This window comes from Akebia trifoliata, chromosome 10 (assembly GCF_017979445.1).
Source record: "Akebia trifoliata isolate Shusen 1 chromosome 10, ASM1797944v1, whole genome shotgun sequence".
In the NCBI taxonomy this organism is placed as follows: domain Eukaryota; kingdom Viridiplantae; phylum Streptophyta; class Magnoliopsida; order Ranunculales; family Lardizabalaceae; genus Akebia; species Akebia trifoliata.
Window position 1 is genome coordinate 31,067,235 of NC_141384.1, and position 122,549 is coordinate 31,189,783.

The following is a 122,549-nucleotide window of genomic DNA, read 5'->3' on the forward strand; positions in this document are numbered from 1 at the left end:
GTACAGGCCCACTGTAAGTGCAATTTCAAATTCTATCATACTATCCAAGTTATATAGAGTCCAACAAGCCTTGCTAGGAAAGAATTTCACCCTTTTAAGGGTCCTTGGGCTCAACTTTTGTAATCGAAACTCATGGTTGTAGAAGACAAAATTTTATGAATTTTGAAGGAAAAAAAAAAAATTTCACCATTGAATTGTAATTTTAAACTTGGGAGTTAGGTGAAAGTTCATTAGCCGTTGATTTTCAAAATCTTGGATCAAGTCCAAAACAATTTTTTTATTATTTTTATCCAAGTTTTTCCATAAAATCTAGAGGGCTATGGTGTTGGATTGCCAATGTGATAATCCATTTAAGCAAAACGACTCTTAGTAAGACTTAAAATCTTACGAAATAAGGAAAATGTTAGTGATTTAATATGGTGTCAATTCATTTCCACTATTTGTGCAATTTCAAATACTATCTAATTTCGCTCACATATTGATGAACTAAATAATTGTGAGTTGAGATAGGATATCTAATGTTCTAGTATTACATATTTCGTCGTTCTCCATATTTTGACTGAATTTTTAATAGAGTTGTTGGACACAAATTCCTAATCGTACTTGAATTAATTTTGTGATCACTAACCATGCTTTGATCGATGAGCCCGTGTGTTTACTATGAATGGTGCACCCATAAAATTTCCACCAACACGATGAGTTAAGTGCACAACAACAAAACAATTAAGCCTATCTTGCGGACACCCATAAAATTTCCTCCAACACGATGAGTGAAGTGCACAACAAGAAGACAATTAAGCCTATCTTGTGGACATATTTCTTAAGAATAATGATTTTCTAACTCCCTCCCCCCCCCCCCCCCCCCCTCTCTCTCTCCTCTCTCTCTCTCTCACACACACACACATTGACATACGCCCCATCACAAAATCATAGATCATTTGCCTCGAGATACACAGAACCATAAATCTTTTCTTGTGTATCCTGAGACAAATGATCTACGGTTCTGTGATGGGGCATATGTCAGAGTGGGGCATCTGATTATCACGACTCATTTCGTAATTTCTCCACATCCTTTAATTTCAATTCTTGTTCTGCAACTCCCCAACCAATTGATTGGTCATCTCATCCCATCCAACCAACCATAGTTCAATAAATTACAGGGTCTAAATTTACTCACTTATATGTCAATTTCAACAAAATCTTGATATATATAAGAATGAGAAAGTAAGCCTAGTAGAAGCCAAATACATAGAAGCTCAAACCTCCACCATCCATACATATTTCAAGACTCCCCAACCATTTCCATCCCATCCAAAATAACATTATTAGAAAAGTTGGCACACATAAAACACACATATAGAAAGAAAAACACAGACTATTCAAGTGTCAAACATACAACACCAAGACATGAATGATGCACATTTGTCCGTTATATGTGTCTCAGCTACAGAGGTTGGGTATGCAAACCCCAGTATCTGGGTTTTGTTGCTCCTTCCATATTCTCCCTGTAACCCTCAGCTTCAACTCCTTCCTGTCCCCACCGGAGAAGAAAAGTGCCATGTTACGTTGGATAATGAGGCCATCATGGCTGTCCCGGACCTTACGGTGGCTATCACGGATGCTTCTAGGGGTGCCTTCCCAGATTAGTTTCCGCCCATTTGCCCCAACTTCGAGGCTATAGCTGAAGTTCCTGGCCTCAGTCTCGTCACCCATGAAGCGGAGGAATGCCATGTATACGGGGGCCATGCCAAGCTGGAAGGCTTCGAAGTGTAGACAAAAGTACTGACCGAAGCAGTTGAAGACCTGACAAAATGAGAGCGAGAGAGAGAACCAACAGGATGAGCATTCAGGCTGCATGTTCAATTTCTTTTTGAACATGTTTGAATCCATAGTCACAAAGTTGGAGTACGGATTTAAAACGGTAAGGGAAAACTTTGGAAAAAACGATGAAAACGGGAAAAAAATGATGGACTATAAAGGATAAAAAATATATTAAAAATTATGAAAAAAAAATGTATATATCTAATAATACACAACACATTTATTTTAATTTATTATATGTTTCCAATATAACATGTTTTCAAACATAATTATACATGTTATGATGCCCAAAAAAAAAAGTTAACTCATAAACATATATTTTGTTCAAAATAATACATTATTGAAAAAATTGAAAAACCATAACATGAAGATATTATCATCAAATCCCATATTTCTACATTTATGAATCACCAAATTCTATTATGTATCAAATCTCACATTAAAAAAGGAAGAAAGTGTTTAGCTTAGTTTAGGTTTTTTTTTTTTTTGGAAAAAAACTTGTTAAAACAAAAAAAGCATGACTTTTTCAACAAAAAGAAAAAAATGCAATTTTTTGAAAAAGTTGCGTTTTTTTTTGTTTGTTTTAAAAAATTGCCGTTTGTTGTTACTGTGTTTGAATCAAATCCCATTCCATCATATTTTCAACATGTTTGAATTCCGTAGAAACAGAAAATAAAAAATAAAAGAAACCCATACTTACGGTGAGCATCCATGTGGCATTTTCAACTTCACGGGGGTTAGACTTTACATATCTATGATTAAATGTGCATCCTGTGTGCATGTCGACCTTGTGATCGTCCCTCAGATGGTTGACCAGAAAAGGGATATCCCCAACAGCAGAACATTCTGATCCTGCATAGGGGCAGTTGTATGGTCTGAAATTACATTGAGCTTCATGTTTGAGTTTGCTGTAGTAGGGGAAGATCTCTGGGCATCCCAGGGACGAGTACTTGCAGGGCAGTTCAAGCGACTCGGCTACCTTCTCTAGTGCTAGACACCTAATATCTCCAAGTTCTTGTCTGCAAGTGGGGCATCGGTTGTGCACTCTTGTTTTACAGGTCGAACATAGGGTGTGCCCGTTGTGGCACTGCAAGAATGCTTGTATAAGAATTAAAAGAACCGAGGAAATATAAGCATCACTATAAAAATGGAATCTTGTTGTATACTGTTAAAAGGCATCTTATCTTGGATCTAACCTAAGAGCAACTTCCCACCATAACTAACATTCAAATCAAGTGCAACATCTTCTGCATAAGCAGGAGACCCAGACAACCAAAAGAGCCAAAAACAAAACAAAAAATTCAGAGATAAAAAGTCAACAGAGAGTTATATAAATAGCAACTAGTTAGGTGTCAAGTCATTGAGATTTGTAGAATAATCAAGCATGAGATCACCATATATATAAAAAAAAAATGTCAACTTCATTTAAAGAAACCATAGAGAATATGGACCCAGGGAATATCAAACCACTCTAGGAGACCAAAAACTCTTTAAGTTCCCAACTCTGAATTGACTAACATTTTCAAACTTACAAGAATCCAGATGACCTAAGTTGAAAGCTACCCAATTGTGAAATCAAACCCATTAACCCTTTGTTTATATCAATCTACACGAATCTCTAAAGTGGTACAAAAAGTCTTCAAAACCATAGATTTTCCACAAGAATCTAAACCTGCGACCCAATCTCAAACTTCCGTCATGACTCACCTAAATCCACAAATGCCTCCTCATGTTCCCAGACAATACATGGAAATGTTTGTTATAACCAATCTAGTGAGGTTCTTTAGACTTCAAGTGAAACACCGTTTCCATTCCCACTTCAAATTTTCCAACATGGAACCCCTCACAAATTTACAGGGTTTTCCTTAGAGAAAGACCCACAAATCTTGAGAAGGAACGTTTGTCACATTGAAACATAAAAGCATTATCATAAACTAAACCTTTTCTCCACAACCCTCAGAATATTTTAACTCTAGGTACCAACAGGTGTTGCTTTTGAGTCAAAAATGGCTTTGACCTCAATTTTTATCATTAAAAGTTAAAAAGACCACATAATAGTGTCATTGGCAAAAAAATACAAGAGGGAAAATTAAGTATCCTTAACAACAAACAAGGCAGGCAAAGCATTATCATAGTGTAGAAGACATATTCCTTATCTATATCACATTTTATGACTGTTCACTGCCCTCTATGTAAACTGGAATTGTTCAAAGGAAGCAAGAGTAGCAATATCAACTCAGTTTATTGCTTTTAGTTGTGGAGCTCCTATCAGACTATTGACATTAATTTTATACAATTTCACCAATTATGCATTAACCCATGCCAAATAAGAGTCCTCAACAACAAGAAAAAAATAATTCCATCCACCAATGTCATCACCATCATTGTCATCATCATCATCAAAGCCTTAATCCAAAAAATTGGGGAAGGATGAACCAATCATGTTCCTTCATTCAATTCTGTAAAAAGCTTGTCTTTTGTTAATTCAAGTGTGTTCAAATCCACTCTCACTTTGCAATCCATGTCCTTTTTGGTCTTCCTCATTCTCTTTTAGAACCTTCAAGTCTTCGATTTGCATGTTCCTTCCAGTTTGTGGCCATCATAGTCACCAAGTCGGAATACGGGTTTGAAACAGCAATTGAAAACTTCGGGAAAAGGGGTGAAAGAAATGAGAAAAAATGATAAATATAAAAAAATAACATAGATTAAAATTATAAAATATCTATGCACCATAACATGTTTCCACGCATAATTTATACATTTTATCATGCTAAAAAAGGTTTTAGCCATCAACGTATCTTTTGAGCGCAACACTTGAAAAAATTTAAAAACCATAAAAACAAGACATTATCATTAAATAACATTTATGAACCAAATTACAAACAACCATATGACTAAAAATGTTACCGGACACTTGAAAAAATTTTAAAATCATAACATCGAGACATTATCATCAATCCTACATTAAAAACATTTATGAATCAAATTACAAAAGAATAGATTTTTATTATTTTTTTATTTATGAAAAAAAAAATGTGTTAAAATGTAAAAAAAAAAGTGTTTTAAAAATAAAAACACACCTTTTTATTTATTTATAAAAAAGATGAATATTTTATTGTTTTAATTGTTAGAGTTACACAACTCATTTCAAACAAGACTTTTTTGAAAACATGGAGTTTTTTGTGACTATGATGCCTGTTATTGGTATTCGTTGCAACTTGAACAAACCATCCCCACCAACTTTCCCTCAATTAATCACCTATTGTGGCTACCCCTACATCTACACAAATGCACCATTTTCTAGTTTTATCTTTCTTATCCATAGAAGACACAAAATCAAGAAGAGTCATTTGTGCAGGCAATGAGAAACAATGCAGCATTTATAAAGTAAGAATTCAAAGGGAATGCAGTGAACAAAATCTCATATTATCATAAGCAACATGAAATACGATCCACAGAACTATGATATTGACAACCATATCAACAAAATAATAGTTCACCATTAGAACTAATAGTCACGATACCTTCCATATTGAAATAGTTCAACTCATACAACTTGATTTTATCAGAAAGCCAATCTTGGAACAACCATAGATCTAACTACAAAAGATTACAATGTTTAAGAGCTTAAAATTTTATAATAAAGATGTTATCAACATAATAGAGAAATTACAACATAACTTAATAAAATGAAATCGAAATAAAAATGGGACAAAGATTGCATGCATGTTTATGGATCAAAATATCCCCCCAGTAATCATGCAAACCAGTAGATTATCACACACCCACAGATCAGATGAAAGAACATACAATATAAAACCAAAAAATATATTAGAAAAATTGAAAATTAAACCAAAATTGGGTCGATGAAATCCCCATAAAGCGTGGTGCATCATCTTTCAGGGGCAAATGGAAAAGAAAGGATGGACCAAAAAAATAAAATAAAAAATGAAAAATATTTAAAACGAATAACAAATTAAAACACAATTAAAAATCAGAAGCCCCAAACCAATATCATGCACACAAAAAAGGGACCTCAGATCAACTATTTCTCCAAATCTCATTCCACCCTAATGGACCAATTGCATCAACCAAACCCCCAACAAACCCAGCGAAAAAACAAAAGAGAAATCCAATATTGAAATCAAGCAAGAATCAACCTCAGATCAAGAAATCATTGAAAACCCATGTACATTGCCCCTTGATTCTACCCCTGATGGACCAAATTTACCAACTTTAACTTAAAAACGCAACCCCATCGAACCAAATAACCCAAGAAAAACCTAAAATCAAACAAATACTGATCTTGAATGAACAAATAATTCGAAACCCATATTAAAGAATTTCCCTAAATGCATCAAAGACAACAACCAAATCGAATTTACAAAAAAAAAAGTGAACCCACACCCAATAAATCAAAAATGAAGAACCGACCTGATGGATTGGTGGGTACATTGAATTGGTGCAGACAGGACATTCGAGCAACTCATGGACGCTGGCGACAGGAGAAATTGCAGAGGAGATGACATTGTTGTTGGGTTTCGAAGAGAATTGATGGTGATGGATCTCCTCCTCATCGATCCCATCTGAGGAGGAGATGCATTCGATGTTATCCAACTCCATTCATATAGTCGATTTTAATCTGTTGGGTTTCTCTTTCTTTCTTTCGATTCTTCCCTCTCCAACTCAATTGTCGTCTTCGTACCAACCCCAGAAGAAAACGAAGAAAGAAAACCAGACAGATCGAAACCACAAACCACCTCTCCTCAAAAGGGGTGCTTTTCTTCGTTCGTTTTTCTACTGGTTTAGAGAGAGAGAGAGAGAGAGAGAGAAGGCTGTCCGTTGAAATTGTAGAAATCAAAATAGAAATATCGATATCTAACGGTTTTAAGAAATCAAATAACCAGTATTTCTGTGTTGTTTTTTTTTTTTTCTTTAATCTATATAAGGAGGACATTTTAGGTATGGTTTTGACCGTTAGATGATATTCGAGATTCGTAATGCACTGCAAGATGACGTCACGACTCACGACCACTTAACAGTCAATAGTCAAAGATCTTGGAAAATCCAAGTTGATGATGGCAACTACACACCTTATGAGAAGTAAACTATGAGACATGATTTACCACATTAGTTGGGCAAATTTTCTGGTTGTCATTGTTTTCTCGAGATTCACCTCACAATCTCAATCTAAGTACGTATTCATCAAGACATGGGAGAAGAAGAAAGAGCTTTTTTTTCCTTTTTTTTTCTTTTTAATATATATATGGGAAATGTTCAACACCCAATGCTTTACCAAATGTGTTTTGTCCTACATGGGTTAGAAGTTTTGGAATAGGTTGATTTTTGGTGAGGATGATCTCTATGGTGAGGAGATCATCCTCACCAAAAATTAGTCCATTTCGAAATTTCTAACCCCATATTTTCAAGTTGAAATATCGTGGATCGTCCATTTTTTGTAAACCATTTTTTATAGGGTTAGAAGTTTTGGAATGAGCTGATATTTGGTGAGTATGATCTCCTCACCATAGAGATCATCCTCACCAAAAATCAGCCTATTCCAAAACTTCTAACCCATGTAGGACAAAACATGTTTGATAAAGCGTAGGGTGGTGAACGAGTGTATATATATATATAATTTATTGCATAGATAACTATTAATTTATCGAATTTCCAAAAAGTAAATAGGCATTTTATTATGCTAGCAAATAGGCATATATGCTAGGCATTTTATTATGGAGTCATTTCAAAGTGTCTTACTCTAATTATACTATAGTAAAAATGACTCTTCACTTATTCAATTACAGGGAAATATTTTACAATTGTCGTTTTTTTTTTTTTTTTTGTCACTAACAGGTAGACACAGAAACTCACTCTCTTCTTTTGACCCTCTCACTTTCATTCTTTTCAAAATATTTCATAATAGAGCGTCCCAACCAGAGTATATTAGAGTGCTTTCAGAGGGTTATAGTTATTTAAAATGACAATTAGGAGAGGATAATAGGCCCAAGTCTGTTGGAGTTGCTCTAATCATAAAAACATAGAAGAATAAAGAGAGTTTTTTTTTTTTTTCAAATATATTTATTGCAGAATCATCGATTACATTCTCGAATTTCCTAATCCTCATATAATACAAAAAAATCTCTATAAACTTGCCTCTTACTCATTTTCTATTCCCATCATGAAAGAGATATTGGAGCAATTAGTTATGTTGCATTGTAATATGGTGTACTACGGTGTGATTTTATTGAGATTTATTAGGGATAGAGTTTATCTTTAGATATGATTTGATTTCTAGAAAATCCTATTAGATCTATTGTAATTATTATCTAAGAGAATCAATAATATCTTATTATTCTTTATGATATTAGAGTACAATCTTTTTTGAGATATCGATCTAGCGAATCCACCTTCTACTGCCGACAGTGGCAACACTGTCAATAGGCTGCCATTCATTATATATATTTTTTTTCATGAATAAAATCTTCAACTCCTATTCTACAATTTCCATCTTTTTTATAATCTTCATTTTTTATCATTTATAATCTCAATCAAGATATAATCATCAAATCATGCTATCTAATCAAATATTTTTGGAAGAGATTATATGATCTGATTTAGCAATGATTGACACCGACAGACTCCATGATCAACAAGATGCGATAGTGATGGCTTCACAAACAGTTTTAGGATTACACTACAAAATTTTGGGATGGATTATCAGATGATTAGTGTAATATAGTAATTAATTTGTAAAACGGTCTTGTTAACATGTGCTCCTAAGACATACATTAAAGTGCAATAAATACACTTTGAAAATTAGAATTTGTACTAAAAATGCTCTTTAAAAAATTATTTTTTATCAAAATACCCTTGAATGCTTATTTTCAAGGTGTATTACAACGACACAACTTATGCTATTCATAGCAAGACAAGGAAAAAATATGACATTGTGAGAGAAAGTGGTGGGTATATATATATATATAGGGTCCGGATCAAGGGACATGTGAAAAAACATATGTAAAAACAATGTAATATTAATAAATTTTCAAAATATGGGTTAGAAGTTTTGGATTGAGTTGATTTTTTGTGAGGATGATCTCTATGATGGGAAGATCATCTGAAAAAAAAAATAAAAAAAAATCAGTCCAATCTGAAACTTCTAACCCCATTAAAAGTGATTTAGAATGAGGACCGTCATTTTTTACTAATTTTTGTTAATAATTTGTAAATCACTTTTGATTGATTTAGAAGTTTCAGATTAAGCTGATTTTTTGTGAGGATGATCTTCTCATCATAGTGACAATCCTCACAAAAAATCAGCTCAATCTAAAACCTATAACCCATATTTTGAAAAACCATTGTTTTTACATATGTCACTTGAACCACCCCCATATATATATATATATGGGTCCCGTTCGCCACCCTTAGTTTTACCACACATTTTAACAAACGCGTTTTGTCCTACATGGGTTAGAAGTTTCGGAATGAGCTGATTTTTGGTGAGGATGATCTCTATGGTGAGGAGATCATCCTCACCAAAAATCAGCTCATTCCAAAACTTCTAACCCCATCAAAATTGATTTACAAAAAATGGACGGTCCACGATTTTTCAACGTGTAAACATGGGGCTAAACATTTCGGAATGGGCTGATTTTTGGGGAAGATGATCTTCTAATCATAGAGATCATCCTCACCAAAAATCAACTCATTCCAAAACTTCTAACTCATGTAGGACAAAAACGTTTGTTAAAGTGTGTGGTAAAACTTAGGGTGCTGAACATTTCCCTATATATATATATATATATATATATATATATATATATATATATATATATATATATATATATATAAATTATTTTGACTCCATAAAGTACATATCTTGTATCTTCTTAGCTAAAGATCTAAGCCTATTTAATACATCTGTAAATTGTGGTAAAAAATTTGTAAGATTTTATTCCAATCATAAAGCTCTTTAGTATTGCATGATTTTGTTTTATTTGTTTATAGCAAGATCTATGATTTTTAAGGAAATTTTGTAGAAAATGCTATCAAGAACATAAAAAACTTAAAAATAAAAGTAAAAATAAAAAATGTGACTATTTGCAATGTGCAGGAGAGCACCCAATGTCCTATAAATTTTGGTTTTAGCGTGATTATACAAAGTTGGATCTTAATTGAAAATTTTTGAGAGAAAAGGAAGAAAAAAAAAACGGAGGGTTAATTATATACTTAATAAGAAAAATGAGATTCCAAGTTAGTATAATAATATTATTAAGGACATAGGTGTTGAATTTGTAATTAGTAGGAAGTGCAACTTTGTTAGGTTTGGGGCCAAATCAAAATTATTGTTCAAGGAACCGAATCAAACCAAATCTAACTAAGGTCGGTTCGGTTATATGGATTGCTAATATCTTATAAACCTACTTGGAAGCAACATATTTTTAATGAAATATTAATAATAATAATAATAATAATTAGATTTCATATAATAAGTCATTAATCTATGTCTTAACTTCTAAACAATCCCTTAATTTAGAACCGAATCAAATTAATTGTTTCTCTATTTTCTTAACCCAGAACTGAACCACAACTTGTTCCAAACCAACCCAAAGCTATGGTTTGGGTTTGGCTCAATACTCGGCTTGAACTAGACCAAGTTGCACCCCCTAAATTTAAAACTAGAAACTATAGATTGATACATAAGTAACCAACATAACTAAGACCAATTCCAAATATATCCTTTAGAGCTTTAGTAAGAAAGATTCTAGACATGTTGCACTAATTAAGATTGGGGAATAGGTAATATACCCCTAAAATGAAGAAATATGTCAACATGTACTTATCAAAATAAAGAAAAAGAATCAAGACAACAAACAATCATACTTTATAGAGTCGAATATTGGATTAGTAGATTTGATCATAAGGAATCAAATCTCTTTATTACAAATGATAATTTCCGTTTTTAAATCCCAAAAGACACTTTTCGAACAAGATTGTCTAACCTACAATTATTCGGACCACAATTCTTGCAAAACTAATTTCCGTTGGATGTACCATTTACTTGTAACGAAGCCTAAATTAGGATGGCACTTATGAATGGAGACCTGATCGATCGTACACACCCAAAGTGGAGGATTGAAACCCTCTTCTCAGTACATCTCAATACATGCCACGTAAGTACGTGTAGCAGGTATTGAGGTATTGAAGTAGGGTTTCAATCCCCCACCCGTGGTGTATACGATCTGGACTAGAATGAGAATTCAAGCTCCATGTGGCCATGGAGTCGTACTTAGGAACCATGGAGAATTTTGGGTTCTGTATTTGGGCCCAATTGCAAAAGTGCCATGGTTCGAGTCCAAGTCAATTTGTAATCCTGGCCGTTTCTCTCATTACACCTCCAAATGAAGGGAAGGAATCTCAAGGCCAATAAGTAAAAATAAATAAAAAAATATCTTGAAGAGTCTCCCATCCACATCTACAACCATTGCAAGTAAGATCCATATAGTTCATGGATTTTCGATTTGGCCCAAGATTCACTTGGACTTATTACTTGAATATGATCCAAAACCTAGGGCCCAACATTAATGGATCGATCAAATAGACAACATTTGATGCATCCCATTAAACGAATATACCCAAAAATTATTTAATATCGACTACTTAAAATTCTCATAATAAAAATTATTCAACTTCTAGTATGTATTCTCACTCAGTAATTGTCTAAGCAGATGTTATCTTCTGATTAGCGTATTCTTCATATTTTGAAGAACTTGAGATAATTACCAATGTTTTCAAATAAAGTCGTACTGGAGTGACCTCAAGATTGGACCTCATATTGCACATCTTGACGTGAAAGTGGATATGAATCTTAGATGCTTTTTCACTCGTATCTTGAGGAAAGCATCTATGGTTCCCATACACTTCCATGTTCGGGTGTGTGATGTGAGGTCCAATCTTAAGGTCACTTCAGCATTATTCTTTCAAATAGCATATGCCATGGGCATATGTAAAGAGTAGAGGATGGAAATATAGTAGTTGTGGGAGAAGATACATTATTAAAAATAAAAATAAAAACCAATATAATGGGCCAATAGTCAAACGTTTGACCAACTCATCGCATACTTTTATGGCGTAATTATTCAATTCAATTTAAAGATAAAAAATAGCATGTGCGGTCGTATATGACTACAATGAGAATTTTACTCATTTGTGAAGTTTGCGTTAGCTTGATTTATAATGCATAAAAAAATTGGGGAGATCATCAAAATCTTTAAAGCTTACTAAGAAGCAAAGTTTTCCTATAATTATGAAGCTAAACACCATTATGCTATAACCCTAAGGTAGGGTACACAATCCAAGTTGATTATTTACACTGCAAAACAAAGCTAGCCGTGTTCTACGCCTAAGGTTTAAGTTAGAAAAAACCCAATTGTATGAAATAGATTATTGTGCTAAGCCAAACAATTGTTCTTAGGCGTGACATGGTTGGACCATGCTCCACCTTTGACTGATTATTATGGTTGCATATAAAAGAAGTGTATTTTGGTAAAAAAATAACATTTTTAAGGACATTTCAGTACAAAATCCAATTTTCAAAGTGTATTTATTGCACTTTAACAGTCACAAAATCCATAAAAGAATTGAATATATTACTTGTAGATCATGCTTTTAAATCTCGTCCAAGATCGAGACTTCTCGTTTGATACGTCTCTGTATCATCCACCAATGAGGCGAATAGACAAGTCAAACGTATTGAGATTTAAAATCACGATTCATTTTTATCATTATTGAACGAGATGACTCAAACGTATCAAAAAACTCGTCCAAGACATCAAAATGAGTTTTAATGTAGATACCTTTTATGGCCCATTAATTTTTACTTAAAATGTATTAATTAACGAATTAAATGAAGGTCTAAAGGATGGGAATAACCAATTCTTTTCAAGTAATGCTGAACTGACCTCAAGATTTACATCGATTCTTACTTTGCTGACATGGATGTGTGTATGCAAGTAAAAAACATCAACGACTCTCTGCGCACCTCCACGCAAAGTGAGAAGCGATGTCAATTTGATGTCACTCCGGGCTCCAGCAATACTCTTCTTTTTCCACCACGACAACTTTTATTCTTCTTCAAGCTGTAAAGACTTGATAATAAAAAATAAAAAAAAAAAAGCTTTTAATAATAATAATTGCATGAAACTTGGTGCTTCATAAATGTCTAAAAAGAATGAAAGAAATAATTAAAGTTTCTTTTTGTGCTCTCTTGCATTATCTCCTAAAAAGTAAGTGAAAAGACTTTTGTATAATTGTTGAAATTCATAAATTAGTGTTTATAGGTTTGTATCCAAGAATAGAGAGGAAAGGAATTGTTGGGACAAAAAATACTTTTTAATGTTGTAAGTTTGTTTGATTTAAAGTGACTAGTGGGGTGGGAAAAAAAACTTAAAAACTCAAATTTTTTGTTCTTTTTCTTTACCTATGAGCATGGTAGACTAAGTTCCAACATGATTGAGCATATTCTAAGAGCAACTCCAAACAGTCTTCAATTCTTTAAATATAGAGAGAGACCTCCGAACCAAATTTCAACTAGTCTCCATTTTTTAAGACATCCCCTCTATTTCATTATTCACATCTTCAAATATAGGGGAGGAGAGAAATTTGGAAGAGCATATCTAAATTATTATTTACCTTTTTTAAATATCTATTATATTTTACTTTTTTCATAAATGCTATTTTTGACCTTCTCTTTTAATGGAACATGTTTTAAATGACATTTTTGTCTCTTTCTTAATTTATATTCATTTTATTCAATGTTTTAAAAATCAAACTAACCAACTTTTTTTTATGGAAACTTGTAATAAAATAAGTTTGATAATGAACCATCATTTTTTAAAATATTTCTTTCTTATATTTTTGAAAAAAAAATGAAGGTAATTTAGAAGAAAAATACATATATTTATATATATTTTTTAATAAACATAAGATGATCTCAATATTAATATAATTAATTATCTTTAGTCTGCATTAACTAGTCTTTCTTTATTTATTTATTTTTTTTTATCAATTTCTTTACATAAATTGTAAAAATATTAAATAATTTTACATTAATAACTATTTTGACCAAATGAAGTATTTATCATATTTTCTTACAAAATAATCATTTATTGTCTGCGTCTAAATAATTTTATTCTTTTAGGTGAGTGAATAGTGTTTTAGAGCGTGGGCCAAGTTCCATAATTGGCAAAGTCTTCGAGTGATGATACCAGAGACCCTGAGTTTAAATTCCATCCAACACCGAGTTATTGAACTCATTAAGAACATGCTTATTAATTTTTAAAGAATGAATAATAGTGACTTAAAGATGGGATTGGTTGGAGTTGAGAGTGGTTTGAAGTCTTCAAATTTAAAAAAATGTCAATTTGAAGAAAAAATAAATTGAAGACTCAAGTTGAATATGCTTTAAAGGGGGGTTGGCGTTGAGATGGAAAAACTTATCTCAACACTTTAGACTTTAAGGGTGCATGGTACGAACAAATAGAGAAATAAGGAAAGAGTAGTGTTAAGAACACTCCAATAATTATGAAGGGCACCTCACATTATGATTTTTTTTTTTTTAATCTTATATGATTTAAAAGTTTTGGAATAAGTCGACTTTTGGTGAGGATGATCTATATGGTGGGGAGATCATCGGCACTAAAAATCAGTCCACTCTGAAATTTCAACCCTCGTCGAAATAAATTGAAGAATTGTAAATTATTATTTTATATTTTTTTTCATTGTAAATCATTTTTGATTGGATTAGAATGAGTTGATTTTTGTGCTTTTGATAATAAATGAGTGACTTTTTAACACTACCCCCGTAAGGAAAAGAAAGAGGATGCAGAGAAAGGGTATATTTTCTTTTTTTTTATATAGATAATAATAAAATAAATATATGTTTCATAGTGGTGTGGCTATATGAGTTTTCATCTTTTCTTTTCGCCAATAAAAAGGTGATGAGACACAAAAGTAATAAATTATTTAGCTGTCAAAGCAGTGAAAAGAGACACAAGTCTCTCCAACGGTACTCTTACTCTCTTTTTCTCCTTCTCACGCGCTTTCCGTATTTACTCGTCGGTGCAATAAAGAATTAATCAAGCCAGATAAAGTCCGAACGTATAATAATATTATATTTGAATTATCCTTATTCCTTATTTACTCGCTTGCCCCACCACATTAGTTTGTTTGTCCCCAATTACATCTTAACCGTCCATCACATATAAATGACAACTCACTCTAATTTCATCTTTTTGCCTCCTTTTTCTCCAAATCCAACAACCGTTTGAATTACCAAATTCTCCACTACACGCCTGTCAATAATACAGCCAGCAAAACTTATACGGCTGCTTTTCCTGCTTTAAGAAGACAGGTAATGGTTGTCAATAGTAAGTAGTAGTGGGCCCATCCACTACTTCTTGAAATATGCGTTGCCATCGTCATTATCTAACCCGTACAACACTGCTCATAACATCAGATAACAAGGACTGTACAGTGTACGATTGAACTTAATTACATTTTTGACCATTTAATTCGTAGATATTTTTTTCATGACCGTTGACTGTTAGGTTTGACTTCGGTGACTACCAAAATTTTGTGGTTAAAAACAGATTATTAAGATTCATTGCCACGTCATCTATTAAGAGGATATCTACGTACACATAACCAACTTTCCGTAAATTACGGTGCAACTTCCAACTTTTTTTTTCTTTTCTTGAAATTGATTGAAATTTAAAAAGACCAAAAAAAAAAAAGGACACTTTTTTTATAATAATAAAAAAAAAAAAAACGTTTCACTAATCTAAGATCTCAGGCGCAGCCGCGAGGAGCGAATCCGATCCGCGATCCAGCACTATCGAACACGACTCGGAACCCTTGCTGTTGTATATTTCCTATGATCGATAACCCACTTGAAGTCCCAGCAAACGCAAAACAAAATACACCATTAGTGTCCACAGGTATCAGGTAGTTCGCAGCGGGCAAAGACACGTCCGCACCACGACCAAAATGCATTACGACCGTTGGTACTTTGACTTCTGTCTTCCCTGATAGATCATAACACGTGTCGAACAATGAGAAACCGGATGCACTTTTCAACGCCTTTGTCCCAGCACGGAAAGCGTCACGAAGGGCTATATACGCAGGACGAGTCAACCGAGTCACGGACGTACCCGAGTCGATAATAACCCCACCGTTCCCAGCCATGTCGAGTTTGAACAACGAAGCTGTGATCCCTGGGACACGCGTACCTCCAACACTGATCCCTATGAGTTCTAAGTAGTAGAATGTGTCCAGTTTAGGGTTACTGACCATAGGCGTGTAAACTGCAGATCTTGACAAGGCCGACTCGCCGAACACAATCGACGATGGCTTAGCAGACGCTGTTCGATCCACCAGGCAGTAAGAGAACTTTCTACCGAATCGACGGCCAGATTGTGACGGAAACGACAATTTTCCCCGGCCGAGACCTAGCAATCCGGCGGCTCCGACGAACAAACCTTCGTTATCGTGACCGCAACCGAACGCAACGTTGACGACTCTGGTTCCTCTAAACGTCAACGTTTCCGTCGAAAATTCTCCAACAGTGAACGATCCGTCACCGTAAGAGACCTGATAAAGACAGGACTTCCTTTGATTGCACCCGGACACATCGAGTCTACCACAGAGGGGAGATCCACAAGGAACACCAGCGAACGACTGCGATTTCTTTGGATCGAAGATCGGATCGGTCTGAGAGTAACATTTCCGACATGGTGAGCACTGTAACCAAACAATGTCGCTACCTGTATCGAGCACCATGTACGAGTACTTAGGTGGAGTACCTACTCCCAACCTCGTAAAATACTCTCCACTCCCTTGAGAGAGTCCAGAGATGATGGAGCTACTGAAATCCTTACCCTGCATACGTGTGCCGTTTCTGCTACCGCGCGCACCATTGGCCACCATGTTTATTAGGGTTTTAACCCTAACATCATCTCTTTCTAACCTGAGATTAAATAGGGATTCGGGAGTTTCATTGACAGATAGAGCATCTCTGTGTTCTAGATGTACAGTGAGAGTGGTTTCAGGGTCTATTTCAGTGGTTTTGGACAGTGTTTCGGCGGTTTCAGATTCGCTCCATGAGAGATCTTCGGGGTTGAGTGTAGGTGGTTTTGAGAGGGGTCCCAAAACTAGGGTTTCGAATTCGAGCGGCTTTGAAAAACCGCTTGAGAGGAGGAAAACGAAGAGGAAGGAAAAGAAAGCGGTTTGGCGTTTTCCTTCCATGGGGGAGAGTGTGTGATAGACCGATTGAGAGAGAGAATAACAGATATAAATAGAGAGAGAAGTGGTTTTGTTTTTAAACAAATAAAGAAAAGGCACGTGTGGTGTGAGTGCGTAAGTTAAAAAGACAACTTTGCCCAGTTATCTTCACTGTATAGAACTAGAAGGATATTTCTAGTAGAGTATAACAAGGGTAAAATTGTCTTTATGCTAAGCGACGCTTAATTATCCAATCCAAACTGGTGTTTTTTGGTTTTTCTAAAAGAACGAGGATGACCAAAATACCCCTAATTTCGCGGAAAAGACAAATATCCAGTGGTTCAATAAAATATCTTGGGACTTGTACAAAGGAGATCGCCATTCCGTATTATTGCGCAAGCTTATACAAATAAGGTTATTTGTATAAACCCTTGAGTAGACACGTGTCAAGCATATTTATATACCACGTGACCCAACAGACTGAAGGAAGGCTCTGCTGTGCTACTTCAGTGAAGAGATCTGGACTTATGCTCCAGGAAAGGCAACTCATTCTATTTCCTTTACTTTTATCAAATTTTATGTGATTTCTTTTAGTGTACACTGTCGGTGCAAAAGTTAGGTGTGCGCATGAGAGAATTGAGTAGGAGAGGTAGGATTGCACCGAAAAGGCCGGGAAGCAGAGAGAAATTATTAATTGTTATTTAATAACACCGCTACATGCTACATTTTCTTCATGACACTAAGTTTGCAACAACAGATTGATCAGTGAAATACAAGGCTTAAAACGGGTTGGGCTCAGGTCGGAGCCCAGATATGAACATATCCATATTCATATCCGAATATTTTATTCGGATCCTATTTGTTAAAATCATATCATGATCATTTTAATTTTACCAAACCTATATTTGGATCCGACCCAACCGAATTAATTACTTTAGATCAAATAATTTCGAACAGTCAACACTTGTAGGTTAAAAAATATATATCTTGAACAATAAAAAATAAAAAAAATTACACAGTAATATATCATTTGGATCTAGGCAGATGTAAGGATAAATCAGTATACGACCCCGATCCGACTAGAGTCAAGAGACATCCACCCATAGACGATCCATTTTTTAATTAGAATATATTTGAAGGGCTCAAACCCATTAAATTCAGATTACTCGAATTTTGGATATTTAGACATCCTAATTTGAATAGTCCCCACTTGAAAGTACCCAAAAAATCAATTTTTTCTAATAAAATTCGTCAACGGGTCTAAAAATATCAAATCTTCGAAATTTGATATTTTGATAAGATCAAATCAAAGGTTCCATGTACCCACGATAAGGCCTTATAAGTCCCCCACCTTCTCCATCCTCATTTAAACACCCTTTGCACATACCTCATTCAACTCGTTTTGAGGCAATCAATGATTGGACCCTTCTTAACCTACGAGAATGGGCCATAACCTTAACCAATATTTTTTAAAACTATATTCCTAAAGTTAGATTTCTATAAAGATAATCTTTTTCAATGAGATGACCCTTATAATCTAAGTTGTTGATCATTCGACCATTTTCTTTATCTATTTATTTTTTGTTTTATCTGAAAATGACCATGCTTTTCAATGTTATCATCATTTGATGGAGAGAGAGAATGCTTAACACCTTTCCCTCTTTCTAATCGAACCCTTACCTAGATTTTAGGTAATTTGATTCTTTATCTGTACAAGAGTCACTATGATGTTAAAATGACGTTTTTTCTAAAAATACATTCTAGATGATCATTCACAATTTTTTATAAAAATAGAATGGTGACAACTCCTAATCTATGTTGTGATGATCTTTAAATTCAAAAATCACTAATTTATAAGAAAAATTCAACCCATTTTAAGCCCAGCAACCCTAGTAAAATAGGCATTTTTTTTATTTGTCTAGATCTAACTACTGAATGTCTGGATAAATTGGGGTTATGGGACTGATTTGAGTGTTCGTCAAACTTTGATGCTAATAAGAATAGCAAATTACTTTTTACATCAATGAATATTGGATGAAAATGGGACAACAATGACGTGTCCGCCTGATGGGGCTTTACATAGTTTTTCTCTGTACAAGGTTCCCATCAAAGACTATTTTTTTTATACTTCTTAAAATTTCTCTTTTGAATTTTTAACTGAAGCACATCGCTCATAAATGCAAAATTAACTGATGAGTTTTCCTCACCAACCCACTTTAAAAAGTTGGACCATCGCTTTAAAACTCGACTTTTACCGTACACCGAGTCAAGTCACAAACTCATGAGTTGACTCAGAAGTATTACTACAGTATAATAAATTTATAAATATTTTAAAAAGTATATTTAATATTTATTTTGTTCTCAACAAAAATTTAACCATAAGGCCAAAGGTGGGTCGAATTTCATAATTTTTCAAATTGACTTGGCCAAGTTGATGATTGACTCAAAGAGTTGATTTGAATTGTGGTGTCGAATCACCTCAAATTCCAATTGAGTCGGCTTGACGAGTTAGGTGGTAGAATTTAGTTGATCTAAGTGTAGCCCCTATACTTTGTGTCAATTAAATCAAATCACGTTCTTTCATTTAAAATTATTGAACTTACGTCCCTTTCCAAAAAGGGAGAGAGATCTTGATTTCAAATCCCCTCATTGGTCATCTATAGATATGTATCCCAACTAGTCGGATGAGATATGCTGCTCTAAGAGACTAGTTTCCTCACTCCCTACTAGTCAGGTTTCTCGACTCGGACACCCATAAGAAAAGAAAAAAATAAAATCCTTCATTTTGAGGTTGTATTAAATTATTAGTTATTTAATAAAATATACAAGATTTTTATTTTTTTATTTTTAAAATGATGATTTTCTGAACCCCCCTCCCCCCGTTTGACATACACCCAATCACAGAACTGTAAATCATTTGCCTTAGGATACACGTAGAATTTTAAAAAAAATTTCTTGTGTACCCGAGGTAAATGATCGAAGATTTTGCTATGGGGGGCATCAAATTATCACAACTCTTCTTCTTTTTTGTTTTTTATTTTTATAGAAAAGTTAAGATGAAAAAAAAATGTTGGAAAACATAAAAAAATAAGATATGGTTGAGATATTTAAGGTCTTCATGCATTTTAGGTGAGTTTATTTATTTATTTAAAAAAGGTGGGGGAAGAATTTTTTTTCTTGTGATGAGCCCACTCTCTTTGTGCTTATTGTGTCGTAACCCATGTTATCTTTCCCTTCTCTTGCGGGGCCATTTCTTATTTTATTGATGTTGGTCAAGTTTTTTTTTTTGTTTTTTAGCAACCTAAATAGGAGAAACGAAAATAAGCTAAAAGACAGGGATGTGCTCTCTCACATGTGATCAAGACCAAGAACGTATGGTGGTAGTCAAACTTTCCCTCTTAGGCACTCTACACTAGTAATAATTGAAGAACCTCAATGACATTTGTCATCTATTGTAGAAAATAATCCAATAGGGTATATATATATATATATATATCATAATATAAACATTCTACTTATCAATAAATTTTAATTTAAAATATCTTAATTGATATTGATAAAGAGTAATGATTTTCTGACGCCCCCATCATAGAATCGTTGATCATTTGTCTCGGGATATGTAAATTTATAAATAAAAAAAAAATCTTGTGTATCCTGAGGCAAATGATTTACGATTTTGTGATGGGGCATATGTCAAAGGGAGGCGTTAGATTATCAAGACTCATTGCTAAAATATATCAATTTCTATGACAATCTTTCAATTGTGTTGAGATACATTGATAAAGATACAATGTATCTTAATATAATGCATTTTATTCTCTAATAATTATTTTCATTCAGGTTAAATTGGTTAGACAATGTGTCACTATGATTCAATTTGATTGGACCAACTTTTTCTCAATTTTTTTTTTTAATTTTTATAAAATGAAAATACAAGTCACAAAAATAGGGTGGACTATTTGTTTTTATCCACCTAAAAAGTGTGTGAAAAGGAGTAATTCTAGATTTAAGTAGGTGTGGCAAGGAATTTCAACTGACTCTCCTTCGGCCTCCTCTCTCTTTTTCATCTTTTTTGTGTGGCATCTATGTAGGTTTAAACAAGGATTTTGTGGTACAAGAAACAATATCCTTAAAACTTACAAAATAGCTTAGCAATGATCATGAAAACCTCAACTCCTAAATCTATGTATTATTAGAAAATATCAATAGCGGAAAAAAAATAATCGACCAAAATTTAATTCTCCAACATAGATTCGTTGGGATAGATTCCTACCAAGTACTTACAAGTAGATTCAGTAGGACTCTGGCGAGTTTCAATGAAAATTTCCAGTATCTTCCTATAGAAGTGGGTGTGAGGAGTAATTTTACCATTTATTCGAATATAGTGTTTAAGAAAGAATAAAAAAGAATAGGTACAAAAATTGGTGGTTCATTAACAAAATTGATTTTATTACGATTTGATGTGATTTTAAAAGATTGATGGAAATTATTTTTCTTAAACTTAATCTTCAATTTGGATAGACTATTTTTGGAATCTGATGTCAAGCCTTTCATCAACATTTCTTTTTTGATGACTCTCTCTCTCTCTTAAATTATTGAACTGTTTTGTCTTTATAAATCTTGAATAATAGAGACACTAATGCTGGAGTGACATTTTTGGGGGGGGGGACAAAAACAACATTTTTATGTGATGACGCACACAAAACCGTAGAAGCGTTCCTTGAGATACAAGTAAAAAACATCTACAGTTATGTGTCCTCCACCAAGTCAAAATGTCATTTTTTTCACCTTAAAAGTGTCACCCCAGCACGACTCTAAGAGAAAACATCCATGAGTGCCTGTTATTGATGGAGAGAGTTGTAGCCCACAATAATTTTCATCACTAATTTATTTTCTTGATTGCCCATTATCATGATGGAGACGTGCTTTAGGAGGTGTGGGCTCCATGCTTCACAACCGTTGATTTCGGAATCAGCACTGGAAAAGATAGTAAGAAATCTCAAGAGAAGCATAAATCTTAGCTGTCACAGACATTCTCTCCCCCACTTCGTTTCATTCAAACATCTTAAAAGTAAGGAAGAAAAATCATTATAGAATTCTTTGCCCTTGTGAACCCACTTTTTTTTTTTTTTTTCTTTTTAAAAAAATAAATGAATCCCACTTAGTTTCACTCCCTATATGTAGTGGGATCCTTGCTGTGTTTCTTTCCTTTGTTCTTAACCCAAGGTTAAAGTTTCTTCATGATAAAAATTAGATTTTTTTTTTTTATTAAAAAAAAAATCACTCAATTAGGTTTTAGGTGGCTTTGGATCAGTTTAGCTGTTATACTGTGTTTAATTATGGTACTTTGTTTGTTAAAATCATTTGAAAGCTTACTGTATTCCAAATGAATATTGTGCAAGTTAAAATAGTAATACTTCAACACCATCTGATCCTGAATCACGATGCATCGAAAGGGTGAGTACTTGTCTCTAAGGATGTAAGAGACTAAAAATGTTAGGATCATGAAATGATCTTGATATCAATGTGAACAGCATTTGAAGACTGAGGATGTCACATCCACATTTGATGACGAGATTCTTAAAAATGGCGACGAGTAATCGTTTCTAGGGACATAAGAGATGGAAAACTGTTAGGATCACAATATCAACTTGAACAGGATTCAAAGAACTGAGAATGTCTTGTCTACATGTAATTAACGACGAGATTGATAAAAATGGTGATCACGTCCTCCATAATCTGGGAAAGAGATCTAAGTATGAATAGTTAGGAAGGCGTGAATTTTCCAAAAAATGGGATAACCCATTTACCCTCATATAAGCAAGGTGTTTTTCTTTGGTTTTACGTTGTCCCAACAAAAAATATTGAGAGCTTCCATTAACACAACACACCAATTTATAGGTAAACAATGGTTAGCTAGCTTCAAAAGGATCGGTGCATTGTAAGTGAAAGTTGGCGTGAAAATAGAATCTCTTAAAATATTAGGGCGATTTAAAAGCACAACGTCACGTTTTGGTCAATATAAGAGATACTCCCTGTATTTTCAAACTGATGACTTGAGCCATACCCCATCTCCTACCAATGTTTTGTTGTGAGAGACTATTATAAAATGATCCAAATGCCCTTGTCTTCAAACTCTTCAACTTCTATGGAAAATTAGAAATTGGACGAGATACTTAACAAGGAACTTGGGACCTCTTCTTACTCTTGAATGAACACCTGCAACTCAAAACTGATCAAAACCATTTGATAAAAACAGATAGTTCCTTGAACAAGCTCAAAAATATGGTCTGATCATTGGATGGCTGAGATCACCCAATTTGCCCCCATTTTCAAGCTCACACTAGAAGAGGTGGCATTCCATCTACCTGCGCACTTGAAAACAAAATAGAAGCTCAAAAGTATAAATTCATAAACTTGTTCACAAGTCCTCAATTTTTTTTAATTACATAAATATGATCAATTAACCCTGTATAACATTAAATGTCTAAGCAAACTAATGGTTCATAATCACAAATTCACAACACATTGCCTTTGCGTGATCGGGCCAGTGCTAGGAAGTGCCTTAATCTGATACATTTTGTCCCTCCATTTGAGGAACTGCAAGAAGACATTCGAAGAGTTCAGACATTTTATAAAAACACAAAAACTCATGCAATCACTTTCACTAACGAAATCACATGTTACTTTTAAGTAATAGCATTGCTTAGTTTTTTTTTTTTTTTTGACTAAATATATTTCCTAAAGTCGTCAAAGATCTCTGGAAGAGATTTCTAATGGAGCGCCTTTCTTAGAAACCCAACTTAAATTGAAAGTTAAGGAATTTAAAAAATGAAAATTTCTTAAGTTTTAAGTAATTGAAAGTCATGTAGTTAGAGGTGGTTGGTAGCAATAAAGTAGCATATGACAGTTTTATAAATTTAGAGAGCTTGACTACTTGTGTGATAATTTTTAATGCTCTTTAAAGCTCTTCTTTAGCAGTGTCCTTTAAGATGGCAAAATTTGGCACATTTCTTAAATGAATTTGTGGGGCATGCAAAAAATTTGCAGATAATTATGGAGGAAAAAGAAGCACATGTAAAAATTTACAGAGATTTATGATAGAGCAATCAAACACCCCATGCCTGCAAATTTTGTTTTATGCCCATCGGCGGTCATACCGAGCAGGGCCTACATTACCTCTCAACAATTCAAACAACATTACAAACTCTCTAAATCTCCATAGATTCGTGAGAGAGCAATCAGACATGCGAGCACAAAATGTGCAAGCTTGTTATATATTAGTGGAGATTTCTCTAATAGCCAATCCAACATTAACACTTTGGAGTCTGGCAAATTGAAACCATCACAACTATGGAACTCCAATAACTCCAAAGTATTCTATGCCAGACGCAACCTTAAGGTGCGTTTGAGAATAAAACTGCACTCCTAGATATTAGTTTTCTGGTGTTTGAGAATAAACGAACAACCAAAAACCCATGGATATCCGCTTTTTACTATTAAAATGAAGAATATAACATATCATCGGAAAGAGAGAAGCTCAAGAGTTGAGAATAATCTTACTTAAGTATAGACATCAGAAGTTTGGCTTCTCTTATAGCTTCACTTACAGCGTATAGGCTCATCTTCTTCACCTGTAAATGGAGAGGAACTTTCATTAGATAGAAAAAGTAATCAGTATCCCATGGGCTACTTTACAAGGACATTCTAGTTTTACATGTATCGAACAAAAACATTCATTTGTTATTTCTCTGCATTTGGTAAGACTTGAAAATGAACTAAATTTTTTCAATATATCTCTAGCTATCAAGAGACGTTCTTACATTTTCTTTGACTAGTCAATGATATTAAGAGCCGTGCTAAACTGACTCGAAAAAGAAAAAAAAAAAAAAAACACTCAACTGACATGGAATGTGCACAGAACCATAGATTTTTTCCTCAAGATACACAAGAAAAAACTATGGTTCTTTGCGCATTCCACGTCAATTGAGTGTATTTGAATTTGAGTGTCCTTTTTCAGTCAGTTTCGCATTATTCTAATACTAAAGAAAAGAAAGTGGGGGTGACTAACCGAATACAAGGAAAGATTACAAGAAGAAAACAAAGGTATCTCTACAGAGAGATAACCTAAACTTCATGGATGGCTAATATTAAGAATTCTATCCCAGCAAAAAAGAAAATCTTCAGAAGAAAATTCCTCTGAACTCGTTAAAGATTTTGCACCATAAATGAAGTAGGCCCAAAATAGTTGAGATGAAATTCTTGTATGGAGTGTTTGAGCCCCTTGGATACCCAGTCGTTTCGCACCTTCCAAATGTCCCAACACACGGGAAAGGGACTCCTAACCTAGAGAATCCTTTTTGAATCATAGTAAAAGGAAAACCTAAACACTGCCATCCCTCAAATAACTTGAAGATAGAATTGGGAAAACTGGAGGACATGCTAAAGAGGAAAAAATCAGGTGACCTGGCAATGAAGTAGAAAGTAATTAACGGACACATACCTGTCTCAGCATTTTAAGTCTTTTCTAAAGCATGTGCAGCACATAAATCATGAAATGATTTCCACTAGGTTACAACCCTATTTTTCAGAACATCTTCCATTGGAAAGAACACTACTTAAAAACTCAATCAAACTAATACAGAATGACAGACATAAAAGTTTAACGGGCATATGAGAAGATTTTTTTTCCCCCATAACTCCAAATCTCCAAATAAAACGAATATATTGAGCCAATAAATAACTTGTTATTCAGAAGTTTAACTCATATTCCCTCCTGTGAATCAAGATTGCAGCTTTCCCTATTTATTTCACCTTCACTAGTGCAAAAATAAGTAAATAACAGTTCATCGAAGTTCTAATCAACATGGTGTGATCCATCTGTTCGTGAAATAATAGACATGATAAAAATCAATGTGGGTTATGTCATTGAACTCCAGAACTGCAGACACAAGTATTGGAATCTACCGTGGCATGCCTTACCATATCCATATGCACAAGTATTGCTTCCTGAAGTTGATCATGCAGCAATTACTAGCATCAGGATTTATGTGTGATTAATGCAACTACGCATATTCTAATAAAAATCTCAGCTAATCTTATGCACCATAAAAATGGAATTATTGACTTGCAAGTGTGGTAAATCCATGATGATGGTCATGGTAGCATATTAAAGACAAACTACTATACAGAATAACCATTAGTTGATCACAAGAAGGCAAAAACAAACATATGAATACCTCCAATTTATCTTCCTTAGCCCTGTGGATTTTAGGGAGTAAACGGAACTCTTCCGTTAACCGAACGCATTCTTGAAGATTGTCAGGAGATACAAAGTCCAAGGCCACTTTAATGCATGACTGAAGGAGAGGGAAGTTTGTGATCAACTCAGTAATAAAATCACAAACAACTTATTAAGAAAAAAATGACACAATGAACAAGTAACAAAATCATCCTAAATGGAACTGTCATGTAAAAATAGAACCTTGCCAAGGCAGCACATTATTTCAGCCACAAGGAGATGCTATGTTTTAGCCATGGATGCCACCAAGGCTAATATTATCCGTCACAAGTAACACATATGTTTTACTTTTGATACTAAATTAGTTGGGAATTAAAACTAGCTGTTAGGCAAGGGTTCCCACTAATACAGCACAATAGCAGGTAAAGAAGTCTGCCCTTGAGTGTATGATTCATCTTGTCACTTATGTTAATTGCAAGGTAACTAAAGAAAAAGCTGTTGAGAAGCCATACATCTCTCACTAAAACAGTGGTCCTTACTCTATCGCACATCAGAAAAGGCAAGCTTATCAGAAATTGGCTAATTTTATGTATTTAGAATCAAATCTTGCCAAAATAATCATTCTTTCTTCTCTATTGTGCACACCAGAAAAGGCAAGCTTATCATAACTAGCAAACTTTATGTATTTAGAATCAAACCTGTCTATTTCTAACTTGATGAGGACATCCTGCTGGAATGAAAACAGCCTCACCAAGGTACTGCTCAAATGTCCAAGGTTCGACTTCTGCAAAGGAAAAAATCGTTAAATAGCATCATTATCTTCCAACTTTGCAGGTTCACAATAGCAAAATAATCAGTCACTTACCAAATTCCTCTTTCAGTTGCTTCTTATGTCTTTCATTCAAGAAAAGGGTCTGATCATGAATAGGATGGATAACCTGAAGTAAATTGTCAGGCCTAAATAGGTAATTTTCATTTAAAATGAATATTGTGGTACGACAACATAAATTCCTTGCTTCAAAACCCCACGAAGCAATGAATTCCTTGGGGCCACCCTCCAAGGTAGGTCTGGTTGACCCTTGAGTCAACCAGTTGCACGTGGGACTTTCCAAGGAAGCGGTGGCACGGTGCATGTGACCACAGGATTACTCTCACCCGAAGGGAGGTGAAACCCACACTAAGCCAAAAAAAAAAAAAGCAATGGAACTCACAGAATTGATAGGAACATTGTTGATATCGCGAAATTCTTTCCAATGCTTGCGCAGGTACTCAATTAACTTTGGTACATCCTGCCTTCGAAAGATGTCCCAAATAGCACCTCCATTGACTACCTTCGAAGTGTCATCATTTAGAACAGAAACATTTATCATATTTGGGTCTGGCTTCTTTGAATCTGGAACATTGACTCCTTTACCTCCTGAAACCAAAGTAAAGGAACCATCTTTCCCTTTGATAAATTTGTTTGTCTCTGTTGCATTAGAGGGGAGAGCACAATCTTGATCACATGAATCATCTCTACCAATCACTTTATACTCACAATCAAGACCACGAACACAACATAGATCTTCAGTGGCAGGAGAGTTGGAGGTCGCATCCTTCTCACATGGTGGGAAAACATTCCTATTGGCAACATCATTGCATCTTAAAGAACAAGGTTCTTTCATTTCAGAGTCCTCTTTTTCAAGTTTTTTAAACTCCTCATCTAGCCTTTCATGCGCATATGATTTTATAGGAGAAATGTTGACACATTTACCACATCCGTTGTTCATTGGGTGATGGTTATCCAATTTCCCCGTCCTCACACCCATGACCTCTTCTATCTGATACTGCTCTGATGTTCCCGTCCCCAGACTCTGACTTTCAGGAACCAAGGTACTTTTAACATCACCAGGGCTTAGTAAAGAACCTTCTTTAACCTCAATCTCTTGCTTATGAAATTCATTGTCCACCCCATCATTCCTTTCCAGCAATGGGTTTGTCTCAAGAATGCCAGCACATTTTGAGCAGCTGGGTTCCTTCAAATCATTTACTTGAAGGTCAAGAATGTGACCACCTGTATTCAGCTCTCCCAGCAACTTTTTGTCAGTATCAACAGTAACCCTACATTCTAGGCAAGCAGGCATTCCTTCAACAGATGGTTGTTTACTAAGTTCAAATTCCTTGGTGTCCGGCAATGGAATGGTCCTCTCAGATATATCCTCAGATTTTGGATATAAAGATTTTTCACCATTCTCATGATGTCCATCTTCCCTTCTTGTCTCCAATTCCTTTCCAAAAACATTCTCATGTTTATGAAAGGAATATCCCTCACCGTTCAATTGACATTTGTCCATTTTCTCTTCCTTCACGGTCACATCATCTAGCCAAGGAGAGTTACTCTCAACATTGTCCACGTGTCCTGTTGGCTGAGCCTCTTCACCTTTGCAAGGTTGTTCTAGCGGATTTCTTGTGGTTCCATCCAAGGTTTCATTTATCCCAACATAGAGTTCATGCAAGTCTTCAGCTGCATGTTTCTTCTGAATATTCCTTATGCTACTATGTTGCCAAGGTGCGATCTTCACCTCAGTTGTGTGAGTCAGAACATTTACCTAAACACAAATTTAGTAACAGCATGGTGATGGTTCTAAGTAGGTCATAGAAAATTGGTCAAACTGAGAAAATATAAATCTCACAAATAAGAAGCATCTTAGGATGTTTTGCTGAACTTTCGGCTGATCACCAATTAACCATAAAATACCATATTGCACAGTTATAGATGGGATACAACTTTATGAGCACTATAAGGAATGGAGAGTGATAAGAAAGTCGGTGGCATACATAGTTGTATGGTCAAATATTATGGAGGACACTGATCTAATGTATAAGGAGAATTTGTGATGTGGTCCGATCTCATTCCTATGAAACAGCACTTTTGAATGTATATTACTAAGAAGACATGAAAATTAACAATAAAAGAATCTCAGCCCAACATTTTTGTTGACCCTAAATATTCTAGATAAGCTCAAGAAGAAATACAATGTGAAGGTCAAAAGAAAAAAAATTGATTCAATTACACAGAGCAAGTAAGTTTGGTACTCTCTTTTTTAGCTTGGTAGTAGGTTTGGTACTTTAAGCAGCAGCAATAGACAAGAAGAAACAAAGAATTCAAAAGTAAAAAATATACCGCATCAGACATATCACAGTGCAGCTTTGTAACTGAATCACCTCTGCCAAGCTCTTCCGAAAATCCATATGCAATGTACGTTTTGGGTCCTAAATCCGGCTTTGAGCTCTTTTCAGGAAGCTTAGTAGCAAGATTCAGAAGACCGGATTTTGGATGGGTGTAATCACGAAATGGGAGTGCAGCAATAAATTCAGCACCATGCCTTGGCAAACGATCTTCAAATGAACTCGATGAGGGCCAATCCTTCAGTTTCAACATCTCTGGCCACCCACTCTTATGCATACGACCCTCTAAGTAGCCTTTGAAGAATTGGCGAATGTTAATCTCAACCTAGAGTACAAGAAAAAATAGAAATAATAAATACACAATTTCCAAGTGAAACTAAGATTATTGCATCAACGCATATAACCAAAAGTCTGAACTAGAAACTATTTCATCAAGGCCATGATGACTAGCTAGAACATATATAAGGTGAGAATAAACTAAAAGAATATAGCGTAAATAATGAACAAAAAAATTTAAATAAATAAACTAGTAATTTATTACATGTATACTACTCTAAAGTATGCTAATTGGATTCTTAAAAATGGGGGCCATACCCGTTTCCAACAACTAACTCTCAAGCGTAAACTGATGTATCAATGGTGTTCCCATGTGATACCGAGGAAGCATACTTCTAACAGCATCATGTCCTATTCCCAAGAAACAATTATACAATATCAGGTAAAGAAAAATGTGTACATTATTTTCTTTCTGATCATTAATGATAAAGATGTCCCTCTTGTCATCCGATTTAACTTTATGATAGTTACACAATCATCTCCATGAAATATTGGAAAATGGAAATAATAACACAACAAACTTTCTCCTTTCTGTCTAGTTGCCAAATGATAACCTAAGATGACTCCAAGAAAGAAAATGTTGAACACAAATTTCAAACAAGAAGCATGCTACAAAGCTGGGAGTCATTGCAGAATATGGAATAAGTTTGTATGAATCAGTGACTCGCTTATGTAAGTTACTTGTATCAGTACCCATTTAATCAAGTTGTACTTTGTAACAGATAGACAATCTCTGATACCAAAAGAAAGAGACCGTAATGAGCAACATTGGCAATCACATGAAATGGTTTTGAGCATCAGATGAGGACAATAATGGACGATTAAAGAAGAAAATATAAAATGCAAATCTAAAGCACAAAAATAGAGGCTGACCTCACACCAATCAAAGCAGTCAATGGCTTTCACACTTTGTGCCTCCTCTTTGAGCTTTCCTTTGGCTCCTGTCTCTCTAAAAGCCCTCCACATGACCATCGGTTCCCAACTTAGACCAGATGTCTTTTCAAGTACATTTCTAACTATAACAGGTTCACCTCTGATCCAATGGTTCTGGAAATGCTCGATTTCATCATCTCTTACTTCAACAGCATTTTGGCAGTACAAAAAGTTATCATGACTGTTCTCCCTAAAAGCTGCCTGTCTCACTTCAGAATTTTTTCTGCTGCCCTCTTCAGAAGAACCATTAGGAAGGCACAACGAACACGGTAGAGAAAAATCACCATCCAAGAACTTATAATTATTCGTAAGTTCCTCTGCATTCTTAAGCATCTCGGCTACCCAATTAGCTTTGAAGTTGCACCTTAGTGTTAGTACCTCAGTCCCACAACCTCCACGCTCTTTTGGAGGACATGGAATGCTACCATCGGCATTCGCTTTCCAATCAGGAAAGTGACAGAATGCTTCAGTCATACAATCAGTTTCCATTCGTGCCACTTGACTCTCCCAACTAAATCTTTTTCTAAGTGCAACAGTTTGGCCTTTCACATCAGTTCCTTGACTTTGAGCTCTTTCAATGAACAGCCCATGAGAAGATTCTGCTTCTTTACCACCAGGTTGGAGACCTTCTCTTAGTTCCCGACAACATGTGAGACAGAGATCATAAGAACACTGGAGGTTGGGGCAACTTCTGTGGAAATTGACAATGGATGTATTGCAATTGTTGCTGTTGAATAAGAGAATATGCACGGTAATTACTTGTTCCATTATAAATGAAGACAATAAAGAGATGAATGTGTTCACAGAGAACTTTCAAACTTGTCAAAATGTATGAATATTTACGAAATAAATATCCAGTGTATGAGAACTAAGATTCCTGACAAATGCTGCTGGATTCAATCAAACACGAACCAATAAATGAAGTCATCAAGTTTGTTATTGCATGAAACTTCAATAAGTAGAAAGGGGGAAAAAATTACAACAATTAAATTTCAGTCCAAAAAGAAATACATATTTAAACAGGCATTCATAGAACTAAACTGTACTTTAACGCACAAGGCCTAATTTTGGTGCTTTGGAAAAAACAGGTCAGACTTTTTTCTGGTAAGTTTTTTTTTAGTCATACTTTTTTCCCAAATCTCATCATTTTTGCATAAGTATCAAAAACAAGAAAAAAGAACAGCATCTCCTTGCACATCCAAACAGGCACCAAGTACATTCGTAATTCCATATGATCCATACGACCAGCAGAATTCATCTTTTCAAGAAATAAGAAGAAAGTGTCAAAGTAGGAACTTCAAAAATATTTACATGTCTCAGTTCCATCCATCAGGAAGTTTTAGAGAATACCAGTACTGACGATCATCCTCTTCCAGTTCGGTCCTAGTTATATCCATTTCTGTCAGTTGAGTACCTAAAGTAACAAAGAAGAAAAACTATGAATATGAAGTGCTAATAGTGTTGTGTACTTACAAACCTAAGACTTAGCATATAAAAGAAGCACAACTTCCATTGTGGTTGCTCTATCAGATTATGGTACCTCGTATCTTGGCTTCCACCTCTAATTCAGAGTTTTGCTCCAAGTGAATTTGTCTGAGGAGAGGCAGAACTCTATAGAGCAAGTAGAGCAGCCGTTGCAGTTTGACATTGCGACCGGCTTCTGGACGACTTGCCTGCTAAATACCAAACCATATAATTTATTTTAAGAAGTTCCAGCAAATTAAGTTAAAATATAAGGGTAAATAATGATGTACCATAACTAAATCCTCACGCAAGCATGCTTTGCAATTGCAATTACCACGACAGAAAGGGCATGCGTTCCTAATTTCATCCCTTGTTTTTCCAGGGTACCTTTTCATTTGTTTCAAACAGAACAGAATTTTGGCATAATGAGAACAATCAAAACAAAGCCAGTATATATTGGAAATACAAATCAGTAATAAAAGATAATACATTATCCTAACATTCTCAATGATAATAGTTAAAAAAAAATTCATACTGAAATAAAATATCTGACCACTAATCTCTTCATACAACAGCTTGAATGAGAGGTGTATCAGGTCAGGTGTTCCTGATGGGAAACTCAATGGGTGTGCCTAGCAGAAACTGTCAGGTGAACCTCTATCATGTTATGATAGACAAAACAAACTTTGGACACTGCAGAACATGAACAAGCTCCACATGGAGCCCAAGGTGAATTTTTTTCCAATGAAAGCAGGACAGTGGGTCATCAGACCTGAAATTCCCCATTAGGGACACCTAACTGGCACCACCACTCTTAAGAAATGTCCCATCTCAAATTTTAACCCTCTCAAATGAGTTTACAATATTCTAGTTTAAAAAAATTATGACAGTATTTTTGTTTTTCGATCATACCAAGGTCCACCATGCACAAAAGTCTGAAAATTAAGAGTTATAGCGTCGATATTTTCTTGAGTGATAAACTTTGACTCATAGTTTCATTACCACTTTTTAAGGCAGTCATAGCAGTAGCGTTTCCTGTTGCAATTAGAACAAAAGATGACGCCCTTGTCATTCCGCATACATTGGTGGCACATTAAACTCCTCGTTTCCATGTTTTCACTGGCACAATTCTAAAAAGGAAACTTGTTAGAATTGAAATAAAATTCAAAAATGAGTCGGACCAAAGATTTATAAAATCAGATATTCAACAAATCTGCAACCGATGATCAATTGTTACAAGGGTCAACTAAAAACCAATATTCTATCTTTCAATTCTCATTACTTAAGGAAAACTTCATACTTGTTTCCTTTTCTACATCATGTTAAGTGGAAGACTCTATTATGGGAAGACGTAAAGTAGCTACTGTTGGGCATTGGATTGATGGTCCCAAGCCCGGGTGAAGGAAAAGGCTTAGTCAAGTTGGCAGTAAATGTAAAGTTTGTAATATCCTTCATGACTCCTAATCCTTTATGAATGTAGGATCAGGATTTTTGTTGTCAATCACAAATAATTGGGATGAGTCTCTGAAGATAATGGAACCCCTTCTCACTTCTTTCTACTGGTATAGACAAATTTGCCAGGTGAAAAGGATACCCCATATGTGTGTATGAAAAAATAAAAGCGTCGTATTCATCTATTTATCTATGTCTATGGCGTATTAACGTTTGAAACTAAAGTAGACAAACAATACTTGTCTTGACCTCGTAAACAAATGTCACAGCTGAAGATACTTGTCTTGACAGAAGATATAACCTTAAATCGAATAGCTTGGAGAAAAAGGATTCACGTTAGCATCGCCAATATTTGGGATAAGGCATAGACGACAATGATTTAGAAGGAACTTGCATTGCAACTCCCAAACTAGAATGTGATTCAATTGAGAGTTTAATCTTTGTGGTTTATCGTAGTATAAAGGCATTGATGTTTCCAGCATACTCCAGCTTAATTTATTTTTTGTTAATTGACATCAATCAAAAAAAATTTATGTAATTAAAATTTTGAGTTTCTCCCGAGTGAAAAAAAATAAATAAATAAATAAAGCAGGTATACATTATATATAGGGCACTCAAGCATTAACCAAATAAGTATTGAAATTCATAAACCATAATATAGCCTTCATCCTTTTACACTTTCATTAGAAGTCAAATAAATATTATAAACAAGCACAGAAAGTACTCAAAGGTAGACTTCGGCTTAAGCAATTGAGTGAACTTGAAGTGTTAGTCACATACCCTGCCTTTTGATATTGGTTCATAGGGTGCAACTGGCTGCATGGCGAGATGGTTCCACTTTTTTGACTGTAAATGAGAAAAATGAATATAACTGAGAAATAAGGAAAGGAAATCACACGCACTCACGCACCATAGTGGCATGAAATGAATAAAAGAAAAGAAAAACTAGAAGAAGAGCTGATGACTCTCTGCAACTCTCTCTTTCTTGGCCTCTTGTTTTGTTCATTCTCAACCCATGAAGCTCCAGACTCAAATCATGAAACCCTTCAAACCCACCTTGACTCGAATCATCCTGTCTTGTTTCCTCTACTCTCTCTTCTTGTCTCTCTTAACTAATATGTTAAGAACCTAAACCAATACACCAGAAAGCGCAAACCTGTTGGAATGCATCAAATTTAAGCCCTTATCCACTTAGGCACGTAACAAACCACCACATTTCACTCTGGACAGAGCACTTCTCAGGGATTTTTTTTCCCATAGCCCAAAGCCTTGGGCACTTCTCGAGGCTTTTCTCGAGCTTTTCCCTGTAGCCTGTAGCACTCCCACGTAGCTTTTTCCGTGACTCAAACTCGAGACATGCTGTTGGCTTTAATACCAAATGTAAAGAAGCTAAACCAATACACCAAAAAGCCTAAATCTATTGGAATGCATCAAATTTAAGCCCTTATCCACTTAGGTATGTAACATAATAATGAACATGGTTTCAAGTCTCGGACTCAGTCCAAATCCCCTAGTACCAAGTTGAATCAAACAATCAAGACCCAAGTCCATGAGAGATCAAAATTATTGTATAAAACATATTGAATGCCAAGTCGGATCAATATAATCTTGAGTCCAAGTCACAGTGGTTTTACAAACCGGCCTGAGAGGAACCCGAATTGACTCAAACAAGACAACTTGGGATCACCATAGACTAAAACTATAATTTATGGTTGCTTGAGTGTTGCATGGTTTTATACTAGTAATGTTGTAAGCCATCTTTCCCATAAATGGTGTTCGGGTCACAAATGATCCAAGGAAAACTTAAAGATCTCATTCCTATATGAAATAATCACCCACTACAAATAGAATTAAAGAAGAAACGGATTTGGAACGGAAATCTCTTATATAGTCTCTAAGTCTACCCTTTACACCACTAAAACAATGCAACATTTGAAGAACCTACATATTTCAATTCTTACTAGTGAAGTTAATTATAAAGAGTAAACAGATAAATGATCCTAACATTCTGCTCTTCTTCAAAAAGTTTAGTACTCAAGGTGGTAAGATAGATAATTTGATCCTTAATCACCCCAATCATTATCATTATTGTTTCCCTCATCCTCATTTCACCTATATCATAATCAAAGTTGTTTGTCAGGGTGCAAGCCCAATAAAAAAGAACGACTAGTTTCCAATGATGTCATTTTTTGTCAGAGTCTGGCATAACGCTTTTGTAATTGGATCTGGTGTAATTGGTTTTGTCATAGATGAACCAATTGACTAGCAATTCTGACATTGGAATGAATTTTTACGTCATTGGCAAGATGATACTCTTGCAACTTTGCAAAAGCAATTGTTGTTATTGGTTAGAACTAAGATTCCGCTCACGTGTACTACAATACCACTAGTTGGAATAGAATTCCTAACGCAGCAGAATAATAACATGATCCATAGAAAACACTGGTATCAAGGGAATAATGAAATCAACCAACTACAAAAAGGACAGTACTTACATTGTTCCATTAAGGTACGTCACAGGAATTAATAATTGAAAATTTCACTACGTAAAATTAAGAAAAATACAAGAAAGACCAACTTCTCCGACCCTCTAAACCCACTTATTAAACTCACAACTCTCAATTAATGTCCAGTTGAATCCCTAGAACCATTGCAAGTAAAACCGATAAAACCTCGGAACACCCTTCTAACAATCAAAACACGCAATTGACCTTCAATTGAATGATTGAGATATTCAAGTCCTATCCATAGCCCCCTCTCCCTTCAATAGAGGAAATGGAAACCCTAATCAACAAGAAAAGTGGATCTGTGGATGTGATTGGTTGTCTAAAAGTCTAATGGCTGCTAACAACCAATATCAGCCCCAGCTTTGAATTCAAAACAAATTCTGAAAGTAATGTCGTGAGGCTCGTAATTTTCACTTCAATAATATGTTTCATTGGGAAGGCACTTAAAATGACACTAGGATCGAGCAAATTTTTTTATGTCTGGCAAATCTAGGCCAGTTAAAGGTAATTTCTTCATTTCAAGGTCCAAAACATATGAACAAACCTTCTATTAAATTGTTTCCAATTCAGAACTTCATGGGTGAACTCGTAGTTGTACCAAATGTGTCCTGAAGTATAGCATCATAATCCAGAGTCGGTGTCATCATCAAATTCCCATCCCAAATATTTGGGGTCAGCTTGCTTCATCATTCAAATCAATGAATGCAAACACCACCTTGAAGTTGCCCTTCGTGCATTGGAATTGAAAATATGGTTCTACTCGTGAAATACATCTAGAGGGATCTGCCCCTTCGAAGTGTAAAAAATCCAATTTCATTCATGGAAACCCTAGGTCATGATCGCCCAATTTGGGCCCCTGTGGCTCGTAGTTGACAACTTCCTATTTATTCACGAAGTCTACCCAGCAAACAGAAAAATAATGCAACCCCTTCAAAACCTACTTATTTTGATTCCCATGTACTAAAAAGATACCTTGCTATGAGCAACTACAATATAAAGATAAATATTAAACAACTAAAAGATACTAACTGAAATGAGATGCATGGGTAGTGAAAATTTCGCTGAATTTGTATTGTTCTCTATTGGAACGATCTTGTGGATTTTGGCTATGGTCTATGGTCATTCATATTTATTTACAATATTGTGGCCAAACACTACCTCTATATTTATCTTGTTGTCCAAGATGATTGTTTGTCATTGTTAATTGTCTAAGTTTTTGTAGAGTCCCCCCCTCCTTAACAGATACAGATACATTTTTATATCGATTTTATATGAAGATTGTTGATTATCAAAGAAGATGAAGATTTTATTGATTATAAACATACTCCGATACTATTTTGGTCCAATTAGAGGAACCAAAAGACCAAGAAGCCAACGGAAACCTTTGAGCAATCTTTAAAATATGAAGTATGTGTCATGTTTTGACTTCATAATTACATTGGCTGAAAAAAATTTACCAACACAAATTTGCTCACAAAAGTTCAAAACGTTGAACTTTTTTTCCAATCCTACCACATTTTTCCCATGGTAAAGTAGACCTTACTCCAAGTTTGTTCACCTACACAATCCAATCTTAATTAACAAGAAATTAGGGTTTTCTTAATGAAAAGGAACTAAAAGTCAATTTCAAAATGAAAGCATCAACAGGCCACCCAGGTTTGAGGGAAACTAATCTTAGTTTGGAGAAGCCTCGGTTAGAAGAAAGCACTACTACAGATGACCCCAACTATAGAAGTACATTATATAAGTAGAAATTTGTAAAAAGAAGATGATATTAAGTGAAATTAGGGTTTAAAAAAATGAAAAACTCACCGATAATCTTGTATTACGTACTCCATTCCCAGAAATTGCTCTTTTCTTGCCTGAATTCCCATGTATTTTGCTGGGATTCATCAATAATTCACCAGAACTCGTCTGTTTTTTGCCAGCATTCTTCCTATTTTTGCCAGTGTTCCTCCGTTCTGCAACGGAGTCCACCAACATTTCACCTGAAATCACCTGTTTTTTGCCGGAATTCCTTCTATTTTTTCTAGAACTCATCCGCCTAACACCAGATTCCACCATTAACTCGCCAGAATTCAGTTTTCTTTTCCTAGAATTCCTTCGTCTAACACCAGATTCCACCAATAATTCCCCAGAACTTACCTCTTTTTTTCCAGAATTCGGTCCACTTGTGTCAATTTTCCCCTGTATTTCGCCAGATTCCACCAATAATTCCCCAGAACTTATCTCTTTTTTTCCAGAATTCGGTCCACTTGTGTCAATTTCCCCCTGTATTTCGCCAGATTCCACAAACAAGTCACCTGAAATCAACTCTTTTTCACCAGAATCCTTCGTATCCTCACTCAATAGCTTCGTCCCCTTATCAACAACGCAATCTTCTCTCTCCACCTCGCAAACAGACATCACTTTCTCTTTCTCTTTCTCCTCCACACCCGATCCTTCTCTCCCACACGAATCTCTGGCTCTCCTCCCTCTTTTCCTCCTATCTTCACCACCATTAACGATCTCTTCTTCTACAGTAACATCAACAGTACTGGACTTCAACCCTTCTCTTCTCTTAGTCTTCAATCTCCTCTCCTTTCGAAGCTGTTCCTGCAAACGATGCTTCTTACAGTAGGCGACTCCCTCCAAAGCCATCTCAGGACATCGCCAGTTAGGCGTACCCGTACGCACACATTGCCGACCCGACGGAAAATCCATGCAAATCTTCTCACTTTATCAGAAATCTACACGAATCTTTGCAAAAACAAGAAGAAATCTTCCCATTTTTTAGTTAGAATTTGCTCTGTAACTAAAGATTCCAGGAGACTCTTACATTTAAAATTTGAGAGAGAGAGAGAGAGAGAACGAAAAATAGAATTTTGTTTTACTAATTTTAAGCTCTTCGCGGGCAATTTTAGTGAGAGAGGTGAAATTTGACAGTCTGGATCTCACTAAGACACTAGTTTAAGGACAGCTTAAGCTTTATTGTATAACGTTGTCGAACGCTTTGTGTTCAGCGTAGAACCAAGATAAGAAAAGATTCTTTAGGTAGAAACTCTAGGAAATCTTTTTCATCCTGACAGTTCGTTGAACGTACAGTGTCCAACGTCGATGGACTATAGAAATTGTTCTTTTTAATTTTTCGTGCGAAGGACATTATCATTTTCTTTTGGTGACAGACACGAGGTACTGTACTATTTATTTTTACCATAAATGTTCAAATAATTAGTATTTTTTTCTTCAAATTTACATATTTTAATATTTAATACCGCAGTACATGTGGTGAGTTTTTATTAAAACAATAGAGATTCTATTGACACACCACAATGGATGTCCCAAAGATTGGTGTGTTATAAGAAAAACTTAGTGTGTTAGTAAATGTTCTCTTAAGCATCATTATCGATAAATTATCTACAAATTTGTTAATTAAAAAAGTGACGAATTCACGAAAAAAATATGTGTTTGAGAATTAAAATGAATAGTGTATTAAAATTGAAATTTGGATATAAGTTGCACACATTTAGAGAAAGAGTAGTGTTAGAGTGACTTTAGATTGATACCTCATTTCACACTTCTTGACCTAAAAGTGGATAGGAATCATATATACTTTTTAACTCAATCTCGATGAAAGTATCTATGATTCTCATACACTTTTATGTAAAGAAGTGCGATATAAGATTTTAGTCTAAGGTCATTCAATATTATTCTTGGGGGAAATATGACTTGTGTTATAAGTAAATTTTAGTGTATTAATAGAGGTTCTATAAAATAATTTGATCATGGCTATTTTCATCATTTAAAAATTAATGATTCTCTAGAAGAATTAGATAATTACTATTGCCTCACTAAATTTTATTAACGTCACACCAACTATAATACTTAGAGTAGGGGTGTCAATGGGTCGATTCCAATTCAGTTCCTATGAATATTAGAACATTAACCTTTCTATTTTATCGGTTTCAATTTCGATTTTAAAATAAGTGAAATCGAAATCGGAACTATAAAAAAATCACGAGAACCCGTCGATTCCGATTTTCAAGAATCGAATGAGAAAAATTATTTCAAAATCATTATTTAAAAAAATCTTTTTAAAAAATAACATATTATTTGTAAAGTATCAACTTTACAATAATTTGTTTCACTAAAATGATGATTTAATAATTTTTATTTTTAAATATTAAAATTTATTCTCTTTACAAGTAAAAAATGTAAAAGGAAATGACTCATCTTAAGTTCAAATATTTAGTTTATAAGAAATTTGAAAAACTTAATATCATATATGTTAATTTTAAAATATAAGAGTACCTTGAATGATGTATAATATAAAAATAAATCGGTTCCAAACACCCATCAGATATAACCTAATGGTTCCAGTTCCTATTAGTTTAGTTTCATGTTAGTCCCGACTCTAATCGATTCCAATAAAAAGATAATCATAATCGAGTTTTTCGATTTCGATTTCGATTCAGATTTGAGTAAATGGGTACCCATTGACACCCCTAACATAGAGTGATTTACAATACATAGGAATTGTCGTGGTATTAGTAAAAGTTGGTGCGGTAATAGCAGCTCTCAAGAATTAAATTGTAACACAATTGAAAAAGTAAAGTTTTCTTACCGTTTTCTAGGGTGAACATGTAAATAGTACTTCGATTGTCGTAAGTGGGAAAAGGTGCGCATGTTACCAAAAGGACACTAAGGGGTGTACGATAGCTACATGACCTGAAAGGCTAAAACAGAAAAACACGATCGATCGAAGGAAGATTAACCGACAATTCGATAAAATCATATCTGTCGATCTCATTTTGGATAAAAATTTACAGAAATGGAGCCTGAAATCCAGCGAGAAATCAAGGATACAGTGATCGAGATTCTGAAAAACGCAGACATGAACGAGATGACAGAATTCAAGGTCAGAAATATGGCTGGAGAGAAGCTAGGGTTCGATCTCTCTGGTCCAGAACACAAGCGGTTCGTGAGAAGCGTTGTTGAATCTTTCCTAAGCTCCAAAAACGAAGATCAGGTCGCAACAGAAGCAGAAACCAAAGATGCCGAGGAAGAAGAAGAAGAAGAAGAAGAGGAGGAGGAGGACAGGAAGCCGAGAATCGCTGCTAAAGAGTTCGATGATGACGGCGATCTCATCATTTGCAGAGTGAGCTAGTTTTTTTTTTTCTTTGAAATCTTAGTTCTTAAACCCTAATTATTTAGTTAGTTAATTTAATATGGATGGAACCTAATTTCTCCCATTTCTTTCTGAAATAGATGAACCCTAGTTAGTTTTTTGTTGTTTTTGATTGATTGTTTTTTGGTTACAGCTTTCGAACAGGAGAAGAGTGACGATTCAGGATTTTAGAGGCAAGACTTTGGTATCGATTAGGGAATATTACGAGAAAGATGGAAAACAGCTTCCTACCAATAAAGGTATTAAAAAAAGCAATTAAAAAAAAAAATGTGTGTTTTTATGGAGCTTTATTTCAGTTCTTGTTTATTTGAATTATTCATTTCTGATACTAAATAATCTGGGTTTGACAATTAAAATTTGGGATGCTAATGGCTATAAAATTGTGCAAGAGTTGGGGATTCTTCTATTGTTTAGCTGATTATTAGGCATTTTTGGACAGCATGGTTATGCTTATTTTGATTTGTTGTGTTTCTTGTATCTATAATGGTTGGCATTGATCATGGTTTTAAATCTCGTCCGAGACCGAGACAATTCATCTGATACGTCTTGGTATTGTCCACCAACGAGACGGATAGACAAGTTAAACGTATCGGATGAAATTAAAACCGCAGTTCATTTTTCTCATTGTTGAACGAGACTACTCAAAAACGTATTGGAAAACTCGTCCGAGACCACTCGGTCTCGTTCATGGACAAGACGAGACGTCAAAATGAGTTCTAAAACCATGGCATTGATACCTATAGTTCTAGAAACAACTAGATTGAAGAATCATTGGATGGGAAGGAACAAATTGAAGGAGGGAATAAAATCAGGAAATCACAAAGAAGTGAGAGAAAAATCAAAAATGACTGAGGGAACATGTAACCGACTAAATATGAAACTGTAATAGATTCCCATCCATTCATTACTTGTAATCTCACCTCTTCACTCTTAACTTGAAAATTGACTTCATATCAGGAGAACTAAAATTCCCTTAATAACTTGATTCCTGATCAACTCCTCATCTAACTAAAATTCCCTTAATAACTCGACTTCATGTTTCCGGTAGTCATCGTTTTTGTTAAGAGTGGAGGAAGTATGCTCTTCAACACAATGTGACGTTCCAAATAGTTTGCTCACTGGATTGGATATACAATCCCTACCAGTCATGATGTGCACACATCTTCTGTAAAATTGGTCATTTTAGTTTTTAACCACTTCTTCCCCAAAAAGACCTTATACTATGGACCTTAAGGGAAGTTCTATGGTTTGAACTGTTATGTGGTAATTTAATAGACAAACAAAACCATCATTCCAGTTGTTTAATATAGAAATCTGTAGCCCACGTTATTGTTCTGTTGTTGCTATTATGCTATTCCATTTTTCTGTGGATTATTTGTACTCTTGTTGCTGGTCCATGTTAGATTATACATTTGGATGGCTGTTAGTTCATTTGATTAATTGGGCATTGCCCATCTCTATTGTCTTGAGAGAGTTTACAACAGTCGTGCTGTTTGTCCATTGCTTTTCCTTCCTCAGTTGTTCTTACTGTTGTCTATGATTTTAAGTTTAAAAACCTTATCTTCTTCTGATGTATTTGTAGGGATAAGCTTGACAGCCGAACAGTGGTCCGCTTTCAAGAAAGGTGTCCCTTCAATAGAGGAAGCCATCAAGAAGATGGAGTCAAGGTTGAGGTGAGATTAAAAGAAGGGCGAGTAGCCGCTGTGATGTTTCAAAGTGTGACTGGAAATTTACAAGACATGTTAACTTAGATATGTAACTGAAATTGGTAGTATGTAATAAAACCCTTCAGTTTCATCCTCAAAAAGCCTCCTCAAGTAGTATAGGTGTAGAGGGTCAAGGTAACAAGGGCAAGGGTTTGGGGTTTTTTGTCAACTAGTTTGTTTTGATGGAAAACTACTGTTAGAACTGCTGTGATGTGTTGAACATCGTTCTAAAGCTTGCATATAGAGCTGAGTCTTTTGTCGCACACAATTGTAGTTTCTGCTTTTCACTGAGCTTTCATATGGACCATTTTAGATTGTCATGACATTAATGTTGTTAAATAGCATGTGCTCGAGCACATGTTATTTGTATATGCCATTTCGTACATCGCATAGGGAAAAAAAGAGAGGAAAAAATGCAGAAAATGTTGAGTACTTTTCTTTTTCTTTCGAGTCTTGAGAGTGAGTTAAGTTGAGACTTGAACTTTGAGAGTAATAGTATAAAGTAGAGATTAGAGAATATTTATAATTATGTGATAATGTATTAGAAAATATAATGTAATTTAATAGTTGGAGACTTTGTAAGGGTAATAAAGAGATTAGTGTGGGGGTAGAAGTGGGATATTTATGAGAGAAAAATGAGTTTATCTTAAAATAAAATAAAAATCTGTGACCAAAAAATATGTCATCCCATATTGTGCAGTTAGCATATTTTTGTCTATGTGATGGTAGCATATGCGAAAAATAGTTTGGAAATGACATATATGATCACATTTGACAATACTGCATGGCATATTGATTATGGTTGACATGAGCTAATTATCAGTGCCGTGATTATTTTAGATTGTCATGACCTGAAAACAAAAAAAGAAAAAAAAAACCAAGGGCGCCTAGTGGCAAGCCAAGCCTGGATAAGCTCCTCAGGAAGGGTAGGTCAAGTGAACCCCTTGAAACTATGAATTTCTTGGGACCACCTTCCAGAGTCCAATTGACCCTCAACTCAACCAATTGCACACATATTGAAAAAAATCTGAGATTTATTGAAAAAGTCACGATTTTAATAATTGTCGACTAAATCATGATTAGTTAATTTAAAAAAAAATCATAATTAATTGTGATTTAATCTGGAATTTTTCAACAGAAATAAAAACACAGATTATTTTTGTTTTTAGCAGATTTTAAGTATTATTTTTTCATTTACTAAATAAAATATATATTTTTTATACTTAAAACAATTATTTTTTATTTTCAATTTATAGGATGTTTTCCCGACTTTATTGACTTTTGTCATTTTTTTTAAAACTTTCTCTTGCCAAATTATTCCTGAACCACGACTTTGCCCCTATGGTCACACATAGGACTTTCCAAGGGGTAGTGCGTGTGACTAGGATTAGTCTCACGCAAAGGGTGGCAATACCCACGACAAGCAAAAAAAAAAATGATGAGTCGACTTGATTGGGCTGCACCAATTGATGGATTTCCTTTAATGAACATCTAAGCATTTTCCTTGTGAAAATTCATTTTTTCCATATTCGCTAATTGCAAGAACTGATGTTTAATAGATTGTTCATCCCTCAAATTCAGTTTCCTTTGCAAACCCTAGTACCTGGTTCTCTTTGTTAGCAAATGCAGATTTTCAAAGTCTCCTCCAGAGACATCTTTTTGAAGTTGGCTGGAGATACCTAGGCATTTTATTTCTACATGGAACAATTGATTCATTCCAGTTCTCTAGTTCTCATGACATTAACCAATAGACTGTCTGGCATGGGATCTTTTATCTGTATGATCTTGTTCAATTCGGACAATTAGAACAGCCCAGTGACATGGGTGGTCGAGATTTGGAAAGAGAATCAGCCAACCACCCCCCACATCTTGTATATCAAGGCAGAGGTGGTGATCCTCCACTTTTGACACAGTAGGCCATTAATCCTTCATTTGAGTGATTGGGGCCTGAGGATACTGAATGACCCGCCTCGCACCCATGTACAGAGCGACCAATATCTGATTATGTAGCTTGATCAAAGCCTAAATGATTTTGAGATTTGACCGAAAAGTGCATCAAATTGGAACCCATGCACTCAATGCATTACCCTGCTTTTAAGCATCAAAAAGCAAAAGCAATATGACCAAAAGAATACTACACAAAATTACTTTAAGCCCTATAAAAATCCCAACAAACTAAGAGCCATCTTCCCTGTATCAGGACACCGATTGGAACAATGGGATAGGGAAGCAACCATTTGCTGGGGTCCCCAATCAAGAACCCCAGTGTCATAATCAACCTGATGGTTGAAGGTTTGACCTGATATGTTTTCTGTCATTCAATCAGAAATCAAATACATTTCTCCCTTTGGTTTGGTTGAGTAGAATTGGCTTCATTTGTACACAGCTCATCTCGGTGTGCTTCTACCTCCCCCTCCCTGAATTTGGCCCTGCCAATTGTAACAGACAATACATTTTGTTCATATATAATGATATGACGAAACAACTTTGTCGAAAATAATTCTTAGTCATCAAAAGAATTGGAAGAAGCTGATGCAATTGAACAATCTACTAAAAAGGAAGCCATTACTGTGGCATACATGCAAGAAGAGTTAAATTGGGACCCAAAATATTTGATGGGTCCCAATATAATTCTTCTATGTCTAAAGGACAACCATTTGTGTATGTGTGCGCATGTGTCTGACAATTAAAGCTTATTTAGTTCCTCGATAATTGAGGACCATAGTTCATTCCCAGTGACTGCACCTTTCATTGATGAAGAATTTTGAAGTGGTGTCTCCTTTTATAGGGAATAACATAGCTTTATAAGAAGTAAGCTAGTAATTGCACCTTTGGTTAAAGAAAGGACAAGTTTGGTTGTTTAAGGTGTAATACCATTTTGATGGGAGTGACAGCACCTTTTGATTGAATTTGCTGATGTTTGCCATTTTTTCCGAAGTTTTCCGTAGCCAAATTATTCCCAAACCCTGACTTTGTCACTATAGGTTTGAAAAACAATCCTTAAATGTCTAGGATACAAAGAGAGACTCCTAAGGCTTTGTCTTTCCCTCTTGCTAGAGTTATTCTAAAAAGAGATAGAAAGAGGTGGATGATGGTAGCCTCTAGGTCAAATAGTTATATATTTGTTGCTTCGAGTGAATGATCAGCCTTTCCTGGGAGCCATTAGTTGGGGCTCAAATATTCCATCAAAAGTGGCCTTCGTTAGGTTAGACGCTTTAGACAATACCTGATTTTGGATCATTCAATGTCCCGCAGGATGATCATTGTTGATTTATGTGCCATGTGTAAAGTGGTTAAAATGTAAACTATCTTAAAAAAGATCACCCTAGAACAAGTATCGTTTCTTTTTATTGCTCCATACATATTGTACTCTTCCATACTAGGCAGTGGCCCTTTCTAAAAGTTGATCAAGTCATGCTTTTAACGTTAGAGGTAGAATCCTTGAGAGATTTTTACCATTTGTGAACTGTTAAACCATTTAGAAAGAGGGAATAATAGGTCCTTTGGGGGGAAGGAAGGAGACTTATCAATTATAATCCTTGACACTAAAGCAAACAGGCTCCTTTCGTCAAAGATTTTTTAGGACTTCCCATTCAAATGGAATTCCTTGATTTTTTATTTTTATTTTGGGTGTTACGATAGTTGGCGTTAGGGTCTTGTTTCCATTTTGCTTTTTCTCTACCTCCATATGTAGGTTCCACAACCTCCTTGGGAGCTTTCGGTTGTTATATCTATGGTCTTTTTCCTAATGAAATCTTTATGCTTGTTAAAAAAAAGGCTATTTGGTGATAAGGATTGTTAGCGGAGGGTGTAACGTTGAGTTGCAGTACTGAAAAATTGTGAGATTAGAATTATTAAAATGCAACTGCTACTATATACCTTTAAGAAAAAAAAACACACAAATCCACCAATAACTATCAAAGCTGGTAAATAATTGTAATGAATAAGTTGAAATATGCAAGACAACTTTTACTAGATATCTAAAATATGCAATAGAAATTTTACATCATAATAAATTGACATTTTTTTTTAAAGTAATAATAAATTGACATATTCAAACATTTAATATTTCACAACTATTTTATAATGGACAAGCTTAACCAAAAAATTACAAAAAAGTTAAGGGGCTAGGTATGGTGAGGTAGGAGTATCCTGTCAACAATTTTTATGGCTAGTTGTAAGGAACTAAAATTCCTCTTGATTTTAAATCATAAGCATGAACTTCAAACTTGTGTCTGTGTGTGTGAGTGGGTGGGGGAGAAGGGGGGGGGGGGGGGGGGGGGGGCGCGGGGTTTGTTACAACTTTTTGATACAATAATGTTTACAACACCACCTGGATGCCATTCATTTTTACAATGTCTTTTACAACACCACTGAATGCCGTTAGATCTTTAAAAAATGGAAGACATCCATCTGTTTTAAAAAATATCATATCAAAAAGTTGTCCCCCTATCCTAACCCATATATATAGGGTTCTGTTAACGTTTGCCGTGAGGGCACACGTAAAGATGCATTAAATACACCTTGGGAATAAGCATTTGAGGGTATTTTAGGTAGAAAAAAAATTGAGGGCATTTTTGGCAGGAAAATCAAGTTTCGGGGTATATTTAATGCATATAAATGTGTGCCCTTAGGGAACATGTTACCAAAACCCTATATATATATAGATTCAAAGAAGCTAGCTTCTCCTTGATAACCATAAAAAGAGAAGCAGCTAAACTAGCACATCAGTTTTAACTGAATCAGCCAAAAAACTGAATTTCATAACCATACTATTGCTTAGAATGAACAATGCAGTACCTGAGCCGAGTAGTCTGAACTTTCAGCAAGGAACTTGACGAACTCTTGTTTTTTAGAGTCATAATTGTTCTTAAAATGGTTCAATAATGTTTGTTCTCGCTGCATATCTTCAAAAATTCTTTCTTTTTCCCATTTCATAGTCTGAATCCGCTCCTCAGCTTCAATGTAATCCACAGGTAGGTTTGATGTTCCAGAGCTTATAGGGAATCTCACCTCTACGTCTTTCCTTAAATCAGATCATGATCGAAAGATATAACAAAAAGAAACTCAATTAAATGAATATTTGGAGAGCTAACACATGCATGCCATGCACACACACACACACACAAACACAAAAGGATTTAAATTTGATATGTGAAGGTATCGATAAGGAGAAGACCAATATAGAGAACTGGACCAAAGCAGGATGCTAGAAGAATTTCAATAACGAGAACTCAATTTAATCAGTTACTAAGAGCTAATACAATTTTTTTTAGAAGACAAAGGCAATGATTTATTAATAATAAGGAGAGCCCCACCAAAGAAAACTATAAAAGTTGAACACTACAGACTAGCAATCTAACTAGTGCCGGAATTATAAGCTATACAGACTCATTCCTGCAGCTACATTACAAAGGAGCAGTTCACGATAATATCCAAGCAAATCTACAATGTCCATGAAATTAGGTCCACAAAGCAATGCCCAAAGCCATAAAAGTATGCTACAGTGAAAATGGAAGTATGTTTAGGTCATTGTTTTGTACATAAACCATAAAATAAGGATAAATAGTAATTATTATAGCTTTAATTTTCTGTAATTCAACAATTTTTAAGGGATAAAAATCAAATTTTACAACCCATCATGCAAGCCCTTGTACGTTAATACAAGCTAATTGTCAGCAACCTGAATGGTAGGTGTGTTTCTACGTAATTTGTATGAGTAGAACACTTGTAAAACCAGGATATATGTCTGAAGGACCAAGTGAGATCATGAAATTTTGGCACCTTGACTATGCTATTGCCCATGTATTAAGCCAAGAAATTTGATATGTCGCAAGTTACAAATTAAAAGATCATTATTATTTTTAAATATAAATGGTACCTACACCATTGATTGGCAGACAAGCAATAAACCAAAGAAATCACTTCCATCATTTAGGTTCAATTATACATAAAGATTGAGAAATTGGTAATGATGTAAAAAATAGAATTAGTGTTTGGTAGATAACATGGATGAGAACCTATGAAGTAGTGTTTAAAAACCGGACCAGACCGACAGTTCAACCAGGTCTGAGTGGACTATTTAAATAAATCTGACCAATTCAACATGAACCTGTGTTCTAGAAAAAATAGTCGGTTTTTCGTAATAGCTAGGGTTCGACCATAAAGACCGTTGGTTCTCAACTCTAAAAAATTAGAAATATTAAAAAAAAATGCTTATTAGAATTTTATAGTTTAAACTCTAAAGAATAAAAACATTATTTTATTAGGATTTTAAAAAATATGTAGAAAACGGTTGACGAAGAAAGAAAGGTTTGAACTTTGAAGAAAAAATCAAACTTTTTTCCTTTGTTTCCATCGATTAATTGAAGTCCAGAATTTTTTTTCCTCTTGATTGATTGTTTAATCATTTCTTGTTCTTACATTGTGTGGTTGTAGATTTGACATTTCAAAGTTGAGCAAGCTTTGAAGATTTGGGCAAAGAGAAGATTTCCAGGTTTTCTTTTTTCCAAACTTATGATTTATTCTTCATCAAAGATCTTAATATTTCTTGTTTTTTCCTCATGCAATATTTTTATTAGTGTACTGGATTATTTAGGTGGTTATTTTGTGGATTTTTAAGCCCACCATCAGAGATACGGCTACCCATTCCATTGATTTAATATTTGAAGATTATGATAAGTTACAAGATGTAAAGTTGGTTATAAATAAAGTGCAAGAGATAACAAAATTCATTTATAACAATATCTTCATTTTATATTTGATGAGAACACATACAAATGGAAGGAAGTGATTCACCAAGCTATTACTTGTTTTGCAACTAATTTTTTTTTTTTTACACAGCAAAGTCTAATCAATAATAAAGATGCTTTGCAAAGTATGGTCACTAGCAAGGAGTGGCTGGAAAGTAAATGGTCAAAATGCAATGATGGAATGATTTCAAAAATACATATGATTTTTGGATTTTGTTAAAATTGGTGAGAATCTTATGTATGGTGGATAGTGATGATAGACCTGCAACAGGGCTACATATTTGAATGAAAGAAAATGGCAAGGGAAGCAATAAAAAGGGCATTTAATGAGGGAAAAAAAGAAGATTACTTACTATTTATGAATTGAGATGATCAACTTCATGGAAAATTACATGCAGTTATCGGTTGAATCATGAATTTTTCTACATAAAAGTACTTTCTCTTCCCATCATAGAATAATGTCTTAATCTTGGATTGTATCAAAAGGATGTATGTTGATGACGAGTTAAAATAAAAGAGTATCAATAAGGAAATCAAGCTGTACAAGGCAGCAAATGGAGAATTTTGGCAATCTATAACAATAAATGCATGCATTAAAATGCTTCCAGGTTAGCAAATCAAATAATTTACTCTGTATATTTTTTAGTTTATTATATAATGTAGATTTTTTACTATTTTATTTTATGTTGCATATTTTGCGTAATGAATTTTTTTTTCTATAGCTGATTGGTGTGAGAACTTTGGAGGAAGACACCAAATTTTCAAGAAATGGCTACACAAATTCTACGCCAAACTTGTAGCTCAACAGGTAGTGAACACAATTGAAGCGTTTTTTAACAAATACACACAAACAAAAGGAATCGATTAGAGCACCAAAGGCTCAATGATCTTGTATTTGTTCAATATAATTTATGTTTAGCAAATCGGTAAGTGATTATTTATTTGTGTTAGTAAGTTGATTTTCATTATTTTCTAATGTGTAAATTATTTTTTTATTTTTAAACTAATGCATATTTATATAGTTAATAAATGTTATTATTGATTAATTAAATTATTTAAAATTATCTTTACAAGGAATCTAAGAAAAATAAATGTTATGATCCTATCTCTTGAAGATATAGAGATACTAGGAGATTGGGTGGTGGAGACTACACCTCCTATACTCTAAGATGAATAAATAGATAATTGGTTATTGGGAAGGAGGAAACTCAAAATGATGATTATTCCCAGAATGATTCCACAAGCAATTGGAAGATTGGAGACTTTACATTTATACTAGAATTTGGACCATTTTGAAATCTTATAATTAAATATGACTTGGTTGAGTTTCTATTTTTTATTATTTATTTATTGATGAATGTTAATGGAAAGATTGAATGGAATTTTCTGTATCTTTTTATGGATAATATATAATTAATTTTAAACTTACTCCTCTTAATTGATGTTCACTATTTTTTAATCAAAATTGCCACTAGCTAGGTGGTCATAAAACTATGGCCAACCGCCCACAAACAAAATCTGTCAATCAGAGGGTACATGGTTAGGATTTAGGAAAAACTAACCAGCGTGATTTACAATTTAACCACAATTCAAGAAGTCAACCATAAAAGTTGCAATCAACATGTATAACAACTCAATTAATGGATATTTGAGGAGAAAAGAAACATTAAATCTTGAATAATTCATAACGATCACTAATTTTTCAAGAAAAGCGTATGAGAAACAGACTTGTCGCTTACCTATAACCAAGAGAAAACACACCAGTACTCCTAATCATACCACCATCTAAAGATAGGGCTCCATCAGTTATACAAGGGCGAGCTAATTGCATTTCTGCTCTGGTTCTATAAACTTGCAGGCGAGAGAAAAGGCTATAGAATAGAGTCTCCCGGAAGCCATGACCACTGGTTGTGAGATAAGATAAATGCTTATTGTCTAAATTGATCATATTCACTGCAAACCCGAGAAAGCCAGGTGGAGACTCTCCATTGGGTAGTCTTGGTTTCTGAAGAGCAAGCCTCCGTTGAGGGTCATTAGCTACAAAATCACCAACATAGGGTCTGCAAAGAAACCTGTATTTAGAATGATCCTTAGCAATACTTCCCAAAATCACGAAAGTATGAGAATCTTGCCTTAAATCTTCGAGACACATGACCAGAAATTTTCCATCCATGGGCCTTCCAATAGAATTTCCAACCCCATGAAGACCTGTAGTCTTACTGATTTTGCCTTCCTTATCATACATTTCAAGAGCTTTAACACTTTCATATGTCTTGCATACAATTGCCATCATAGTCTCCAATCCTAAGTACTCTGAGAAAAGCCTGGTATCGAAGTTTGAAGGAACAACATGTCAAAGCAAGTTTAAAAAGAATAAGAGGTGATATTTTACAGTTCCTCAATTTAAACGCCTTAATACTTTCCACACCTCTTGGATAATCAAAATGGTAATCCTAAGTCCTAACCATCTAAGAAATCAGAGTATTTTGGGTGATCAACAAAAGAAAGGACAACTTATCTATCATTGTTCAAAATAATGAGTTTTACAGGCTTTTTGGGCTAATATCCAAACCAAGAGGTGATGCATTGCATTGGCCCCATAGTCTAGAACAATGAGGTCGCCCACTAACTTATTGGAAAAAATTGAGGAGAAGCAAAAGAGTTTCTGCTAGGAGTACCATGAAATAACAATATGCCATACACTTGCAATCAATTTAAGTATCCATAGCTGGGAGAAACCAAAAATGAACATTGGACATCAAACTGACCTACTAAGATTATCGTCATCTACTTTGCCAAGTGTAGCCACGATGCCAAGCACATTCTTGGTCCATGGAAGATGAGATGCCTGAGTGCCGTAACGAATTTTCAGCTGGCACAATATACCAGCTGCAGATTTCTCCTGCTGCAATATCTGGTCAGCTGTGTTCTCCTCGGTCTGTAAATGGTTAAGCTTCTCATTTTCCATCTTAGATACACTTGATGAGTGATACTTTCCAAGATTAACTGAGAAAATACGCAGGTTAGCAAACGAAATATATAAGTTTGTTTGGATCTAAGAAATCATTTAATATACATAGAAGGAAGCTAATACAATAGCAGTTATAATGTTGTCCTTGTGTTTTGGTGGTTAAAATATTTGAACAAATTGCGATTGTTCAACACACCAATGTAACTAGTCTAATTGCCAGTTGTGAGTTTCAATTTACCAAATAAAATACCCTTTTTGTATCAGTTTTCTTACCAAATTCAAGATACATCACACTAGCACTTAACAGTAAGCTATCTGACTAGAAACCCGTACGGGAAATAAAGCTACCTTGCATGTCAAGAATGGATTCATCTAAGTTGTCTGTCTGAGCCTTCAGAAATCTCAGATTCTCCTCATGATGTTTGATTTTGAGCCCTAGCTTATTCATATCATCCTGAAGTTTCTGTGAGGATTAAAACAGTAAGATGTTAGGTAAGGTTGACCAACCAAATCCAACTCAAGATATAACACCTCTAGGAAAGCATGACCCATTTACCATGGGCATACACCGGAGAGAAAATCAGGCTCTTTGTTATATAAGGATTACAGGATGACCCATCCATGATTCTTGATTATATCCATAGAAGAACATAACCTTAAAAGGGGAGCTGAGAAGTAGAACATCACCAACCTTGGAATTTCCGATAATAGATTCTGCCTTAAAAGGGTCTCCATTTTGCATTTCACCACCTGGAATTGCATGGGGGTCACTCCCATTCAAAGGCTTCAATACTGGCGATTCTTGGGCAGATAAGACCTTTGTATGAACAGGAACCTGAATACAAGAGGAGTCAGCAAACTAGTATTGATATCCTTTAATAAACAAGGAATATTGACGTAATAATCTTACTGCAATAGTAAAATAATGTCTCGTAAAAAATGAGAAATGACTAAATTTTCATGAAAATAAAAAAAGAAAAGTTCGGAGAATAAGAAAGATCAGATGTGGGGAGAGACATAATTAGTATCCACCTTCCAAAAACTAATATTTTATTAGTAACTAATTACACATATTATCACCAACCAAACTTAAGCGTAATCAGTGTAGTTGCGGAGGAATGGAAACAACCCATTATGTCATGGTCAAGTCATTTCCACTCAAAAGATAACATGTTGGACATGGGTACAAAATTCACTTTGAAGTGTTTGAGTGGCGATGAGTATATGGTACAAGAGGAAAAGGTAGTTGATTGACATTTCAAGATATCTTTGTAGCAGAACTCCTATAATGCAACCAGAATTTCTAAAAGCCGCATAAAAACCTTATCATCGACATCTCACATTTCGATACCCAATGATATATATTTTTTAGGAGAGACATGTGTTGGTAATCCCTCTCTTTAAAAAAAATAGCCAAGAGGGGGAGCATTGGCTTTGTCAATCTATGCTCTCTACAACCTTTGAGCTGCCTAAATGCACCTAGTTTTCTTTGTAAAATTACTGAAGATTACAGAGGAAATTACAACTGAGTACCTTCACCTAGCCAAGACCCACATAGTGGTGCATAAGCACAAATAAGATTCTCAGTTTCTACATAAAAGTCCAAACTGTTATGTTGTTGATAACAAATCAACTTATAACTTCAAATTGACATTGGGCTTAGATCCATAGCTCAGTTCGTTCGACACATTGCAAAACACATCTTGGTGACAGCTATCTTAGTTGGTAAAATCTATGGGTGATGAAACAATAGACCTGGGTTCAATTCCCGCTGTCACCGAGTTACTAATCTCATTAAAAACAACCGCACCAATCAAATAATATAATAACAGCTCAATTCCGAGTATAGAGGAACGATACTAAGGGTTGCGACTTGCGACTTCTATCAGAGTACTTTAGCACACCAGGAACCCAATGTAGGGGAATTAAAAAAGAAAATGTGGCTTTTTCTAGCGTCACAAACACTTCCATACAACTTCACTGCAACCTCGACCACTTATATCGATTAAATTCTAAAAAGTTCACCCCTTTACATTAAAAACGCCCCTTAAGGTCCACATTTTCTCTTAATTCAGTTCTTATTAAGTACAAAGAAGTCGATCGCATTTCGTAGATGAAACTGAAGCAAAATTAGTAAGAATTTTCCGAATTACGTACAAATCACGAACAAATCAACAACAATCCCAAAGATAACTAAAAAACAAATCAATCAAGTAAATAAAAACGTTCATGCAAGATTGAAGGAAAAAAATAACATTAAAGCCCTATATTTTTTTCGAAATTTCTTTTCTACTTCCCGCGCGCGGGAGAGAGAGACCTGGTGATTAGGTTGAAACATGGCTGAACTCGCGAGCCGAAGACCAGCAATCTCTCTTGTCTCTGCAACACGCGTTCCTCGTTGGAGTAAATTGCTTGAAACGTAGGAGACGACCTTTTACAGAATTACAGTACAAATTTGACAAGTGTTGCTGTCATCCTGATATAGAAAGAATGCTCCTTAGGTCTGAACCGTCGATTACGCTCAGATTTCAAAAATAAATAAATAGGGATTGTTTATTTTCTGCCTTTTTCTTAAGCCTTATTGGTGATTATGAAAGGACCTCGAGACGCATAAAACAATACCTCGAGATTTATTAAGAAACTCGATGTCTTTTTGACGGTAGATGAGGTTTAGTAAGGACTTTTTGTCCTCACTATTTTAGTAAGGCTAGTCAAACTCTTACGAATGAAGGAGTTGTTCTTGTCACCAAAAGATTCTTTCGTGATTTAGAGATAACCCTCCATGTTTCAGTGAATATTTTAGAAGTAGTGCTAGGGTGACACAAACGGAGACACAAAGGTGACAAAATGATGTGGTGTCGCGTACATTACCGTAAATGCTTTTTCGTGAGATACGAGTAAAAGCATCTACAGTTATGTGCACATGCCACCACATCATTTTTGACACCTTTGTGTCATTCCAGCATTTTCCATATTTAGATATATTCCCATGAATTTGGTCTTATTTAAATTATTAATTAAAAAAATAAAATACTAATGTCCAATACCTCATGGGAACATTAGCATTATCCAACACTTTTTTTTTTTTAACAATATCTCTCCTCATTTTATCTTTTAGTGAAAAAGACAATGATATATTGGTTTTTTACACAATAAATGCTTATTTACATAATAAATATTATGAGCATTTAAGATTGTGAATTAAATATCTTATTTTTTTTTGTAATAAATGCTTTGGCAATCAATGTCAACATAATAAATACATTTATTTATTGTGATTCTCACAAATCTGACGTGGGATGTGCATATAATTATAGATGTGTTTCATCGTGATACGAGTAAAAATCATCCATGGTTATGTATGCATGTCCACGTCAGAATTGTGAGAATCACAGTAAATCCTGTGTCACCCCAACACAACTTTATTTATTATATAAAAGACTAACATACTCTTGTCTTTTTCACTAAAATATAAAATGAATGAATCATTTACAAGTCACAAAATTGATGGAGGCATCTAAGGTCATGGGTTTATCCTATTTGGTCCATATTTTAGTTTTAATATTTTATTTTATTTTGTTATTGAGCTTTATTTATAGATATATTTTATGTTTTTTGAGCCCTATTTATTATTAGAAAATTTTAATTAGTAGGAAAGTTTTTTTTTTTTTTTTTTTAATTAAGAGATTTTTAATTTTTGAAAGTTTATATTTCAATAAAATTATTATTTCGAGAAGATTTTTATTTCAGAAAAATCCTATTTTGAAAATATTTTAATTTAATTAATTATTTGGGTTGGTATGATGGAATAAAGAGTCCTGATTTGGTAATAAGTTTCTTTTTAGTTATTTTGTATTTTAAGAGTTTGAGTTTTATATAAACTCTTAAATATGATTTTCTTTATGCATGGATTATATTAGGGGTTTTTTTTTTTTTTTTTTTAAACTTTCTAAATAGAGTTTCTGATGAATAAAAAAGTAGTTTATTTTAATAGAGTTTTTTTTGTATGATTTCTCCATTATTTTTTTATATGATTCCAATAAATTTTTGTTCTGGTTCTAAGGTTCTATAATCATATTCCTTATTTATATTTTCTAATATATTTTTTTCTTGATTTTTTTAAAATTTTTAAAGTTTCTTATTCTTCAATTTCTTAGATTCAAAAACTCTTGAATTCTTAATCCTTGGTACCATTTATTTTAACCCTTAACCCTTTAACTTTAACATACAATTTTAATCTTTAACCATTTTCCTTTGTTCTATAAACATAAAACCCTAACCATAATTGCAATGCTATAATTAAACTATACAACAAAATCTTTTCGAGTTTACTCTAAACTTTTAATATAGTCTTATTTTAATTTAAATCCCAAACCAAATTCTCTCTAGCCTTATTTCATCTTCTTGCCTCTCGTCATGCATCAAAATTTTATTTCATCGATCTTTCCCATAATTTTATATCATTGTATAAGTTTAGACTAGTAATGTAACTTTCTTAAACATATTACAACCAATAATTTTTTGAATTTATTAAAATTGAGTTGTTATTTCAATTGATTCTCATCCCACCAACACTTAGTTATTGTACTCATTAAAAAATAGGCTTAACTATATAATAATAAAATCTCATATGTAGATAAAATAGTATCGTATCTCTTCAATGGTCTACATTTATTAGACTTTTAATAAATTTTATTGAGGTGCCTAGTAATGTAAATTTTAATAGATTCTTACCCCGTCAGCACTAAATTACTAAATTCATTAAAAAACATGCTTAACTATTTAATAATAAAATCTCATATGTAGATAAAATAGTATCATATCTCTTCATGGTCTACATTTACTAGATTTTAATAAATTTTATTGAGATATTTCCCTGTTCTCCCGCGCCAATATTGCAAAATCAAATTGGTCTTTTAAACTTTACTTCTTTGGTGGAAACCATAGACATGTTTAGAGAGTAGTTGGGGATTCTAGCATCCTAAAAAAACGAGCCGTTGAAAACAAATGAAAACTCGAAACAGCTCATACCCACTATTGATTTTTTGAAAAATATTTTCCTAACTAATTTAGTAAAGATTTGAGTCTTACTATGAGTTGTTTTGCTAAATAATTTTTTTAACTTGATCCAAGGTTTTGAAATTGGACGGCTACCGATATTCCACATGGCTCCCAAACTTAAAATTGAATTTCAAACTATGGAAAGTATTGAATCTTGGCTTCTTGTATTTGTCAGAAACAATTTCCTTCATCAAATGTATGACCCATTTTGTTCCCTTTTTGAAATTACAAAAATACCATCCACATGATTATTCCATACAAAATGCATTTTGACCATTTTATCTCGATGTATCTTCTCCATTGTTGATAGAGACATGTTTTCAGCCCACTCTTTGATAACAACCATGTCTCCCCATTTCTATCACGTGACATCAGCCTCAACATTTTTGACAAATCATACACAATCTAGTGTAGAAAATTCAGTCATTATTATTAATCGATCATTTCCACTTCTAGACCCCCAAAATTATTTCCTAAGCATGGTTACTAAATACCTAATGACGATCTTTATTAGTTGAGAAAGATTAAAATGATACTTCGACACATCTTTACTATTACAATGAGAGAAGGTAGACTACAAGAGGTTTGACACTAAAATTTGAGAGGTCATAAATGCTCCCACTTTTATATTTAAATTTAATAAAATAAAGGTTGTTTTAGTAACAACCTAGAAAATTGCCACCCAAATCCCTTGAATTACATTGCTTAGTTGTCAAAATTATAAAAGTATCTTCTTTCTTTTTTCTTTTTTTTTTTTTTTTCTATTTTACTTTTATATTTTAAATTACAAATAAGCCCTTTTGATACATTGGTGTTTGCACATGCCACCTTCGAGTTTTTAATAATATAAGATGACATACTTTTAACAATAAAATATGTGATTCTGGACAACGTGAAATGGAGGAACATAATCTTTAGAATAAGAATTTGATGACGATAATATAATTAGTAACCGAGGATTGAAAATCAGCCTATGAAAAATCAAAGAGTCATGATAATCTGAGATTCTTTTTTTAGATGCCCCCATCACAGAACCGTAGATTCTTTACTTTAGGATACACAAGAAAAAAGATTTATGGTTCTGTAACTACTAGGTCAGAGAGCGTTTGGGGGGTGTTTGAAAAAAGAGCATCAGAATATCATTAGTTAAAATCAAATTCCTTATAGAAGAGGAAACTAACACTCTTGCTTTTGAAGTAACTTTGTTTCTACTAATTAAATAAGAAATTCTCATTATTTTCCATTTTTTCATGTTTGAATTTACGATATTTGAGAATCTACAAGGAAATTTAGCTGATATAGGCATTTGTTCTTGGAATTTTCTGTTATAGAATTTATTTGGTGAATTAGTTGACATGTTTACACTGTGTCCTAAGAAATGCTCTAAAGAGGAAGAAAAGTGAAATTTAAAAATTCACCAAACACATTTGCACCTACAAACAGCTAAAACTGCAAAGATCTGCATGATTGCTTTTTAAAGCATACCAAGCAGGGCCTATGACATACTCAAATGAGGCAACTGCCTTGTATAAATCACACACACACACACACACTACACTACACTCAAGTATGGGACGGTAGATCTTAGTCCATCAAGATCTACACACCGCGATCATCTTGGACCCCCGCCTGTATACATCACGAGGCCAACGATGTTGACATCTCCCATAATAAGAAGCCGGTCACTTGGCACACGAAACACTACTAGCGATCCCCAGGGAACACCTTGAATACATTAGAAAGGGTTGGCCTCCAACTCATACCCTGAGATACCTTTGTTCGTCTCGGTGTCACACTTGTTGATCCCGCAACAGATCTCATCTTCTCAATCAAGGCCTCTGTATTTACCTGTTCCGATAATATTTCCTCTAATTGTTTAGTATCGATCACCATTTTCACTCTCCATATACCATCCCCGACCGATGGCAAAACTTCAAGCGCTGGTTCTTGTAACTTCATCGTGAGATCGGGTTCCATCTCAGACGACATCCTCGATGGGCTAACTTCATTCGCCAATTCTACATCGGATTTCCTTGCAACTACTCTCTCCATGTCTAGAGGAAGAAGATAATACACTTGACCATTAAAAAGTTGTTCATTGGGGAACAAAGGGGACGATAAACGGCCCCTACGGAAAACACCATAGCCTGGAAAATCGTCGACGATTTTCCAAACTTTTATAGGACCTTGGAACTCCATTATCTCACCAGAATCCAACATTATACGGATCGGATCATCAAAGTTCTCAGCCAATCCTTTAAGAGAACAATTTCCCATCACAGATTTCTTTTGTACAAAGGGGAGAGACTTTGTGTCATATTTAAGTGATGGGGATCACAAGCAACACAGTTTCAAAGGGAGAACAAGACAAAAGGGTGGTTTTGGAAGGAAAATTTCCTCTTGTTTGAAAATTTGAATGACTTATTTGTCCAATTAGACCGTTAGACAGCATCAATTTGAGGATATTTTTGGTTCTGATCCAAGGCAATAGTATAGGATAAAGGACATAATCTGCTTAATATATTAGAGGAAAACGACATATTAAACGCGGCCCAATGCCCAAGAATTTGTTGGTCTTTGCAATTCATGTTAGATTCTCTATTTTTTGTTATTTTAAAACACTAGGGCACAATTTACATACAAAGTTCATTGAATGCAAGTTGTTAATATCAATGGTATGGGCTTGTGACCCTCAATAGACATTAGAGCTGTCAATGGATATGGATTAGACCCAAATTCCAGCCCACTTTGATTCGGTGCCTTCGGATTGGGATCCAGCTTTTGGGTTTTGATGAACACTGATCCAATAAGGATCTGCTTTGATAATCCTATCGAGATTCATTATTGAGTCCTTGGGTTGCATATCCTCTTGCATTGTAATTTACTTTATCCGTATTTTAATCTGGCTTGGTGTCATCTTTTTTCGATTTCTTCCCTACTAATTTACTGGCGATTCCCAAATTGTTCTGGTAGAGAAAGGACACTTCTTAAGAATGACCCATTTGCCATTTGTTGGAGTCTTTGTAAAGAAAGGAATGAGCACACATTCAAAGGAAAGGAGTCGATTTCTCTAGCGTTGATCTTCAACATTCTTGATATGTTTTTTTTTTGTGTAAGCAATTTAAGGAGTGTAGGAGTTTGTTCTTTGAGGATTTTATGTTAGGTGGGATTTAGTTTGTTCTGAGTTTGAGTAATTTTTCTTCGTTGTATTTTTCTGAGGACTTATTGTCCTTATTTCAATAAAACTTTATCTTATTAAAAAAAAAAAAAATGATACCAAACATCCATGTTAACTTGTATGAGTTTTTAGGTTGATCCAGCAAGTAGCTTTATCAAAATCTACAGTAATTTTTTTTATTTTTATAATTTAATAAAATTATAAAAATACCCTTGCATTTTACTCTTTTTTTTATCGGTAAAATTTTTGATGTTCGAACTGGGTAACATAAGTCTATATTTAATGAGACTAGCGACTTAGCGATGAAAGAAATTGAACTCAAGACTTCGGTATCCATAGACTTTACCAACTAGGCTAACTTGCATCTTACTTTTATACACCTATTTTAACTATAATAGTCTTGCATCTTAACAAAACATAGTTTAAAACAAGAGATAATCCTTATCATTACTTCACTCTTTCTCATTTAAGATCTTCTATTAGTCTCTTTCTCTCCCATCTTTCTCATATTAAAAACTTCTCCAAATCTCTCCTTTCTCATTGACTGCAAGTATTATCGTAATTTCGACAATGTGCATGAGAATGGTATCTAATATGCCAGGATACATCTCATTACATTGTCTTCAAGGTTTCGATTCATGTCAATTACGTTGATTGTCTTTTAAAATATAATAATGGACTCTTTTGAGTTGTTATAAACCTAATACTGGGACTAATGTAAGCAAATCTATAAATTTCATAAAGACCAACTTCAATAAAAACATCACAAAAAATATTTTGTTAAAAATTCCAAAAGGCTTTATGGGAAATCTAATATCAAGATTGAGGTTCATTATTTATTGCCCTTTTTTTCTTTATGTATATATTATTCTGGCATTAGAGGTGTCGATATTACCCACCACCCAAAAAATTAAATAAAAAGTAAAATAAATTGAAATAAAAGATAAAATCCTTCGGATAGGAAAAAACAAAACATAAAGGAAAAAAATTTAAATTAGGCCTGAGCCACATATTCTATTATCAAAAATGTTTTCATATCCAATTTTCACTATCTCAATCCACATTCTTTCGAGCCTTCTCCTTACTCTTTTAACTTCTATTTTACAAAGTAGAAGTTTGTACAGTAAATCTAACTTTTTTTTTTCCTGATGATGGGAGTGTTGGACTCTATAGGCTCGATTAGTAAGGGCAAGACAACTGACCTCTTTAAACATCATATCTCGCCCAAATCCCTCAAGTATATGCAATACCCCACAAACCACATATCTAACCTTACTTGACTAAGAGTCGTTGAACTCACCTTGTGGCATCCTAAAACATGATTCAATGCCACATGGATATAGAGGACAAAATTTTATGTACTTAAAAATAAATAATAAAAGGCACGAAAAAAATGAATTCATTTGGATTTGAGTTTTTTTATGAAATTTACAGGACTGTGGTGTTGGATTGCCAAATTGAAAATGCATTCGAGCTTAACTACCTTTGTAAGATTTGAAATCTTAGGGCCTGTATGGATACAACAGCCAGAAGTACTTAGAACATAAGTACTCCAAGAAGTATTGTCTGGAGTAGTTCTGACAGAGTTTTGTGTTTGAATGCAGGTTTTGAGAAGTACTTCTGGCAGAGTTTTATGTTTGAGAGCTATTCTACATTCTATTGAAATGATCAGAATGCCCTTATATGAAACAATTATTGTTTTTAACATTATATTATGCTCCATAAGAGTAAACTGTTTTTATTCGATAAAAACATTATAACATTATGATTAAATACAATCCATTTTGACATTTCTAATATCATTAGAAAATTTGATCTAAATCATATGAAAATTTGGAATACTTAATCTTGATGGTTATAATGTTTAAAAATAGTGATTTTTGTTGACAATGATCTGATATCATATCAAGCATGACAACTCATATGCTGTTGGATCTTCCAACATACTTATGGGCTTAAAAAACAGGAGTACAAATTTTGATTTTATATAGAAAGGAAAGAAAGTGTTAGCTTATAAGGTGGCAAAGTCCACGAGTGATTATGCTTCAAACAGGGGTTCCGAACCTTGGCCTCACTCAATAGAATGAATTTCATTGTTGTTGGTAAAAAAAACAAAAAGGTATAAATGTGATGAACAAAAAATACAACAAAATTTCAAACTTATCATTCATTCAGAATAGATTTCAATTTAATAAGCAACAAAAAGTCATATACATCAGCACTTCTATGATCTAATGTGAATTAAGCTTCTTGTTTCAGACTTGAAATCTTCTAAGAAATAGATTTCAACCTAACCCCACAAACTAAACAATCACTAATATATACTCTAATAAATTAAAAGCAAATAATGATCACTTGTGAAGCTTACAACTGAAATCTGAAAAATCATAAACTCAAATAAAGAAGAAGACACAACAAAAAAACAAAAAACAAAAAACAAAAAACAAAAAACAAAACAAAAAAAAAACAAAAAATAAAAAACAGAACATAATTTTTTGTCGATCAGGTCGATGAATTACCTTTACACAAACTAAGATGAAAGAGAGATAGTTATTGAAATAAAAAAATTGACTATAGTGCTGAAGTTGCTGCCAAATCCAAGGTTTATCTGAATTGCAAGAAATCTGTTATTCAAGAAGATGGTTTTAGGTTAGGGTTTTGTTTTAATTTTGGGGAAATAAGTTAGGATTTTGTTGATGTTGATCGAAGAAGTTTGCTGATGCTGATGCGACGTGACGACGAGGAGGAGCTACTGTTGAAGCGTGTCGAGGAGGAAGAGCTGCTGCAACATGACGACGAAGAGGAGTTGTTGCAGCGTGACAATGAGGAGGAGAAGTTGCTGCTATGGCATGACAACAAGGAGGAGGAGCTGTTGCGGCTAATCGAAGAGGTCAAAACCCTTAGAGGGTTTTTTGTTTTGGTTTTAAGAACATGTCGTGGACAGTGGTTGGAATATAGACATTGGGCAATGATATTTTTGTCATATGAACCACAGTTTTGACGACATTTAGTGCTCCCTGCAAACACACTTTTGAGAAGTAATTGCAGCAGTACTTCGTGGAAGAGCACTAAAACGACTCCAAATTGAGAAATACTTCTCTCCAGGAGTCATTTTTCCAAACACTCTTAAAGTGCTTCTGACTCCTTGCAGGAGCCAGAAGTACTTAGAAAAGTCAATCCACACGCGCCCTTACTAAATTAGTAAAGAAAGTGTTTCTCAAGTTTGTGAGCCATCTCCATCAAGAATTTACCATCACAAATAATTTATTTTATTTTCCATCCTTCTAGATTTTATAAAAAGATTAAATTCATGCTTTTTCAACATAATTTTTAGTTTGAAAAATGGTAATTTTATCATGCAAAACATTGTTTTTGGAGGTGGGCAGGTGGGATGAGCGGGCCAGTGAACTTCAATTGACACTTTGACCAAATGCTTTTCCCCCACTTGAGCTATTCACGTTGCCATGATAAACACAAGTTCATTTAAATGGACAAGAGTCATTGTTCCACGTGGCAATATCTGGATTCACACCCACGTGTTCGTATTAAGACGTAAGGTTTCGTCACGTGTGTACTTTGTCTAGAATCCGCTCTAACCCTAGTTCACTTCAAACCATTAATAAAGAGAGTTACTATTCCCGCACCAACTGTGTGCAATTCTTTGGGAATTTACATAGGAACTGGTGTGGCAATAGTGTCTCTCTTAATTAACCATAGTTCACTTTTAACCTAACTATTGACTCGTGAGATTGTTAAGAGTTTGCTTTTGCGCGCGCGCGCGTGTAGAGAGAGAGAGAGAGTTCACATTTCACAATTCAAGAAAAAACACGCAAAGAACGAGAAATTTTTTAAGGATTCGTAGCTTTGATCCTTAATGGCCCCTGCTTTTTCGGCGAAAATCTCTCTACACATGCGGAATTCGACCATTGATTCAGTCTAAATAGAAACTGTGAACTTTGTGGTAATATTTGAATCTTGCTCTCAAATTGTATAGGTGTGTATGTTCGATATTATTCAGAAATTTAAATAACAAACTTATATATATATATTTGGTATTATTATGGGTGTTTTCTGCATCTAGAGTGAAGGAGGTAGATTAGAACAGAGAAAACCTTCATGAACATGTAGCGGGGTGTGGGGATCTTCATTGATTTTTCATATCGGTTTTTTATTTTTATTTTTATTTTTATGAAAATGTTGGTTTTGGGATATGGGTTTGAAGTTTTGGGTGATGGGTAGGAGTGATTTGGGTTGTTCTTTAAAAAAATTTGTCTGGGTTTTTGGTTTGGTTTGTGTGGGTTTCACAATTTAAGGTTTTCTTTTTGGTTGTGTTTGTGTGGGTTTCAAAATTTGAGGTTTTCTTTTCTGTTGTGTTTGTGTTTAAATTTTCTTTTGTGTTTGTGTGGATTTCAAAATTTAAGGTTTTCTTTTTTGGTTGTGTTTGTGTTTAAATTTTCTTTTGTGTTTATGTAGGTCTCAAAATTGAAGGTTTTCGTTTTTGTTGTGTTTGTGTGTGCGTGTGAAGATGAAGATGGAAACCAGAATGGGTGGTGGGTTTTGGAATGAGGAGGATAAGGCCATGGTTGTGGCAGTTTTGGGTAGTCGGGCTTTCGATTTCTTGACTACAAGCACCACGTCTTTAGAAGAATTGTTTATGACGGTTGGGAGCGATCCTAACTTACAAAACAAGCTTTCAAAGCTTGTTGAGATGCCCGACACTTCGAATTTTAGCTGGAATTACTCGATATTTTGGCAAATTTCAAGGTCAAAGTTTGGGGATTTGGTTCTGGCTTGGGGAGATGGGTGTTGTAGAGAGCCCAAAGAATGGGAGGAATTCAAAGCTACTCGGCCACTCAATATCCGATCCGAGGATGAAACCCAACAGAAGATGAGGAAGAGTGTCCTTCAGAAGCTTCACACCTACTTTGGTGGATCCGAAAAGGAGAATTACGCATTTGGATTGGACCGGGTCACAGACACAGAGATGTTCTTCCTTGCATCAATGTATTTCTCCTTTCCTATGGGAGAAGGCGCCCCTGGTAAGGCTTTCAATTCTGGGAAACACATTTGGTTCTCTAATGCCCTGAAATTACCATATGATTACTGTGTAAGATCGCCCCTTGCGAGATCTGCTGGTATCCAAACTGTGATTTTCGTACCCATTGATACTGGGGTTGTTGAATTGGGTTCGGTGAGATCCATACCCAAAAGTCTGGATGTATTGGAGATGATAAGGTCTATGTTCTCAATAACAGTCTTGCCAGTAATGGATGAAAAGAAAAATGAAAATGCCCATGTCTCAAGTTTCGGGCTCAGAGGCCAACGAGACGAATACCCGACGATTTTTGGGCAGGTTATGAACCCAAGTCAATCTTATCTTGATGAGAAGCTCATTGTGGAAAAAGTTGCAAACAATCGGAAAAGTCTTCATTGTTTGGGTTGGCCTCTGACCCATGGTGCAAAGCCCCAGACGACTAAAGAATTTTACACTCCTCAAACTTCAGTTAACAATCAACAGAAGTTTGGTAACAATATTTTGGGGATCATCAATGACATGGACACCGCACATCCATCAGTTGATCCTACAAACGGGCTTAGGGAGGACCAACGGCCAAATCAACGTCAGCAACATGAGCAGCTGTTGAGGCAACTTGATTTCTCAGGGGAAACGACTTCAAGGGACTCCGTGATTGCCCAAACAAGTACTGTTGAATCAGAGCACTCGTGCAAGGAAGATCAGTCAAGGCTGGCTGACGAGGGGAGGCCCAGGAAGAGGGGCCGGAAGCCTGGGAATGGAAGAGAGGAACCCGTCAACCATGTTGAGGCCGAGCGGCAAAGGCGGGAGAAGCTTAACAAACGTTTCTATGCATTAAGAGCTGTGGTGCCAAACATCTCCAAGATGGACAAAGCCTCATTACTCGAAGATGCCATCAATTACATTACCAAGCTTCAAAAGAAGCTTAAGGACATGGAGTCAGAGAAAGAGAAGTTTACCAACCCATCAAGAGATGCAAGTATCGACGTCAAGGCTGTTCATGATGAGGTTATTGTACAAGTAAGCTGCCCATTGGATACCCACCCATTATCGAAAGTTATCCGAGCATTCAAAGAGGAACAAATCACTGTGGTGGAGTCAAAATTTTCCACAATCAATGATATTGTGTTCCACTCATTTGTGGTCAAGTCTCAAGTATCCGAGCAGCTAATCAAGGACAAGTTGATCGCTGCATTTTCTCGCAACACCAACTAACCATCAAGATCGAATCCGCGTCAAGGCTTTTGCCACGGGTTTTAATATATGGCAATTACCTATTGTGAAATGGAGTGTTGGCAGGAAAGTGGATTAATCACTACCAAGATTAATTGCCTATGTTGTTGGCATAGGCATCTTTATGTATGCATATTCATGTGAACTGAGGGAGCTTATTTAGTCTGTAAGCTTACCCACTCTCTACTATGTTTACTTGTATAGGAGCTTAGAAAGTTTTGGTTCCAATTTTCTTCCTTTCTGAATTTGTACCTAAAATATGTATTTTAATTAGTCTTCAGTGATTATAGTCTTCCAAAAAGGCTAGCTAGTCATGAAGAGTTGCAAGGATTTATGGATTGGTGAAGTCAAGCGCAGAGGGTGGCGATGATTATGTGCACAAATTACCTTGTAAGTTACCTTTGGATGGTAATATTTCCTTTGTTATAGTTTGTGGAGCTTCATGTAGTTCAATTTACAATTTTTGTCGATAAATTTTTCTAAGGATATTTTTCTTAGATTTGTTAGTTATATTGATCAATTTCCATGGAATTTGAAATCCATGGGAAAATGTATCCGAGGTAGGAAAAAGGTAGGGTGGAAAGTTTGATAGCATCTGAAAAATGCACGGAAAAAAAAATCAAAGGGGAAGAAGAAGGGATGGGGAGACTTGGGGAGTATTCGATCGATTATTTGATGTAATCCTCAATTTCTTGAGGAAGATTGAAATCTGCAGACTCCGGCTTCGTTTCCTCAAAAGATAATGAAATCATTGAAACTCTAATAATTGAGAAGATCTTATACCAGTAGAAATTGAGTTCTGGTGTTAATTATGATATCTGGAGACGGAGAGGTTGAAGATGAGATATCTTGGAAATGAGAGAGAAGAACATTGAAAATCTGCATGTGAGATAGAGACTTCTTGCATAATGAGGAATTGGTCGGGGAAGTGGCACCAGAGGCGGAGAAGTGGCAACAACACGATGTCCTTGAAAAGGATTTTAATTTAGGGTGGATTTCATTGTTCCATAGGTATAGGCAGGAAAATGAAATCCAACCTTTGGGGTGATCCATTTTCCATGAGAAATGCCAATCAGATACACAGAAAATCACATTTTCCTTGGAAAACAACTTTCTCACACATTTTCCATGTTCAATCAAACACACCCTTAAATTGAATTACTGAGAGAACAACGATCTCCCATGAGATTATGTTTAAATGAAACACAGATAGATCCATAATTAGCCCATTGAAACTCAAACCAACATTTTTACTTATTCCAAACCCATCAATTTTCACAAAAAACTTAAATATATACATAAAAGGATAGTAAATTTGTTTTATAAAGCAAACTGAAACTCTTCCCCCAATGTCTCTCTCTCTCTCTCTCTTTAATTTAGCTTCCTCTCCATATCTCATTATATTCTCTTTACAAAGCTCTATGTATGTGTAAACTCTCTAGAGTATCTCTCATCCAGTATTATTGCTTTAGGTTCTGCCCTTGTAGTATCCTTTCATGCTTCGTTGAGTGCAAATATATCCAAGAGTGCTAGGGCCTACAAACCAAAAAACCATGGTTCAGTTGGTTAGACAAGGATATTAAACAAGCATACCAGGAGTATTTCATTAAAAATATGAACGAGCATTCGGTTCAAAATCGAAAATACCTCTGGTATGTTGATTTCTAGGCGGAATTTGGGACCATCGTAATGGTGAAGGACGGGCCTGAAGGAGTCTTCCTCTAGAGGCTCACAGATTTTCCGAATAACAACTCGCACCTATAAACGACAGTTTAATCATATAAGATGAAGAATCGCTCATAATGTTTTATGATCCATATACAATATTTCATGAAAAATTGATACAAGTTTTCAACAATCGGTCAGAAAAATTATCTTGTGTACCTTGTCGAAGTAAGGAACCATGGCATATATGTTTGGAATAAATTCTATTTTGAGAGATTTGAAAAAGTATTCTCTTGTTGGAACGTTCAATACATCTACAACTTCTCAATGCATTTATTTATATGTGGGTTCGATTCCAATTTACCCATCAAAAAGAAAATAAACCCATAAATTTAGATAACAAGTTGACAACACTAAAGGCCTTATATGTCAAATTTCTCCAAGTAGTGAGTAATGTCCATAAGCAGAGTTGTAGGTCATGTTATTGTATTTGAAATTACAAACATGTTGGTTTCCAAGAGTTAAAATGTTTTTTTTTTCCCTTTTTTCCTAGATTGTAATTCGCCTCTTGTTCAGCAAAATCTAGTGCGATTATGCATCCTAAAGAAAAATAAGAAATTTGAAAGTAAATGAAGAGAGACAACTCCAATACCTGAGCAGGGAAACGCGATTCACCAGGGCATTTTTTGTCCTCCCAAGCTGTTGGATCTATGTTTGCTCCTCCAAAACTCGAAGCCTGAAATAAAAGATTAGATACTAATGTAAGTATAGCAAAGATGATGATGTTGAAATTAGAAATGAACGTATTCGGGAAAATCTAGGATTTGGGTTTGATAAGGAATTGATCCATCTGAAAATGTGAGAAAATATGTATTACATATTCACTTTGCTCTTAACCCTCGAGGGGATTCTAGCGCTCCAAACAGCCAACTAGAAGCTCAAATCGGCCCAACAAACGCCCAAGCTAGAACGTCCTCAGAGCATGCTAATGGCCCAACTAGCTAAGGCCCCACTTAAGAAACTGAAAGGGTAAGCCGAATAGGAACTGAGATCCAATAAGGATCAAATCAAATAGGTTCTGATCCAATTCTTATGAGATAGGTTCCAGATCAACCTTGATCTGATCCATTAACAACCCTGATGTTATACTTTCATTTTGCTTTATACATTGCTTATGCTTTGCTATTGATCTTAGATGAAAATATGAAATGCCAATACAAATATACTAGAAAAGAGAAAGAAAAAAATAAATACAAACCTCAAAAATTCCATGGAGTTGGTGAGTAGAATAGTTGTAGAGGAAGATAGGCAACCCTGGTGTAATTGCTCTTACTGAATCTCTATATCTTGGAGGAAGCCCTGAAAATTAAAATCACAAATAACAAAATTTTAAACCAAAATTTTTTTTGTATAAACAAACAAGAGATACCCACTTGAATAAAAACCCTCAATTTCCATTAATTTTTTTAAGAATTTATATCATAAATCTAACAGCTAACCCAATCCATGAACACCCATCAATCAGATGTGGCCATAGATCATAAATAAGAGATACCCACTTGAATAAAACCCCTCAATTTTCCATTAAAAAATTTAATAGTCAGAGATTCTACCATAAATCTAACATCTAACCCAATCCATGAATACCCATCATAAATAACAGAAATCTAAACCAGAAAAGAGTTTGTATAAATAAACAAGAGATACCCACTTGAATAAATCCCCAAAATTTCCATTAAAAACTTTAATAATCAGAGATTCTATGATAAATCTAAAAGCTAACCCAATCCGTGAATACCCATCAATTAGATGTGACCATGGCTAATTAATTGACTTTTTTAATATATAATTAGATGCAAACCAACATGGCTTAGATCAATAATTTCTTCATATATAAAAAAAGAGAGAGAGAGAGGAAGAAGAATTACCAAAAAGCTGCCTTTCCAAGTTCTCTGGCATGGTATCATTGTTGCACACAAAGATGTACCCACCAATTGCTTCATTTCTAGGAAGAGACTCTGATGGAGGAAGAGTCTTGAATTTCTTTTCAACACTGTTCTTACTGTTATTATTATTGTTATTGTTGTTGTTGTTGTTGTTGTTGTTTTTCTTCCCAACTTTGCCTTCATTCTCATTCTTGTTCTTGCCCTTGTTGTTATTGTTGTAGGTGTTGTTCTTGCTGTTGTTGCTGATGATGTTGTTGTTGTTGAAGTTGTTGTTGTTGTTGTTGATGTTGCTGCTGTAGTTTCCAGGGTTGGAATAAACACCCTTGTTGAAGGACCCATTAAGATTAATGTTCTTCTGAGCTACACCATCAAAACTGCTTCCAATCTTCCAACCATCATTGTTGAACCCATTTAAATTTGATGGATTCTGCTTGATACCACTATTACTAGACAAATTCCTCTCACCACCAACTCTAACATCAAAATTCCTCCTATCTTCAGTCCTCTTTGAAGCAAAAGAATTACTCCAAATACTGTCGTTAAGAGAAAGATTTGAGAAGTTTGAAGATTGAAGCCGAAGTTGGTCACTAAATTGCCAGAAAGATTGTTGATTGTTCTCCATTTTCTTTGATGTACTGAGATCTTTAATATCAAACAAATGTTTTTGAGATTTGAGTGAGAAATGAGGATGTTAAAAATGGGATTTATAAGAGATTTTTTTTTGTTTGTTTTTTGAAGTAAAGATGGAAATTTCAAGGAAATTCAGTGGAACAAAGCGTGTAGATTTGTCAAAGAATTGACATCTAAAGTGGGTAAAAAAATAAAAAAATAATTTAATTTAAAGTAGGAAATAGTAGATGAGACTATGAGAGTGGTAGTGACGCCCAAAACCGCGTTTTTATTGAAAAATGAGAGATGGGTTCACACTTCACATCATCTAGAAGGTCTTAGTGAGGGTAGTTCGTCCCCATTTCCTTTGCTTTGGTGCTAAGTAAAGGATGCTACCAAATGAATAAATTTAATTAGTAGGGCCTCAATCAATTTTCTATACACATGTGTCTCACTTTCTTACACGTGTCGGAGAAGATAGGTAATTGGTTTAACCCGATGGTTTGGTGGTTGGGAGCGGATCCTCTATGGTACGCTTTCCCCGCTCCCTCGAATCCTCTATTGTGGGTTTACTCAGTAGTTTATTTTAGTAGTTTATTTTAGTGGTATTTGACGATTGAGGTAGAGTCACGTCATTGATCCACAGATATCTCCTTTTGTTAAAAAATTGGAGGTCATAGATAGTTTAATTTAAAAGCCTTCATCATACCTTAAAATTTGTTTTTTTTTTCAATTTTTTTTTTGTTTAATCTGATCTAAATCATGATCCATACAAAGTTGATGAATTAAATTTTATTTTCAAGATGTAAAATCTCTACTACTTAAATGCACTGCAAGAAACTACAGAGAAAACCCATTATAGAGGATTCGTTCCCTTTTCCTGCAATACCACCTTGTAGTGGTATTTGACGGTTGAAGGAGTACTACGTCACATTTTCATAGAAGGCTCGGGTGTTAGATTTTATTTTCAAGATGTTAATCTTCACTAGTTAAGTGACATCATAGGGAACTGTAGTAAGAAAGCATTATAGAGGATTCGTTCCTGGTGGTATCTTTATTTGGTTCGAACGAACTTGAACCTGATTCATAAGTGTAGGTAAAGTCGTAGAGATAATTATTTTGGGTTTTCAATATGAAGATAGATGCTCTGATACCGTGATAAATTTGGGGGTCAAACTCAAAATCAATTAGCAATGAGTGAAGAGGCCCAAGATCTTATAAGGAGAGAGTCAAGGCAATTTGTGTCCGATGTGGGACTAAACTTAACACGCCCCTGCACGTATGGGGCGGATTGGGCCAAAGCACGTGAAGATATGAACTGGATGACAAAAAAAAGAGAAAGACCCACTCTAATACCATGATAGCTTCGGAGGTCCAACTTAAAATCAATTGACAATGAGTGGAGAGGCTCAAGACCTTGTAAGGAGATATACAAGGCAATTTGTGTTCGATATGGGACTAAACTCAACAAATCTGCTCCTTGATTACAAGCATTTTTGCCAACATAATGCAACGCGATGCATAATAAAATGAAAATTCACATTTTGATTTGCATAGATGTTATTTTGAATTCACTAAACCTAATAAAAAAATTCATAGTATCAAAATAGTTGGATTTATTAGTACATAGTTTGTTGTAGAACCGTAATAATATGACGCTCCCCTCAGACAAATGCCCTTCTACACTCCCATCACAAAACCATAGATCATTTGCCTTAGGATACACAAGAAAAATATTTATGATTTTGCGCATCTCGAGGCAATTGATCTACGGTTTTGTGATGGGGGTGTAGGGGGCGTCATATTATCATGACTCTTTATTGCATTCTACAAACCTAGAATAATGAATCACATTGTAGTTTGGTTTGCTTCGTATCTGTTTGTTATCCATTAAAGGATGAGTAGTTGAAGTCAAATAATTGTCATATTGGCAAATCCAACACCACAACCCTCTAGATTTCATGGAAAAATTCATATCCAAAAAAATAATTTATTTATTTTTAATTAGATCGAATGTTTTGAAAATGGACAAATTCCCAAATTTGATCATAAAATTTAAGGATGAAAATAACTCTTTAAAAAAAAAAAAAAATCCTTGAAAATTCATAGAATTTTATCTTCTACGTCCATGTATAATCGGGCCATGTTTTTAGATGCGAAAGGTGGGCTCACGAGCCTTAGTGAGATAGTAAGGTTAGACTCATTCGACTATGAAAAGCTTTGTCTTTCCAACATTTTCTATATAAAAATGGTGGGGCCATACACCGCCTATGTAGCTGAGTCCGTGAGGATTGTAACATAATTTTATTTTCCCAAGATTTCAAATATAAAGATATTTTGTGAGGCCACACATCATCCACGTGTATTTCAATCTTTGTTGGACATCTCTTCGCGATTATAGCTGGACTGAGTCAATCCTTGACCATGACAATATATTAAAATTGCCCAATCAAACTTACGAGAAGATTAAAATCAATCCTTAGAATCATAGAAAATGTCTTGAATGAGAATAATTAATTTTGGTTTAATAGTCAAAACTTTGACAGTTGAGCATGTGACATTAAAACCAAAATGTTTATAAATATAGGAGTTTAGATCCTATACATCCAGGGTGGAGGATTGAAACCCTCCTCCCACACCATAAAATATGCCACACAATCAAGAATTCACTTAATTAATGTCTAAGATATATATTTTTTCTATTATTTTCTTGAACTTTCACTCCTTTCTGGCAAGAGTTAGGTTTTGACTTTTTGGGAAGTGAAAGTCATAGTTATAGAAAATAAGGAGGTGGAAAAATATTTTCCTTCTTAGATCAAAAATCATTCTGGGCAAAAATTAAAGAAAATCCCTTATGATACACCAGACTCGACTCAATTATTGATAGAGTGAATGAATTTGTCATTTTGTGAAATCTCTCTTCTAATTCAAAATCGCGATGTAACATGTATCCCCATGTATCCCCAACCTTGAGGGGGTGGCTTAATGGAAATTCTAGATTCAATAATCGATGAGAGTCCATAGGTTGTGAGTAGTATTTTCCTCAGGGCCACCAGCGAGGGCACACCCTCACTTACCCGATGCATGTGATGTGCAAGCGTTGCACTTACTTGGGGGAGGGACCCATATGCCTTGGCTCCAGTCCCCCTAGTCGGACATGAGTTCGGACACACCCGTTATAAAAATAAAAAATATATATCCCCTTTATTTCCAGAGAAAATATGTAATCATACACCTAATAATTGTATTTTTCAAGGAAAATCATACATATATACCCTAAGAGAATTAAAAGGCAAAGACTACTTTGGTATACTTTTATTTTGATTAGTTACAACAATGGAATAGATTATGGTGCATCAAAATAAGATGTACAATGGTATAACTAAATCATATTATAAGATGGAATGTGATTAGTTGAAGAATTGTGGGTTTAGGTTTTCCTAATGTTTTAATAGATTCACGTGAAGGAGATTTATTTAGGCCACAAGAAGATCTAGTAGGTTTCACCGGGTCTTTTGGATTTATTTCAGAAAATTTTATTTATAGGACCCTTGCGGAAGGACTTTTTTCTAAATAGTCCTAATGTTTTCAGCGACTGCTTGGTAGGACATTTAGTAAATTTTTTCTTTTTAAATGGTCTGTGGACCTCATCTCATACATTTATCACAATTGAATGTCCTAACTGTTCGAACTCATCGTTTTCATCAAAAAGTTGGATTTTTGACATCTTAATCAAGTTTCGGAGACTCTATTCCGTCAAAAAATGATTTAAGAAAGAGTACAGATCTATGGCTCTCGCACATGTCACGTTAGGGGAGTCAATTGAGTATGCCACGTGAGGTAGTCAGATTATCACAACTCTTTTTAAAGAGTTTCTATTAATACATCATTTTTTATTTACAACACACCAAATTATATGTAGACAACGATTCAATTTCACAAGGACTGTTGTGTTGTAAGGAAAAGTTGGTGTGCCAGTAGAATCTCTCTAAAACAAAGATGGTTATAAAGCCAGTCTCCAAATGTTATACAGCAAAAATCTTTTTAAAATTTCCCAATTGTGGAAGGGATTCTCGACCTATGAAATTATTCTAGGTCATACTTTTGGAGTTGGTCCAGATGTTATGGATCATTTAATCTCCAACATTATGAGATGGATTGTCATGGTATATGACTTAGAAGGCAACCCTCACTTTATGGCCATGGTTTATAGGTTTAGTTATGTCTGTGGGTTGGGCTGTCTATTGTGAGAAGGCAACCCTCTTTTGAGTCATCTGTTGTCTGTCTGGGTTGGTCAAGCCATCTGGGCCATCTGACTCTGTCTGTGCAGTCCGCTCGGGTTCCCTTCTCCGTTAACCATAGTTTTGAGGTTTTATTAGGCCCATAAACCTTAATATGGCATGAGAGTTGAGCCCGTCTGTTTCTGGATGTGCGGAAGTGTTTTACTGGTTCTGCAAGTGGTGTCCCACGTGAGGGCAGAGGTTTGAACGATAATCCCACATCCTATGTGGGAGCCCAATCCGTGCGGTATATAAGGAGAAGGCAACCCTCACCTTATGACTATAATTTATAGGTGAAGTTCTACTTTTGGGCCTTTTGTTTTCTGTCTGGGCTGGTTAAGACATCTGGGCAATTGCACTCCGGTTCCTTTCTCTGTTAACCATGGTTTTGAGGTTGAATTAGGCCCATAGACCTTAATAGTAGCAACAAATATTGGATGAATACATGACTCTCTTAGTAGACCCAATTTTTAAGCAACCGCACCAATGTGTTGTTCAAGTACCTTGCAAGGACCCTAAAATTTAGGGACTAGTTTTTGTGTACCTAGCATTGCCATGGAACTTTGTTTGCTTCATCTGATGTTATTAAATGAATGATGCTTTCGCGCAAGGAAGAAAAAAAGATGGCAAAGAGGGTAGAGAAATACAAATGAGCAAAGTAGTCTTAGAATCTGACTTGAGTTCTAGTCGGACTTGATATTTAGTCCCGAAGATAGTCTTACCATATTTACTAAACCAAGCCAAGCCCAAGCTCTGATGGAAATCATCAGACTTGGGCTGGGAGCGCTCATGATACAATCTCTAAGCTTTGTGTTTATTATTCTCTTGCACTTGTCCTTGCTTTGAAGAAGAAGGTACAATATCTACATTTGGGACTAAAATAGAAAATTCAACACCCTAATTAGATCACCAATTATTTTGACAATTCTTTTCGAGTAATTGGGATTTTCATTCATAGTCACAAACAGGGTCACTGGAGCTTTCTCTACCTTTGAAGCTCGTTTTCAATTTATGCAGATCTTGGTTGTAGATTAGTCATAAAATCATTTTCAAAATGGGCATTAGCTCTCACCTGATCCATTGGGATCCTATTTTGAAAAGATTTGTGATAATATGACTCGCCTAGTGGCATACTCAATCGACTCCCTGACGTGGACAAGTTTGAGAACCGTAAATATGTATGCCTTGAGATATACTTTTTTATGGGGAAGTGCAATCGTGTATCCAAGGCATACAGATCTACGGTTCCCAAACTTGTTATGTCAGGGAATCGATTGAGTATGCCACCTGGTGAGTCATATTATCATGACTCTTTTGAAAAGGTAATAGTTTTTCTATTTATCCTAATAAGCCTAAGTTCCAATTTTTATTTATTTTTGTTGGCCCAATTGGTTTGATATCTTCATTTTCTTTACACATTAGAGATTTTTTAAAATGGAAGTCACAATAAAAATGTAACTTTTGAATTGGGTTTTAATTTAATGCTCGTCGCAACAGGTCATTATCAAGAACCACTTCAAACCACTCTCAATGTAACTATTGCATAGGGTTTTAGATTTAATTGTGTTTTAATGAATGGGTTTTATCTGATTGCCTTTTAGTCTTCATTTTTATTTAATTATCGACTGTTTTTTAAGTAGATTTTATTGGTAAAGCTTATTGCTTATAATGCATTTATTTTTGTTATTTACTTTACCAACAAGATTGAATCTTCATTTTTCTTTACTTTATACATATTTTAGATGTAGAATACATTATAATTGTTAAAAAAAAGTGGGTTTATGTTTTAGAGTCTGGATAAAATGACTCGTCAGGTGGCATACTCAATCGACTCACTGACGTGGACAAGTTCATGAACCGTTGATCTATACGCCTTAGGGTACACGACTTCCTTGGGATAACATGCATCTTTGAATTCAAATATAACATAGAGAGATTTAATGGGCAAACCTATCTGTTGCAATTTTATTACAAAAACTCCCCTTACTTTATCGAGTTTGTTACATGAGCAAACCTTACTTTATGAATCAGGTTACCACAACCAACTTAGTAAGATTTCAAATCTTACTAAGGGTTGTTGGACCCACATGGATTATCAAATTAGCAATCTGACGAAGCAGCCTTCTACATTTTAAGGAAAAAGCTTAGATTAAAAAAAAGCTCAAAAACAAAAAAAAACCTTCTTGAATTTGATCGTATGTGTTTTAAATGGATGGCTACGAAACTCCTAAATTTAAAACTAATCTTCAATGATGAAAAATTAACATTATTTTTTTCTAATATATATATATATATTTTTAAGTTCTTGGAATTTTTTTCCTTTGCAACCTTGTAGAATCAGATCATATTTTTGGATTCCAAAAATTGATGTTGTTAGAATCCACTCCAAGGTATGTTAAGTAACAAATTCACCCCATAATATTTGAATTTTATGACATCGATCCCAACTCTAGAGTTTGTTTGGTAACAAACTTGATAACATGAGGTATGGTGGGTAACAAACTTCATAAAACAAGGTTCCTTTAGAGTTGTTAGAACTCTAAGGGAATTTTTGTAATAAAAATGTAACAATTAGATGTGTCGGGTAATTCTCTCTGTCATATATTCCATGAATTTTAATAAAATATATAATATAAATATTTGTGGTTGATTTGGATCCCCTATTAGATTAGGAGATGATTGATCCGAAATAGTTATGATAAGTTATCAAATTGAATCTTTATCAAGACCCAAATCTTTGATTGGACTTATAACTATTGGATCATAAAAAAATGGATTTTGGGTCTTATGAGATCCATTGAGAGCCTTGGAACCATAGTAACCAAGTGTGGTTTTAACAATTAATTAGTGATGTTGTTGGGTTTCTTCTCGAAACCCATCATCACTCTCGACCTCTCAAAAATTCTTATCTTGTTCTTAGTATTTAAATGTGTGAAACTATTTTCTTACTAACATGATAAAATCTTGAACCTTAATAAGGGTTGTTTTGCTTGGATCTCCTCGTTTTTTTTTTTTCAAAAAATAGTTCTTTTTAAATTAGTTCCAATGTTTTGAAAATGGACGATTACTGAATTTCCCCAGAAGTCCGAAATATAAAAGTGAAATTCAATTGTGAAAAATAAATTTTTTTTTTCTAAAATTCATAGAATTTTGTCATTTACAATCCTGAAGTATTGGATCATGTTTGCCGATGCCACCTGAGGAGCTCAAGGACTCTTGGTAAGGCTTGGGGGAGTGTTAGACAGTTGAAGAAGATCATATTGGTTCTTCCATTTAATTGATTGAATTTTACGCTTCTCGAAAAGTTCCCAGAATTTTGTGACTTGCAATGATCATCGTTTAATATCCTCGAGATTAAATAACTTTGTCGATTTACGCCACGTGTTGCATCAATTCCTTATATATAAACCCTCAAGAGGAAAAGCTGTCTCCTCTTCAAAACCCTCACTCGTCCCTCTCTTTTTTTTTTCTCCTCAATTTCAAATCTCTCTCTTTCTCTCTCTTCTGAAGAGACGCAAAGCTGCGAAAAACACACTCTATTCAGCTTAATTCAGGTAGTAATCTCTGATTGTTCTTTATTTATTTTCGATTTGATTCTTACATTTCGATTACCAATCAAAGAAACACAAACAAATATCCCAAAATCAAATCTCCCAAAAAACCCTCAATCACGTCTATCTTTCTCACACAATGGAGTGGAACCCAGAAACCCTTCAAACCCTCTCTCAATGCTTCCTTCAAACCCTCTCACCAAACCCAGAACCTCGTCGTCGAGCCGAGGCTTACCTCTCCGAAGCTGCTGACCGTGTAAACTTTGGCTTAGCGGTCCTTCGTCTCATAGCCGAGCCATCTGTTGACGATCAGATCCGCCAAGCCGCCGCTGTTAACTTCAAGAATCATCTCCGCTCCCGTTGGGTTCAATCTCCCCAATTGGATTCTAAGAACAATGCCTCTATCCCTGTTTTAACCCCAATCCCCGAACCAGAGAAAGAGCAGATCAAAACCCTAATTGTCCCACTTATGCTTTCCTCCGGTCCTCGAATCCAAAGCCAACTTAGTGAAGCCCTAGCTGTAATCGGCAAGCACGATTTCCCCAAATCTTGGCCTTCTCTCCTTCCCGAGATCGTTGCAAATCTACAACAAGCTAAAGATTATGCTTCAATTAACGGCCTTCTTGGTACTGCAAACTCTATATTCAAGAAATTTCGATACCAATATAAGACAAACGACCTTCTTATAGATCTTAAATACTGTCTCGATGGCTTTGCCGCGCCACTCCTTGAAATTTTCCTCCAAACCGCTGCCCGAATCGATGCTGCATCCACTGCTGCAACCCTCCGTCCACTTTTTGAATCACAACGGCTCTGTTGTCGAATCTTCTATTCTCTTAACTTTCAAGACCTTCCCGAGTTCTTTGAAGATCACATGAAGGAGTGGATGACTGAGTTTAAAAAATACCTCACTACCACTTATCCGGCTCTCGAAGAGAGTAGTGCGGATGGGCTCACTCTTGTTGACGATCTCAGGGCGGCAGTCTGCGAGAACATTAGCCTTTACATGGAGAAGAATGAGGAGGAGTTTCAAGGGTACTTGGAGAATTTCGCACGCGCGGTCTGGACCCTTCTTGTTACCGTCTCTGCCTCGTCTAGTCGTGAGCGGTTAACCATAACCGCAATTAAGTTCTTAACCACGGTTAGCACGAGCGTCCACCATATTTTGTTTGCTGGTGCTGATGTTTTACCACAGATATGTTTGAGTATTGTGATCCCAAATGTAAGGTTAAGAGATGAGGATGAGGAGCTCTTTGAAATGAACTATGTTGAGTTCATCCGGAGAGATATCGAGGGGAGTGACCTTGATACAAGGAGGAGGATTGCATGCGAGCTCCTTAAAGGGATTGCGACCAATTATAAGGATCAGGTTACTGCCATGGTTGGAGTCCAAATAAATAATATGTTGGCTTCGTTTACTGCAAACCCATCTGTGAATTGGAAGGAGAAGGACTGTGCTATATACTTGGTTGTGTCGCTCGCAACAAAAAAGGCTGGAGGAAGCTCAGTCTCGACTGATCTTGTCAATGTGGAGAGCTTCTTTGGATCTGTTATTGTCCCGGAATTGCAAAGCCAGGATGTAAATGGGTTTCCAATGCTAAAGGCTGGTTCTTTGAAGTTCTTTACGATGTTTCGAAACCAGATACCAAGGCATGTTGCGATTGCGTTGATGTCTGACGTGGCTCGGTTCCTTACTGCTGAGTCGAATGTAGTTCATTCTTATGCTGCGAGTTGCCTCGAGAAGCTCTTATTGGTCAAGGATGAGGGAGGACGACCAAGGTATAGTTCGTCAGATATTACCCCATTTCTTCCAATGTTGATGACCAACCTTTTCAATGCCCTGAAGTTTCCGGAATCTGAAGAGAACCCTTATGTCATGAAATGCATAATGAGGGTTCTTGGAGTTGCGGATATTTCCGGAGAGATTGCTGGAGCTTGCATTACGGGTTTGACATCGATCCTCAATGAGGTGTGCAGAAACCCGAAGAATCCCATTTTCAACCACTATTTGTTTGAGGCAGTGGCGGGCCTAGTCAGACGGGCTTGTGAGAAGGACCCATCTCTGATATCAGCATTTGAGGCAAGCCTTTTCCCCATCATCCAGGCCATCTTGGTCAATGATGTAACTGAGTTTTGGCCATATGCATTCCAACTCCTAGCCCAGCTTCTCGAGCTCAGTAGACCACCCATTCATCAGAACTACATGCAAGTCTTCGAGATTCTCCTTTCACAAGATTCCTGGAAGCGATCCGGGAATGTCCCTGCCCTTGTTCGGCTGCTCCAAGCCTACCTTAAGAAGGCACCCCATGAGTTGAACCGAGAGGGCAGGCTCAGTCAGGTTTTAGGAATATTTAACAAGCTTGTCTCTGTCTCAAGCACGGATGAGCTTGGGTTTTATGTGCTCAACACTGTTATAGAGAATCTTGGCTATGACGTTATCTCACCCTATGTGAACAGCATCTGGAATGTACTCTTTACACGGCTGCAGAATCACCAGACAGTGAAGTTTATTAAGTCCCTTGTGGTATTTATGTCACTTTTTCTGGTCAAGCATGGGTCTACAACCCTTGTGGATTCAATCAATGCCATTCAGTCTGATCTGTTTGGTTCAATTCTCGATCGATTCTGGATACCTTATCTTAAGATGATTACAGGGAGGATTGAGTTAAAGTTGACTTCGCTTGCTTCAACAAGACTTCTTTGTGAGTCCCCAGTGCTCTTGAATGCTTCAGCAACTTTACGTTGGGGGAAACTGTTGGATAGCATTGTTACTCTTATTTCTCGACCAGAACAAGATCGGATCGACGAGGAACCAGAAATGCCTGATATTGGGGAGACAGCGGGGGGTTACGGTGCTACCTTCGTCCATCTTTACAATGCTGGAAAGAAAGATGAAGATCCAATCAAGGAAATACAGGACCCAAAGGAGTTCATAGTAACATCATTGGCAAGACTTGCATCGATCTCCCCTGGAAAGTACCCAGCAATTATTAAAGAATCTCTCGATCCAGATAATCAAGCAGCACTGCTTCAGCTTTGCAGCACATACAATTGCTCCATAGTCTGAGTAAGAGATTTCATCCTTTTAAGTTATAAATGTGTTATTGTTTTTATGGTGTAAACTACTTCATGAAAGCTGTACTCTCTACAACTCTGTGTTTCATATTGCTTGCATTACTATTCATTTGGATGATCCATTTTTTTCTTTTTTTGGGGGATAAAGCTTTGATGATGATGAGTATATGGATTGCAATGTACTCTTTCCCAATTTCTGTACTTCATGATTTTTTCCCCTTGCTAGGTTTGTTGAATATCAAGTTAGTAAATAAGAAATTCATGTGTATCACTTTTCAAAGAGTGTTCATCTCTCTGTTTTTCGATACATTTTTATTCCCTTGTGTTTTCTTAGAAAACCGTGCGGACTGATCTGGGACCCCTATAAAGAAAATTTCAATTCCCCAAGGAAAGCTTATATGAGAAGATCTTGTCATCCATGCTTTTGTTTATCTTCGTTTTTGTTTGATTTCTTTTATTTCAGACATTCTTTTTTTCTTTTTTGCTTATACAAAGCACTGCCTGAAAAACCTACTTTAGTGGCTTACATTTTCGAATAGAAGAATACATTAGTTTAATATGGGGAGCGATGTCAATGCATGAGGGGTTGAATTTCTACCATGTCATCATCTTCAGATTCGATATATTATTGTAGGAGGCCTTGGTGTTGAGGTGATGTCAAGATATGCCTTGGTGTTGACATGTAATGCAGCAAATGAATAGTATGTTGGATGGGCTGAACTCTGAGAATATCATCACTTTAGATTCTGACTTAAGGGACTGTGTGCTGCAGTAAGAGGGAGGATTTAGGACAACTTTTGCTTGAATCCTCTTGGTTTCTTATTCTCTTGAGGCACTGACAAAGCACATGTTTATGCAGAAGGGAAACAATATTTTTATAGCTACCATATAAATTGGAAACATAGCATTGATGTTGGGAAGCATAGTAATATGTAAAAAAAAAAAAAAAATTACGCCATTTAGCATTGTTGGCATGTCACACTCAATTCGGTTTTGTATTTCTTCTGTAGATTCCCGACCAAAAGCTACCTTTTAGTTCCAGATCCCAGTAATAATACAATTGTCAAAGAGATTGTGTTGTAGTTATGTAACTTGGCTATAGTATGACAATACCTATACAACAATAACACTACTTTCAGGGTTTTATTTAGATTTTACACATCTTGACATAGATACACATTGGGCACACATCCCGAGATGTTCAAAGTTGTTACCTTTATAATATTGCAATGTTTATTTTATATGAGAAATGATTCCTAATTGTGGGTTGATATTTTTCATCTTTGTCACTACTTTGTTAACTCATTAACACTAGATTTATAGTTTTTCCTTCTTATAAATGTTATTGAGGCCAGATAACTAGGGATGCCATGCTTGGAGGGCTTGACTAGAGTCGTTTGGATTAGTTAAAACCCCTTCTAAAATGATTGGGATCTCTTAATGACAATCTGAGGATTAGGATGTGCAAAGGTTTGGGGTGTTTCCAAATTGTAAAGGAGGGTTAGTTTTCTATTTTTTTTTTTTTTGATAAGTAGTTTTCTATTTTTATTTGATCTTTGATTAATATCTTAATTAAAGAGAAGGGTTTTTGGCTCTTGAGATTGTTATTTATGATAGCCCTCTTCAAGATCTTTTGTTTTTGAAAGATACAAGTGTACTTTTACATTAGAAAACGTTAGTCGGGGTGACCATCAAGGAGGAGTAGAATACATCAAGCTCCCACCCCACCCCACCCCACCCCACCCACACACATTGAATCCCATGTGAAAAGATCTTGAAAGAAGACACCCTTAAACTCCTCAACCATCTTACACCATCTTACACCAAACGAATATGAATCCCAAAATGCTAATTATCTGCCTTGGACCGATTGCTTCTTTCCATCAAATATTTGAAAGTTTATTTTCTTCAAAAGGCCTCAACACACAAAAAAGGGTTTTAGATACCCATACAATCCTTGCTTTTTCTTGGAAGGCTTGACAATGCCAACACATGAAACATCCAATAAATTGGAATAGTATTGTGAAATAAGACCATACGGCATTTGCCATATCATAATGCATTATGATGTGATTTACTCATTCATTTGATGATTTGCATATGGAAAAAGGTTCATTGAAATTAAATGCAGGACGATGAGGGAAGAAGAGAAAAAAAATGATGGTTTGGGATTTGGAATTTGGTTAAGGATTTGGAAGACAATAGGAAAAGGGTTTTCAAAATCCCAATTGACTATTGAGATATAAATGCAAAGTTTTGCAAATTATGATATTTTGGTTGGGGTTGGATAAGGGGGAAATGATTAAGGATTGAGGAAAAAGTTAAAGGTTGCGGGAAAGGTTTTCAAGAATTCAAGAATTCAAGAAAAACAAGAGCAAGGAAGTAAAAGAAAGTCAAGAAAAAATAAATAGAGAAAGTGATAGAGAATGAATGTTATCTTAGACTCACTCTACAATGGTCTCACACCACACTAGGGGTGCAACATGGTTCGGTTTGAGGTCAAATTGGAACCGAACTGACATAGGTCGGTTCCACTAAATAAGAACCAGAACCGAACCAAATTCCATTGGAAACCGAACTAATGTTGGTTTGGTTTGGTTCGGTTCTATGGGTTGCCAGTGTTCTATAAATTGTAAGTAGCATTGTTTAATGAAAAAATAAACATATAACAAACATAAAATTTCATACAATAAATCACTAATCTATCGATAAAAAGTCATTAGTTTATCAATAAAAGATCATTAATCTATGTCCTAACTCCTAAAATAATTCATAATGTTTATTATATACATATATATTTATTTATTGCATAAGAGTTCGGTTCTCGGTTTGCTTCGGTTCTATACAAGCTTGATCCGAGAACCGAACCAAATTGATTGGTTCTCCATTTTTGTAACCTGGAACCAAACTGCAACTTGTTCCAAACCACCCCAAAGCTATCGGTTTGGTTTGGTTCTCGATTTTAATCGGACCAAGTTGCGCAGCCCTACTCCATACCCATTGTTAGGAAGATCAAGCTCAAGCTCTCTTTTTATTCATCATTATTATTCATTTAGAAAATCCTAATACAATCTATGTATAAAGAAAATAAATTTAAGAATCCTAATTAAACTAAAATATCAAATGAATAACATAATTTTCGTAACTTTCTCTCTCTTAATTTTTTTAACTTTTATAAATTTAAATAAAAGACAAACTAAATTTACTAAACTACTCCTAAACATTATACAAAGACCATGGGCGAATAAAACATAAAACCAAGCCTAAAAAACATAAAAACAAAGTCCTAAAATAGAAAACTAAATAAAATCTACTCTTCAAGCTTTGATGTCACCATCAATTCTCCTCAACTGGGAATATTTTGCCACTGACAGAATAAAATTGTGGTAATTCCCCAGTAGATCATCCCTATAATCCACATAGATAGGAGAAGTGGAAGACCTTACTTTCAGCCTTTGACCTGTCTAGTCGGACGTCAGTGACTTCTTTTCCGTCGTATTGGTAGTGTAGAAAATAAAATTGGATGCTTTCTAGGGAATTAATGAAGCAAAAGAATTAGACTAGGGACAACACCTCTAACAATCGACGGAGGGTTGACCAAAGCTAGGTCCAACTGCAATATGATCTTGACTTGGTTTTCAACCAATGCACCCTCCATGGTCTAATAGATATCATCAAACCAAATAAATAATCGTCGGACTCTTATTTTCTGGTAAGAGCTGAATCTGACACTCTAAATTGCTTCGTGTATAATGTAACTCGTCGATTTATCCAAAACATCATCTGCATTTTTTTTTCATGTGATAAAATCGGGTGTTAAAAAGCAAGGTTGTAGTGGTTCCCCAATTTCCTGTGTTAGTTGTTCGGATTCTTCTTCAAGAACTGAAAATCTTTATTCTTGATACAAGTATGGGATTACTAATTGCATATCACCTAGTACCAATTGTACTCTTTATCACTTAAAAAAAATCCTCCTTGCACTCCATACAAATGATTGCAATCCAAAAAGAAGGAAAATGCTCATTCATCATCATCATTAGTCATCTAATTCTTTTTTTTATTGGCCAAAGTCTAGGATTGGTTGCAATGCCACCTCTTTCCCCTTCAACATCATTGAAAGAAAAAACTCCATCACTTAAAAAACCCACCTTGCACTCCATATGAATGATTGTTCTCCAAAAAAGATGAAGAAAACTCATTTATCATTATCATTGTCATCTTTTCTTCTTTTTCTTGATCAGCCAAGGCCTACAATTGGTTGCAACACCACCATTTCTCTTCTTCATCATCACTAAAAGGAAAAAAAAAAAAAAAAACCAAAGCAGAAGGATTCACTCTTATCGTTCACCATGCATCATTGTCATATGGATGCAACGTCGAGAGGGTGCCTGCGATTGTTAGAGAATGGCGTAGGAGGTTGAAGGAGAATACAAATATTTCTCCTATGAGGTGCAACTAGTAGGTTTAAGATAGAGATCTTTAATAATTATATATATATTGGTTGAGGTGCAACCTACAAGTTGTGATCTGCAAGTAGTCTGTCCGTAAAATTAATTCTCAAACCAAGGACTGCTTTAGCTGTCATCCTATTAAAGCTTACTCTGGCAGTATAAACAAAGAAGGGAATAGTTGGTCCCCCCACCTACGGCATTTGGAACTCCTAAAATACCTGCAAGACTCCCAAGGTATCCAAAAAAAATAAAAAATTGCAAGATTCCCATTGATTATGGTTGGGAAGGATGGGGATGAGCTCTACATAATGTAATTCAGCTATCTCAAACCAAATCCCATCTTGCCCATCTGGTTAAATCGATTGGTTCTTTTAAGATGCCAGCTTGATAATTGGTAAAATCTGTGGGTGTTGATACCACAAACCTGGGTTCAAATCCTATTGTGATTTACTGAAAACTAACCACTATTCCGCTTGCCTACCTATCTTTTAGATCATAGTATTGACAAGTCTGAGGAAGAAGACAAGCATTCTTTCTCCAAGAGACAAGCAATGTGAAATAGAACTGCATGAGATCTGAAAAAATCCCTTGAAGAACTCTTGGAACCTTCCCTTCTCCTTTATTGTCTTACATGTCCTGTGTCACTCTCTTTTGTGTTGCTCCCCCTCATGTGGGCTATTTACTGGCCTGAATGGGTAAAGGGCTGCTTTTCATCTATTTCCTTATTTATTTATTATTAATGTGATTATAATTTGAAATGCACCTATAAAAAAGGGAAAATCTAGTGCCAACGAATGGCTGAGATGGAAGATATTCCCTAGGGAAACTGTTCTCTAGGAAACATGTACATACCCCTAGGGAAACCTGTTTTTTCTCATTCCACCTCGGAATGTTGTTGGAACTTAGAAAAGTCCAAGAAAGATTATAATTTGAAAGGACTCGGTTTCTTTTTAACTAGCCCATAATACTAAACATGATAGTAATATTTCAGTAACCATTAGTGAGCCAACTGTCACTTATGCAAATCAGGGTAATAAGTCAAGGGTATGAAGGATAAAGTTGAATATAGCAGCTGCTTGATTTAGATCTAGGGTTTATCCAAACTTGCATCATTTTTTTTCTTCTTTTTGATAATTTTTTCCATGCTAATTTTTCTTATTTGCTTGTTCTTCGTTTGGTAACACTTTTTTTTTTGGCGCTGATCGAGATGATTATTATTAGGTTCTGAAAGAACTTGAATGATTTACCCCCACTGTTTCTTGAGATGGATGCACACACGAGAGAGAGTTGTATACACATTACACACACATACGCCTAACACCGCTTCTAGCCCCATTGTTTGCATTATTGGAGTTTCACAGCAAAATGTCTTTTTTCTTCTTTAAAGGTTGATCTTTGAACCCCTGGCTTGGAATTGCAATTCATTCCAATAATTTATTGTTGTTAATTTTCAGGAGTTTATGCTACAAATGGAGAAGCCAGTTTGTTTTGTTATCAATCAGAATTTCTCGTGGCGGACTTGTATGATTTATTTGTGAGGTGGCATCGAATCTTCTTTAATCACAGGGAATTGGTTTGTGGTTGTCCCCCCTCTTCTTTTTTTTCTCCTTTCTTTCTTTTTCAATTTTCCTTCCATTGGAAGACTATATGTACTGTCTTATTTTTTTGTGTCGTTATAAGGGTTAAAAAAAGTTTTTTTGTTGTTGTGAGGGAAATGATTTTGTTGCAGTGTCATTGTTGCTTTTCTATTATCTCTTGAAGTATCTATAATGCTTTATACAGTTATAATGCATAGTGATAGAAGAAAAATACATCTCTGGTTTGGATTCTAGACTCTGATGTTTCATATGTGGATTACAAGAGCAATTCTTTAACTAAAAGAAATCGGATAAATTCATAAATGAAGTATAGGACCATTTTCTTGTTGGAAATATGTCGTTTTTCGTGTTTAGGTATTTAGTTTAAGTGTCACAACTGTAGAAAAAAATTGGTTAGGAAAATAAGATTATAAATTTAGTTTTTAGAGATAGTGCTATCAAACAAGAGTCTGGATATCGAAAATCAGTTTCCATAATCTGATTCTTATTATCTAATTGGTTTCCATAATCTGATTCTTATTATCTAAATTGGGAATTTAACAATTCCAACTAAATTCCTAACTTAACTTATTGCTGTCCTGTTTGAGGGTGGGCGTCAGTGATAGTGCAATGCTGCAAGATGCCTTAGTTTCAAACCAGCATCGGACTGGACCAGTCAGAACCCTTTGACATCGTTTGGATAAAAAGAAAAATGAGACTGAACAATTGCATTTTACAATTATAAATATTTAAAACCATAAATGTAACGAAAGATACCACAACCAATTCAAACAGCTAGGTTTGGTTAGGGCTGGCTATGATCTGAAATATATCTGATGCCTGAACATATTAGATTAAAAAAAAACATGAAAAATTGGATTGGAGTGAAATTTTAGATTCGATACAATTTCGGATCAGATTTGGATGTACCTTAATCTGCTCTGAAAAAAAGAAAAATCCGATCCGAACATGTTTTAATAATTTTTATTTATTCTTAATTTCATATAAATAGATATAGATAAAATATTTTAGTCTTTTTGGTTTCCCTCTATATTTGCAGTTGAAAACTGATTTTTTAAATATTTTATATTTTAATTTATTTTTGAACGTTGATATAATTGAATAATGATAAATTGTCTCTCCCTCCCCCCCCCCCAAAAAAAAAAAAAAAAAAAAAAACTCCTCATGCCACTGTATAGAACTATAGATTTTTTTCCTAGGGATACACAACTGTACATATTTATGTGTATGTGCAGTTGTGTATCTTGAGAAAAAAATTTATGATTCTATGCACATTCATTAATCCAATTGGATCAGATTGGGTACATGTTTTAAAAAATTCGGATCGGTATTAGAATGCTATTGACATAGTACCAAATTGATCTGTTGCCAGCCCTAGATTTGGTTGAGTATTTGGTTAAGTATTTCAAAAGTTTCGAAGGTATTAACTTGGTTTTATCATGAGGTGATAAGACAATTGATCTGTAATGAAGAACGTGCTTGGTGACGTCAGTTCAAGTCAGCTTCTATAGATCAGATTCAAAATCCATTCCGATCTGATAATTTTGGATCTGTGTCGAGGATTTTTGGTTTCCAATAAGTATTTGATTTGATAATCTATCGGATTAATTTTGGATCAACCATAGTGGGCAATCCAATAAAATGTGGGAAATATGTATATTATACTATATTTTGTTTAAATGACAAAGTTTCCGTGGATTTGATGCCATTGTTGTTGCGTTGGGATTCGTAATGTTGTGATCCAACGAAAGGAATCTCCAGGGGAAAGAAAAAAAATGCCTATATAAGTTTGCCCAAGACATTATCTTTATTATAGTTTATAATACCAAAAAAGAGGTTCTACCGAGACTTGAACTCGGGTTACTGGATTCAGAGTCCAATGTCCTAACCGCTAGACCATAGAACCATTTTGACAAGAAGCACAAACTTTAAAATTATAAATTCGTATAAATGACTTTTGCAAATGACTGAACCTCTTCAGAAGCTTAGATGGATGCCTTGAATTTGATTTCTCAGGTCAATCAGACCTATTGGTTCCAACTTCACTTTTTTATTTCATTTTTAAAGCAAGAGGTATCTACCCCTTCTAACTGTACCTTACATAAACATTTGGGCCTTGTTTGAATACATCTCTCTGCGTAAGAGCAAAAAATCTATTCAAATGTTTGCTAGCTCCCCGTAGGAGCAGAAGTCATTAAGAAGCTCTATCCAAACGTAGTGTTAGTTAACGAAGAAAGCCTTCATAGTTGGTGTAGTTTTATGTTAAAAAAAGGGTGGGTTGGGGTCTTAATTGATAATTAGCATTTCTATATGGCTGATGTGGCAAGTGCATAGAATCATAGATCATTTTCTTCGGGATACATAAGGAAAAGATTAACGGTTCTATACACTTGCCACGTAGGATTTAGTACACAATTTTATCATTAGTCACATAATATAGAAGAATAAGTAATATAGCTTGTTATCTTTGAAAGATAATATCAATTAGATGATACAAAATTTGAATTGACACACATCTCAGAGAATTAAAATAAATGGTTATGACGTAAGGACGATGCTACCTGGTTGTGGGCTTTGTTCATAAACACCGACTTGGGTAAGAGATAGATATCGTAACACGTACCTATTCTTGTATTAGACATTGAAGAAGACTTGACATCCATCGGAAATATGGCCTTGGAAACTGTTACCCTTGAAATAATGTATTAGATGATACAAAACTTTAGTTGACAAACCAACAACCATTGGGCACAATGGCCAAGATATCCCTTAAAAAAGGGAGAGGTCTTGAGTTCAAGCCCCCTCGATAGTCACTTACAATGATTTATCCCAACTTATCTAATATGTGTGATTTGTGGGGGTATTGCATATACTCAGGGGATTTGGACGAGATAAGGTGCTCTAAGAGGTGAGTTGCCTTGCTCTTGCTAGTCGGGCTATGGGTCTGGAACACCTGTCCTATAAAAAAAAAAAAAAAAAAAAAAAGTTGTGACAAATATTGCAAATTAAAATAAAAAAGGGTTATGATGTATGGACAACACCACCAAGTTGTGGGCCTTGGGCCTATTGTTAGGTGGGCCCAATGAATGAAACTCTCTAATGATTCCCAGCCACCATTCCTTATTATTGTTATAATATAAACAACATATTGAGGTCATCATTAGTATAGACTAGAGACTAGAGACTTTCAACTAAACATCATTGGGCAACAACAACAATTTCTTTCCTTAGAAAGAATGTCAGTCAGCCCAATTCTTGTCCGGGTTAAAATAAAACCCATTTTTACTTCAAAGAACAAGAATTCCAGTAAGTTCTATTCTTGGAAAGGTTACAATAAACCCCAATTTTAGTTAGACTCTTTCATCATTTTTTTCACTCATTTCCAGCCAAAATAAGGTGGTAATTAAGGAATGTAAGAATGAAACAAAAAGCAAAAGGTTTGAAACCTCTAAAATAATGACCAGTGTCAAATTTGGGAATTATGTGGCTCAATATAAAGTGCAAAACATTATATATTGGGATGTATAGTTGATAATTATTTCCACAAGCATTAGCACCTAACCCCAATTGAATTAAAAATTAATGTTTCTCTCTTTTTTATAACTTATAAGTGAGTGATCCCCTCTCTAACATCATGCATGCGTAAGGTCTCAATCATCAACCCTAATCCAACATCTCAACCACCCTCTAATCCCCATGATAACAAAACCATAAGAGTCGTGGTTTTTTTCACACCCCTCTGACACACACCTTGACGTGGTGTGGGCTAGAACCATAGATTTTTTCCCTCAGGATACACAACTGTACATCCCTATGAATATGTGCAATTGTATATCCCGAGGAAAATAATCTATGGTCATAGCACATGCCACATCAGGTGATGTATGTCAGAAGGGTGACGTCAGAAAATCATTATTCAAAATCATAAAAAAGCTCCCATCAATGTTACCATATAATAAGAAAGTTAATGAGTTTTTGAATGTTTTGAAAACATATATAATTCACAAAAGTTTAAAAAGATTTAATATGTTAAATGAGTTTAATGTAGTCTTGTAAATCATGAGAATGTCTAGAATAATTAATTTTAAGATAATTTTAAATATAAATTAAATTTTTTATGATAAATTGAACTATTGAGATTTTTCTATAGAATCAACCCAAGTGCATAAAAAGGAGATGCCCATTTGTTTTCATCTACTTGAAATCATCCAATCTCATATGGTCTCAACAATCTCGAGAGAGAAAGTTCATTGGCCTGTAAGCTATTTTGTTCTCTTTGAGAGTCATTTGGATTGAATGTGCACGAGTGCTCACTTGAGTTTCGAGCCAAAAAGTGAGATAGGTATTGGCCTTAGACCAATTAGTTCAATTGCTTTGACACATTGCAAAGTAACTTTGAGGATGTGGGTTCAAGTCCAACTTTACCATAAAGAAAAAGAGTCATACAATTGGTATAAAATGTATGATATTGACACCAATTAAGCTGCATATCTGTTCCCCCCCCCCCCCCCCCCCTTTTGACAAACCTACTTCTAGCACTAAATGAGGAGCGTGCGATTGTATTAAAAACGACCAATCCGACGAAGATAACATGTTTATTGACATGATTAGTAGTAACTTAATTAGATAAACCAATCATTTTCATCACATATGACTTACAATTAATTAAAACAAAAACAGTTAATCTAAAAGGAATCTTTTTTGGTTAAATAATTTCATGTTTCTTTATGTGGGATTCCCTTGTCTTTTGCTCTCTTTCAAAAGCCAACCCTAATCCTAAACCTAAACCTAACCAATGATAGAGAATTGAGAGATCTCATAACCCATTTTGTATGATACAGCCAGGAGAGTGTGAGTATGTTTGGGCACAAATGAATGTGTTTAATGGTAACTTCCACATAGGACCAGTGTCTCTTTCTTATTATCTTATTCATGAAAAAGGTTTACATAAATTATCCTATAAAGGAAGAAAAACAAAAAAAAGAACAAACCTAGTTTGATTGATCCAATCCAACGGCTGATAAAGCCTCAGACTAGGTCAAAAAAATGGTCAAACTGTACGAACTAATGGGGACCAATATCCCACTCAACCTAAGCTTCCCTACTGTCCAAACAAACATTTGTAAGTGTTTTTTGCTGACATGGAAACAATTGAATGGAACTCCACTCAAGGCTTTAAAATAAAATACTCTATTCACCCATGATTGTCTTCACATGGATTCCAACCCCAACTTCATATTTTCTTAATATTTCTATGGTGCCGACGTCCCTAGCCAAACAAAAAACCAAAAACAAAGGTACCTACATCAAATAAATTAACCCTAAATGCTTAAATTATTTAATCACTAATGATTTCCAGACCTCCCCTCCCCTCTCCCTCAAATACAGGTCATCATAGAATCGTAGATCATTTACCTTGGGATACATAGATTCATACATCTTTTTCTTGTATATCCCAAGACAAATGATCTACGATTCTGTGATGGGGGCGTAGGAGAGTGTATGTTAGAGGGGAGATGTCAGATTATCATGACACTTATTTAATATTTTTAGAGGGACCCCATAATTTATAAGGTGCCCAAATGTGTGGGTGTGACATATGTAGGTTAGGGCAACCAAGCAACAGTTGCCAAATTGGTCTCCACATGGGGGTGTGCATTCAAAATCACTAGCCCCACTTATACTGCAATTTGCAATATAACAATATAAAAGGAAGAGCACATTGTCTAACATTGTCTATATATATATATATATGGGAAATGTTCAGTAACAAACATTTTGGCAAAACATTTTTCAAAATATGGGTTAGAGGTTTTGGAATGGGCTGATTTTTGGTGATAATGATCTCTACGGTGAGGAGATCATCATCACCAAAAATCAGCCCATTCTAAAACTTCTAACCCCATCAAAAATGATTTACAAAAAATGGACAGTCCACGATTTTTCAACTTGTAAACTGGGGCTAGAAGTTTTGGAATGGGCTGATTTTTGGCGAGGATGATCTCCTCACCGTAGAGATCATCCTCACCAAAAATCAGCCCATTCCAAAACCTCTAACCCATGTTTTGAAAAATGTTTTGCCAAAATGTTTGTTGTTGAACGGGACCCTATATATATATATATATATATATATATATATATATATATAGACAGATTTCAATTTATCTCCATTTCTCATTCTTTATATATAAATATTTGTGGGGATCTCTTAATCACCCATTGAAACTTTAACATGTTCCAAGAACAAAGTTGTTGTTAAATAATCCAAAGTAATGGGAAGAACCTTCAAGGATTCTTTAGATACCAAAATTTTGTATGAAAAATTAAGAAAGAAGACAAAAACTAAAATATCTAAAAGGAATAGAATCAAGGGAAAAACAAGTGTCAAGATGAGAGGACATGAGATATGCTTGACCAAATCTTGATATATTTGATCAGAATGATCCAAATCATCATCATCCAATCAAGATTCATTAATAAAATTTGTTAATTTTTTACTATTGGTTGCCGACCTGATGCGACCCCTCCATTCAAGCTTGGGAGTGACAGTGCTCGTATCGGGTTGAGATCTATATAAGTTGATCAAAGTGTTCAAATTTAATGTGAAAATTTGCACGAAATTATTCTTATTTTTTTCTTCAGTAAAATGCAATATTTTTTAACAAGTTAATTATTAGGGAACATGGGTATTGAACCCACGTCATGATATCAACACTCACTGACTTTACCAGCTTAACAAGTTGGCAATGCTTTTTGATCATGCTTGCATGTTCGTAAAATGTGATCTACAACATAATTTTAAATCTCGGACTAGTTCAGCAACAATACAGATTTACACTGTGTCTCAACATTCACATCATCTTGCAAGATAAACGAGATGTGTCAGATGGTATTTTGAAAATCTCGTCCGAATCAGTAAAACTCGACCAAGGTAATTGGGATTTTGATTAAAATAATTAACTTTTTTAGATTTTAAATATTTATTATATAAATAAAACATGATTTTATGATCAAACATTTACTCATCTATTTTGTTTTATTACAAAATTATAATTACTTTTATTTAAATATGTGTAAATCAATCAATATAAATCAAATTTAACGGACTATCTCGTTTGAGGCGAGTTGACTCGTCTGAGATAATTCAGTCTCGTCCATGGACGAGATGAGACATCAAAGCGGGTTTTGAAACCATGATCTACAGATGTATGATTGTATTTAATGGAAAATATTTTCCCATTGCAAATATTTTCCTATCTTGATACAAAAAAATATGCTCTGACAAGACCACTTAGGAAAATTACTTTTTCGCCATTTGCTACCCGACACCGAAAGTAATAAAAAATCAATTCTCTTTTTGACATTTTCCTATTCCTATATGCAATTAAACACTCACAAACATTGTTTGAATAAATCCATTTTTTTTTTTCAATATCATTTCCCGAAAAATAGGTTTCCAAGAAAGGCATTTTCTATAGAATCATGTATATAGACCCTCTAAAAAAGTATAATTGTGACCCCTATCAAATAATATATTGGACCCAAACATTAGGTTGCGTTTATATAATATAAACCTTCCTTCATACCCAGCTGTGAAGGGGGACAAGGCAATGGTGATTGGATTGTCCTTCGTCTTGTCCATGTCATCAATCAACAACACTAATAAAGCTTTAGCACCTAAACATAGTGTTCTTATCCAAAACTCTATAATTTCTTTTATAGAATACATGTTGACGTGAGCTCGACGAATTTATGCATCACTTTTAAGAATTTTTTTAAGAACTGAACTGATTAATGGATCGAATTTTTCAAAATGGTCCGGGACCATGGTTCTATTTCGTTGGATGGATTCATATTTATTAAAAAATAACATTCAACAAAAAAAAAATCCGGATGTTTTATATCCTCGTATGTAGAAAATTGGTCTTTGCTACAATTTATAACATTTACGAACACAAATTTTCCCATATGAAAAAATTTATGAAATTGTGAAAAAATTATCCCAACAAGTTGGAATTACAGAATTGATCATGATGTATAGTCCATTCGCGAATATAATACCACCATTAAAATAGAAGTCACAAACACAACAATATATGTTATTGTAACTCGTTTTAGAGTTACGAAATGTGAACTAAAAGAATTAAGATTGGGTTTGGGGTGTTATTTCTTTCTCAAAAATAGTGAACAACTCTCATCTCATTTGTGTGCATGTAGGATTTGTTGAATCGTGTTAAACTTTATTGTGTGTTTTATTTGTTTTTAGAGTCGTGATTTTTTTATGCCCCCTCTGACATATGCTCCCTAACGTGTCATGGGTTAGAAACACAAATCTCTTTCCTTGGGATACACAACCTTACATCCCCATAAATATATGTAATTGTGTATCCCAAGAAAAAAGATCTATGGTACTAGCATATTCCACGTCAGGAGCTTATGTTAGAGGGGGTGTCAGAAAATCATTGTTCTTATTTTTATTACATTTGTGATTTGATCTAGGGTTTCACTCCACATCTTGGATATCTTAAGAGAAGAAAAGTATATCAATTTTTTCTTTGAATTGCATTATTTTATATTTTGTGGTGATGTAGAACACATACAAAAGTGTTTTTCAAATAAAAATGATATTTGGTTGGCATATGTTGTTGATTTTTGTGTGTAAAAAACCTAATAAAAACCCTTATATAAAGAGATAGAACTAATAAATATAACATATGTGCTTGTGCTAATAAGTGTTTTACATGCCTCATAAGAAAAATTGAAACTAGACTTACCCAAATAATAAATTTGTCTAAAATAGTGAATAAATATGTCCAGCACATGTAAAATCTTGAATTAAAATATTATTTATTTTTGATTGGTAAGCATGTTTTTAATGAGTTTAGTGACATGGTGTTGACGGGATTTGAATCTAAGTCTTTGATATCATCACCCAAAGACTTTACCAACTAAACTAGCACCTGAGAATTAAAAGATTCTTAGAGAAATGAAACTCTCAAAATGGTTAACAATAGCAAAATAAAATTACTAAAAATAGTACATTACAACTTGGGACTTAAATTTAATCCTAGAGATAACTTCTTTTCAAAAAAAATCAAAAGTAATATGTAGACTTCATCATTAGTATTCCAATGATATATTATACTAGTAATTTTTATAATCTCCATAAAGCTATGCCCATTGAAAATTATCGTGCACAAAATCACTGGTGTAACCTATTTTATGTCAATTCGGACATATGTTCTAATTAATCAAATGTTCTCTCACTTTCAAGTCTAATCCACCCATGAACAAATAAATAAATAAATAAGACAACAAACTTATAAGATACAGAGAGGTCTGTGTGTATTTATAAAGTATAATGATATTCTAACATCTCTCTTTTATACACGCCCACATCACAGAATTGTAGATCATACTATCCCGAGGCAAATGATCTATGGTTCTATGATGGGGGTGTGTGCCGGAGGAGAGCTTCATATTATCACAACTCGTGTAAATGCTAAAATTGTTGTGTGGAAGGCATATTTTATATTTCCTGGTCAAGAGGGAGAGAGTTGCTTAATGTCAAATGATGCAAAGTAGGAATCCAAACCCCTTGATGGACAAGATAAAGTAAAGAAACCCTATCTTTTCTTTTTCCAATAATAAGAACTTGCATTATTCCATAATCCTAATCAAATCACAGTTTTTACACATCATTGTCGTACCTTTAAACATTCCTTTTACATGTCAAATGACACAAAGTCCTAATAAACATACTTTAGTCCGTACTAGAGAGGTTCTCATGGTTTGGTCATTAAAAGGATTCACAAGTAGGTTAATTAGGACTCTTAAGGTTGTCCTTTTATGTGTTGGTATATTGTTCTTTCAAAATTGAAACGGGTAGTGTTCTGCATACAACATTAGGGGGACAAATGTGGTACGACAAAATTTGTTTTATATGATTTAAAAGTTTTGGATTTGACTGATTTCTTTGGTAAAGAGATCATTCTTACAAAAAGTCATCCCCATTTGAAACTTCTAACCCCATCAAAAATGATTTACAAATTAATGATGAAAAAACAACGATCCACAATTTAAAATCACTTTTGATGTGGTTAGAATTTTTAGATTGCGCTGCTTTTGTAAAGATGATCTTCTTATTATAGAAATCATCATCACAAAAATCAGCCCATTACGAAACTTCTAACCCATATTAGACAAGCGTTGTCTATTGTACGGGACCCAATTGAAATAAAGCTTACGAGAGAAAATGATATTGTGACTAATAAATAAAGAAATTATAAAATATGTAATTATGAATAAGAAGTGGAAAGCGAGGTGCAATACAAAACTTCCCAAAAGGTCATCCATCGTAATACTATTCTCGTTCAAATGCGTGTGACTGTAAAGTTTTGATGGAATTTTGTGCATTAGTGTCGAGATGATCGTGCATAAAGATTATATCTCATATAGTGCATTCAAAATGATATAAATTATATGAATAAATCTTTGGGTCCCCCTAACCTTACTAAGTTAATAAGGATTTCACCCTTACTAAGGGCCCTTGGGCTCACCTCTTGGCATCCAAAAACATGATCTTAAAAAAAAAAATCAACTTTAACATTAAAAAAGAAAAAAACCTCAACTCTCAGAGTTAACGAAGATTTTTTATTTTTATTTTTAAATTAACTCCTAAATTTAGAGAACTTCTACTAATACACCAATTTTTACTTATGACACAAAATGTAAAATAACCTTTTAATTTCAAGGGTGAATTTCTATTTCTTGCCACGAATAAGACGAAATTCCAATTTCACTACATTGTTTATTTTAATTCCCAAAACATGTTTTTACAGTGAATTCTTCACATGTATAAGTTATGAATTTGTAAATTATAAAAATGATGAATTCACTAGAAAATATATTTTGAGAATTAAAATGAAAAGTGTATCGAAATCGAAATTTGAACATAAGTTGTGTGCACGTTTTGATAAAAAATCCCTAATTTCAAAGGATTGGTTCGTTATTAGTAAAAATTGGTGTACCAAGAGAATCTCTCCAAATTTAAATAAATTGATTTTACTATTGAAAATGCTGAAGTGACATTGAAATTCACATCATTGATGTGAATGTGTGTGTACGGAATCCTAAATGTTTTTATCAACATACAAGTGAAAAGCGTTTATGATGCTGAGTACACCTCCACGTCAGTAATGTGTAAATCATGTCAATTGTAATGTCACTCCAACACGATTTTTTTACTTTCTGTTGATGTGTTTCTCTCTCAACCGTTGAAAAACACTATTAAAAAAAAATCGTAATTAAGAACATCCACTACCCACTTGGGAGAAAAAAATTCCATCTTTCTAAAGTAAATTTCAACCCATAGCCACGGAGTTAAGGTTCATAGAACTTCACCAACCTACAGAGTTCAATTCTTCATTGGTTATGTAGTCTACAAGTCAAACCCATACATCTTTTCGGAGTCCAACTAGCCTTACTAAGATAGTGAGGAAAAAAAAGGCCCTACAAGGACCTCGACATTTGATACAAATCTTAAAGTCTTGTTTACGCATCTCGAAGTCTTTATGATGAGGATGAGGTTTACTAAAATAACTATCTTAGTAGGAATAGGGTTTCTCATTTTTTTTTTATTTAAAGAGGAAATTACTATAATAACTATGTATTTTGCAAAAATAACCGAACCACCCATGTTGCTATGCTGCCTATACATGCATACGAATGTAACTTCATTCATAAATTTATCCTCAAGATCGAGTTGAATGTTAGTTATAAGGGTAAATAAGTAAATAAAAATGTGATTGGACAATTGACACCTCAGTCCTCTAGAGCTGTTCATGATTAGGAATATTATTCTTTTAACCTCCTTTTTGACTTGATGTAAAAAGGTGAAAATGGATGGCAACAAAACTTCCAAATTAAAAATCTAAATCCACCATCCAAAAATTATCTTTTTAAAAATAAAAATAGAGTTTTTAAATTGTTGTGCTCTACATCTATGCAACATCTAATTATGTTTTTGGTTACCATATGGATGTGAAGTACATATGATGATACATTTCAATGAAGAGTCGAGATCCCATACGATTTTCCGTTTCTATAGATATGAATGGTGTCTACATGGAAAAATTTGATTAGGGAATAAACATATTGGGCTATGTAAACGACTTGATTAGGAGGAAGCGGATCTTCTGTAGCACACAGTTCCCGTGGTACCCTGTAGTACACAATTTCAATGGATGAGAGAGAGTTATACTAAAAAATAGTTAACATGTCAACCCTCCTGTGATCATGATTTGAATATGATTTTTTTTTTTTAAATTCAAAAAATAAGTTTATTTCTCCATATCCATGTCTTTAAAAATGAATGACTACTAAAGTCCCAATATTCTAGAGCGAGATCTATGTGTCAAAGGTGTGACATTCCCTCATCCATTGAAACTGTGCTACATGAACCATGTGCTACACAGGATCCACTTCCTAGTTAGGAGCCCAAGGTGTTTTAAACACCAACTAAAGCTTGTCACGTAGACACTTAACCTATTTTATAGAAATGAGACACGGTATTGAATCCCGAGTCTTTAACGATTTGTAATGACAAACAATTATCAATGTTTTTTAAAAATGTCTCATGACGTTCTATTTTATTAGAATTTATTATTAAACAACTAAATCTTCAAAATGATGAATATGTTATTGATTATTTAAATTATTGAAATGTATTATTCAGCTAATTAGCTTATGATAAAAAAATTAATGGACACTTAAAGGGAAATCCTTATTTAAAATTAGGGTGCTTTAAATAATTTTCATTTAGTTAAATATTGAATAACATAAACTAAAAAAGATAATTATTTATCAATATTTTCTAGAAATGTCTCGTGATGTTTTATTTTCTTGTACTTTATCATAAAAAACTAAATCTTCAAATTATTATTTATAATAATTTTTTTTGATAACGTGGGTGTCTGGACTTACGTTTGACTAAGGGGGACTGATGAGGTAGGGTTGGAACCACGGCATATGGGACCTTCCCTCTGGCACGTGCAACGCCTGCACATCACACGCACCAAATAAGTGATGGAACACCCTCGTGGGTGGCCTCTCAAGGAAATATTGCTCATACTAGGTATCGAACACACAACCTATGGGTTCTCATTACTTATTGGATTCGAAATTGCCATTGAACTTCCCCCTCGAGGTTTGATTATCCAAATGATTGAAATGCATTGTTTGACTAATTAGGTTATGACAAAAAATTAGAGGTCATTTACGAGAAAAATCCTTATTTAAAATTAGGAGGTAAGGGAATACCTTCGTGGGTGGCCACGAGGAAATATTGCTCATACTGGATTTCGAACACACAACCTATGGACTCTCACCGCTTATTGGATTTGAAATTTTCCTTGAGCCTCCCCCTCAGGGTTTGATTATCCAAATGATTGAAATGCATTGTTTGGCTAATTTAGTTATAACAAAAAATTAAGGGGTCATTTAGGAGAAAAATCCTTATTTAAAATTAGGGTGTTTTAAATAATTTTCATTCAAAAAAATACTGACTGGTCGGAAACCTAAATGTAAATAGCCGTTGAATGTTTATAGATGGTAAGTATTAACCAAATAAATTCTATTTGTTAATGGTTTTTTTTTCTAATTACATTATATGAGGTTAGATTTGTCCAATAATTTATTCCAAAGGCTACTTTCAGTCATTTTCACACCAAAAGTTTACAAAACCTTCCGACGTGGACCGTATGCCAACGATAGCGACGCATGAGCAACACGTGGTTGTAGCCGATAGTAACAAACCACGTGTCACAACCTAATGAGATTTTTTGATGACGTGTTCGAAATGGTCCACTTTTGGATCGAAGTCTGTTAGGACGATACTGCACTCAACACGTGTCCTAGTGGTCCCCACAAGGTCAAAATTGGAAGACTAAAAACCTTCGATGCTTTGGGATTTTAGTCGAGCCAACCACGGCTGCCTGCCGCGAAGCAGACAAAGAAACAAGACCGTCAAGTAACGGTAACGGTAACGGTAATTAATCAGTTTCTTTTTTGTTCCTATCAGGTTACGCATCTCGAGATATCATAATTATTATTGGTCGTACGGAAAATAAGAAGTAAAGTTAAAAATCTAACCACAGTTAGGTTGACAGACGTTAGTTTATAGACGGAGAAACGCAAAACGACGCTTATAACAAGACGCGTAGAAAGCCGTTTTAGGATTCTAGTTTTCTCGCTGGAGAGAGAGAGAGAGAGACTTTAACGTTTTAACAAGAGTCGAAGAAAAAGCTGTTTTGGAGGAGAGAAGATAAGCGGTTTTGTAACTGAAGCAGATCAGGTAAGCGGTTTTGTCTATGATCGCGGATCGTAACTGAGTTTATAAAGGCAAGAGAAATCGAAGAGTCGGCTGTTACAATAAATCGAGAAACGGTTGCCGATTAATTGAGCTTTGATTGTTAGATTTTGGAATAAAATGCGAAGGATTAGGGTTTTGTGTAGTAGTATTTGAGGTCTGATTAGTGATTTTGAGCTTTGGAGATTGGTTTCATGGCGTACAGTGATAATAATTTCAGAGGTCCGTCGATTTCGCAGCCGAATTTTTCGGGGGAACGAGCAGATGCAGGTGAAATGATGGTTGATTTCTGAATTTCAGCTGAAATTTATCGAATTTCTGGTAAAGAGGTCCGATTTTGGGGAGATTTGTAGGGTTTTTAATTTTGTTTTTTTGTTTGATTTGATAGGTTTTGGAGGCGAATCTCTTTATACTGAGTTATGGAAAGCTTGTGCGGGTCCTCTTGTCGATGTTCCGAAGCATGGAGAGAGGGTTTTCTACTTCCCGCAAGGTCACATGGAGCAAGTAAGCCTTTTTTTTTTCACCTTTAAATTTCAAATCCTTCTACTTTACTTCTCGTAAAGAGATCAAAGTATGATTTTGGTTTTAAATTCATTCTCTATTTTTAATTTTTCCCTGTTTTTGTTGTTGATTTTGCAGTTAGAAGCTTCAACAAACCAGGAATTGAGTCAGAGTATTCCTATGTTTAATCTTCCTTCGAAAATCCTTTGTCGCGTTGTTAACATTCACTTACTGGTATTCTTCTTCCTGGTTTTAGTTTCTCTTTAAGATACTTAACTATGCAAAACTTTAATTTTTTGTTTTTTTTTTTGTTTTGTAGGCTGAACCAGAAACTGATGAAGTTTATGCACAAATTACCTTGCAACCAGAACGAGATGTTAGTATTCTTCACTCAAATCTTCCTATTTCTCTCTCCATTCGAACTCAATTTGTTATCAAATTGACATTTTTAATGTGTCTGTGTGTGTTTCTGTAGCAAAATGAGCCCTTGAGTCCTGATCCGTGTCCTTCAGAACCCCCAAGCCCAACTGTTCACTCATTCTGCAAGATTTTAACTGCCTCTGATACTAGCACTCATGGTGGGTTCTCTGTTCTTCGAAAACATGCTAACGAAAGCCTTCCTCCATTGGTAATTTCTCTCTTCTTCTTTGGGTTTTCTACTCTTATGTATTATGTTGTTTTCTTTTGTGCTTAATTAATGGGTTTGATTTTTATAGGATATGTCCCAACCAACCCCAACTCAGGAACTGATTGCGAAGGATCTTCATGGGTATGAGTGGAGATTTAAGCATATCTTCAGAGGTAAATTAAAAAAAAAAAACCTTAATTGACTGATTGCTTTTGGTGTTGCAACTGTGTTCTTGCTTGATCTAAAATGATGTATCTTTTTCTTTAATGTCTAGAAGTAGTCGACACAAATCTATATTAGAATCAAACAATTGTGTGCTAATTTGAAGCCTATAATTTTGTTTCCTTGAGCAGAGTAATTTATTTGCTTCTTATTAAATAAACAGGTCAACCCCGGAGGCATTTGCTTACAACCGGTTGGAGTACATTCGTGACATCTAAGAGATTGGTAGCGGGGGATGCCTTTGTTTTTCTGAGGTATGTTTTCCATGTCTGTTTACAGTTTTGTCTTTCTAATTTTCTTTTATGTGGGTTATAGTATAGTTTTTTAATCAAAAGGTCGTTACTTGTGTAGAGGGGAGAATGCTGAATTACGTGTAGGAGTTAGGCGTCTTGCTCGCCAACAAAGCAGCATGCCATCATCTGTGATATCAAGCCAGAGCATGCATCTTGGAGTTCTTGCTACAGCATCTCATGCCGTAGCAACCGAAACTCTCTTTATTGTTTACTATAAGCCTAGGTTTGAAATATTACTTTTTGAATCAAGTGTAGCAAGATGAAATTTTTTTATCTTTTTATTTTGTTGAGTAGATGTTTGGATTTCTTCTATGTAATTGATTTTCTGTTTTTTGTCTATTTTAATGGTATTAACAGGATAAGCCAATTCATAATAAGCTTGAACAAGTATTTGGAAGCTATTAAGAATGGATTTTCAGTTGGGATGAGATTCAAGATGAAATTTGAAGGTGAAGATTCTCCTGAGAGAAGGTATTTGTAGTTATACATCCAAGATGGTTTTATTTGTTGAAATCTTTCCTCTTGAATTTGTTTGTTTGTTTGTTTGTTGCTCTTTTCATTATTTATGTATGGGTTTTGATTGATCAGGTTTACGGGAACAATAGTGGGGGCAGGAGACGTTTCTTCCCAATGGACAGATTCTAAATGGAGATCATTGAGGGTTGAAATTCCTCTCTACTCGTATAATTTCATTGTTTTTTGTGTTTTTTTTTTTTATTGTACTTGCATTCTCATCATGCTGTCTCTTTCTTTCCAGGTTCAATGGGATGAACCCGCCTCAATACAGAGGCCAGAGAGAGTTTCTCCCTGGGAGATAGAACCTTTTGTTGCTACTGCACCTCTTTCGAACCCTTCTCAACCAACATTTGTAAAGAACAAAAAGTCCCGACCATCAATAGATCTACTCCATGGTAAGAGAGCTTTTTTTTATTATTTTTTGTTCTTTCATTCTGCTCTGTGTTGGATAGGTTTTAATATAACTTATTTTTCTCTTTAAATGGAATTTAGAAAATACTGCTAGTTCTGCAGCTTCAGCTTTCTGGTATTCTGGGTCAACCCAGTCTCATGATCCAACTGGATTAAGTGTTCCCGAAGTCCAAAGCAGTGAAAACCAAGTTCTTTGGTCTCCTAAACAGAAAGAAATTAAGGGAAATCTCATCAACAACAGCACCAGTTGCATCTCAAGGACTCGGCCAGACAGAGGATGGCCTTCACCACTTGCGAACGTTTCTCTGAATTTGTTTCAGGAAGTAGCCGAAGATGATAAAACTATTTCTACTTGGGCAGGGCTCTCAAGTTATTCGACCACTGATCGTTCATCAAAGCCAAACAATTGTTCCATACATGATCCGCTCGAACAGGGGAAGAAACCTGAGACGACTGGTGGCTATCGTTTGTTTGGTATTGACCTGATCAATAACTCTCATACCCCACCTCCCGCAGTGAAGGCAACAGCAAATCAGACAATCATATCTAATGCCACCAACTTAGGGACCACCCAAGCTACCATGTCGGGGGCTGATTCAGACCAACTGTCTGGCATTTCAAAAGAATCAGAAAAAATTAAACAAGGTTTATTGCAGGAATCACCGAAGGAGATTCTGAATAAGAGCTCCTCTACTTCTACGAGAAGTCGCACCAAGGTATATAAAATCTGAAAGATCTATTGGTTTTAAATTTTTATTTAACAACATTACCCTTTATATGATGTTTTACTGAAAAACCAAATTTGTTGCTTGGTGTTTGAGAGAAGGTGCACATGCAAGGGATAGCAGTTGGTCGGGCGGTGGACCTGACCATGTTGGAAGGGTACAACCAACTTATAAATGAATTGGAGGAGATGTTTGAAATAAAAGGACAACTTCGCCCACGGAACAAATGGGAAGTTGTCTTCACTGATGATGAAGGGGATATGATGCTTGTGGGCGATGATCCGTGGCCGTAAGTAATCTATTGTTTCTACTTAATCATATGGTCAATGTAATATCAGCTCTTGTTAAATCACATTATCTTAATTTGTATTAAATGATATTTCGCAGGGAATTCTGTAAGATGGTGAGAAAGATCTTTATCTATTCTAGCCAAGAAGTGAAGAAGATGAGTCCAAGAAGCAAGTTTTCTGTATCCTCTTTTGAGGGAGAAAAGACTGTTGAAAGGTTGGATTCAGAACTAAAAACAGAAACATGAAGCTTAGTTTCTCTTATTTAGAACTAACTTGGAGAAGAAGAGAACAGAATTGGCTAATTGGCTGCTCGGTTTTTTAGAGCTTATTATGTAGAAGGTTGTGTGGTGAAGGGGAATAAAGATTGGGATTGAAAGAAATGGACCGATTTCTGGAGAGTAGAAAGAGAAGTTGTGAATATTGTTCTTTCAGGGGTTGGGACTTGTGAGGGGCTGATTTTATCTTTGCTTATTTTTCTTAAAACTTTGTAAAGACGTGTAAATATGTGGATTTTGGGTTGTAGTTTTCCTTCTGATTGTAGTGAGTTTTATGCTTTTAATCTTATTATGTTGTGTAAAATTTCCCTTGGGACATCAGATTAGTGAACAATTGCCCACCAATCAACCATGGGCCACCCATTTTTTATTTTTCCCCGCTTATCATTGGTATCCCCACCCTTCGGGTGAGATTAGTCCCACGGTCACACGCACCACCCTCTGAAAAAGTCTTATGTGCAATTAGTTGAGTTGAGGGTCAACCTGACTCTGGAGGGTGGTCCCAAGGAATTCATTGTTTCGTGGGGTTCTGATCTCTTTGACTTACCCTTTCTGGGGAGTTTATCAAGGCTCAGGCTTGCCTCTAGGGCAACCGCTGGGGTTAATATGTGCCATCCTATATTATGTTGAATGTTCCATAAAATCGGGAACCTGTTTTCTCCCATGCAACATGCCACAATCACGTTGTGCTCATAATGTTTGTGGAGTTCTAATGGACTGTCAAAGAGGCATCATCATATTAATAATAGAACAAGAAAGATAACAGTAGAAATAAATGTATGGGAGAGAAGTATTTAGTTTCAATATACTCTGAACTAAGAGAAAGTTGACAGAGATTTGAACATTTAATGATCACTCTCACAAAAAAATCAGTTCATTTCAAAACTTTTATCTTATATAAGACAAAACATGTTATCTACAATACCTGACTCAAAGGATGATATAATTATAGTTAGAAAAAAAACGTTCAAGTTGAAAAATCCGAAGTAGTTAGATTAAGATTCAAAAGATTGTGGATAGAGAGCGTTAAAAATAAGTATAACAGATAAGACTTCGTCTACCTTAAAATCCTTGAGATAAGACCTTACTATTATTGATGATGATTATTTCTCAGTATCTCATTTGTTTGTTGCAAGAGACGTGTTATTTTTGTCCTTTTTGAAAGAATCTTTTTATCTCTTGCCACGTTTCACTATCTCATTCGCTTGTTACATAAAAGAAGTAAGTATGAGTTGAAGTGTTTTTTTTTTTTTTTTTTTTGGGGTGATTTGGTGGACTGCGTCTACGTGTATGGCATGGGTGAAACTGTCATCATAAATGTTCCCTAGTGTGAGCAGCATACATCCCCCCTTCCACCTTAGAATTTTATTTTTCGACGTAAGAGAAGTTGATTGGCTTCTACCTTAAAAAAAAAAAAAAAAATAAAAAACTTTTGGGATTTTGCATATAAAGGAAGAAAGTTGGGATGGAGATTTGGTTGGAATACTTGTGGAGTTGGTCTTTGTGGGCCCTTGTTTGAAATTGAATTATGACCAGTTTTTCTGGTCAAATAGGAATCAAATCATTCCAGATCATGGGATATAAAATTCTTCAATGTTGACATTTTCCTAAATGGAAATAAATCATCTCCCAGATCTTGGTTTTTATGTAGATAATTTTGATTTTTACAGAAAAGTATTGTTTTTCTCCATTATTTTTTTTTGGTCAATTAGTTCTTTTTTCTTTTATAAAGAAGTTGAAATTGAATCTCTGATCTCAAATTTGTATTTTATGACATGGTTGACTTGAAGGGAAATACTGGGGGAAATCATTTACCACGAAAATTTGATATTTTTTTTCGTTCGATTACTATTTGTAAGGTAAATTAAATTAGGGTGAAAAATGATTTGTCCATTTTCTAATTCAAGTGGCAGAATAACTCAAAAATGCATTTACATGGCATGTGCAAGAACTGTAAAAAAAAAAATTTGATACACAATTGCACATCCTCATAAATATGTGCAATTGTGTATTCTAAGAGAAAAAAATATATGGTTCTTTACACATGTCATGTCAGTGAGTTTTTGAGTTAGGTGCTGTTTGTTAAACTGAAAAAAATAAGTGTTGAAATTTATAAGCGTTGAATTTAAGTGCTAAAAAAATTGTTTGTTTAGATGCTTAATCATGTTTGTTACACATTAATGAAACTGGTAAATTATCTTTGTTACCCTTACAATCATATTATACATTATTTGCATGTTTCAAATGCTTATTTATTATCAAACACAATAAAATATATTATTTCTTATAAAATTAAAATTCAATTTATTTTTAAATAATAAATAATACTCAAATCTTCAATTTATAAATAATAATTTCTATTTATAAAAACCCACAAATTTCAAATTAAAAATAATAATGTCATATAAGTCACCAAAATTTGAAATCAACTTTAAAAGAACTTAATTTTGGATGAATAATTTTTGATGGAAATGAAGGATGTGTAATTATAAAAAGCACCCTATGAATTAATAAGGGCAACCCACACTATAGTCATTTTTTGTTTTGTTTTATATGGGTTAAAGTTTTTGGACTGAGCAAATTTTTGTGAGGATGGTCTATATGGTCTAGAGATCATCCTCACAAAAAATCAGTCTATTTTGAAACTTCTAACTCGTCAAAAATAGTTTTTTTTTTTTTTTTAAAGGGACAATTTACGGTTCTTGAACTTGTTTTGATAGGGTTAGAAGTTTCAAGATGTGCTGATTTTTTGTGAGGATGATCTCCTCATTATAGAGATCATCCTCACCAAAAATCAACTCATTCCAAAACTTTTAACCCATATAAGACAAAATAATTTAGCTATGGTGTGGGTTTATTAATTTGTGGGATGTTTATATACTTATCCATGGGATATAAGAGGTAATATCCTTTTAAGAGTAAGGGCATACTTGTCCATGCTCAAAAAAACAAAAGGCATACTTGTCCGTGTTGAAAAAAGCGAAGTGCTTACCGCTTCAGCACTTTTTTTCAACATCAAAATAGTGCTGAATTTTTTTCACTTATTTTCAGCAATAAACGTTAAAAATATAGAGTAAACAAATGTGCTATTTTGACAAAAGTGTTGAATTTAATTTTTTTCAGCAATAAGCGCTGAAGAATAGCGCAAACAAACACCGTCTTAGTGTGTCAGATTGAATTAGAAAATCAGTTCTATCTCTTTTTCTTTTGTAATTATTTTTTCATAATTGATGACTGTGTTAATGATTTATTATCTTGAAAGTCATATTTGATCCATTCAAATCACACATTTTTTTTTTTTTTTCATTTTTAATTATATATTATTGTTTATCTTATTCATGTGTAATGATAGACTAATGAATATGATTTACATTCACTAACTTAAATCATACTTCACAATCAAATTATCTAATACCTTCTACATGCCTTGTAGAAGTGCCTCAACTATTTAAAATTATAATTATTATGATTAAAAAATTAACATTGGGATGAGAGATTTACGTATAATGTGGGCATTACTAGAATTATTAGGATGACACTCGTGGTTTTATTTTTTATTTTTTAAGAGAACTCTAATTGAAGTGGAAGATTGGTTAAAGAGAAGTCACCTGCAATCATGTTTCTAAATTTCTTTTGACGTCTTGTCCGTGAATAAGATTGAGTCGTTTCAAACGAGTTTTCCTATACGTTTGAATCATCTCGTTCAACAATGAGACAGATGAACCATGGTTTTAAATCTCATCCGATAAGTTTTACTTATTTATCCGTCTCATAGGTGGATGATACAGAAACGTATCAGACGAGTTATAAAACCATGCCTACAATTGGGTTTAACCATGGATACCAACTCAAAATTGACTTTGTAGGAAATATTGACCATGGTAAAATTTTAAACAATTTGCAAGTAAAATGTAAGATTCGGCCATTTCTTGTTTTTGAAAAATAAAAATTACGTGCTGGTGAATTCTAAAAAATAAATTATATGTAATTTGCATACCGAACAAATTATATGGGCTTGCAATGCTTAATTATCACTTTATTCATAATGTTTTTGTTTGAATCAATCGTCATAATGTTTTTGTAATTTTGAAATTATAATTTGAACCAAACTTTTGTAATCTTTGAAGAGTGTGTTTTAATCATTAATTGGGGGTTTAATTATTTATATAATTTTATGAGAGATAACTGTAATATATATTTTGGTTTTTGTACTGAAAGTATCATCTCATCTCTTAAGTTTTCTAAATTTACAAAATTGTCAAACTAGTTCATTAGAATCTTTGTCACAATATTAAATATTTTATCTATAATATCTGCAGAAATTTGATTGTTTTTTACAACTAACAAGGAGTAGCTTTTTTGATAACACAATCCCATTACTTATGTTACATTTTCATCACATGCAGATTTCCCCAAGTGAAAATAACATTCTTAAAATATATAAAACCAACTATGAGGTTCTTGCTGATGTCAGTCAGATGCGTAACACTTCAAATAAGATCTTAGTCACATGGTTTTAAATCTCCTCCGAGACTGAGACGACTCGTCTGAGTTGTCTAGGTATCGTCCACCAACGACACCAGTTGACAAGTCATCTCAAAGACGTGGTTCATTTTACTTCTTAGGCATATATATATATATATATATATAATATATATATATATATTATATATATATATATATATATATATTTTTTTTTTAAATCTCATCCGAGATGATTTAAGTAATTGGATATTTCATTTGAGACGACTAGGTCTCATTCATGAAAGAGACATCAAAATGAGTTTTTAAACCATGCTTAATCATCGATTGCGTGTAGCTTTTCTTTGGATTTTCATTATTTGTATAAAACAAATGATAAGTCATTTAATCAATGAAAAAAATGATGAGTAACTTACCATTTTTAATTCATAGATCCTTTGTAAGAGAAATACAGATTAATCTAATGTTGAAAAATCAAAGCCAACAGTAAAAAATAAACAATCTTATGAACCATTACCCTTTTTTTGTAGGGAGATCTACAAGGAACAAAATAACAAATTTTTCCAAAAGGAATGAAAAGGAAGGAAAGAACAACTCATATAAATGTTCACACCATGATATCCCCACCATGGTTTTAAACCTTGTCCGAGACTGGGACAACTCGTCCAATACGTCTTGGTATCATCCACCAATGAGGCGGATTGACAAGTCAAATGTATCGGATGAGATTTAAATTCATCATTCATTTGTCTCATTGTTGAAGAAGACTCAAACGTATCAGAAAACTCATCCGAGATGACTCGGTCTCATTCATGGATGAGACGTCAAAACAAGTCTTAAAACCATGATCCTTACATTTCATAGGAGTTGAAAACTTATCTTGTAAATGCAAAAGTGACCAGGCAATTATAGTCCAAAATCTTCAGGAGTTCAATTCATGGGAACCAAATGAAGAAAGATGACATTTAAACATTAAATGAGAATGGTAATCGTGTTCATCGTCTCCATCAATTCACACACAAATAACAAAAAGGTAAGGGATCAAATCCACGATGCTTGAACATTTGTCCACATCAGAAGAAAAGGGCAAAAAGAGATTTTATTCATAAATCGATCATGGTGGCCACTTGTCAGTTACATCACTAACCCAAATTACTCCTGCTTCTTACCTGTCATTCCCGCAACCACCTGATAAAAAGAATTACGCAGACCTCTTAAGAATTATGCAGTTATAATAATCTCTTGCAATTTATTTGTTAAAAAAAGTAACTATGACAGGTAAATGTAATGGAAGTTGGCAAGTTTGTCTACGAATCTAACAACCTTTGTCTGCAGTAAGATGTGCCTTTTTTGGTTAATGGATGCTATTACACCCATGGACAAATTATTTAAATCCCTTCTATTTAAAGGGGGAGAGAAACACATAAAACACCTATTTAAGCTTTTAAGATGAGAGGTACGCAATGGGGAGAAAAACTTATAAGGAAAAAACCACAATCCAAACCTTAAATACTTACATCACTTAAAGCAGGTTGAGGGACCTGCTTGGCCGTTTCAAAGGAGTCCAAGATAGGCCTGACCACGGCTGGAAGGAAGAGGCCTGAATTATTTTTTAAAATAAATTAAAAGGTTAGATGATGTAATCTACTACTCAAAAACAAGTCATCCATTAAGTTTGTAATGAAAAGTCCTTATCACACGAATGCCAGTAGATGCATAGATGCAAGACCATACTATTTCAATGTTCATGTTCACCATCTTTCATGTCCTTTTTTTTTGTTGTTGTTGTTGCAAGTTCTTCTTTCTGAACTTCCCAACCAGGAGTGATGTTTTCTTTGCACAACACAAAAGTTACAAAGGAAGTAAAAGTGAATCAAAGTTTAAAAAAGAAAAAAATAAATTATATATTGATCACAACCTGATTGGTACAGAAGCTTGCAGGAGGCCTTTTATGGATGTCAATTTTAAGTGTTCTAAAACTTACTTCAATGATCGAAGTTATTACTTAATACTCTATGAATAGATTTTGTCTGTCTACAACATTCAGGCACTAAATGACATAGAGAAACACGTAGCAATCATCCTTGGTTTATGCTATTTTGCTGAAGTTATTCCTTAATATTTTACGAATAGATTTTGGCTGTATACAACATTTTCAGGCACTAAATGACATAGAGAGACATGCAGCAATAGTGCAATACAGGGGTGTTGTAGGAGAGAATAATTGTTTTAAGCTATTTTGGGCCTCAAAAATCGCTAAAATTGAACAACAGGATGAAGTGGAAAATTATCTCTTTTGTAAAAAGAACTCTACAGTGTCTGGGGAGGAACCAAGCATCTTCCAACAGCATGTCTCCCATTGATTCTTCATTTCTCCTTTATTGAGTATGTTTTTTTTTTTTTCCAAAGATATTAGATATAATTATATTAATGAAATGAAAATGATGGTCAAGATAGCCATATGAGTACCATGAAATATTAAACTAGCCCAATGATATGCACAAGGAATCCCATCTAACTAGCAACTCCTCAAAGAAAACATCCATAAATTCCCCAAACAAGTAACACCAGAAAAAAAATCAAACCCAGCAAGAGTGGAGTGTAGCATATAAGGAGTGAACACACACTAAGGAGTATAGAGGAGGACCCATGTGTGCCACTCTTTTTTTGGGGTGGGGTGAATAAGCCAGGCATGAATCCCAGGACCTCAATGTTGGATTGCAAAATTTCAACCAATTATGCTTTGGGTCCAGGACCATTGTGTCCAATAAACAGACAATTGTGTTCATATAAAACCAATCTATCCACAAACATTACAAAGAACATAAGATGTCAAAAAATGATAAAATAGGTGTTCCTACTCTCTCCCCCATATTTAAGTTTTCAACTATTCTATTGTTTTGATATTTTCATCAAAGATCTAGAAAAACTTTGTCAAGTTTGCAACAATCTTGAGACTTGGAATGTTGCCCTCTAGAGATTAGAATTATTGAATTCTAGGAGGTTGATGCCTACATAGTACTGACACCAACCAAAGGAACAACATTCCAATAAATTACTTCCTTTTCCTTTTACAGATTATGAAGTTGTTGAATTGTTCACAGATAATTGAAGAAGATACCTTTATTGAGCAAGTCTTCTTCTAATTTTTTTGTTTCTTAATGCTTTTGGGTATAAAATATCATTTTATTTTCTTCAAAACTGATTCTTTTAAATCCACTCAGTATCTCAACAAATACAACTATATGCAGTGTTCCCAATCACATAAAACTTACCTATGAAACTACAATGCTTCACCCTTGATGCAGAGAAAAAGAAAACCATGATGAACAAGACCAAATCTCGATGTTTTGATTTTCTTCCAATACATCGTTAACAGATGTCCAATAAATGATTCTGCAAACTTCAACAGAAGTCCAAAACAAGTAGAATCCCAAAATTCTAAACAGATGCGAGGAACAAATTTTTTCTGAATCGATCACAATTCACATGGGCATCATATAACAATAAATTGAATGAAATATTCAATTTAAAAAAAAAAAAAACAAAATCAACTCGATTATCTTAAAGTAAATAATGCATTATAAACCCTAATCTTCAGAAGAACACTAGAGAAGGAACATGATCTAAAAATCCATACGAAAACAACTGATGAATCGAAAGAGAGAAATTAGGGTTTGAAAGATAGGTGGAGACTTACCGATACCGGCTATAAGGCACGAAGCTGCAACAACGGGCTCTTGAACTATGAACATCTTCAGCTTCTCCATCACCGCCATCTCTCTCTCTCTCTCTCTCTATATGCGCGTAGAAGAATTCAATCAAGAAATGCTTCCAAGTTTTTCCTTTGTCGAGGAGTTGGAGACTGGGAGAGTAAAAATCTTGGCTTATAGACCATAACGATCATCTATAAACTACTAAGATAGTCGGGTAACTAAACCTGCATGGTTTTAGGGCCGTCCATTTCTGTCATGAAATGGGCTAGAATGCTGGACTCTTGGTCGAATTGGGTCAGGATCCAGTTTATGAAGAAACGGACCTGTCCAAGCCTGAATAACTTGGCTAGAGTTTTTACAAATGTGGGGGAAATTCTGAAATAAGGACACGTGGCAGGAAATTAAGCTCGGAAGTATAGATCCAAGGCTCGGATGGCCTGATATGTAGGCCCAGTAGATTGAACTCCTCAGGTGCAAATGGATGTTTGGCTCGGACCTTAGTCACCGATCGATTAGGTAGTACGGATAATGGCATTATAGGTCGGTAATACGGATCTGACATATGCGTCAGTTGATTGACAGTATTAACAACTCACGCCATGTCAAATCCGCTCTAATCATCCCAGAAGTGGCAGGGCAGTTGCAACAACTCCTGCAGCTGACATGTCAGGGAGTGAGCCAGCTACCCTTAGCAACCTAACCGCCTTGGGTCATTTCAGACACAGAAAACGATCAAGTTTAAACACCTATAAAAGGAGGGAGACTTTGGGAAAAAGGGGTTGGATTTCTTCTTCTCTCTAAAACTAAATTACACTGATCAATTTGTCTAACTTGATCGTCGGAGTGGGCTGATTTGCAGGTCCACCCGAGCTAGAAGAGAAGAAAAGTGTAGAGTCAATTCTTGCATCTACAATTTGGCGCCGTCCGTGGGAATCTTACAAGGAGAAAAACGACCAAGATGGGAAGGGCTAGAGGCGAAAATCGTGGAGAGCCATCAAATCCACTACCAGCAGACTCACCTCCAAACGTGCAAGACCTAATGCTTGCAATGTACAACTTACTCATGGAGATGAGGGAGGAAATGCGCAGGGGGTTGGAGAAACATAATGGTGAGATAATGAACATAAGGAGGGAAAATGAGGAGCTCAGGCAAAGGTTAGGCGAGCGTGCGGAAATCGAAGAAGGCCCAGGCGCAGAGCGAAGTAGTAATCATGTTGTCCGAACAGCATGGACAGAGGCAGACTGGACCGAAGACTCAGCAGCACTCAAAACGCAGCAAGGAAGCTCTGAAGTTAAAGAAACAATGACGAGGAAGGAAGTGGAGGAAATGCTCAGGAGGAGGGATGAGGAATTCGCACGAGGGAAGGATCCCGCACAAAAAGTACGGAACGCAATCCGGGAGCTTAAGGGGACACCATTCTCATCAATGATAATGAATTCGGAACCACCCAGATCGTTCCACATGTCGAAGTTTGAAACCTATGACGGAACGCGAGATCCTATGGACCATATTCTGCATTACAGAAGTCAGATGGTGTTGTACCAGAACGATGATTCGTTACTCTGCAAGCTATTTCCATCAACCTTGAGGCTCGGGGCCATGATGTGGTTCCAGGCTTTACCAACTGGGTCCATTACGAACTTTTCCGAGTTAGAGGAAACGTTCGTTGGGCAGTTCGTGCACTTGCGAAGGAAGAAGGTCGGAGTTAACACTCTATTTAACCTTCGACAGGAGGCTGAGGAGAGTTTCCGGTCATTTGTAACACGTTTTCGAACGAAGGCCCTGGATGTAGAAGGCATGGATGAGGCAACAGCCTGCATGGCGTATATCGCTGCAGTCATCCCGGGAACACGGTTGCATGAGTCTTTGATCAAGTTTGACCCAACTCGTTTGGAAGATTTGTATGCAAAGGTTGAAAAGTACATTCTCGTAGAGGAATCCGTGAAAGGCAGGAGACGAAGCGCTCAGACAGTGGCCAACAGCGAAGGGGGGATTGATGCTACAAAGGTACCGACTCACCTCGGAGGGGAATGAAGCAAGAAAAGGTGGAGAGATTCGAACGAGCAGTCAAGGTGGAAGAGAGGCCGGGTGTATACACCGCTCAATGAAAAACTATCTGTGATACTGAGGCACATAAAGGGAGAACCCGATTTCATTCAACCACTCCGGGGGTATAAGGGGAAACCCGGAAAACCATACTGCAAGTACCATGAGGCTGAGGACCACCCTACCGAGGATTGTTACAGGTTGCGCCATATCATCCAGGATATGGTTGAAGCAGGGAAGCTTAAAAGGTATGTCTCGGCGGGAAGATGAAGAAGAAGGGAAACCGCCGAGAGAGTCGAACGGAAGCCCGAACAAAGATGGCCGACCAAAGGAGGGCGCCGAGAAACGGAAGAACGTAGGATAGTTCATACCATCACAGGGGTGTTGGGGGCCGAAGTGCCATCTAGGCCGGTGATTCGGGAAAGAGTAAAAAAGATCCGACATATGGTTGTGGTCAATAGTATGGCATCAGGAGTACGGGTAGCAAGAACGACGAGCAACGGAGTGGATTCCCGGGCAATTGTGTTCACAGAGGATGACCTGAGGGGAACGACTAGGCCCCATTAGGACGCACTGGTGATCGCACTCCCAGTGGGAAACGTCGAGCTCCGTAGGATACTGGTGGATTCGGGAAGTGCAGTGGATATTCTTTTCTTAAGTGCGGCAAAGAGGATGGGGGTTTCAGAGAGTTTGGAATCGACACCGACCCTCGTTTATGGGTTCAATGGTGCTCCGAGCAGTTTGATGGGAGAAATCACACTCCCGATCACGGCAGGGTCAAAAGTAGTAATGACAAGATTCGTGGTGATAGATGCGAACTCAGCCTATAATGCAATTCTCGGGCGGAGGTGGATACAGGAGATGAGGGCAGTCCCATCAACCTATCATCAGGTTATTCGGTTCCCAAGCAAGGAAGGGATGATGGAGATCCGGGGTGACCAGGAAATGGTGCAGCGGTGTTTTCACCTGACCTTGAAACAAGGACGGGAAGCCGGGGCCACTCCACAGAAGAAGAGAAAGGAACCACCAACCGAAGGAGAGACATCGTAGCAATTACAGAAGGAGCCACAGCGAGATCGGGGGCCAACAATCGAGGAAGTCGAGGCCGTAGACCTCGGTGATAACGGAGGACAGTTGGTCAGTATTGGCACCAAGATGTCATGGGATGAAAAATCAGCATTGCTCCAGCTTCTGAGGGCAAACAAAGATGTGTTCGCGTGGTCGTTTGAAGATATGCCAGGGATCGATCCCTTGGTGGCGTGCCATCGACTAAACATTGATGAAAACTTCTGACCTGTTAGACAGAAGCCGATGAGGCTGTCTCCGCGTCTCAGGCATAGGGTAAATAAGGAAATCGAGAAGCTATTAAAGGCTGGGTTCATCAGGGAAGTAGATTACCCAGAATGGATAGCGAATATAGTGGCCATACCGAAGAAGGATGGGAGGGTGAGAGTATGCATCGACTTTACAAACCTTAACAAAGCGTGTCCAAAGGATAACTTCCCGCTGCCAAGGATCGATAGGCTGGTCGACGCTACCGCCGACCATGAGAGAATGTCATTCATGGACGGGTATTCAGGGTATAACCAAATCCCTCTAGCCGCGGAGGATCAGGAAAAAACGTCATTCATCACCGAGCAAGGGCTGTTCTGTTTTAAGGTAATGTCGTTCGACTTGAGAAATGCCGGGGCCACTTACTAGAGACTCGTGACAAAGATGTTCAAAGGTTTAATCGGGAAAACTGTAGAGGTATATATCAACGACTTGCTAGTAAAAAGCAAGAAAGCGGAAAATCATTTGACAGATCTCGAGCAAACTTTCGACCGGTTGAGGAGTTTTCAAATGAAGCTGAATCCGAAGAAGTGCGTGTTCACAGTCTCTTCAGGGAAATTCCTCGGGCACGTTATCACCAGGAGAGGCATAGAGGCCAACCCAGATCAAATCCGGGAGTTGGTGGAAATGCCGAGCCCCACTAACCAAAAGTATGTGCAGAAATTAGCAGGGAGAATAGCTGCGCTGAACAGGTTTATCTCCAGGGTATCCGACCGATGCCATCCACTCTTCAAGTTGTTACAAAAAGAAAAGAACTTTGCCTGGGGTGTGGAGTGCGATGCAGCGTTTAGCGACTTGAAGAAGTATTTGGGGCAGCCACCGATCCTTAGCTCTCCGGAAGAAGGAGAGGAGTTGGGAGTTTACCTGGCAACAAGTTCATCGTCGGTAAGCTCGGTTATCTCTAAAGTTGATATGGGACGGGAGTACCCTATCTACTATGTGAGCAAAACGTTGGGTCCATCAGAGATGAGGTACACCAAGATGGAGAAGGTGGGATTGTCGCTCGTCTACTCAGCACACAAGCTTAGGCCTTACTTCCTCTCACACCGTGTCCGAGTTCTGACGGACAGCCCATTGAAAGAGATGATGCACAGATCTGAAAAATCTAAAAGGATGGCAAGATGGGCTGTAATTCTCGGCGAATATGACTTGCAGTTCGAGTCACGGACGGTACTAAAAGGACAGGTGTTGGCAGACTTCCTCGCTGATTTCCCGGTTGAAGATCTGAACTGGGAAGAGTTGGAGAACGAAGACGAAGGGGCAGAAGAAGTGGAGTTGTGGGACAAGCAAGCAGGCTGGAGGATGTTTGTCGATGGTTCGTCGAATTACTCCGGCTCGGGGGTTGGGATAGTGCTTGTAACACCGAGCAATGACAGATTGGAAAAGATAATCAAGCTTGGGTACGGGGCGTCAAATAATGAATCTGAGTACGAGGCAGTTATCCATGGGCTGAGAATGGCAAGCGAATTAAAAGTCGACCAAATAAAGTTATGTATTGATTCCCAGCTTGTAACAAACCAGTGCAACGGGAAATTTGAAGCGAAGGATGAACGCATGTCGAAATATCTCGCCTCAGTAAAACGGGAGATTGAGAAGTTCGACCAAGTGGAGATATGCCAAATATCGAGAGACGAAAACAGGCACGCAGATTCGTTGGCCTACATCGTCTCAATGCTAGAGGAAACGGAAAGACGGTCCTTACCTGTAGAATACCTGCCAAAAGCGAGCATAGAACATGGTGAAAGGGAATGCGCGCAGGTGGGACGAACCTCGGGATGGATAGAAGAGTTCACATAGTATCTACACTCAAAGGTGTTGCCGGCGGACAAGACGGAAGCAAGGAAGTTGCTGCGACAGGTCGGAAAATACACGCTCGTTGGAGAGGAACTCTATAGGATGTCCTTCGGGGGACCACTTCTCAAATGCCTTACTAAGGAAGAATCCGAGCTCATAATGGCTGAAATCCATGAGGGAATCTGAGACAATCATTCGGGAGGACGGTCGCTTGCCAATAAGGTTATCAACCAGGGCTACTTTTGGCCCAGGATGCAAGAAGATTGTAAGAAGTACGTGAGGACCTGCGATCAATGCTAAAGAGATGCCCCCATGCATTTGCAGCCGGCCAGCGAACTCCACTCTATGAAGTCACCCTGACCGTTCTCAATGTGGGGAATGGACATCGTTGGACCTCTACCTCGGGGAAAGGGGGGTAAGCTATTCATCCTAGTAGCTACGGATTATTTTACTAAATTGGTTGAAGCTGTTCCCCTCACTCGGATTAGAGAAGAGGAAGTTATCAAATTCACTTGGGAGCACATCATTACGCGCTTTGAAATCCCTTACGCGCTGATCTCCGATAACGGAACGCAGTTCAAAGGCAACAGCGTGCAGTCGTACTTCAGGGAATACAGAATCCGATCACTCCAGTCGTCACCGAGGTATCCACAAGGCAACGGGCAGGCTGAAGCATCCAACAAGACAATCCTTGGGAACTTAAAGAAGAAATTGGCAGAACATAAAGGGAGATGGGTGGACGAGCTACACAGTGTCTTATGGGCTTACCGGACTACACCAAGAAGGGCAACAGGTTTTACTCCGTTCGCGCTAGCTTATGGGACCAAAGTCGTTATCCCGACCGAAGTACAGGTTCCTACCACAAGAACGTAAGTGGCCGAGACAGGCCTGAACGACGAGATGGTGGCTCGGAATTTGGACTGGTTGGATGAGACGCGAGAGAGGGTCGTGGAAAGATTGGCGCGATACTAACAAGTGTTAAAAAGGTTTTATGATCGGAAAGTACGACGTCGGGGATTCCAAGTCGGTGATATGGTGCTTCGAAAAGTGTTCTCCAACACCAAGGAGGTTAATAGTGTAAAGCTCAGATCTAACTGGGAAGGACCCTACATTGTGAGTAAAATTGGGGAATCAGGCGCATACTATTTGGAAACATCAACGGGGGATGTAATTCAATCACCATGGAATGTACTCAATCTGAAGAAATATTATCAATAAATAGTTATCTTTGCATCCATGCCTGCTGCTTGAGCAAAGCCTTGGCCCCTTCACGGGAGCCAAGCCCAACTAAGGAGTTGGTCTAAGGGCAAAGCCTTGGCTCTTTAACAGGAGCCAAGCCCAACTGAGGAGTTGGTTCAGAGCTAAAGCCTTGGCCCCTTCACGGGAGCCAAGCCCAACTAAGGAGTTGGTCTAAGGGCAAAGCCTTGACTCCTTAACAGGAGCCAAGCCCAACTGAGGAGTTGGTTCGGAGCTAAAGCCTTGGCCCCTTCACGGGAGCCAAGCCCAACTAAGGAGTTGGTCTAAGGGCAAAGCCTTGGCTCCTTAACAGGAGCCGAGCCCAGTTGAGGAGTTGGTTCGGAGCTAAAGCCTTGGTCCCTCCACGGGGACCAAGCCTAACTAAGGAGTTGGTTTAAGGCAAAGCCTCGACCCCTCATCAACAGCCGAGCCCAACTGAGGAGTTGGATTGGAGGTCAAAGCCTTGGTCTTTCCACGGGGACCAAGCCCAACTAAGGAGTTGGTTTAAGGCAAAGCCTCGGCCCCCCATCAAGAGCTGAGCCCAACTGAGGAGTTGGATTGAAGGTCAAAGCCTTGGTTCCTCCACGGTGACCAAGCCCAACTAAGGAGTTGGTTTAAGGCAAAGCCTCAGCCCCTCATCAAGAGCCGAGCCCAACTGACGATTTGGTTTGAAGGTTAAAGCCTTGGCCCCTTTACTGCGGCCAAGTCCCGACTAAAGTATTAGTTAAGGCAAGGCCTCGGCCCACAAAAATCGCCGAGCCTAAGGAGTATGTCAAATAAATGCAGGGTTAACTATTCTAAGATTCTCCTACGATGTACACCCACATGGGAGCAGAAGAAAAATGAGTAACAGAGAGAACAGATGACACGAAAGATGCAAAAAGTATTTCTATTTATATGAAAGAAAAGTTTACATTTCCAAATTCAAAAATTGGATTACAAAAAAGGAAGAAAAAAATCAGGTATTCGCCTCAACGTCGGCCTCTGCATTATTGGGGGTTCGGTGCTCGGTTGGTGCTGCCAGATCTTCAGGAATCGGCTCGGGAGAATCATCGGTTAGTTGCTCAGGGACAGGCTCGGGAACAACGTCAGGTTTCTTCGCCGCCTCCTCGACCTTCCTTAGCTTCGCCTTCACTTTGTTATAAGCTTTCTCCCAAGCCTCCTCCGAAGAATCCAGTTGTGCTAAAGGGAGTTGAGCTGATCCTGGAGGGCTCTCTTTTGCTCCACTTCT

General features: G+C 35.5%; 11 protein-coding genes, 1 non-coding gene and 1 pseudogene across 20 annotated transcripts; 5 read left to right on the forward strand and 8 right to left on the reverse strand.

Annotated features, from left to right (window-relative positions):
• Positions 1-1,177: 1,177 nt before the first annotated feature.
• LOC147393862 (E3 ubiquitin-protein ligase SINAT5-like) lies at positions 1,178-6,660 on the reverse strand. The gene is made up of 3 exons (XM_086455848.1): positions 6,256-6,660; positions 2,522-2,908; positions 1,178-1,803 (listed from the first exon to the last, which is right to left on the reverse strand). The coding sequence occupies exons 1-3, from the start codon at positions 6,442-6,444 to the stop codon at positions 1,441-1,443; spliced, it is 939 nt and encodes a 312-aa protein (XP_086311974.1). The 5' UTR covers positions 6,445-6,660; the 3' UTR covers positions 1,178-1,440.
• Positions 6,661-15,455: 8,795 nt separating this feature from the next.
• On the reverse strand, positions 15,456-17,159 carry LOC147393863 (Eukaryotic aspartyl protease family protein). The gene has a single exon (XM_086456775.1). It carries the CDS (start codon positions 17,125-17,127, stop codon positions 15,673-15,675), a length of 1,455 nt encoding a protein of 484 aa, XP_086312901.1. The 5' UTR covers positions 17,128-17,159; the 3' UTR covers positions 15,456-15,672.
• Positions 17,160-23,493: 6,334 nt separating this feature from the next.
• Positions 23,494-39,122, reverse strand: LOC147393864 (lysine-specific demethylase JMJ27-like). 5 transcript variants are annotated; one of them, XM_086456771.1, is made up of 14 exons: positions 38,017-39,122; positions 34,478-34,543; positions 33,248-33,375; positions 32,536-32,632; positions 32,322-32,457; positions 32,132-32,195; positions 30,722-31,508; positions 29,508-29,837; positions 27,556-28,932; positions 27,210-27,258; positions 27,043-27,128; positions 26,343-26,462; positions 24,667-24,737; positions 23,494-23,703 (listed from the first exon to the last, which is right to left on the reverse strand). In XM_086456771.1, the coding sequence occupies exons 1-14, from the start codon at positions 38,905-38,907 to the stop codon at positions 23,622-23,624; spliced, it is 4,284 nt and encodes a 1,427-aa protein (XP_086312897.1). In that variant the 5' UTR covers positions 38,908-39,122; the 3' UTR covers positions 23,494-23,621. The 5 variants fall into 5 exon arrangements, with proteins under 5 accessions (XP_086312897.1, XP_086312896.1, XP_086312895.1 ...); XM_086456770.1 differs by having other exon boundaries at positions 27,210-27,282; positions 32,322-32,454; positions 38,017-39,121; XM_086456769.1 differs by having other exon boundaries at positions 27,210-27,282; positions 38,017-39,121.
• A 1,777-nt stretch (positions 39,123-40,899) lies between these two features.
• Positions 40,900-43,359, forward strand: LOC147393865 (RNA polymerase II transcriptional coactivator KELP-like). Its single transcript, XM_086456231.1, has 3 exons — positions 40,900-41,341; positions 41,505-41,610; positions 42,954-43,359. Exons 1-3 carry the CDS (start codon positions 41,015-41,017, stop codon positions 43,046-43,048), a joined length of 528 nt encoding a protein of 175 aa, XP_086312357.1. The 5' UTR covers positions 40,900-41,014; the 3' UTR covers positions 43,049-43,359.
• Positions 43,360-44,371: 1,012 nt separating this feature from the next.
• On the reverse strand, positions 44,372-55,292 carry LOC147393866 (protein DEFECTIVE IN MERISTEM SILENCING 3-like). The gene is made up of 8 exons (XM_086456230.1): positions 55,118-55,292; positions 53,492-53,635; positions 53,149-53,263; positions 52,598-52,835; positions 51,962-52,153; positions 51,569-51,889; positions 47,878-48,103; positions 44,372-45,506 (listed from the first exon to the last, which is right to left on the reverse strand). Exons 1-8 carry the CDS (start codon positions 55,136-55,138, stop codon positions 45,465-45,467), a joined length of 1,299 nt encoding a protein of 432 aa, XP_086312356.1. The 5' UTR covers positions 55,139-55,292; the 3' UTR covers positions 44,372-45,464.
• A 3,877-nt stretch (positions 55,293-59,169) lies between these two features.
• Positions 59,170-60,244, reverse strand: LOC147393867 (uncharacterized). Its single transcript, XM_086456594.1, has one exon. The coding sequence runs from the start codon at positions 60,136-60,138 to the stop codon at positions 59,566-59,568; it is 573 nt and encodes a 190-aa protein (XP_086312720.1). The 5' UTR covers positions 60,139-60,244; the 3' UTR covers positions 59,170-59,565.
• Positions 60,245-64,042: 3,798 nt separating this feature from the next.
• Positions 64,043-67,771, forward strand: LOC147393868 (transcription factor MTB1 pseudogene; annotated as a pseudogene). Of its 4 annotated transcripts, none has more exons than XR_015181991.1 (2): positions 64,043-65,033; positions 65,513-67,771. The product of XR_015181991.1 is annotated as a transcription factor MTB1 pseudogene, transcript variant X2 (transcript). The 4 variants fall into 4 exon arrangements; XR_015181993.1 differs by having other exon boundaries at positions 65,565-67,771; XR_015181992.1 differs by having other exon boundaries at positions 64,043-65,000; positions 65,565-67,771.
• Positions 67,772-68,536: 765 nt separating this feature from the next.
• Positions 68,537-71,650, reverse strand: LOC147393869 (DCD domain-containing protein NRP-B-like). The gene is made up of 5 exons (XM_086455452.1): positions 70,901-71,650; positions 70,231-70,331; positions 69,625-69,708; positions 68,955-69,065; positions 68,537-68,843 (listed from the first exon to the last, which is right to left on the reverse strand). The coding sequence occupies exons 1-5, from the start codon at positions 71,538-71,540 to the stop codon at positions 68,802-68,804; spliced, it is 978 nt and encodes a 325-aa protein (XP_086311578.1). The 5' UTR covers positions 71,541-71,650; the 3' UTR covers positions 68,537-68,801.
• A 7,583-nt stretch (positions 71,651-79,233) lies between these two features.
• On the forward strand, positions 79,234-88,635 carry LOC147393870 (cellular apoptosis susceptibility protein, putative / importin-alpha re-exporter). The gene is made up of 2 exons (XM_086455472.1): positions 79,234-82,425; positions 88,339-88,635. The coding sequence occupies exon 1, from the start codon at positions 79,498-79,500 to the stop codon at positions 82,423-82,425; it is 2,928 nt and encodes a 975-aa protein (XP_086311598.1). The 5' UTR covers positions 79,234-79,497; the 3' UTR covers positions 88,339-88,635.
• Positions 88,636-90,316: 1,681 nt separating this feature from the next.
• On the reverse strand, positions 90,317-90,388 carry TRNAQ-CUG (transfer RNA glutamine (anticodon CUG)). Its single transcript has one exon. It is a non-coding gene; the product is annotated as a tRNA-Gln (tRNA).
• A 12,324-nt stretch (positions 90,389-102,712) lies between these two features.
• LOC147393872 (auxin response factor 18-like) lies at positions 102,713-107,000 on the forward strand. Its single transcript, XM_086455619.1, has 14 exons — positions 102,713-103,120; positions 103,239-103,354; positions 103,490-103,585; positions 103,671-103,727; positions 103,827-103,979; positions 104,068-104,152; positions 104,365-104,455; positions 104,553-104,717; positions 104,852-104,965; positions 105,083-105,155; positions 105,252-105,405; positions 105,503-106,137; positions 106,248-106,435; positions 106,534-107,000. Exons 1-14 carry the CDS (start codon positions 103,045-103,047, stop codon positions 106,679-106,681), a joined length of 2,151 nt encoding a protein of 716 aa, XP_086311745.1. The 5' UTR covers positions 102,713-103,044; the 3' UTR covers positions 106,682-107,000.
• A 5,142-nt stretch (positions 107,001-112,142) lies between these two features.
• Positions 112,143-115,056, reverse strand: LOC147393873 (fiber). Its single transcript, XM_086456695.1, has 3 exons — positions 114,894-115,056; positions 112,711-112,793; positions 112,143-112,381 (listed from the first exon to the last, which is right to left on the reverse strand). The coding sequence occupies exons 1-3, from the start codon at positions 114,970-114,972 to the stop codon at positions 112,346-112,348; spliced, it is 198 nt and encodes a 65-aa protein (XP_086312821.1). The 5' UTR covers positions 114,973-115,056; the 3' UTR covers positions 112,143-112,345.
• An 811-nt stretch (positions 115,057-115,867) lies between these two features.
• LOC147393874 (uncharacterized) lies at positions 115,868-118,006 on the forward strand. The gene is made up of 3 exons (XM_086455146.1): positions 115,868-116,917; positions 117,050-117,204; positions 117,571-118,006. The coding sequence occupies exons 1-3, from the start codon at positions 115,868-115,870 to the stop codon at positions 118,004-118,006; spliced, it is 1,641 nt and encodes a 546-aa protein (XP_086311272.1).
• Positions 118,007-122,549: the final 4,543 nt, after the last annotated feature.

Excerpts from the sequence above, each read along its gene's own strand:
- LOC147393862 (XM_086455848.1), bottom strand. The coding sequence starts at position 6,444 with ATGGAGTTGGATAACATCGAATGCATCTCCTCCTCAGATGGGATCGAT. Across the intron at positions 2,909-6,255 it reads TGTACCCACCAATCCATCAG|TGCCACAACGGGCACACCCT; the intron begins GTCGGTTCTTCA and ends GCATTCTTGCAG. Across the intron at positions 1,804-2,521 it reads ATGCCACATGGATGCTCACC|GTCTTCAACTGCTTCGGTCA; the intron begins GTAAGTATGGGT and ends TCATTTTGTCAG.
- LOC147393863 (XM_086456775.1), bottom strand. The coding sequence starts at position 17,127 with ATGGAAGGAAAACGCCAAACCGCTTTCTTTTCCTTCCTCTTCGTTTTC.
- LOC147393864 (XM_086456769.1), bottom strand. The coding sequence starts at position 38,907 with ATGGATTTTCCGTCGGGTCGGCAATGTGTGCGTACGGGTACGCCTAAC. Across the intron at positions 32,458-32,535 it reads TGCGTGAGGATTTAGTTATG|CAGGCAAGTCGTCCAGAAGC; the intron begins GTACATCATTAT and ends TTTGGTATTTAG. Across the intron at positions 28,933-29,507 it reads ACTGTGATATGTCTGATGCG|GTAAATGTTCTGACTCACAC; the intron begins GTATATTTTTTA and ends ATTTGTGTTTAG.
- LOC147393865 (XM_086456231.1), top strand. The coding sequence starts at position 41,015 with ATGGAGCCTGAAATCCAGCGAGAAATCAAGGATACAGTGATCGAGATT. Across the intron at positions 41,342-41,504 it reads GCGATCTCATCATTTGCAGA|CTTTCGAACAGGAGAAGAGT; the intron begins GTGAGCTAGTTT and ends TTTTGGTTACAG. Across the intron at positions 41,611-42,953 it reads ACAGCTTCCTACCAATAAAG|GGATAAGCTTGACAGCCGAA; the intron begins GTATTAAAAAAA and ends ATGTATTTGTAG.
- LOC147393866 (XM_086456230.1), bottom strand. The coding sequence starts at position 55,138 with ATGTTTCAACCTAATCACCAG. Across the intron at positions 52,836-53,148 it reads ATCCATTCTTGACATGCAAG|TTAATCTTGGAAAGTATCAC; the intron begins GTAGCTTTATTT and ends GTATTTTCTCAG. Across the intron at positions 51,890-51,961 it reads ATGTGTCTCGAAGATTTAAG|ACCCTATGTTGGTGATTTTG; the intron begins GCAAGATTCTCA and ends GTTTCTTTGCAG.
- LOC147393867 (XM_086456594.1), bottom strand. The coding sequence starts at position 60,138 with ATGGGAAATTGTTCTCTTAAAGGATTGGCTGAGAACTTTGATGATCCG.
- LOC147393869 (XM_086455452.1), bottom strand. The coding sequence starts at position 71,540 with ATGGAGAACAATCAACAATCTTTCTGGCAATTTAGTGACCAACTTCGG. Across the intron at positions 70,332-70,900 it reads CTTGGAAAGGCAGCTTTTTG|GGCTTCCTCCAAGATATAGA; the intron begins GTAATTCTTCTT and ends TTTAATTTTCAG. Across the intron at positions 68,844-68,954 it reads TAGAAATCAACATACCAGAG|GCCCTAGCACTCTTGGATAT; the intron begins GTATTTTCGATT and ends TTTGGTTTGTAG.
- LOC147393870 (XM_086455472.1), top strand. The coding sequence starts at position 79,498 with ATGGAGTGGAACCCAGAAACCCTTCAAACCCTCTCTCAATGCTTCCTT.
- LOC147393872 (XM_086455619.1), top strand. The coding sequence starts at position 103,045 with ATGGCGTACAGTGATAATAATTTCAGAGGTCCGTCGATTTCGCAGCCG. Across the intron at positions 103,355-103,489 it reads CGCAAGGTCACATGGAGCAA|TTAGAAGCTTCAACAAACCA; the intron begins GTAAGCCTTTTT and ends TTGATTTTGCAG. Across the intron at positions 104,718-104,851 it reads ATTGTTTACTATAAGCCTAG|GATAAGCCAATTCATAATAA; the intron begins GTTTGAAATATT and ends TGGTATTAACAG.
- LOC147393873 (XM_086456695.1), bottom strand. The coding sequence starts at position 114,972 with ATGGCGGTGATGGAGAAGCTGAAGATGTTCATAGTTCAAGAGCCCGTT. Across the intron at positions 112,794-114,893 it reads GTGCCTTATAGCCGGTATCG|GCCTCTTCCTTCCAGCCGTG; the intron begins GTAAGTCTCCAC and ends AAAATAATTCAG. Across the intron at positions 112,382-112,710 it reads CTCAACCTGCTTTAAGTGAT|GTGGTTGCGGGAATGACAGG; the intron begins GTAAGTATTTAA and ends TCTTTTTATCAG.
- LOC147393874 (XM_086455146.1), top strand. The coding sequence starts at position 115,868 with ATGGGAAGGGCTAGAGGCGAAAATCGTGGAGAGCCATCAAATCCACTA. Across the intron at positions 116,918-117,049 it reads GGGGGATTGATGCTACAAAG|GGAGAACCCGATTTCATTCA; the intron begins GTACCGACTCAC and ends AGGCACATAAAG. Across the intron at positions 117,205-117,570 it reads GAAGCAGGGAAGCTTAAAAG|GATACTGGTGGATTCGGGAA; the intron begins GTATGTCTCGGC and ends CGAGCTCCGTAG.